The sequence below is a fragment of the Cornus florida genome, unplaced genomic scaffold (assembly GCF_030987335.1).
Source record: "Cornus florida cultivar Cherokee Brave unplaced genomic scaffold, ASM3098733v1 CherokeeBrave_3.0.0_Hap2_Chr06, whole genome shotgun sequence".
NCBI lineage: Eukaryota > Viridiplantae > Streptophyta > Magnoliopsida > Cornales > Cornaceae > Cornus > Cornus florida.
Window position 1 is genome coordinate 82,352,590 of NW_026775576.1, and position 144,179 is coordinate 82,496,768.

The 144,179-nt window shown below is 34.0% G+C and overlaps 6 protein-coding genes and 2 pseudogenes across 7 annotated transcripts; 4 read left to right on the forward strand and 4 right to left on the reverse strand.

Moving 5' to 3' along the window:
- Positions 1 to 22,830: 22,830 nt before the first annotated feature.
- Positions 22,831 to 28,700, forward strand: LOC132312358 (alkane hydroxylase MAH1-like). The gene is made up of 2 exons (XM_059810701.1): positions 22,831 to 23,213; positions 26,569 to 28,700. Exon 2 carries the CDS (start codon positions 27,002 to 27,004, stop codon positions 28,553 to 28,555), a length of 1,554 nt encoding a protein of 517 aa, XP_059666684.1. The 5' UTR covers positions 22,831 to 23,213; positions 26,569 to 27,001; the 3' UTR covers positions 28,556 to 28,700.
- A 3,057-nt stretch (positions 28,701 to 31,757) lies between these two features.
- Positions 31,758 to 38,050, forward strand: LOC132314440 (alkane hydroxylase MAH1-like; annotated as a pseudogene).
- Positions 38,051 to 48,589: 10,539 nt separating this feature from the next.
- On the forward strand, positions 48,590 to 54,126 carry LOC132312359 (probable potassium transporter 13). The gene is made up of 10 exons (XM_059810702.1): positions 48,590 to 49,153; positions 50,286 to 50,517; positions 50,598 to 50,846; positions 50,964 to 51,014; positions 51,337 to 51,597; positions 51,692 to 51,744; positions 52,027 to 52,141; positions 52,339 to 52,593; positions 52,690 to 53,212; positions 53,296 to 54,126. Exons 1-10 carry the CDS (start codon positions 49,121 to 49,123, stop codon positions 53,711 to 53,713), a joined length of 2,190 nt encoding a protein of 729 aa, XP_059666685.1. The 5' UTR covers positions 48,590 to 49,120; the 3' UTR covers positions 53,714 to 54,126.
- Positions 54,127 to 54,989: 863 nt separating this feature from the next.
- On the forward strand, positions 54,990 to 55,978 carry LOC132314974 (uncharacterized). Its single transcript, XM_059813734.1, has one exon. It carries the CDS (start codon positions 55,036 to 55,038, stop codon positions 55,648 to 55,650), a length of 615 nt encoding a protein of 204 aa, XP_059669717.1. The 5' UTR covers positions 54,990 to 55,035; the 3' UTR covers positions 55,651 to 55,978.
- A 946-nt stretch (positions 55,979 to 56,924) lies between these two features.
- Positions 56,925 to 82,044, reverse strand: LOC132312361 (probable LRR receptor-like serine/threonine-protein kinase At1g56140). Of its 2 annotated transcripts, XM_059810703.1 has the most exons (24): positions 81,149 to 82,043; positions 79,675 to 79,852; positions 77,984 to 78,055; positions 77,688 to 77,759; positions 77,516 to 77,587; positions 77,086 to 77,157; positions 75,797 to 75,868; positions 75,614 to 75,685; positions 75,398 to 75,469; positions 75,224 to 75,301; positions 74,626 to 74,697; positions 74,312 to 74,383; positions 74,154 to 74,219; positions 72,902 to 72,967; positions 72,575 to 72,619; positions 70,830 to 70,894; positions 62,164 to 62,537; positions 61,147 to 61,345; positions 60,875 to 61,048; positions 58,948 to 59,066; positions 58,325 to 58,535; positions 57,987 to 58,218; positions 57,702 to 57,852; positions 56,925 to 57,496 (listed from the first exon to the last, which is right to left on the reverse strand). In XM_059810703.1, exons 1-24 carry the CDS (start codon positions 81,267 to 81,269, stop codon positions 57,110 to 57,112), a joined length of 3,114 nt encoding a protein of 1,037 aa, XP_059666686.1. In that variant the 5' UTR covers positions 81,270 to 82,043; the 3' UTR covers positions 56,925 to 57,109. The 2 variants fall into 2 exon arrangements, with proteins under 2 accessions (XP_059666686.1, XP_059666687.1); XM_059810704.1 differs by lacking the exon at positions 77,984 to 78,055 and having other exon boundaries at positions 81,149 to 82,044.
- A 1,975-nt stretch (positions 82,045 to 84,019) lies between these two features.
- On the reverse strand, positions 84,020 to 102,943 carry LOC132312360 (probable LRR receptor-like serine/threonine-protein kinase At1g56130; annotated as a pseudogene).
- A 6,445-nt stretch (positions 102,944 to 109,388) lies between these two features.
- Positions 109,389 to 112,482, reverse strand: LOC132314441 (receptor-like serine/threonine-protein kinase At4g25390). The gene is made up of 2 exons (XM_059813305.1): positions 112,462 to 112,482; positions 109,389 to 110,027 (listed from the first exon to the last, which is right to left on the reverse strand). Exons 1-2 carry the CDS (start codon positions 112,480 to 112,482, stop codon positions 109,389 to 109,391), a joined length of 660 nt encoding a protein of 219 aa, XP_059669288.1.
- A 2,076-nt stretch (positions 112,483 to 114,558) lies between these two features.
- LOC132314442 (probable LRR receptor-like serine/threonine-protein kinase At1g56140) lies at positions 114,559 to 135,549 on the reverse strand. Its single transcript, XM_059813306.1, has 25 exons — positions 135,546 to 135,549; positions 135,228 to 135,413; positions 134,143 to 134,338; positions 132,371 to 132,442; positions 132,080 to 132,151; positions 131,908 to 131,979; positions 131,478 to 131,549; positions 130,180 to 130,251; positions 129,997 to 130,068; positions 129,781 to 129,852; positions 129,607 to 129,684; positions 129,009 to 129,080; positions 128,695 to 128,766; positions 128,538 to 128,603; positions 127,152 to 127,217; positions 126,825 to 126,869; positions 125,456 to 125,520; positions 121,986 to 122,362; positions 120,977 to 121,175; positions 120,705 to 120,878; positions 118,542 to 118,660; positions 117,903 to 118,113; positions 117,588 to 117,819; positions 117,310 to 117,460; positions 114,559 to 115,501 (listed from the first exon to the last, which is right to left on the reverse strand). Exons 1-25 carry the CDS (start codon positions 135,547 to 135,549, stop codon positions 115,124 to 115,126), a joined length of 3,195 nt encoding a protein of 1,064 aa, XP_059669289.1. The 3' UTR covers positions 114,559 to 115,123.
- Positions 135,550 to 144,179: the final 8,630 nt, after the last annotated feature.

Below are 144,179 nucleotides of genomic sequence, written 5' to 3' on the forward strand. Positions count from 1 at the left end.
TAAAGAGTTTAATACAAATTACAAATTACCTAATAAAATTCATACAAATTTATTTAAAGAGTTTTATGTTAGAGTTTTAATAAATTTTCAAATTATATATTTCAAATTATAGAAACTTTAAAAATTATTACCCAATAAAATTCAAAAAATATATTAAAACTCTAACACGAAATACAATTCAAATTATATATTTCAAATTATGGAAATTGTAAAAATTATTACCTAATAAAATTCAAATTACCTATTTTATCTATTTATTGTTTCTACAAAAATCGATCTATACTCTCTCTATATATAAGTCTTTTTTTGTCTTGCTACACAAAATATATTTCAAATTATAGAAACACTAAAAATTATTATCTAATAAAATTCAAATAAAATATTTATTAAAACTCTAACATGAAATATAGTTTAGGAATTCATAAAATTATAGTTTGAATAATTTGTTGTACATTTTAAGTATCTTTTGGATTTTCTAATATATTTTGTTTCTTTTAAGGTGACAATTATTACAATCTAAAAATTGTTAGTACCCTTCGGATTTTATAAATATAGAATTTTTATATAGTATTTATTTATGAATTTTTTGCAAATTATAGAATTTTTATTTTCATATATTTTTTAATTGTTTATAGTTTTCATTCATCCATCAATGGAAAACCTTATTTTGTTTCTTTTGAGGTGACAATTATAACTCTCTAATGCATTCTGGGCTGAAACGGTTTTGCCTATTTTTTTATTATAAATATATGAAAATATAAATTTTATAAATTACAAAACATTCATCACGTGCATCGCACATGCCTTTTATTAGTATATATAAATATATTTGAAGGTAAAAGAGCAAAAAAACACCCCTTAACTAAGGGGTTGTTGCAAAATGCCTTCATGAATTATTTTTGGGATCAAGTTGTCCCCCTTAACTATTAAAAGCTAGCAAAATATTCCCTTTAACGCCATTGTAGACAACAATACCAATAAGGCTGCCATCGCCCACTCCTCATTTCGGGGAAAGGCATCGCAGACAAACACCATTTTCGGCCAAGTTATATATTTTTTTTGTTTGCATCTCCGCCGTCGACTATAACAGTTCCTTGCCTAACCCATAAAGTGAATATAAAAAACTAGTTGAATAAAATATACATAAACAGTGAATTAAGTACACAAAAAAGCTAAATTTTGAAAAGCATTTGTGAACCCAAATAAGCAGAAACTGAAAATGAAGGTGTGGCAGCACTATCAAGAAATCACGAGCAAACCCATGTCTGCAACAAAATCAAGAAGCAAAACAATGAATATGAATTGAAAATTGAGGAACACATACATGATAAAGCGAATGTGAGGGATGAACTACGATGCAAGGAAGAACTGCGAGAAACGACCAGCAACTTCGGTGACGAGCAAAAGTGGCCAACGAGCAACAACGGTTGACTGCGGGCAACTGTCTTGCAGTTCTATAAATGGGTATATATATATTTTTTTTACAGAGCTATCTTAGGCGACGAGACGGTGGTTGCTTGAAGGTGAGGGATGAGGAAGGGGCGGTGGAGGAGAACAGTCTCATACCTCTCACCTCATGTGGCCAGTTCCGAAGCCAACTACGATCTCACCAACTCCGTTGATCACACGAATTTCTGTTCCGGCAGAAATCACCGGCGTCCCTGTGGGCAATGGCAGCTATCAGCTTAGGCTTTCTGCGGCGTGAAAGACCGAAAAAGAAAAAAATAAAATAAAAATGAGGGACATTTGTATTTCACATTGGCGAATTTTATATTTTTTATAATAAATTAATAAATAAGAGTAAATTAATAATTGTATTACTTTACCGGTCAAAAAATTATCTCCAATGACGTTAAAGAAGGCATTTTGTTTGTTTTTAATAATTGAAGGGGATAACTTGTTCCAAAAAATAGTTTAGGGGGCATTTTGAGACAACCCTATCATTAAGAGGTGTTTTTTACTCTTTTGCCTATGTTTGAATTTTAAACGTTCAACATTCCTAGAGTTTTTCTACCGTCAACAATTATTTTCACCCCATGTAATGGAAAGGTGTAGTAGAAGACGCAGAACAGGAGGTCCTAGTCCTTATAGAACACCCTTCCAAGCATGTGAACTTTTCATCACTCAAGATTTTAATTGTTAATTAGTGGCCATTTAAGGAAAATAATAATTGTCAATTAGTGACCATTTAAGATTTAATGTCCTAAATGTAGGGGATTTTATAAAAATTTAATTCATACACGATGATATATATGCAAGAATTATTATTATTATTTTATCCTTACAAAGGCCAAGTCATCAATAACAGTATTGAGGCAAAAGCCAAGTCAAAGGAAAAAATAAAGAATACACTTCAAATTTGTTGAGAACAAGAGCCAAAACTCAAGAACGGAGCAATAGAAAAGACCCAAGGCCTAGTCATCATCAAGGCAACAACTTCAGGTACAACCTAGTTGTAACATGTGGGTGCTCATTTACTAAAAAGCTTAACTTGAACTTGCAACGCCATTATTACTGTCGAGCCACCCTGCTAGCCTACATGAGTGGCTCATCCGGACGCCTTTTGGGCCAGATGCTTGGCGTGTTACTGAATCAAGGAGTGGGTCTGGCTCTAATACCAACTGTAACGGGTGGGTGCTTGCCCATTTATTCAAAATCTTAAGCTGTTAGGTAGTGCTGCATACCCACCAATTTATATCTCTTTCACTTTCTATCCAGATTTGATGCGGAACAAATACACCATGTAACACTAGTTTTATAAAAACAAGTCAAACAAATATTACTAACATAAACTATAATACTTTCAATCACCAAAATGAGTAATAAAGCAATTTAAACAAGTAGAAAGAACCTCAATTTTTCAATAATGAATGAAAACATAAAATTGATAAGAGAAGTGCTAACAATAGTTGCTTGGGGGGATTACAGTTCTATAGTTGCTCAACTGATTTAGCTTACTTTTGCCACATTTTTTATTTTTAGCTTTTCTAATTTTATTAGATGTGACCAACAGGCCAATGGCCTAGCGGTAGTAAGTCCTTACTTTTCAAAAAGAGGTCAGAAGTTTGAATCTCAATGGAAACATGTGTGTATAAATACTAACTAAAAAAAATATATTATTAGATGTGTATGATATATCCCTCCATTTCAAATGTGCCAACAATTTAAAAATTTAGGTATACCCTCTGATTTAAAAAAATTATAATTAGTGCCACTGCGAAACATTGTGATTTAAATTAATTGTCCAGTTTGCAAATTTTTTTAAAATGGTGGTATATTTAAAAGTTAGTAGATATATCATATAGGGAGTACTTGCCTAATAGGATTTGAAGAAGAAAAAAAATGTGTGTTAAAAGTGATTACTTTTCTAACAAATTATTTGGGCGACTGTGCAGCTGCGGTGATACTCGCTAGCGCTTCTCAAAATACAAGTAAAATCATATAAATAAAGTAAAGTTAAATTCGATAAAAGTAAATTGATCTTTTAGGTTGAGAGGCGTGATATCCAGTCAACTTGCAGATGATTTCTCCTTCAAACACGTCAGAAAGAAGATTCGTTGCCCATAAAAACGTGTAGTTGTTGTAATATAGTGGGGTCCACTTCATCTTTCGTGAGTGTTACCATAGACGATGGTATGTTTTGGGGATTATGTATTAAAGTGGGTTATGTATTGCTTACCTTGTATGAGATAATGTAATGAGTGAAGTGGACTGTATTAGGTGGTGAAGGAAGTGTAGTGTTTTGTAAATGGGACACACCAATTGAAGCAAACGAGAGTTCTATCTTCTTTCTCTATCTATTATTTCTCTTACATTCTGCTCTTATATCAAATGTGTTGCAATTTCTTAATATTACTCTATATTTTCTCTTAGATTCATAAAACGTTATCAAGCAAGAGGGCTCTAGCCAAGTGAGAGGAAAATTTCATTTTTCTTTTTCACATTCAAAGGGTAAGAAGATAAAGAGATTTTAATTTTTATAGAATATATAGATTTTGTTGAAGCATGAATATATATATATATATATACTAGTTAAAAGATATTTACTTTACCATAAATATGACCTCCAGAAGAGGTGACCATACCAGAAGTATGGTTTGTATAATCTGCAGAGAGCTTTTCTTTTTTCTTCACTTTGCCTCTGCTTCTCTCCTAAATGAGAGATAATATAGATGCATTTCATTCTTTTATTTATTAATATTTAATTATTATATATTTAGTGAATGCATGCTTTGCTATTGGGTAACTTAATAGTCCACAGTGGATTCATGTTTAACTATTTACACTGCGGGAAGAAGGCTTTACTATACAATGACTTTGTCAACTTTATAATGACTTTGTCAACTTTGTCAACTTCCATTTGTTTGTTTTTGTGCATCCTCACTGTTTGAGTTTTATATATGTATATTTTTCTTACCAATTTTTACTCACACGCACACACATATATAGAGACACACACACACAATGATGTATATTTTCTTTACTAGAAGTGTTACTATGACAGGATACTATGCACGCATATATATGTATATACGAATAAAGTAGTTTTTCTTTTTATGTGCATGATTATTGGAAATAATATAATGGACATATATATTATCTGACTTGTTTTCACAGGGCTAGCTGAACATGTTTAGTTTAGTTTTTCAAAATTATTTTGTCTTTTTCTTTTATTGTTTAGCTTGATTATGATTATTCTGTCATAAATTTTAATGCATAAATAATATATACATATTTTGAACATAGTTTTCACTTACTAGGATACTGTACATGCGATATGGTCATACTTTAATTATTTTGTTTTCAAAGTGCATGAATAATTGAAAGATACATAATCACATGTATAGAACCCGAGGCCACGTTGTACTAGTAAGTACCAACCAAGGTCACTGGGCCACATATTATTTTATGCCAAATAAAATGTTATTATCATATACCATGAATAGTAATTCCACCGTTACTATATTCATTTAAAGAATTGTTTTAAATGATGCTACTATAATCTGAAGTTGATTATTCTTTTGTTATAATGCATACTTCTGCTTAATAATTCTAATTGTGTTATTTTTTTATTTATAGTCCCTTTTATAATGTCAAATCTTACCTAGCTTGAATTTGTGGCACTTGATATTTCGGACAAAAACTATTTGTTATGGATCATTGATGCCGAGATCCACTTGGATGCCATGAATCTCGGAGAGACAATTAAGGAAGAAAATAATGTGTCCCTGCAGGACTGCGCGAAAACTATGATCTTTCTTCGCCATCACCTCCACGAGGAATTAAAAACAGAGTACCTCACGGTTAAGGATCCACTTACACTGTGGAAAAATTTAAAGGAACAGTATGAGCATCAAAAAACTGTAATCCTTCCAAAAGCTCGTTATGACTAGATCCACCTGCGATTGTAGGATTTTAAAAGTGTAAGTGAGTACAATTCAACCTTGTTTAAAATTAGCCCATAATTGAAATTGTGTAGAGAAAAAATTACTGATGATGATATATTGGAAAAAACATATTCTATATTTCATGTCTCAAATGTGCTCCTGCAACAGCAATATAGAGAACGAAGATTTACAAAATATTCTGAGCTGATTTCTTGTTTGTTGGTGGCTGAACAGAATAATGAACTTTTAATGAAAAAACATTAGTCCCGTCCAACTGGATCTGTACCATTCCCAGAAGCGAATGTGTCCTCATTTCAAGGCCATGGACGTGGACGCGGACGCGCACGCGGACGTCGTGGTGGTTGTGGATATTGTCGCAATAGAAATAATTATCATAATCGTGGTGATCACAATTCTTCATTGGTTCTTAGAAGGAACTCCACACCGTCCCACCAGAAGTGGAATTGAGTTTTTAGCTTAAAGTGATGTCTAACATGTTCAATTAGTTCTAATTCTTGCAAAGATTTGTTTAGAATAATAAGCATGGAATGTATGTGACTATTTGTTAATTGTTTTGAGGTGATTTAGCATGCTTACACGTTTGTATGAAATTGAGTTTATATTTTACATGCTAGTTATGCAAAGTTAATAATAAATGAGAGCTCCATCATGTATTTTATACATTTGTCTTGTATAGTATGTGTGAAAGTTATATGGTTGGGTTGATAAATTAAAGCTCAAGCATTCATGCATTCATTGGGAAAGAGAAGGGGAAAAAAATATTTTTAGAACAAACAAAATTATTTTGGGAAAAATATTTTCTAAAAGTGTTGCGAAAACTAGACGCCTAGGAGGCGCCTAGTGGTCCGTGATGTTAGTGTAGTCTAGAAAGGAATGTAGTTGAGTTAACTAGGCCGGATGCGACGCCTTGGAGGTGCCTTGTGGTCGTAGATAGTTAACCAACCTTCCTTTCGTGACGCCTTGGAGGTGCCTTGGGTCGGATTACATTAACGGTTTGGTTGTTGAAACAAAATTGTTTCGGAAACGGGGAGTAGCATAGACATGACATTGCACTTTATGGTACATGTGGGAAATTTGTGATTGGATGTTATTTATACTATGCTTGTCGTTGTGATTGAGATTATGTTTTCCCCATGGTATGAACTCGTCCCTTTTTATCTATTCTTTGTGTGAGATTCACGAGGATATAAGAAATGTGTCTTAGATACTTCCTACTGAGCTTATGCTCACCCCATTATTTTTTTACATTTTTCAGGACACGGAAAAGAAGTGACGGACGACGATCCATGTGATACCCCCTAATTTCGGAATACGGGTTGATCAAGTCCGCGCACAAAATTAGGGAATATCAAACCAATTATAGTATTTAAACAAGCACGGATTACAAAATGAAATAAAGAATAAAATAAAACGCTGAAGAAATCCAATTAATAGTAAATCCATTAATAACTTCCAACTGGTTACAACTCGGGAATCCCGTAACTCAAGGACCCCTTAACCAAAAGTTACTATTCAGAATTTCAACCAAATAAATACTAATATCAACTGAAACAAAACTAATATCCTACTTTTAAGCAAATAGAAGGAATGGATAAGTCCTCCAGCTGCGGATCCTCAACCTTGAGACTTGACCTTCTAACAACCTGAAAAAAATAAATCGCGGGTTAAACCCTATGAGCAAGTTCTCTCTACCAAGCCTCTGAAAACCAATAAACAGATCATCTTTACCAAAACTATCCCTAATTAAGCTTTAACTTTAATATACGATGCTACCAATATATATAAATACTTATATATATAGTACAAGAATCCTATCTGTTAATAGGGCATTAAATTGTCAAAACCACTCACCAATAATTAATTATTAGTCATCCCTAGACCAAGCCCCCCCTTTTATAATTTTCTCATAAAGTAAACCCCACTCACCTTAACTCCATCCTAAACAGTAATTTAGTCATCTACACATATAGCGATTTAAATATGCACCGGCAAATCAACCATGCCATTTATAAATATATTTATTTATATACTAGCAATTCAACCATGCTTCCTTCAATATATTTACTTTTACAATTAATTAGCAATTCAACCATGCTTCCCATATATGAAATTTATTCATAACCAATAAGGCAGTATATCAAAGCCTTTGGCAACTCATCCATGCCTACAATTCAACCATGTACTAACTTTAAACTTAACTATAGGTATAATTATACATAGACTTCACATGCATATAATAAGCATGTCCTTAATTTAATAACCATGTATCTATTACGATTTTAAATCAACCATACCATACACGAATCAAGTCATACCAAACAAGATTTATAATATTTAATAATCTTACATAATATATATATATACACATATATTTTATAATATATATATATGTGTGTATCATACATTCCATACCAATCGTTGACTATTCAAATTCATATCTACCCTCCTTTCATTGCAAAAATATTTAATTAATTGAATTTATACCACTAAATGCTACTAGGTATCTTAGTAACACTCTGAGGCTCTCTGAACATCAAGAACACACCCTCTAATGATTAATTTTAACCCTAACAAGCTTAAGATAAATACTGGAACTTCACCGGAGTCTCAAGCAACTTTCCAGGACCTCACACGCATCCCCACGCGCCTTCACGCGCCGCCACATACCCCTAGACTACTCCCACGCGCCTCTACGCGCTTCCCCTTACCGGCAGGCGCGTCCACGCGCCTGCACGCGCCCTCACGCGCCTGAGCCACTCTCGGCGCGTGTTGGCAGCTCCTAATTGATTGCTGTTGGTTGATACTTCTCCCTTTGGTGAGCCGCGCCACACTGAATCCATCTTCCAACATTTAATTGTATCAAGCGTTCAGATCATGCATGTGTACTACTCCTCATGGACCGCACTGTACAAGATCATCCTCTACCATCCATCAACTCCATCTATGTACCAAATCAACGTGCACAGCGTCTCCCATGCACACGCTTACACCAGATCATCCCTCGCTTATCAGGACCAATTTATGGTTCTGATTTGGGGCGCACCACAGCTCTGTGAGCCGCGCCTCACGGAATCAACCTCCCTTTTTATTAACTCACCCCGCCGATCCACAGTAGCCTCAATGTATAAACAGTATATATTTTGCCCAGAATTTAATAAAAATAATTCTAAAAAAAAATCAGAAAATATAGAATAATTTCAGAAAAATATAAAACAATTACAGAATATTCCATAAAATTACAGAAAATTCTCATTAATTTCCTAAACCATAATTAACTCTCTTCAAGCTTATAACTTGCTTTTAAAATATATACAACATCTATATATTAAATTTAAAATCCGATAATCCAAAAGTCAAATAAAATAATTTATGCTTTTAATTAATTCTGCTCTAACCATGATTTAATCAAATAGATTTAATTTAATGCTTTGATTAATTCGTTCTATCCATGATGTAAATTAATAAATTTAATTTAAAGTTTTGATACTCAAGGTGAAATATTTATGAGTTCTAAGAGGAAAGATAGAGAAGAACTCGCATTTTCTTTTCCAAATTTGGTTTCCTCTTACGTTCTTTGATCCGGCCTCCTCTTCGCTAGCCCTTCTTCTTCTCTCTCTAATTCTCTTATTTTTCTAACGTGGAAAAACTCCTAACCCTAAAGTCTTATGTGTCTATTTATACACATCCAAAAACCTAAATCCTTTTCCCATTAGGATTATTATCATATAAAATAAATAATATTTATCTTTTAAATAATATATATACATACATATATTTTAATGTAAATATATATATATATATTACCTTCCATATATAACCATTAGTTAAATAAATTATATATACCTATAGATATCAATATATAATTATATTGACATATATACCCCTCCACATGATTTAATAATGAATTAATATACACATGTAATTATATAGGTATAATTATGCAAAGATAATTATTAAATATCCTCACAACCACAGGCCTTTACCAATTAACCCAACAAGGCTTCCTTCAAGCCCAATACCACATCCGTTGGTCCAACTTCCTTTAATCCCAATCCAAATAACTTAAATACCTAACATAATGAAATTAAATAACGTTACACCAACATAAAATCACGCAAATCAAATAAACAATTCACTAACTAGCATTCCACAAATCAAACATCGTATAAATTTAACAAATAAAATTACAAAATATAATTTAATTAAAACAATACAATTTACCTACGCACTTAATTAAATAAAACAAATCACAACTATCAAGCACCTAATTAAATAAAACAAATCATTTAAAAATAATAATAATAATAATATAATATAAATTAATTTAATTAATAAATCCTTTTTAAAATATCGGGGTATTACATTCTTCCCCCCTAACAAAAGGAATTTCGTCCTCGGAATTCACGAATCCATGAAATGAAATTTTGATTATTTGTCCCAAACTTTCATTTTCCCTTATTCCACTGTTTGCCATGTAAGATATCTAATATGTAAATATCTATAATAACATGCTCACAATTGTGTAAATTCCTTAAACACCTAGTGGTGTAATATACTAACAGTCAATGATTTGTATATATATGTATAAATATATATCACCATCATAAGCCAAAACCATCCAGATACTAATGAACATGATGCATTTATACCTACTAAGTCATTTCTACATCTACCTTAAAATAGAAAACATACCCTCAATTCTTCTGAGGTACCCATGCATTACAAGGTGTGGCATTGTACACCATGCCCTGATGCAACTGCTGTATAGGCTGTCCCTGCGGTGGCGGTGGTGCTGGTAAGGCCGGAAATGTCTAAGCCTGCACACGTGAAATCTGTGGAGTAGGTAATGGTTGCCACTGTCCCTGTTGCCCATACTGTTTCTGAGCCAACCCAGGACACCGTTTGGCTGAATGCCCATAATCTCCACACTTATAGCAATGACCCCTAAATATATTTGACTGCCCCTCCTGGTGATTACCCTGTAGCTGTCCCTGTCCAGTCTGAGGTGCTCCAGTTTGCGGAGTGGAAACTCCCTCTCTCTGAACTTCTGAATTACCCTTGTGCCTCTTCCAAGGCTGTTGGCCCTGGAATCTGCCCTTATCATTCTATCGGTTCCCATTATCATTCACTTTCTCAGCTGGCTGATTAGCAAAGTCTTTGCCACCCCGCTTCTCAGCCCTAGTCTGTCTGAAATCCTCATTTAGCTGATAAAGCTGCAAAGCTGCGTCCACCACTTGAGCATAAGTAGTGTAGGCTGGACTACCAGTAATAGCTCTCTTGATAGACCACATCAGTCCTTTGACGAAACTGTTGCGCTTCTTCTCCTCTGTATCCACCTCCTCCGGTGCAAAGAGAGATAAACGTGTGAACTGCTGTTCATACTCCGTCACTGTCATGGTCCCCTGCTGCAGATTAAGAAACTCAGTCTTCATGCCTGCCCTAACTGCATAAGGGAAATACTTTTCTTCAAAGCGTGCACTGAACTCATCATAAGTCAATGCCATCCTCTCCTCTATGGTGGTAACTGACTCCCACCACTGCAGTGCATCCCCAACTAGCTTAAAGGTAGCAAGCATCTGCTTCTGAACCTCCGTGCACTAAACTAAGCGAAGATGTCGCTCAATGTCCTGTTTCCACTGGTGAGCTGCTCTCGCATCGGTGGAGCCCGTGAACTCAGGTGGACTCCCTTTTGTGAAAGAACTCCTGGCCTTCTCCCAAGTATCAGTCTGAACAACCGGTGCTGGTAACGGTGTCGGCTGTACCTGAGGCTGATTTCGAAGTACAGCTGCTACCCCAGCTTCTATAGCCCGAGCAATGAGGTCATTGATGTGAGGAGGATACTCTGGATCCCTGCCCTGAGCCGGAGCCTGCTGAACTTCCTCTTGCTCCTCCTGAAGCTGACCCTCATCCTGAAACCCAAGTCGTTGTTGCTCTTCCTCCATTTGCTGACGTTGCAGGTGTTCTTGCTGCCTAAGTGCAGCTCTCCTCTGTCGACGGTTCAGATTCTGTCCTCTTCCAGTGTTAACCATGCTGTTAACATAGAACGACAGACATCAGTACGATTTTAACGGACCGTAAAGGAATACAATGTATTCTAAACTTAAGCTCTAAAGAAAAGAGTACACAAAGCGGAATTCACATAACGAAAGACACCCTAGGGACACTTGAACCTGGAGTGCTCTGATATCAACTGTGATACCCCCTAATTTTGGAACACGGGTTGATCAAGTCCGCGCACAAAATTAGGGAATATCAAACCAATTATAGTATTTAAACAAGCACGGATTACAAAATGAAATAAAGAATAAAATAAAACGCTGAAGAAATCCAATTAATAGTAAATCCATTAATAACTTCCAACTGGTTACAACTCGGGAATCCCGTAACTCAAGGACCCCTTAACCAAAAGTTACTATTCAGAATTTCAACCAAATAAATACTAATATCAACTGAAACAAAACTAATATCCTACTTTTAAGCAAATAGAAGGAATGGATAAGTCCTCCAGCTGCGGATCCTCAACCTTGAGACTTGACCTTCTAACAACCTGAAAAAAATAAATCGCGGGTTAAACCCTATGAGCAAGTTCTCTCTACCAAGCCTCTGAAAACCAATAAACAGATCATCTTTACCAAAACTATCCCTAATTAAGCTTTAACTTTAATATACGATGCTACCAATATATATAAATACTTATATATATAGTACAAGAATCCTATCTGTTAATAGGGCATTAAATTGTCAAAACCACTCACCAATAATTAATTATTAGTCATCCCTAGACCAAGCCCCCCCTTTTATAATTTTCTCATAAAGTAAACCCCACTCACCTTAACTCCATCCTAAACAGTAATTTAGTCATCTACACATATAGCGATTTAAATATGCACCGGCAAATCAACCATGCCATTTATAAATATATTTATTTATATACTAGCAATTCAACCATGCTTCCTTCAATATATTTACTTTTACAATTAATTAGCAATTCAACCATGCTTCCCATATATGAAATTTATTCATAACCAATAAGGCAGTATATCAAAGCCTTTGGCAACTCATCCATGCCTACAATTCAACCATGTACTAACTTTAAACTTAACTATAGGTATAATTATACATAGACTTCACATGCATATAATAAGCATGTCCTTAATTTAATAACCGTGTATCTATTACGATTTTAAATCAACCATACCATACACGAATCAAGTCATACCAAACAAGATTTATAATATTTAATAATCTTACATAATATATATATACACATATATTTTATAATATATATATATGTGTGTATCATACATTCCATACCAATCGTTGACTATTTAAATTCATATCTACCCTCCTTTCATTGTAAAAATATTTAATTAATTGAATTTATACCACTAAATGCTACTAGGTATCTTAGTAACACTCTGAGGCTCTCAGAACATCAAGAACACACCCTCTAATGATTAATTTTAACCCTAACAAGCTTAAGATAAATACTGGAACTTCACCGGAGTCTCAAGCAACTTTCCAGGACCTCACACGCATCCCCACGCGCCTTCACGCGCCGCCACATACCCCTAGACTACTCCCACGCGCCTCTACGCGCTTCCCCTTACCGGCAGGCGCGTCCACGCGCCTGCACGCGCCCTCACGCGCCTGAGCCACTCTCGGCGTGTGTTGGCAGCTCCTAATTGGTTGCTGTTGGTTGATACTTCTCCCTTTGGTGAGCCGCGCCACACTGAATCCATCTTCCAACATTTAATTGTATCAAGCGTTCAGATCATGCATGTGTACTACTCCTCATGGACCGTACTGTACAAGATTATCCTCTACCATCCATCAACTCCATCTATGTACCAAATCAACGTGCACAGCGTCTCCCATGCACACGCTTACACCAGATCATCCCTCGCTTATCAGGACCAATTTATGGTCCTGATTTGGGGCGCACCACAGCTCTGTGAGCCGCGCCTCACGGAATCAACCTCCCTTTTTATTAACTCACCCCGCCGATCCACAATAGCCTCAATGTATAAACAGTATACATTTTGCCCAGAATTTAATAAAAATAATTCTAAAAAAAAATCAGAAAATATAGAATAATTTCAGAAAAATATAAAACAATTACAGAATATTCCATAAAATTACAGAAAATTCTCATTAATTTCCTAAACCCTAATTAACTCTCTTCAAGCTTATAACTTGCTTTTAAAATATATACAACATCTATATATTAAATTTAAAATCCGATAATCCAAAAGTCAAATAAAATAATTTATGCTTTTAATTAATTCTGCTCTAACCATGATTTAATCAAATAGATTTAATTTAATGCTTTGATTAATTCGTTCTATCCATGATGTAAATTAATAAATTTAATTTAAAGTTTTGATACTCAAGGTGAAATATTTATGAGTTCTAAGAGGAAAGATAGAGAAGAACTCGCCTTTTCTTTTCCAAATTTGGTTTCCTCTTACGTTCTTTGATCCGGCCTCCTCTTCGCTAGCCCTTCTTCTTCTCTCTCTAATTCTCTTATTTTTCTAACGTGGAAAAACTCCAAACCCTAAAGTCTTATGTGTCTATTTATACACATCCAAAAACCTAAATCCTTTTCCCATTAGGATTATTATCATATAAAATAAATAATATTTATCTTTTAAATAATATATATACATACATATATTTTAATGTAAATATATATATATATTACCTTCCATATATAACCATTAGTTAAATAAATTATATATACCTATAGATATCAATATATAATTATATTGACATATATACCCCTCCACATGATTTAATAATGAATTAATATACACATGTAATTATATAGGTATAATTATGCAAAGATAATTATTAAATATCCTCACAACCACGGGCCTTTACCAATTAACCCAACAAGGCTTCCTTCAAGCCCAATACCACATCCGTTGGTCCAACTTCCTTTAATCCCAATCCAAATAACTTAAATACCTAACATAATGAAATTAAATAAAGTTACACCAACATAAAATCACGCAAATCAAATAAACAATTCACTAACTAGCATTCCACAAATCAAACACCGTATAAATTTAACAAATAAAATTACAAAATATAATTTAATTAAAACAATACAATTTACCTACGCACTTAATTAAATAAAACAAATCACAACTATCAAGCACCTAATTAAATAAAACAAATCATTTAAAAATAATAATAATAATAATATAATATAAATTAATTTAATTAATAAATCCTTTTTAAAATATCGAGGTATTACAATCCACCACTGGTTTAGACTAGCTTGGAGATCTATTTTATTTTACTATCATTTGCTATCTTTCGTATTAGAACTTTAATGTATATTTGTAAATGTAATCTTAAATATTTTGTGAAACTTTAGTTTAGTTGATATAATGTTGTAAGTTATGGACTTTAAAATTTTAGTTACAATTATGGACTGTAACTTGATGTAACGGGTATGTCCCTTGTTTGGATGAGATGGAGGAACGAGACTTATGTATGTATGTAACCATTTTGGGAATGTAGTATAATATCTGAATTGTGCGTTGGGACAGGATAAGTTAGATTTAAGCTAAGTGAGGCCAATTGCATTTATTTTTGTATTTCAACAGGTTGTTGAGGGACATTTTCTACGGAGGTCATGCTGAAATTTTTATAGATTTTTATTATTATTTTGGTATCTTTTCGTGTTGTTACAAATTTGGTATCAGAGCGATGGTTCGAATACCATTAGGACGACAAGTAGAGGCCTACCTAGGATTGCATGGGGAGTTGAGTTATTTGCTTACTTGCTTAATTGCTTATGTGATTGTATGCTTATATGCTTATGTGTTAAGATGCTTAATTATTTGAAAGACACGCTTAATTGTTTAATTTCTTAGATAAGTACGTGCTAAGTTCTTAGTATTGTTGTATATTATTAGTATGATCATGTTTCTCATTAGTTGGGTATTCTGGGAGCAAGGAAGGTGTTTATGTGTTTCTATTTTTGTCAAGTCATTCATGTGAGAATTCCGTTCTCGTGCGTATTTTAGTGTCATCGTTATTGATCCGTTTCCTTTTTCTTATAGTGTCATGCCACCATGAAGGGATCCCGGGGAAAGTTCTAGCTCTAATCCCGTGGAAAGGGATCAGGAGCAAGTTGAGGAAGATATCTTATTGCGTGATTTGGTCCCACCAAGAGGGGGACACGCTAGGGGGACCGTTGACCCACCTTTTCAGATAAATAGGGAACAGTTGAGGTTAGCCGTTCAGGTGGCTATTTTTGATGCATATCAACCGACAGGTGCGTCATCGTCACAGTTTGTGCCACCATCGGCACCACCACCACTTCAGCCGTTTCAGCCAGCTGTGTCAGCCCAGAGTCCTCGACCTGGTAGGGGAGCTTCTTCTAGTGCACCCACTCAGCAGTCTGGTTATCAGGCAGGCGGTTCTCAGGGGCAGAGGACCCAGGGTCGCGTGTTTGCACTCACTCCAGCCGAGCCACCATCCAGTCCTTCAGTTGTCAGGGGTATATTTCTTGTGTCCCATTCTTGGGCACGTGTATTGTTTGATTCTGGTGCTTTTTATTCATTCATTGCTTCATCATTTGCACGGGCCTTGGGGTTGGAGGTCAGTCAGTTAGATAGACCGCTCTGTGTTGACACACCTATTGGGGATTCAATCACTCTTGGTAGAATTTGTAAGAGTTGTTCCATCACGATTGCCGGACGTATTTTTGAGTTCGATCTCATCCTTCTCGAGATGACAGGATTTGACGTCATTCTTGGGATGGACTAGTTGTCGTCCTTCAGAGCTGTCATTGATTGTTTTAGGGGTAGAGTTTCAGTATGTACCCCAGATGGGGATTGTTTCTGTTTTGTGGGAGATCGGTGTGATCCTCTTACTTCTTCATTCTATAGTGCTAGGGGTCGGGATTGGCAGATGTTCTTCTTGGCTAGTCTGTTTGCCGATGATGATGTGGAGTTTTGTGGGGTTGATTATCCCGAAGTTGTATGCGATTTTTCTGGATGTGTTTCCAGAGGATTTGACTAAGTTGCCTCCACACCGAGAGGTCGAATTTGCTATTGATTTGATGCCTGGTACCGCGCCAATCTCTATGGCATCGTATCGTATGGCACTGATTGAATTAGAAGAATTGAAGAAACAACTTGATGATTTGAGAGTGAAAGGCTTTATACAACCGAGTGTGTCACCGTGGGGTGCACCGGTCTTGTTCACTAAGAAGAAAGATGGTTCTTTGAGGTTGTGCATTGATTACCGAAAGTTGAATCATGCTACCATCAAGATCAAGTATCATTTGCCAATGATAGATGATTTATTTGATCAGTTGAGGGGAACCAGTTATTTTTCGAAGATTGACTTGAGGTCCGGCTATTATCAGTTATGGGTTAGAGAGGAGGATATTCCAAAGACCACGTTCCTTATGCGATATGGACATTATGAGTTTCTTGTTATGTCCTTTGGATTGACTAATGCGCTAGCGACATTTATGGACTTGATGAACCGTGTTTTCCACGATTACCTGGATCAGTTTGTGTTAGTTTTGTGGATGACATTCTTGTGTATTCACGGACTTGGGAGGAGCACGAGGTCCATTTGAGTATAGTGTTGCAGATTCTATGGGAGCACCGTTTGTACACCAAATATAAAAATTGTGAGTTTTGGCTACAAGAGGTGAAATTTTTGGGACATGTTATCTCGAAAGGTGGGGTTTCAGTTGATCCTTTAAAGATAGAGACAGTTTTGAATTAGGAGCAACTCAAGAATGTCTTTGAGATTCAGAGTTTCCTTGGCCTAGCGGGTTAATATCGGAGATTTGTGAAGGATTTTTCCTGTTTGGCAGCTCTTATGACCAGATTGACTCGGAAAGGGATCAAATTTGCATGGAATGAGGCATGTAAGTCATTATTTCAAAAGTTGAAAACAAGGTTGACTACGGCTCCGGTGTTAGTGATATCTGAGCATGGCTTGGGTTATGTAATCTATTGTGACGCCTTACGTGATGGTTTGGATTGTGTACTGATGCAAGATGATAGAGTAGTGGCTTATGGGTCTCGACAGTTGAAGACTCACGAGCTTAACTACCCTACTCATGACTTGGAGTTAGCGGCAGTCGTGTTTGCTTTGAAATGTTGGAGACACTATTTATATGGTGAGAGATTCGAGGTGTTCTCGGATCACAAGAGTCTCAAGTACCTTTTCTCCCAAAAAGACTTGAACAACAGACAAAGGCGATAGGTTGAGTTTTTAGAAGACTACAACTTTGATTTGCAGTATCATCCGGGTAAGGCAAATGTGGTAACTGATGCTTTAAGCCGAAAATCTCGTGGGACTTTGGCTTGTTTAGCCATTCGGAAGTGGAAGATGCTTGAAGATTTGGCTGAAATGGGATTGTATTGCTTTAATGATGATGATGATGGCAGTGAGTCAGTATTCTTGTTTAGTCTTGTGGCTCAACCCACTCTTGTTAGACGGGTGATTGAGTCACAGAGATAAGATTCGAATTTAGATGTCATTCACACCTTGATTTCCAGTGGCGAAACCGTGAAGGATTGGACCTTACATGCAGATGGAGGTTTACGGTTCAGGAGTTTGTTGGTTGTTCCCACAGTTTGTCGTGAGGACGTTTTACCGGAGTTTCACACTTTTCGATTTGCAGTTCATCCCGGTGGTACCAAAATGTATCATAATCTGAGACGTCAGTATTGGTGGAATGAAATGAAGAAGGATGTTGCATAGTTTGTAGCTAAGTGCCTTACCTGTCAGCAGGTAAAGGTCGAGCACCAGAGACCAGCTGGTTTATTGCAGCCATTGCTGGTAACGCAGTGGAAATGGGAGGAGATTGCAATGGATTTTATGACGGGTCTTCCTAGGTCACGGAGGGAAAATGAAGTCATATGGATCATTATCGATAGATTGACCAAGACGGCTCACTTCTTGCCTATTAAGGTAACAGATGACGCAGAAGCACTCGGTGTACTTTATGTGAAAGAGATTGTGAGATTGCACGGAGTTTCAGTGGCTATTGTGTCGGATAGGGATGCTAAGTTCACTTCGAAGTTCTGGGAAGGACTTCAAACAGCGTTTGGCTCAGCGTTGTACCTTAGTACTGCATTCCATCCACAAACGGACGGCTAATCGGAGCGTACCATCCAGATCTTGGAGGATATGCTTTAAGCTTGTGTACTTGACTTGGGTGGTAGTTGGGAGGATCACCTTCCACTTATTGAGTTTGCCTACAACAACAGTTATCAGGCGAGTATTCAGATGGCTCTATTTGAGGCGTTGTATGGTAGACCTTGTAGGTCTCTTGTCTGTTGGACTGAGGTGGGCGAGACAGCCGCCTTAGGACCCAACATTGTACTTAAGACTACCGAGAAGATTAAGCTGATCAGGCAGAAATTACTTACAGCTCAAAGCCAACAGAAGAGTTATGCAGATAAGCGGAGACGACCGCTATCCTTTGGGGTGGGAGACCATGTTTTTCTTCGGGTTTCTCCACGGAAAGGGTTGATGAGGTTCGGGAAGAGTGGCAAGTTGTCGCCACGATTTATTGGACCTTTTGAGATCTTGGACCATAGGAGAGGTTGCCTACAGACTAGCATTGCCACCACAGATGGACAGGGTTCATAATGTCTTTCATGTGTCGATACTACGGAAGTACGAGCCAGATCCGTCTCACATTTTGAGTTGGTTTGATGTGGACATTGATGAGGATGTTTCCTACGAGGAGGGACCAATTCAGATCCTTGATACATAACAGAAGGTGTTGAGGAAAAAGACGATACCGTTGGTAAAGGTTCTTTGGAGGCATCATGGAGTTGAGGAGGCTACTTGGGAGCTAGAACAGGAGGTTCGCTCCAAGTATCCAGAGTTGTTTTCTCCCTCAGGTATGGCCTGATTTCGGGGACGAAATCTTTTAAAGTTGGGGAGAATGTAATGTTTATATATATATATATATATATATGTATATTAAAGTTAAAAGATTTTTTTTCAAAAGTTGGTGGGCCCCACCAATGAGTTAAAAGCATAACAAAAGGCTATAAGGCCATTTCGCAGACTTCTTTATTCTCTCTCTCTCTGCTGCGTCTGGGCATCTCCATTTTTTTTTTTGTTTTTGCAATTTCAAGATTGGATCTCACTCTCACCAATTGAAATTTGGTAGAACCTTGTGAAACAAAGTCGAAGAGCTCGTCAAGGCCTTCAATTTGATAGGAGCCGATCATTATTTGGTGCACTCTGGGTAGTTCGAAATTCTAGGATTCTTGGGTTCAAAATTGGGGGTTTTGCATCTAAGTGAGGTATGAGTGTTCTAATGCATGAATTCTTATATTTTTGTGAGTTTCTAGCTTAAAGTGATGCCTAACATGTTCAATTAGTGCTAATTATTGCAAAAATTTGTTTAGAATAATAAGCATGGAATGTATGTGACTATTTGTTAATTGTTTTGAGGTGATTTAGCATGCTTAAATGTTTGTATGAAATTGAGTTTATAGTTTACATGCTAGTTATGCAAAGTTAATATTAAATGAGAGCTCCATCATGTATTTCATAAATTTGTCTTGTATAGTATGTGTGAAAGTTATATAGTTAGGTTGATAAATTAAAGTACAAGCATTCATGCATTCATTGGGAAAGAGAAGGGGAAAAAAATATTTTTAGAACAAACAAAATTATTTTGGGAAAAATATTTTCTAAAGTATTGCGAAAACCGAACGCCTAGGAGGCGCCTAGTGGTCCATGATGTTAGTGTAGTCTAGAAAGGAATGTAGTTGAGTTAACTAGGCCGGATGTGACGCCTTGGAGGTGCCTTGTGGTCGTGGATAGTTAACCAACCTTCCTTTCGTGACGCCTTAGAGGTGCCTTGGGTCGGATTACATTAACGATTTGGTTGTTGAAACGAAATTATTTCGGAAACGGGGAGTGGCATAGGCATGACATTGCACTTCATGGTACATGTGGGAAATTTGTGATTGGATGTTATTTATACTATGCTTGTCGTTGTGATTGAGATTATGTTTTCCCTATGGTATGACCCCGTCCCTTTTTATCCATCTTTGTGTGGGATTCACGGAGATATAAGAAGTGTGTCTTAGACACTTCCTACTGAGCTTATGCTCACCCCATTATTTTTTTACATTTTTCAGGACACGGAAAAGAGGTGACGGATGACGATCCACCACTGGTTTAGATTAGCTTGGAGATTTATTTTATTTTGCTATCTTTTGTATTAGAACTTTAATATATATTTTGTAAATGTAATCTTAAATATTTTGTGAAACTTTAGTTTAGTTGATATAATGTTGTAAGTTATGGATTTTAAAATTTTAGCTACAATTATGGACTGTAACTTTATGTAACAGGTGTGTCCCTTCTTTGAATGAGATGGAGGAACGAGACTTATGTATGTATGTAACCATTTTGGGAATGTAGTATAATATCTGAATTGTGCGTTGGGACATGATAAGTTAGATTTAAGGCCCAGTGAGGCCATTGCATTTATTTTTGTATTTCAACAGATTGTTGAGGGATATTTTCTGCGGAGGTCATGTCGAAATTTTTATAGATTTTTATTATTATTTTGGTATCTTTTTAGGTCGTTACAGTATAGTTCTGCACTAACTCGAAGACATTGGAATGGGGTCAAACACATTATGTGTTACCTTCAGGGAACAACTGATATGGGGTTGTTTTATTCAAAAAAATCAAAGCCCCAGTTGATCGGATATGTAGATGCAGGTTACCTTTCTGACCATATATAGACCGATCACAAACAGGGTACTTGTTTACTTGTGGTGATACTGCTATATCATGGCAATCTATGAAATAGACCATGACTGCAACTTCCTCAAATCACTCTGAGATACTCGCAATTCATGAAGTAAGTAGAGAGTGTATTTGGTTGAGATCTGTTATACAACATATTCGAGAATCATGTGGACTCTCCTCAATCAAAGATAGTCCAACAATATTATATGAAGATAATACAACATGTATTGCACAGGTAAGAGGAGGATACATAAAAAGTGACAGAACTAAACACATTTCACCAAAATTCTTTCCACACACAAGCTCTAGAAGAGCCGTGATATTGATGTTCATTAGATACGCTCGAGTGATAATCTAGTAGATTTATTCACTAAAGCGCTTCCAACTACAACATTCAAGAAGTTAGTGGATAATATTGGAATGCGTCGACTCAATGATATTTAATGCTGAATGAGGGGGATCAATTGAATTAAAAATGTTTTGGCATACTATACTCTTTTTCCTTCGCTGTGGTTTTTCCCACTGGGTTTTCCTAGCAAGGTTTTAATGAGGCAGTTTTAACCTGTGCAATACCATTTTTAATAACACAAAGATATTGTACTCTTTTTCCTTCGCTGGTTTTTATCCCACTGGATTTTTCTTAGCAAGGTTTTAATGAGGCATATTCTTAGTATAGTGCAGTAGACCATAAGGGAGAGTGTTGTAATATAGTAGGGTCCACTTCATGCTTTACCCCATTCATGAGTGTTATTATAGAAGATGGTATGTTTAGAGGATTGTGTATAGCAATAGATTATGTATTGAAGTGGGTTAAGTATTGCTTGCCTTATATAAGATAATATAATGAGTGAAGTGCAGTGCATTAGGTGGTGAAGGCTATATAAAGAAGTGTAGTGTTTTGTAAATGGGACACACCAATAGAAGCAAATGAGAATTCTATCTCCTTCTCTATCTATTGTTTCTCTTACATTCTGTTCTTATATCAAGTGTGTTGCAACTCCTCAATATTACTCTATATTTTCTCTTAGATTCATAAAAATAGTAATGTAATGGATTGTATTATATAAATAGTATAACAGCCGAGTCAAATTTTTTTTTTTTTTAATGGAGATTTGTTAAACAGATATGGTGGGATATATACGGTATTAATCATTTGTACCCTAAAAAGGTCTATCTCCTTTACCATATAAGAAGGTCTCTAATATAGCACTTTTAATATATAGTATTTTAAAAAATTAAAATATTTATCTTAAATATAATTTATTTTTTATTAAAATATTTATATTAAATACACTTCTACCACAATCCCACGATCCCACCATCCACCACTACTACCTCTCTCATTTGCGGGACAAAAATTGGTGAATCACTCGCTTGATTGTTGTTTTAGGATGGTGTGAAATAAAAAAGAAAATGGTGGGCTATTTCGAGATTTATTTGGCAGCATCCTAAAATGAGAATAATAAGGGTATTTTCGTAATTAAACTTATTAGAGCTAATCCGATTACTCGAGTAATGTTCAAACTTCAAAAATGCAATTTTTCGGGGTCTAAAAATTTAATTACCAAAATACCCTTATTATTCTCATTTTACCCTTTATTGAAAGTATTCTCTAATTAACCTCGCTTAATGCCCCCAAAATCAGAAAACCTAATAACTAATCTTCTTCATCATCTTCCCATTCAATCCATAAATGGATTCAATCGACTCAATCCTTCACATGCTCGCCTCTCTCTTCTCTCTCCACAATTTATCTCTGACTTTTGCTCTAAACCAAACCAATTCTTCAAAATTTCTACAAATGTTTGTGAACATGAACCGAAAATGAAGAAAACCCTACATTTGTTAGATGGGCAGAGAAGTGATCGGAAAACGAGTGGATACAAAAGAGGCGGCGACGAAGACAGTGTCGGAGTGGGAGGTGGGTTTGCCGAGCGCTGACGATCTAACTCCTCTTTTTCAGAAACTGATCTGGCCGGAGTCCGCCAGAGCATGGTCGGCGTGAATCGGGCATCCATCAAGTCTTTGGTACGGTCTCAGACACTGTTTTCATATACTAATTTTTAATATCAACCTTTTTTTTTTTAGGAAGGTCAAGCAAATTAAATATATATAATATCAACTCTTTAGTTTATAACAATAGTTGGGTAAAAAAGTAATGCTATACAAGAGCCCTCCATAAAGATTGAAATACTTCTCCCTCCCTCATAATGTGCATAGTACCCTTTTCAAATTACAAGTTTTTCTTTTAAGCTTAAATATTTATATTACCAATGAAAAAAAATAACATACAACTAATTTGGGACATAAAAAAAAAGATTAAAAAAAGGAGGAACTACTAATATAGAATGGACGGAATATTAAAAACTTCATTTTACTTTTCAAAAAAATTATATCAATTGAGTAATTAAATATAGATATTTCAACTCGTCATAAGGACTGAGAGAGCTCTCTTGATATTATTACTCAAAAAGAAAAAAAGAAGCAGCAATTATTAGTGTGGGATAGGTTTCCTTAAAACACCATTAACTAGAACTGTCCAACCCGAGCACAGCAACATACTTTCCATTTAAGAGATTAAATGGACGATGTAGGCTTCCAAGGCGAGGAGGGATTATTTACATTTAATCTCTCTTTTGAGGAATACAAATTTAACTATCTCACAAAGAGAACGTTTTTCTTTCACACCACAAGGCCTCTAGCTCGGATGATATAATTTGGAGAAGTTAAGAGTTCGAGCCCCATTAAGAGCATGTCATGGGTAATGCGTGTGTTTGATTTAACTTTCGGGGAAAAGCAGGGAAAAAAATATATTTTTCTTTCGCTAATCAAAATTTTCAACGATCTTAATTAATTTAGTCAAATTAGTGAGATGCGAAATACCAACACATTTGTTCATGACAAAATGGCCTGATAAGAGGATTCGGTTCTATTTAATAAAACTGAAAACTAAGTACTTAAAATTTGAAGAGCTGAATTTGAAGTGCTGAAGTTTTTAAGTGGTTTAAAAAAGTAATATTTTTTTTGATATCTTTTTGAATTTTTAGGGTTCAACATTCAGTAATAAGTGATTTTCCTGTCACATAAAATTTTACCCTATTTTAATTGGCCCTTACCATTTTTAGTAATATTCAATTTGCGTTATCAAACGCGCTTAATTGGATAAACGCTTAATCCGTTTAGAATTAAGCGTTGAATTGAGTTATCAAATAACACCGAACACATCACAGACATGGAAATCCAATCATTAAAACAAAACCAACAATATGTAACACACAATATTTTACGTACTAAAGCCAAACTCGACTTATGTTTGAGGAAGTTTCACTATAATGAATCGAGAAAAGAATATACAACTATAGAGAATTACCCACCCATTAATTTTGAATCTCTCTACTCTCACTCACTCTCTTATCTTCTTACTTACTCCTCCATTCTTTTTTCTTCTGTACCTTCTCCACTCAACTCCACACTTTACTTCCAAACCCTCTCTTTTGGGGGCTAAGAGAGAATTCACTCTTTTGTGGGGACTAAGAGCAAACCTACACTCCTCCACGAAATATATCTATCTCAAAAATAACCTAGGTATCTATATAGAGAGCCATAAACTCAACTCCTTAGTGGCCAAGGATTACGTTTCCTTAGAGCTCAAGACTTGGCTAACAAGAAATTCCTTAGAGCTCAAGACAAGAAATCCTTAAAGGCCAAGATTTGCCAACCAAGAAATTACCTAAAAAATATACTCTAATGTTCCGTTTGGTTGGAGGGATGGAAAAGTGGATGGAAGAGATAGAGGGATGGATGGATGAGAAATCCCTAGCGAAGGGAAGGTGTCTTTTTCGTTTTTTGTTTGGTTGAATGGAATGGATAGTAGAAAAGATGGATGGGGTGATACTTTTTTTTTTGCTTCCTCCTCTTCCCTTCCCTCCAACCAAACATGAAAAGCTTCATCCATCCATCCCTCCTCTCATCCATCCCTCCAACCAAACATTGCATAAAATAGAAACTGAATTATAATAGGAATTTGAGACATAATTCCTACCAATCACTATCTCTTGGCCCCTACGAAACACAAAACACTCTCTCTCTCTCGCTCTACCCACCCGCTTTTCATGGGCTACTTTCTCAAAGCCATAAAAATAAGTCATTCGTTTGGTTAGAGGGATGGAAAAATGGATGGAAGAGATAGAGAGATGGATGGATGAGGAATTCCTAGCGAAGGGAAGGTGTCTTTCCCATTTTTTGTTTGGTTGAATGGAACGGATAGTAGAAAGGATGGATGGGGTGATGCACATCCATCCTTTCTACTATAACATTACAGTAGTTGCTGTGGGTCTGGACCTCACTTATTGAACTTGGCATGCATGGGATCTATTTTGAAGTACTTGGGACTAAAATCTCATGCTAGCCTTCTAGAATTTGCATGAAATGTGAAGGGCCAGTACTCTTACCTACATTAATTGACTTAATTCTGTAATTAATTAGTTTCGCAGAACAATTTGCTTCGATATATAGATTCAACAATACCATGATAAACTCATCCCAAACTAATTGTATAGAGCTAGATACTTTGGCTCCAAACACAAATGCACAACTTATATCAGTAAGATTATTTACTACTACATTCCTGCATATCAAACATTATGCACACCAAGAAACTACGCCATCATATATATACAACAGTTATGGTGCATGAAATAATAATTTAAGTTTGGGACAATCCAAAAGTATGTGAATATCCTATATATTCAAATTTAAGGACCATTTAAAACGATAACTGTCCCCTCACAGAAACATACATTCCAATGTCCAAATCCTTCAAACTGGGATCGTTGCTTCATTCATATTTATTGAGTGAATATCCTATATATATGCTTTGTTTCTCTGCCCATTTTGAGCCTCTCCTGCTTTTGTTTTCTTATATATTGACTTGATATTGAGTGTTGCATCCTATCACTTACATTTTCCTATTGCTTGCATCTTCGTGATCATTCATTTGTTGGTTAGCTAATCATCTCTTGATTGGAGTATTTAGTTCATTTTTTCTTCTTCCTTGGGGAAAAATATTTAATACCCTGGGGGATTTTGGGGGCTAGTTGGTAATTCCAAATATTGTCAGAACGACAGCCTTTCAAATTTGGTCTTTTCGCCGGAAGAGACACCATATGTGCAGTTCTCACTTGGTTCTTGTTATTGCTAAAGTAGTATTAGTTTTTATCAAAAGAAATGTTTTTCTAAGCACTTTTATCAGTTTATTCTAAAATTACACATTACTTTCTAAAAAATGAATGTTGCTTCAAAAGTAGGACACCCAGACAATACTGCTATCACTATTTGTAACTTGGCTAAAATAGTACTTAAGGTGGTTAAAGGATGTTTTCAGTTGCTAGACATGACTTGGTCCTTCGAACTAAAAAGGAGGTGAATGATTTCCGCTGTTCCATGTTGTGCAATGATTTCTGATGCGTGTGGTGTACATTCTTCTGGCGACTGGGTTGTCACTTTCTTCTTCGTCGTTCATAGCTTTCACGGAGCGAGCACAGGTTGGTCCTGTGCGTGTGGATGGGGTCGAGGAATTAAAATGGAGAGTAAGTTCCATGTGGTGCAATTTTAACCCCTTTTAACTTTTTTGATGCATGTGGTGTAAATACTTGCTGGCACAGAGCCAAAATAGGCTCACGGTGTGTGTTTTAGTGTTTGGGTGGTGGGTGGGTGGGTGGGGGCGAATTAAAATGGAGAGTAAGTTACATTGCAAGTGTCTGAGAGTGGAGCGTGTTAACGCCTTGGTATATTTCGTAACACTATAAAAACCAAGTATGGAGACCTTAAACAGCACATCTCACTCTGATACAATGGCTATCATTGAATATCCTGAGATACTCTTTCTACTTCTATGCTTTATTGTTCTTTGTTATTGGAGAAGCTCCATACTAATAAATTGGCCTCTTGTTGGTATGTTGCCGGGGCTTATTCGAGTTGCTAACAACCTCCTTGAGATTGCCACCGAGGTTCTCAAGCAATATGGAGGTACATTTGAGTTTAAAGGCCCTTGGTTTGCTAACATGGACATGCTGATCACTGCTGATCCTGCCAATATCCACCACATCTTGAGCAGAAACTTCTCAAACTACCCCAAAGGTCCTGAATTTAAAATGATTTTTGAAATGTTTGGAGATGGGATTCTCAACACTGATTCAGAGGTGTGGGAAGCCCACAGGAAAACCGCCTTGCCCATGATGAACCACGAGAAGTTCCGAAACCTCATAGAGAGAAGTAGCTGGCAGAAGGTGAAAGAAGGGCTAATACCAGTTCTTGATCGCATCTCCGGCCTAGGAACTGAGGTTGACTTGCAAGGGCTACTTCAAAGGTTTACTTTTGATACTATCTGCATGATAGTTGCAGGGCATGATCCAGGCAGCCTCTCCATTGCCTTACCACACATTCCATGTGAGAAGGCATTTTTTGATGCTGAGGAGGCCATATTCTATAGGCACATATTGCCAGAAAGCTTATGGAAGTTGCAAAAATGGCTTCAAATTGGCAGAGAGAAGAAGCTGAGTAATGCTTTGCTGGACATTGATCAATTTGTGAACCAGCGTATTTCAATGAAGCGCGAAGAAAGTGAAAGCAAAGCCAAAATGGTGGAGCACCAAGAGGAGGGTTTTGACTTGCTATCAGGATTCATGAAAGCATACACAGGAAAGAATGGTTCTTCTGGTGATTGTGTGAAGTTTCTTAGAGACAACTTAATGAATATGCTCTTCGCAGGGAAAGGCTCCGTAAGTGCTGCCCTCACTTGGTTTTTCTGGCTCATTGCGACAAACCCTTTAGCAGAAAACAAAATCCGAGAAGAGATGAAAGCAAAGTTGCATGTCAAAGAAGATGATAAATGGAGTTTTTTCAATGTTGAAGAGTCGCGTAAACTGGTGTACCTCCATGGAGCTTTGTGTGAGTCTCTAAGATTGTTCCCACCGGTATTTATAGAGCATAAAACTCCACTTCAACCTGACATCCTTCCTAGCGGCCATCGCGTTGATCCAAATTCAAGGGTATTGCTGTCTTTTTATTCGATTGGAAGGATGGAGACAGTATGGGGAGAAGATTGCTTAGAGTTTAAGCCGGAAAGGTGGATTTCTGCGCGAGGAGGAATCAAACATGAACCATCTTTCAAGTTCCCGACATTCAATGCTGGACCGAGGAGTTGTTTAGGGAAGCAGTTGGCTTTCATTGAAATGAAGATAGTTGCATCAACCATTATCCATAATTATCATATTCAAGTGGCAGAAGGTCATCCTATTTCCCCAAGAAGTTCAATGTTACTTCATATGAAACATGGTCTGAAGGTCAGGATTACCAAAAGGAGTGTGTGACGAATAAGAGTTCACTCATCACTGAAGAGGTGGTGTTTGGCAAAATGAATTATCTTCGTGGTTTTAGTTTTAACCTTGTGTGATAGTACCATGTAATAGCAACTTGATTAATTATTGCATGAATAAAATTGTTTGTTGCATTGTATCTACAACCATAGGTATGTTTGTTGCCAAATCCGGATGAAACTGATGAGTCCTGAATTCACCATTAGTGATAGGGATACCAGTATTGTAGAAGATAAGACTGTAGTTTAATGGTTCAAATTTTCCTATGGTTTTCTACTTTATTGAACAAAAAACAATAAACCGGAATTACCCTTATTCTTGGTAGCAAAAAGATGCGCAGTGAATCATTGATATCAGGATCATTCTCTGTAAAACCATCATTTGTTCTAGATTTTGTCATGTTGACTTGTGGTTCAAATTCTAGTTACCCGAACACTTTGCTAGGGTTTTGTGTGTGATGTTGTGGTCTTAATTTTGTTTTGGCCAGGGTTGCATTATGACCCAACTGTTTTTAAAAAAATCTCTCTTATAGCATAATAGATAAGCACATTTAGGGTTTCGGGTGTGTTATGAGAGCCGTAGCATAGTAGATAAGCACATTTAGGGTTTCGGGTGTGGTATGAGAGCCGTGGACGTAGACATTACACCGAATCACGTAAATCTTTATGTTTCTTGTGTACGTGTGTTTACATTTTTGTCGATTTTTTATTGCGTTCTTACTTCGTGGTATTTGTCACAACATAGTGTACCATATAAAAGCCAGGTCAAGGAAAATGCGTACAAGAAAGAGAGTGCTTTTATGAGTGAAGGAGATTGTATTCATTTTCTTTGTTCTGCAACTCCATTGATCTCCAAAGAGACTGCTTTCTATGACTGAAGGAAAAAATGCTTTTGTTTTTGTATGATTGTTTATCTATATTTTTCTTATATTTTTATTTGTCATTAATTCTTCTCGTTCATCTTGGGTGTTTTTTCTTTGGGCAACATGTCCTTTAGCCATTTTATACGCAGTGACATTTTTTTCGGAGGACTTTACTCTGCATGTGATGTTAAGTGTGCACTCATATGTTCAATGAGGTTTGAATTAGAATGTATTTTGCCATTCAATTCTCGCGCGAACATATGGTGCATTTTTCTTCTACCATTCTAGAATTTATTGCACATGGTAGGTTGTATGATCCGGGACAAAGATGAGCAAAACTAGGCATAGGCCCGCGCCATGACAGATTGTCAAAACAGGATAAAGTTATGCTCTGCACTAATTAATGGCGACGTACAATTATGGAGATGACGACCCCATTCTGGACATTTTAAAATTACTTCTTGTCAAGATTTTAGGTTATTACCAAAAAAAGGTAATTCCTACTTGGCTCAATTATGCATGGACCCATGCAATCTTTAAAGTGCTTTAATCATCTTGTCAGATCAAATAGTTTGAGAAATTATTTCGGCTCTTGAATTATCGGTCCCGAGACGATTGTGAAGCGACACATAAGCATGCTCGATTGCAAAGCGACATATAAACATATGTGTCGGCGTATAAACATATGTGTCAGTTTTATGTCATTTTCTATCGCTTTTTGTTTATGTATAATTTCGTAATTGGCTTGAGCCAATTGTTGGGGACTATATAATAATTTCTCCAAATGATGTCCTATTTATTTGGGTGAGCGCAATAATAAAAAGGATGAATTACACTTACCTCCTATATAATTAGAGTTTATTACAGTTATTCCCTATAGTTAGGATTTATTATACTAACCTCCTTTGTGTTTTGAATTATAACACTTACCTCCTAATTAGGGCTCCAAATGAACCGAGTCAAGTTTGAGCTTGTTCGGGCTCAACTCGTTTGTTGGCTCAAATTGGGCTTGGCTTGGGATCATGATGAGCTTAAAAAGTTGAGCTTAGACTCGGCCCGTCATTATTTTAAAAAAACTTACGCTCGGCTCGTTTAATAACAAAAGTCTTCTGAACTCGTTTTCAAGATTATTTGGTTTGTTCATGAACATAAATGTTTTTACTCATGAACATAAATTTTTTTACATAAGTCTATGTTCATGATCTTACGTTCATGAACTCATTCAAGTTTATGTTTACATGTTCACGAGTCCTATATGAGCCTATATTCACGAACATATATAAGCTTACACGAGTTTATCTTCGCGAATTTACACAAGCAGAGCTCAATATTGTTAAGGTTCGACTTGGTTCATTTGCAGCCCTATAGTTCTAGTTACATGTGTATAACAAAGATAACCTTCGCCTTTAAATTAACTTGCCATGTTCATTGTTTTTGGATTGTTAGAGAGAAAACTAATAGAGAGAATCCATTTCCAAATCAAAATCCCTAACCTATTTTCTTTTTGTTCATCATCCTATCCAATCCATCAATGGGCTCAATTGCCTCAATCCTTCACACGTAGTGGCGGAACTGAAAATTAAGTTAGTTGGGGCAACCATTAACAATAATAAGATAAGAAAATTTGAACCAAAATAATAAATAGTAAAGAGAGATTTTTTTTTTTTGGATTTTGATTCTTAAAAATTTTATGGGACCCACTAGAGGAGAAAAGATATGATCTTTCTCAAATTTAAAAATTTTGTTATGCAAATGAATTAACAAATGAGGGGTGCTTTTTTACTGCTAGAAGTTTTTTTTACGAGTTTTTGTGAATTTTTTAAGAATTCAATCTAGAGACTATTATAATTATAAAATTTTGTGTATATAAAATACAAATAACTGTAAATTTAATAGCAGAGTAGGGTTTTTTTTCCCTGAATTTTGATTCTTGAATATTAGTCTTTATTGAATTTTGAAAATTTTGTTGGGTAAAATGAGTTGCAAAAAAATGAGGATTTTTTTTTTTTGACTTTTTCAAGTTTTTATTAAAAAAAAATTATAAAAATTTGCGGAACAAATTAAAAATAAAAATAAAAATCAGTGGCGGCAATTGACCCCGCAATTCCCCCAGCTATTCCCAACTGGCTCCGCCACTGTTCACATACTTCCCTCTCTCTCTCTCTCTCTCTCTCTCTCTCTCTCCATAATCCATCTCTCACTTTTAATCTAAACCCAAACCAATTCTTCAAAATTTCTACAAATGTTTACGAACAGGAATTGAAAATGAAGAAAACCCTAAACTTGTGATTTTGGGATTAGATTGGAAGATGGGCGAAGAAGTGAAAATGACTGAATCTGCCGGAGACGAAGTGGAGTGTCGGAGTGGGAGGTGGGTTTGCGGAGTGCCAACGATCTGACTCCTCTTTTTCAGAAACTGATCTCGTCCATGTCGGTGTTCAGCATATCGCCGGAGTCCTCCCGGAGCATGTTCGGCGTGAATCTGACATCCATCTGGTCTTTGGGTACAGTCTCTGACACTGTCTTCATGATTTCATCTACCAAATTTAATATCAACTCTTTCATTTGTAGTATTAGTTGGAAGGAAAAAAAATAAAAAAAAATTGAAAATTACCCTTTTACTTTTACAGATTTCTGCAAAGGCATGCATATGAAACTCAAAAGCAACGAAGATGAAATAACATAAATTTTGTTTTCTATTATCAACTCTTAAAAAGCAAAAATAAATGCAGTTTAGATTGCGTTTAGGGACGTTTTTGTTTTCTGTTTTTGCAGTCTTAAAAAGACAGAAACATAATTTTATTTTCTTGAGTGACAAGGAAAAGTCAAAATGATGTTTATTAACATGGTTATTGTCACAATTTTAAAAATAAAAAATAATAGCAGTGTTTAATAATACATATTTATTAGAGATGTACATAATATTTTTTAATTTTATTTTAATTTTTTTTCATCAGTATAAAAAGCCTTTATGTAATTCAATTATTTTGTAAATATTAAAAATACCCAATACACTATAATAAAATATAATTTTCAATTTAAAATGACAAATTTTAATAATACCCAATACATAAGTATAAAAACACTATCACCTAAGTGCATGCATATGCATCATCTATACATTTGTTATATAATATATAATATATTTAAGATATAGTATATTATAATAAATAATAAATAAAAAATATTAAATAATATATCTATAATATAATATAGATACGGTTTATAATAATATATTGTATATGTTGCATAATAATTTAATAATATTGTATAAAATAAATAAAAATATATTAAATGATAAATATTTTTTTGTCCCAAAAAATAATTTACACTATTATATAATATATTATATTTTAAATATATATTTTTGTTAAATAAAAAATAATTTACACTAATATTAATACTTCCTCTATCCCAATTTAAGTGTCGATTATGGAGAGTAGTAATTTTTAAGGGGACATGTGGGACATGCATTGTCTGCCGGGAAAATTACTAACTTGCCCTTTTAAGTTTTGAATATTCAAGTTTGAAATTTTAAACTTAAAAGACGTATATGAAAAAATGTAAAATATATTGTTTGAAAAATGAAAGTGGACTATTATTTTGGGACAAACAAAAAAGGAAAGAATGACACTTATTTTGGAACGGAGGGAGTATAATATTATTATATATTAAAAATATAACTTTTACTAGTAATTAATATGTAGCATGAGTATATGGCATGCATAACATACATTTTAGGGTGAACTACATTAAACTCTTTTTTTCTATCTGTGTTTTTCACTAAACCCTTCTTTTCTATTTTTTTGGTCAAAAAACCCCCCTCAACTATTAGAAAGGGGTGATTTAACTAACTTCCGCTAACTAACTATTAGAGGGGGGTGATTTAATTCTCAAATATATATATATATATATATATATATGTATATATATTGCAAATAAATTTCAAGAAAAAAAATCTAGATTTATATTAGAAAAAAAAAATAGACATTATTTCTGGTAGTGTCCCTTTAATAAGTCTATATAAAATGAAAATCAATAAAAACCAAGTAAATGAATGCACAATATAATTCTCAAATATATACATATTTAGCAAATAAATTTCAAGAAAAAAAAAACCTAAATTTTTTCCCTAAATAAAAAAAAAAAAATCCTAGACTTATATTGGTTAGAAGGCTAGATGGAAATGAAAATATATTTAAATAATATGTAATGATACATATTATATATACCATTATATTATGATACAAATTATATATAATATTATAATGATGGGTAAATAAAAGAAGTTGAACAAAAAGAAGAATACATGTTGTTGCAATGGTTTTTTTTCCAATATAAATCTAGGTTTTTTTTCTTGAAATTTATTTGTTATATATATATATATATATATATTTGAGAATTATATTGTGCATTCATTTATTTGGTTTTTGTTGATTTTCATTTTATATAGATTTATTAAAGGGACACTATCAGAAATAATGCCTAATTTTTTTTTCCAATAGAAACCTAGGTTTTTATTCTTGAAATTTATTTGCTATATATATATATATATATATATATATATTTGTGAATTAAATCACCCTCTTCTAATAGTTAGTTAACGGAAGTTAGTTAAATCACCCCCCTCTAATAGTTGAGGGGTTTTTTTTGACAAAAAAATAGAAAATGGGAGTTTAGTGAAAAACACAGATAGAAAATGGGGGTTTAATGTAATTCACCCTACATTTTATTTGAAATAAACAGTGTATATGTAATAATAATAGTGAAAACATTTTTGCTTAACAATGTCGAAAATATAAGAAACACATTTTTTATGTTTCATTCTTTTTCACAAAAATAGAAAATGTTTTGTGTTATAGAAAAACAAAAACATATTATTAAACATGATTTTTGTTTTTATTTTGCCTTTTTAAATGCTGACAACAGAAAACGTTTCCCCCGTTACTAAACGCGACTTTAGTAATATATTTTTGTTTTCCTAAAGTAAGTATTCTTTTTAAAATTTTTGTGAAGAAAAAGGAAAACATCATTTTTTATGTTTTGGTACTAGACGTTTTTGTTACTATTAACCCACGGGCACTCTTCATTCCAATTAAAATTGATCTTATATACTAATGCTACTTATTATTTGTAATATTTTATTATAAATATTAATAGTAATAAATATATTATATTAGCTCACATAACTTCATTAAAGTGTGCTTGAAGAAAAATTGCCAACAATCTTGTAACGAAAACGGGCGTATCTCTCGTTTTAATTTGGAATTTAGCATGGTCAGAGAGGGGTTGGAAAGCTAATGAAAGATCTACGTTGTCACCAAAAATGAGTTTTTTGCAGCAAGCAGATTGATACTAGTTTTCGTTTGAAGATGTTCTTGTTTGAGGGTTTTGGATCGAAGCGCATAAAGATTAATTTTGGTTGTGGGTCTTCGAATCTCGAACCAGGTCGAATTTTTAATACCATAATGTATAATCATGAATCTACTACAACTAATAGGAAATGATTTTTTAAAACCTTTTGCGTAGACCCGTTTTCTAACAAGTGGTATCAAAGCCTCCATGGATGAACCTTCAAACCGAGTTATTTTTTGTAAATGATTTCTTTAGACAAAAATATTTATGATTTATTGTATTTTTTATTTAATATTAAAAAATCATCATGCATTAGATATTTTATAATATTATATACCATATTTATGTTATAATATATGTAGATATTATATTATAATTAATTTATAATATTATAGTATATTATATATTTTATTAAATGTAAGATATATTATTTAATATTTTTATTTATTCTAATATACTATATGTTTAATGTATTATATATCACATACTAATGTTATACATAATGCATGTATTTATATACATGTTTGGTGTGGACCTTTTTGTCTTTCTTAACTCTTGAAGAGAAATGGTCATTCCAACATCGTATACAAATGGCCATTCCAAGGGAATGTACTTTCTAATTTCTAACTTTATTCAGTTTATACAAATGGCCATTCCAAGGGAATGTACTTTCTAATTTCTAACTTTATTCAGTTTATTGTGACCTACCAAACATAAGAGAGGGAATGACTAGCTAGAATGGGCATTCCCTTCTAGCGTACCAAATGTAATAAGTTCTCTAATTCTCTTCTTCTATTGTCATCATCGAATAGCAGACAATGTCCATATTTGAAAGCATTCTTATATCAATAGATGAATTAAAGTAACATAAATGAAAAAATAAAAATAAAATTAAAGTAATGTAAAAAAATTTAAAAGTATTTTTCATATTTCTTGCAACATATATGCATTATTAAACGTAATTATTTGTTTTCTACTTTCAAAATTGTGGCATCAACAAGTATTAATAAACGACAATTCTGCTTTCTGTTTTCAGAAAAAGCAAAATTACTGGTTGCATTTTGACACTGCAAAAACAGAAAGCGAAAACGTCTCAAGAAGTTGTCGGAAAGCACTCATTTCATAGCTACACTTAGATGTTCCATACTTCAATTTTGGAATAGCCCCTGCATTGATACATTCATAACGAACCCAAGTCTCATTTGATGGTTATTAGAGGTTTGGAGAGTCGAAATTTGGACTCTTAATTCAGACTATCTATCACCAGTCATTTTGATATGTCATCAACAAAGTTGCTAGCACGGTTGCTTAGAAAAAGCCTACGATAATGGTGGTAGCAATCTCGAGTCTGTCAGCTTTTCCTCTCACATTATTACATTTTGTGGCAATCAATGGAGTTTTCTTCTTCTTCCTTTATTTTTTATATATATATTTTTTCGCATTTTAGTTCAAGGAATTGTGAGTGTTGCTGAATAGCAAAAAAAATTGCCAGAAGTTTGGTAAATTGACAGTTTTGAAAATTTTATTTTTGTTTAATAATTATGTTATGAATTATTGGATCTTGAAGTTTGGCCAAACGTATTCCCTTGATGGATTCTTTAATTGGCCTGCAGTTGACTTCGTCCTAATTTTTGCAATGGGGGATTGTGGCCTTATTCTGGTGGTTATTGTAAAAAATAACTTCCCGAAACACCTACTTCTCATCAACTACATTTTTACTGTTACTCATAAAACAGGAGACCTTTGAGTCTTATATGGTGTGCAAAAAACAAGGAAGTGTTGTGTACGAGTGAAAATTTATCCTCAGTTATTCGATTGGTTTCCTGACAAATGATGGATAACACTACTAAAACCAAGCATGTACACCTTAACAACACACATCGCTCTGCTACAATGGCTGTCATTGCATTCCTTGAGATACTCCTACTAATTCTATGATTTATTGTTCTTTGTTATTGGGGAAGCTGCTCCCAGCTGCAGCTGACAAATTGGCCTCTTGTCGGCATGCTGCCAGGGCTTCTTCAAAGTGCTAACAACCTCCATGAGCTTGCCACCGAGATTCTCAAGCAAAATGGAGGTACATTTGAGCTTAAAGGTCCTTGCTTTGCTAATATGGACATGCTGGTCACTGCTGATCCTGCCAATGTCAACCACATCGTAAGCAAGAACTTCCCAAACTACCCCAAAGGCCCTGAATTCAATATGATTTTTGATATGTTTGGAGATGGGGTGTTCAACGCTGATTCAGAGTTGTGGGAGACCCATAGGAAAACCACTATGCCCTTGACCAACCATGAGAAGTTCCACAACCTCTTAGAGAGGACTAGCTGGCAGAAGGTGCAAGAAGGGCTAATACCGGTTCTTGATCGCGTTTCAGGCTTAGGAACTGAGGTTGACTTGCAAGAGTTACTTCAAAGGTTCGCTTTTGATACTATCTGCATGTTAGTTTTGGGCCATGATCCAGGCAGCCTCTCCATTACCTTCCACACATTCCATGTGAGAAGGCATTTTTTGATGCTGAGGAGGCCTTGTTCTATAGGCACGTATTGCATGTCAAAGAAGACGAGAAATGTAGGTTTTTCAATGTTGAAGAGTCTCGTAAACTAGTGTACCTCCACGGAGCTCTGTGTGAATCTCTGCAATTGTTCCCACCAGTATTTGTAGAGCATAAAGCTCCAGTTCAACCAGACATCATTCCAAGTGGCCATTGCATTGATCCAAATAAAAGGGTGTTGCTATTTTTCTATTCAATGGGAAGGATGGAGACGATATGGGGCAAAGATTGCTTAGAGTTTAAGCCGGAGAGGTGGATTGCAGCACGAGGAGGACTCAAACATGAACCGTCCTACAAGTTCCTGGCCTTTAATGCAGGACCAAGGAGTTGTCTAGGTAAGGAGGTGACTTTCATCCAAATGAAGATAATTGCAACAACCATTATTCATAATTATCACATTCAAGTTGTAGAAGGTCATCCTATTTCCCCAAGTAATTCAGTCATACTTGGTATGAAACATGGTCTGAAGGTCAAGATTACCAAAAGGAGTACTGTTTGAGGAACAAGAGAGAGGTGGTCTTTGGCAATGAATTATGTTTATGGTTTTAGCTGTAACCTTGTGTAATAATGTCATGTAATCGCGACTTTATTTATTAAATGTATGAATGTCAATGTAGTAACTACAACCTTAAATGTATATTGGATGTAATATTTATGTTGCCAAGATACCAGCATTGCATGCAGGGGATTAATTTAATGTAAAACCATTATTTGTTCAGGATGTTGTATTTTGGTTCAAATTCTAGCTAATTGGTAGATGGGTTGGTTGGTTAGCCCATGTGAGAACTGTTTTTAAAACATGGACATATATATATATATATATATATATATATATATATATATATATTGTCAAAGGCTTGCGAAAAGCTAGAATGGTGAACTGTTTCTCTTTGGAAGCATGTGGCATGAATAGGTTATTATTATATGTGATGATTATATGGATTCATACATACATAGATTCATTAGTTTTATTTATTTATTATTTTTGGTGTTAAAGACTAGAAAAAAAAGAAAGAATTTAAAATATGGACTGGATCTCACTACAAGAAGTATGGTCTCTAACAGCAATTTTATTTGCTGTTAGAAGTAAAAAAAAAATGTTGTCATAGCTCCTTGGCGGCATTTATAGGCAGCATTTGTATTTGCTGTCATAACCTATGTCGCGATAGGCATGGTAGTAATTGTATTTGCTGCCATATATGAAAAACATATGACAACAAATATAAATGTTGTGAAAAATGACACCATTTTTAAAAATGTTATAACAATATATTTAAATGAAGCAAAGGAAAATTCAAGTTCTTATAATCAAGGTCAATCCATTCATAAACCAAATTTATTGATCAAATGAACGCAATTTACAACAAAGTCAAGAAAAAAAAAAAAAAAAAAAGGAATTACAATGCATTTATTAGTATAGCTATGTCTCAATAACAAGGGAAATAAAAGAATTTTTAATGTCTTATCAAATCATTGAAAAAAAAAAAAGAAAAAAAAAGGAGAGACTCCATATATATCCTCCAAGTATCATCATTCTCTCCGAGCAATTTGAAATAAAACATATAACATATTAGAAACCAATAACTAGTATTCGAATTAATATAAACAACAATGATGCATCAAACCAATAACTAGTATTCGAAACTAGTATTCGAATTAATACAAACAACAATTATTCATCAACATCAAGTAAGTCCAACCTAAGATTCTGTTGCGGCCTGCTCTTTATTTCCAAACGATATCTAAATCAAAATGTGAGAAGTTATAACCTCGCTTTCTACTGTCTTCAAGATCTCATTATTTTATGCTGTAGATATACATTACCAAACATGATTTTTGTTTACTGTTTATAAAATTCAAGAAAGAAAGAGAAGCAGATGTATCAAAACAAAGTGTAACATTGGAGGGCATAGGCCTGCGTCTTGACAGATTGTCAAACAAAAAATAGTTTTGCTTTGCATTAATTTATGGTAAGGTACAATTATAAAGACAACCACCTTAGTCAGGACATTTTAAAATTTTCATATGATCATATATTAATGTAATGTAAGAAGTTAATATATTTTATTTGTAGTCAAGTTGTTAGGTTAGGAGTTAGGAGAACCTGATTCATAATTGGAAAACCCTAGCATTTCTTTCAGCTGGAGGAAGACTCAAACACTAGCCGTCTTACAAGTTCTTGCCTTCAATTCAGGACCGAGAACTTGTTTAGCTTTAACCTTGTGTAATAGTACCATGTAATTGCAACTTGATTAATTAGTGCATGAATAAAATTGTATGTGACAATGTTTCTACAACCATAAATGGAATATGGATATTTTGAGTCAAGAGATAGATAAATAGACACATCCCATTATACTGATTGGAAGTGTTCGTAGTAACTGAGGGGGTCGAAGAACAAGAAGTGAGTTATTTATACCAAACTATCTTCTTACGGCTAGATCCAATCTCCTGATCCCCTCGAAGGGAGGATTAGGGAAGTCATATTGATTGCAGTTTTATCCAAACTTCCGATAAAAGAATGAAAAAAGAAAAAAAAAAAAAAAGACGACTCGAATGGTACGATCCCTCCGTCACGGCAAAATAAAAGGGGTTATCTCGTAATTTTTAGTTTGTAAAGATGCATTGTTAAGTGCTCCATTTTATTTTTCCATCGAGGCCAAACTGAACCTGTGTATTTGTGTTGCCAAATCCAGATTAAATATTGTATTTGTATCCACAAAGTCACTTTACTCTCTTCACGTGTGTATAAAATGGTGGACAAAGTATCCTCGAGGACCTCCACACACACTGTGTTCACTAGTGACATACCTAATCTCCACACTTCTTGGGCAAAAAATTTCCAACAACTTCCCAAAGGGTACCAATTTCAATTAACATATTTGATATTTCTCGAGTGTCAATATTATGAAAAAATTGCAAATCAAAATTATACAAAAACTTAAACTTTTAAATAAGGTGCATGTTCTTCTACCATGCTAGAAATTGTTGCACCTTGTTGGTAAATTGTATGGTCTTGGACTCTTGGAATAGATAAGTATGTATACCACATCAAAATATAACATTAATGGCACCTTGACCATTATAATTAATGGAGACAACTGCCCCTTTCAGGACATTTTAAGATTTTCAGATGATGTCTTTGTTGCGGTGAAGATGTTAGGACAAACCCGGATTCATAATTGAACTCAATTATGGCATGGATCCATGCCATTTTTAACTGCTTCAAGCATCAATTAGAATCCAAGTGAAGGTAAAATATTATTTCTCATATCATCAGACTTAGTTACACCGCTCGAAATAGTAATTCTTTCCTTATGTCATAAGATGTGATCGAACCAATAAATTACTAAATTACTGCCTCAGAAAGTTTTCATTTTTTTGCATAAAAAAAAAAAAAAAAAAAATTCTTATTTCTTAGCTAATTTAAGCCTACATATTGAACTTGGATGTCCCTACTTCAGTTTTGGAATTCCAAGGGCCTGGTGTTTTAATGGTATTTTTTCTACCTCCTAAAGTAGATTTCCCTACTTCATGTATTACATTTTCCAACATACAGCTTAGTACTATTTTTGAACCGAAATGTGCCAAAAAATTGATGTTTTATCTTATCTGCCTAAGCCAAATGATGCGTTTAGTTGAAAAAACAATACTAACTTCTTGGGCATCACCCAATGGTCTAATTAGTAAAATCGTACAGAGCTTAACTTTCCGAATAGATGTATTCAAGTTTATCTTATGTGCTAACACTAACAATAACGGAAATTAAAACACTCAGGCAAAAATTCTAACTTTTCAATGATAGTGGGGTCCGCATTCTCCCTTACACAACGCTCACAGCATTCTTCGAATTCAAACTATGTATCATTTTGTTAAAAAAATAAACAAAAAATAAAATAAAATAAAACTGAAGGTGAGCTTGGTTTGACAAACATTGAAACCTTCAACAGAGCTAGCATTATCACACACATATGGGCTCTAATGGATCAAAACTTACCTAATGGATGATGACCATCCAAACCTACCAAAAGAAAAAGGCCCAAAAAAAAAACCCATGTAGCAAATCCCCATGGGCCTACATAAAATAGGTCAGAAGCCCAAAGGCAAGATGGAAACAGTTTCTTAACAAAAGATAAATAAAGCAATGGCCCAGGTCCATCAAGACCAACCACAAGGGGTTCAACATAACCAAAAAAAAATGGGAATCCAACAGACTCAATGATGATGGAGTGATCAAGGTTCTGGTGGGCGATGAGGTAGGTAACACTTTGGAAAACCCTAGCATTTATTTCTTTCCATATATGATATACGAAGCTAGATAGGCTTAGTTCAAATACAAGAAATTTTCTCTAACTTTTGTTTCCAACTGGATCTGGATGATTCCCAAATTAGGAAACTTTGGGTTGACATGGAGTCCACATTTATATATTTATATTGTAGTGCATTCCAGATCACTGAGGAATATGGACATCTCTATAGAACAAAAATGTTTCCATGACTCTTAAGACATGGGATGCAGATATTAGGTTGTAATAGGAAATTTTCCCATCTTGAAGTTTGGCACTTATTTCATGGAAAATGATTTGAAGTCTGAAAATCCGATAAATGTGATTGATTTATTTTTATGGACTGATATTATTAATATTCCTGACGTTATGATGACACTAATCCCTACTCAAGTAAAATTAGTCCGATTTTCTTTCATTACTCTTTTTTGTGTGTTTGTAAAGTATAAGTAATACTTGTGTGTCTTAATTGTCGGAGTAGTCTAAGTAATTGCATTCCAATGAACCACATCCTTCTGTATAAATTATTATTTATATAAATTTCTTTTAGCATTAGCATTATTTATCATTTTCAGTCAGCTTGATTAAGCATGGTTTTAGCTTTAAACGTGTGTAATATAGTACCATATATGTAATAGCAACTTGATTGAGTAATGCATGAATAAAATTGTATGTGCCAATGTATACTCAACCATAAATGGAATATGGATATTGTATTTGTGTTGCCAAATCCAGATTAAATATTGTATTTGTATCCACAAAGTCACTTTACTCTCCGTTATTGATCTTCATGCGTGCATAAATGGTGGAAAAAAGTATCCTCCACAAACACACCGTTCAGAGTGACATACCTAATCTCCACACTTCTTGGGCAAAAAATTTCCAACTACTTCGCAAAGGGTACCAATTTCAATTAACATATTTGATGTTTCTCGAGTGCCAATATTATGAAAAAAATCGTAAACAAAAACTATACAAAAACTTGGACTGTTAAATAAGGTGTATGGTCTTTGTGCCATGCTAGAAATTGTAGCACCTAGTTGATAATAGTGGTGGCAATTCCGAGTTTTTCAGCTTTTTATCTCCCATTATTCAATTCATTTAAATTAATTAATGAATGAGTGTATGACTTGGACTTGAATTGAGCTCATTTACTTAATGAACAAACTCCAATGGGGCCCATCCAACAATTTAAATCCTAGTTGTTTACAAAATGTTTGACATTTTCACAACCGTAAGCAAAAGATAGGTTTCATATATTACATTTTTTGGCGGTCAATAGATTTTTCTTTAATTTTTTTTTTTCCCACACTTTAGTTAAGGGATTTATGAGTGTTGCCGAATTGCAAAATTTTAGGCCAAAAGTTGGCAAATTGACAATTATGATTTTTTTTATACTAATTATGTTACGACTTTAAACATTTTGAAGTTTTGCTAAACTTGTTTACTTGATAGATTCTAAAATTGGCCTGCAATTGACTTCATCCCACTTTGCAATGGAGGATTGTGGCCTTCTTTGTTGCCATAGCATGGTGATAGCTAGGCTGCTTTTATAGTCCCATAATAAATTCTTAACCTAACTTTGTGTTAGTAAAGTGCCCAACTTTGTGTGCCCGTAGTCAAGTCCGTTTCTCCCCCACCTTGTCAGGAAAAATATATATATATATATTTACCTTAATCACAAGAAAATCATGTCCTAGGGCAAGTAATTTATCATCATCATCATTATTATTTGGTAAAATACGGCCAAGATCCAAGATTTTCTTCTTCCTTTTTTTTCTTCCCATATTCTTTTTTTCATCATGCAATTTTAAGTTTGTCATGGAACCACCAAAGTTTAGGTCTAAAGTTTGGCAAATTTTGTTATGAGGTTGCCTGATCTTGAAGTTTGGCAGAATTTGTTTCATCCATAGCTAATTTCTCCAACCAACAATAAATTTTCCATGTCAAATTAAAATTGCTCTACTCTGTGATTATTTCTAGGGTTACTTCTGCATAGAAAGCTCGTCTAATTTCAATAAAATTGTAGAAAGCTCTACTCTGTTAAGTGTGAAAATACATATTTAGACATGATGTCAATCTTTTTGATCAAATAATGCTAAAGATTTAAGTCAATACCTAGTTCTTGTGTTCATACTTAATAGATTCTTCTTGTGGTACAACTTTCAAGTTTCAACAAATTCAAACTATGGTCACATCTGTTTTGAAGCAAATTTCAAATCAAATTTAATTAGCTGGACTAAATTGTCTGATATAAGATCCAAAAATATCCTAGAAGACTTCAATTTTGAAGGAAATTGATAGATTTGGAATATAATTTCACTCACCCAATATTGTTGATTTTTTTACTTCTTTTGATGAGTATGGTCGTGTTTTGATTTTGATTTGTCCATATTAGATATACAAATTTAGATAGCCCAACTTCGACCATTATTATTAGGTTGGATAGCCCAAAAGCGAAGAACTTAGCCCATTTAGATTGTAAAATAATTCAACACAATGGGTGGGTGGGTGTGGGTGTGTGTCTGTGTCTGTGTGTGTGTGAAATAAATAAATTTTTGAAAGTGACTTTGTGTTTATTTTTTAATTTTTTGGTTTCTATCAAAGTCATGAATTCTCATTCAAAAGTTCTAAAAATGTAGGGGTACCAAGAGTACATTTCATGTACTTTCAATTGTTATATATTGACCTTCATTTCTAACACACACACACACACACATATATGCAATTGTTATATATTGACTTATATTCAATTGTTTTAAATTGACCTTCATTTGTTATATATGGACTTATATTCAATTGTTATATATTGACCTTCATTTCTAACACACACACACACACACACAAACACAAACACACACACACACATATATGTATATACACTATCTCCGTTCCATCAAATATGTTGCGTTTGAGGAACCGTCGCGACATATTTTTTGGAACGGAGATAGTATATGATTGTATGTGAAGTCATCAACTAGGAGCGAAACTTAAAGGATTGATTTTTTTTTTTTTTTTTTTTTTTTTACCTTTCAAAAATTTGACATGAATATTGATACAGTCCAATTACAATTTAATATGAGATTTTATTATTATTATTATTATTTTCCATCATCATCTTGACAAGTAACTTTCACACTGCACTTCAGAATACTCAAATCCAAAAATAATTAAGTATGCATAATAACTTGTATATAAACGAAGAATAATTCAATATATTATGGTGAAAAAGCAGCATCCATCTTTGTGGACTTTTTACTTATGTAAAACGTATTTGAGGACTTGTTTAGGTCAAATAAATTACATAATGTTAGGAAAATGTTACCTTATGGAGCTGACAATTGATGTTGAATTATATTAGCATACGATAGCGGAGGATTGGTTTGTGCTATTACAGAGAATATATGAACTTTTTAGAGAAAATTAAAATTGGCTTTAAATATTCAATAATTTGAAAATACATAATTATGAAATTATAAAGGGTATTTATCAACCAAAATAATAATAATTTATAAGGATAAAAATAATAGGCAACTCAGAGTCAAAAGTGAAATAAGATAAGGGTAAAGGATTTATTTTACCCAAAATCTCTATGAAATCATAAAAAATATCTGGTTACCATATGTAACCAGAGTTACCATTCCTGTAAGAAGGGAACAATATCATCTTGGATCAGGGAGAATCTCGCTTCAACAACTACTACCATTAATGCTTCTATAAAAGAAATGATCAATCAACCTAAAAAGGTACGCTATAAATTTCATATGTAATGCTCATCGGATATTTAATCGTCGAGTACTAACTTGACCGTCAGAGGGCACCCGGCCGGCACCACACTGGTCATCACTTCTCTTGTCTTACCGGAATCGTCACGGGCTCCGGAGCGTGTAGATTTTTGGCATCAACAGTTGGCGCCGTCTGTGGGAACGTATATTAGTCCCAACAAATTATGGTTTGTACAAGGACAAGGAAAATCTACGACAAAACTTAAAAGCAATAATCTACGACAAAACTTAAAAGCAATAATCTACGACAAAACTTAAAAGCAATAATATACGACAAAACTTAAAAGCAATTCAGTCCCTTTACAATCTGGCTTTCTCTAAAAGAAAGAGAATAGTTCATGGATTGCGTGGCCAAAAGCAAGGGTACAGTTGCTCAATCTAGTAAAATTGCTGGAAAGCCCCACCCGACCGCTAGCAGTTGTTTCTTCATCGCTATTAACCGGATAAGTTTCATGCATTACGCGTATATCAAAATATATGTCTACACTTCCTCACATGATTTAAAGAGAAACAATTTTTTATATGTTTCCAATTGTCTGCAAAATATTGTTCACCTACATAATGATGTAGTTCACCTGGGGACCCTTCGATAGAATACTATGCTTTGTGGGTACTGTTCATAGGGTTTGAAAAAAAAAATTTTATTTTGTGAGGACTATTCACATGAATAGTGCCCGCGGGTACTATTCACATGGTGTAAAAAAAAAAAATAATAAATAAAATAAAATAAAATAAAATTCTTATTCTAGAGAACAATCGCTAGCTCCATTGATGCTCAATGATAAGTTTTTGCCTTAATTGTACCAATTCTGATATATATAAATATGTATATATATTATCCGTTCAAACTGTACAAGCTTGGGAATGGGGGCAGAAAATTAACCTCTCTTATTAAATATACGAGCTCACGAAACTCTGGAAAATTAATCTCTCTTTTTAAAAAGATGAGATGACGAAACCCACGAGGATGAACCTCCCATATTAAAAGGATAAGTTCATGAAGCTTGGAGAACCTACTCCCTTTTTAAAGGGCTAGTTGAATGAAGCTCGTAATTGTCATCCCCGTATTATAAGGGATTAATATAAAAGTGTCCCGTACTATAAGGGCCCGAGCTGAATGAAGCTCGTAATTGTTGTCTTCGTAAAATATATTTTCCTTTTTAAAGGGCGAGTTGAATGAAACTCGTAATTACCATCTCGGTATTATAATGGATTGATATAAAAGTGCCCCGTACTATAAGGGCCCGAGCTGAATGAAGCTCGTAATTGTTGTCCTCCGTATTAAAAGGGGTCGAAATCAACTTGTAAATATACTTCCCTTTTTAAAGGGCGAGCTGAGTGAAACTCGTAAAATATATTTTCCTTTTTTAAGGGGCGAGCTGAGTAAAACTCATAAATATATTTCCCTTTTTTAAAAGGTAAGCTCATTCAGCTTAAGAAAGCCTACTCCCCCAGCTCATGAAGTTCTGGCAAATCTTAAGAGATCAACCAAAAAAAGGCCGTCCAACAAGGGTTAACCTAAAAAGAGATTGATTTATGCCAAAGAGACGTCACTCCAAAAAATACTTTGACATTCTCGATTCTTGACAAGCAAGCACGAGAATGGGAGGCAACTGATAAGGATAAAAATAATAGGCAACTCAAAGAGAAATAAGATAAGGTAAAGGATTTATCTTACCCAAAATCTCTATGAAATCATAAAAAATATCTGGTTACCATTCCTGTAAGAAAGGAACAATATCATCTTAGATCAGGGAGAATCTCGCTTCAACAACTACTACCATTAATGCTTCGATAAAAGAAATGATCAATCAACCTAAAAAGGTATGCTATAAATTTCATATGTAATGCTTATCGAATATTTGATGGTCGAGTACTAACTTGACCGTCGGAGGGCTCCGGAGCATGTAAATTTTTGGCATCAACAATAATAATAATAATAAATAAATAAATTATAAAGGGTAAAGAGTAGTTTGAGGAATTTGTCATATCAAAAAGACTTCTTGGTCAAAAGGGAAAAGCAAAAGTCTAATTTATTTATTTATTTGTTTATTTTCAAGTAGAAAGTTCACATTGTGTGCTGCTTATGCCATAAAGTTTGACTATATTTTCACTAATTAAAAAAACTCCATGAGTGTGTATTTTCAGGGTGCTCATTTTTTCCAATTATGAAGCGTGACTAAGCGATCCTATTCGCCCAGGTGGTTTGGATATTGCACTTGTCAACGAGAAGTCTACACAAGTATAGTGCATGCATTTTATTTTTCAGGCAAAAAAAAAATTATCTTTTACGGAGTAAAAGGTTTAAAAATCTAATTGATGTCCAAAAAGAGGGTTTTTCATTCATTTCCATATTAAATTGGGGCTCCTCTTTGCAAACCTTAGAATAAATTTTAATTTTTTTTTTCTTGAATATTGTTAGTCATAATGGCGACTATAGACAATAACACAAATTTTTTGAAGTGTGAAAGAAATTTTATCCAATTACGCGATATTACCTATATGTAACACAAATATATATATATATATATATTTTTAACTAGAACTCTACTTATCCAACACAATTCTATTCTACCTATAAATCATTTTTTTTACCTGTTATTCTATTTGTTTACAAGCCTGAATCCTCTGGTTTACTCTTTTTTACATGGTATACAAATTTGTCAAGCATACACCACAATATTTCAAGGATAAAACATAATTAATCGATGAATAAACTTATAATAAAAGCATGATCAATTAATCGTATAGACTGAGCTGGTTCATTGCATGCTTGACATAAGTGTGTTAGACATGAACCTTGGTGCAATTTAAATTTAATTGTGTTACATTATCAAAAACATAATTGTATTATATTTTCAAAATTTTAGTATATTGACCTTATATATATATATATATCATAATTGATTGCATGCTTAAAGTAATTGTACTACGATATTACAGCGCCGTGCAGATCCAAGAATTCAGACTGGTTGACATTGTGGTGCACTCTTGTTTTTTTGTTAGATTCAACGTAGTGGTGAGAGGGTTAAACATTTTTCCAAAAAAATAATACTCCGTAATAAAACAACCCAGTGAGTTTTCAGTTTTCACTAACATTCTGCCACGTGGATACATATCTTCGTTTACATTGACCATAAAAATCCATCACGTTTCTCTTGTTTGAACTTTGAAGTTGATATCAAAAAAAACCTTTGAAGTTGAACTCTCTCTTCTCCCTCCTTTCTCTCCCTCTCTCCCCTCTGTTTTCATTTTCCCAAGTTTGTCTCTCTCTCTCTCTCTTACTGCCATTGATGACGCTTTCGTAGTTGGGAAGAGAGAGAAAATTACAGATTCTGACTGCAGAGAATCTCTAATTCGATTCTTATAGTATTCTCTAACGTTAGAGAAAACAGAGATATTCACAAATTAGTCCTCTACTTCACCGGAAAATCTTTCATATCAAGAAATTTTTGTAATTTTTCAGAGAAATCTTGAATTTTGGACTTGGGTTTTGAGAAAAATGGATACGGATTGCGGTACTATGAATCGACTAGTAAGTGCTTCTCTGTTACACGCTAAGAATCTCTAATTCGATTCTTATAGTATTCTCTAACGTTAGAGAAAACAGAGATATTCACAAATTGGTCCACTACTTCACCGGAACATCTTTCATATCAAGAAATTTTTATAATTTTTCGGAGAAATCTTGAATTTTGGACTTGGGTTTTGAGAAAAATGGATACGGATTACGGTACTATGAATCGACTAGTAAGTGCTTCTCTGTTACACGCTATTAGATTTATTGTATGGTACTTGTTTTATTGTATTATTTGTAGTTGGTTTTGTCCATTATTTCTTTTGCAGTTGTGAAGAGTAATTTGAATTCTTATTCATTTTAATCTTAGTCCTTGCTCTGTTTATCTATAAGAATTTTATTTTTTTGCAATTTTGAATTTTTATCTTCAATGCATGGTATTTTTATTATTTATTTAGTAACAAAGAATCAACCCATCCGACTAGCCACTTGTAATCTGTGTTTGTCTATATATATATATTGTTCTATATCTATTATTAAAAACCCCCATTGCATGTATACTTATTATTATTGCATATCTTCTCTTGTTATTACTCAATATATTTCAGGGTACTTAATTAATTTTGATCATAAGCTTCTAATTTTTGACTTCTCTGTTGTATGATTTTTGTACTTTCTTTCCCCTTTCACCAAGATATAAAATACTTGGGTGTTATTTTCTCTTACATCTTTAGCCATTGTTTTGTTTCTTATGGCTTGAAGAAGATGGAGGGAAAGGAGACTAATTTGAATGGTTCTTTTATTTTTATATATTTTTAGCAACCCTTTGTTTGGTTGCACCTAAATGGATTTGTTGTATGCTTTGACTAATACATGTTTTTTTACTGTAATATTCTTCGTATCCAATAGATAGACGATTTGTTGTATGCTTTGACTAATACATGTGTTTTTTACTGAAATATTCTTCGTATCCAATAGATAGACTATCTTTTACTTCGTTGTCTTCCAAGACTATTTAAGGGGCTAGCCCAATACACGAGGCTCCCATCATTGTAGAGTCTGGGGAGGCTATTTGCATTACAAAAATTAGGCCTAAGTCGTTTCAGCAGTGTCCACCTCATTCAATCTCACAACAAACCAACCCGACAATTTGTTTTTGAAAACCACTGCACAGCTATAGAAAATCTGGCAAGCTATATATGTTTTTCAAAAGTGTCACTCTAATTCTGAACTGCCCTTGTTTATGAGGTTCCAACAGCCCCTAGTTTAAGCGTCTAGTTTTTATAGTCAATATCTCCTCTAATATGCTATTATCATTTTTATTATTTTAACAAATTTAACCCTTTTCTCTATCCTTTTTTGCAGAAATTCTTCAAGAACACTTTGTGTCTGGCCTACCAGAGCTTTGGAATTGTTTATGGTGACCTGAGTACATCCACCATTTATGTCTACCACAGCACATTCACTGGAAGCTTGCGCCCTTACAAAGAAGACCACGAAATTCTTGGGGTACTTTCTCTGGTTTTCTGGACTTTGACTTTGATTCCTCTATGCAAATACATTATACTTGTATTGGCAGCCAACGACAATGGTGAAGGTGCTCACAATGACTCAAATTATAAACAACATCTTCTCAGTATGTGTAATAAGCTTTTGAAGAGAGTGTTGTTTTTATAGGTGGAACCTTTGCTTTGTATTCACTTTTGTGCCGGCACTCAAAGGTGGGGCTTTTGAGCTCTTCCCGTGCTGCAAATGAGTGTGTGTCTTCTTACAATTCTGGAACTTCTACCAAGGACACTAGAACTAGCTTACTTATAAAGGACTTCTTTGCAAAGCATCAGAGTTCCCGCATTGTGTTGCTGCTAGTTGTTCTGCTTGGGACTAGCATGGTTATCGGTGATGGAATCTTGACTCCTACAATGTCTGGTACGAAATCTAAATGAATCAAAGAGTTTTGCATTTATATTTTCCAAGAATAATTGAACAATAGTAGTTTTATACTCGGAAAACAATTGTTGACATCTTCTTTTTGTTTTGTTTCAGTCCTTTCTGCAGTCAATGGAATTAAAGTTAAGGTTCCAGAATTGCATGAAAGTAAGTTCCATTAGCAACTTTTATTTTAATTAGTGCTCCATTTGATTGCTTTCAAGACATGGGAATAGAGTTGGAACATAGAATCTTTATATGGTTGGGTTTAGAGAAGCTATTGTAAGATCTCAAGATTTCCAATGGCAATTTAAACTTTAAAGAGGATGTGTAAGTGAAGGAATCACTCATATTCTTGTTGAAAAGTCAATATATTGTAATTTTAATTGGATATGCATATATGACTGAGAACTGAGGAGGATTCTTGATGGTTACCAAGGCTTCACAGTACTTATGGTTTAAGTACTCTTATATAATCTTATTCTGCCAGATTATACTGTGTTCATTGCCTGCGTTATCTTGGTGGGTCTTTTTGCTCTTCAGCACTATGGAACAGACAGAGTAGGCTTCCTTTTCGCTCCAATCGTGATAGCTTGGCTCGTATTCATTAGTGGTGTAGGCATTTACAACATAATACATTGGAATCCTCGTGTGGTCTGTGCTTTGTCACCATATTATGTGTACAATTTTTTCAAGAAAGCTGGAAAAGATGGATGGACTTCCCTTGGAGGTGTTGTTCTTTGTGTCACAGGTTCGTCGCTAGGAAATAAATTTCATAAATCTCACGTATCATTTCAACAACCACCTATTCTGGTGAGGCTCAAAATTAATCATTGTTCTATCAGGTGCAGAAGCTATGTTTGCCGATCTCGGTCATTTCTCCCCACTTTCTGTCAGGGTGATTTTCTTTTTCCTCCAATTTTCATGCTTTGGGAGAAAAAATTTCAGGAAAATGAAATTAGAAATCTTCAGAAGAGAGAATGTTCTAAATGGGCTCCTTTTTTAGGTTCCAACTTCCCTAGAAATTATGATCATTATTATTTTCTGAACTATTTTAATCAAACAAAGATGTCCATATTTTTTTATCCTTTTATCTTTGTTCATTTCTACTTGCAATAGGTTTTATTCATATACTTCATTTGTATTTATTAATTTTTCCTTTCCCGCCTTCCACTGGCAGGTTGCATTTATAGGAGTTGTTTACCCTTGCTTAGTTTTGGCATACATGGGTGAAGCTGCTTATCTATCCAAGAACAAAATGGATCTCCAAAGTAGTTTCTACAAGGCCATCCCGGGTAAGTCCTACAATCTGAATGACAGAAGTTGTTCAGCTATACTTTTTGCGCTTACTGTCAATTGAAAACAAACTCAATGCTATGCAATTGTTTAGAATTTCATATACTTATTACATTTTATGATTTGCAACAATGTTAAAAGTTTCGGCACAATTTCTTGACACTTTATTTCTTATCTTGTTTCTCATTCCATGCAGAGAGTGTATTTTGGCCAGTTTTCATTATCGCAACTCTTGCAACTGCAGTGGGGAGTCAGGCAATTATTTCAGCCACTTTCTCAATTATTAGTCAGTGCAGGGCACTGAGGTGCTTCCCGCGTGTGAAAATAGTGCACACATCAAGCCAAATCCATGGACAGATTTATATACCTGAGGTGAATTGGATTCTGATGGTATCGTGTCTTGCTGTTGTGATTGGATTTAGGGACACCCATCTGATTGGCAATGCATACGGTTTGTTTTCCTCACTCTTCTCTCTATCTGTGTGTGTGTGTGTGTGTCAAAGAGCTTCAACTTAGGTGCTTGATCTTATTTTCATTGTCTTTACAGGCCTTGCTGTGGTTATGGTGATGTTTGTTACGACTTGCTTGATGTTTCTTATTATTACTACAGTTTGGAAGCGAAATGTCCTTGGCGCGACAATGTTTGTACTAGTTTTTGGATCTGTGGAGCTGCTTTACTTCTCTGCTTGCCTTGCCAAAGTACACAGAGGAGGCTGGCTTTCCCTTCTCTTATCTCTGGTAATAGTGTCCCTGATGTTGGCCTGGCAATATGGGACATCAATGAAACATGCCTTTGAGCTGCAGAACAAGGTACCCTTAGACAAGCTCCTTTGTCTTGGCCCAAGCCTCGGTATTAAAAGGGTTCCTGGTATCGGCCTAATTTACTCCAATCTGGCCTCTGGTATCCCGCCAATGTTCACCCATTTTGTAACAAACTTCCCTGCCTTCCATCGGATCCTCATCTTTGTAACCCTCGAGTCATTGATGGTCCCCAAAGTTCTTGATGCTGATCGTTTCGTTGTTGGGAGGATTGGCCCCCGAGAATTCTATCTGTTTTGGTGTATAGTAAGGTGCATATTGCTTAGACTTTTTGAATTCCTAACTAGTTTTTTTTTTTTTTTTTCACTCTTTCAGAGTATGTTATGATCATCAGGTATGGATACAAGGATGTGAGGGACAGCTACAATTTTGAAACCCAACTGATTGAAAAAGTAGCAGACTTTTTGCAAAGAGAGTTGCATGATATAGAACTGGAAATTATTATACAACCATCAGGACTTCTGACTAATGCGTCGGGAGAGGAGTCTGGTGCTGGCCGAAGAAGAAAAATGGGGTCACAAAAGTTGGGACTAAGTGAGGAGGCGAATGAACTCATGGAGGCAAAGGAATCTGGTGTGGCTTACATTACGGGCAATACTTATGTTGTGGCTATTGAGTCGTCGTCTTTCCTGAAGAAGTTTGCCATTGATATCGTCTATGGTTTTCTCAGACGCAACTGCAGACGACCAGCAATTGCTCTTGGGATTCCTCATACCTCACTGATTGAAGTTGGAATAGCTTATCATGTCTAAAGTTTTCGCGCGACAAGCATATACTGGTGCCAGAGCATTCAAGAATAAGATTGGAGTGTTTTTGGCCTTAACCAATGTAGGTTATGCAGCTGTGAAATGCGATTACATTATACACAAGGGAGGGGAAGGTATGGCTTTTTTCGGGTGCTTATGGCAGATAGAAGGCAAAAAGAATGTCCTGAGTTTTTTACTTCAAGTACAAGGGGGTGGATGTTGAATGAAAGTTGTAGCAGCATCACTTCTTTGTCTGCCTAACTGGGAGAAGAATAGAAATAGGAAATATGAAAGAAAAGAAAACAACACTTTTTATGTAATATATATATATGTCATATGTGTATTATATTGTACCCTCTTTATTTATACTAAATACTAGTATCACATAAGGGGTAATTTCCACTTCAAGTTTCTTTTTCCTTCTTGTTTGACAATGAATGCTTGAACTTGTGCTTTGTTGTATGCTGATACTCTCAACTTATGGGCATATTTTGAATCTAAAATGTATTTCAGTTACACATGCACTACTACATATGAAAATGTCCTCAAAACACTATTATTGAAATACTTGCCACTAAAAACACACACACACGATTGTAAAAAGGACATATTTTGTAGCATTTTTGTTTGTATTTCATGTTTTTGCTTAGTGCACTGTGAAGAGGGAGATGATAGAAACATTTGAAAGAGGTTGATATAAAATATTGTTTTCATTTACTCTTGAATTTTTATTTTTTATTTTATTGAAAATGTGAATAGTTTTTTAGTAATTTTCTAAAATAATGAATCTATTGTAACAATGCTCTTACATGAGTTCATGCGGAGCTATTGAATTGAGAGAACATATTCACTGACTTTTAATCGACCAAGAGTGCAAACTCACATGAGAGCATTCTAGTGATAACTTTTTCTTTTACAAAATTGATTTTTATTTTTCATATATAAAAAATGTTCAAAAATAGTTTTAAATTTTTTTTAATCAAATTTATTATGTGTCATCTTCCTTTTTATATTTTTCTATTTTTTTTCATATTAATAATAATAAAAAAGTGCTAAAATTGTTGACAAGGGTTAGATAAGTAATTTCATGCACTGATAATATTTAAAATTTCTAGTTAGGAGGCTTAAGATTTTAACATAATTCAATTTTAGGCCAGGGGTACTTCCGGAAACCTACCGTGCATCTTTCCCCAATTCGACCGTTACAAAATTCAAAATTCAGTAGACCGTTTAAAACTTTAAAGACGCTCCCCCTACTGTGTCTCGCTTCCCCGATTCTCTCTCTCTATCTCTCTCTCTCTCTCTCTCTCTCTCTCTCATGCTAATACATGGCTGATCAGAACATTACCAGCACAGCAATAATGGAGTCAAAGCCTTCACACCCACTTCACCAAATCGCAGAAACACCCACCCACAAGCTTCTTCTGAAGCAATGGCTCAAGGAAGAAGAACTAATCCTCGGACGAATCGCTCTCAAAGAGACCCAAATCGACAGTGCCCGCAAAGAGATCACCCAACTCTACTGTTTCTTCTTCCTCTTCCACTCCACATCTCTCATCCTCCTCTTCTCTGCCTCTTCTTCACAAGGTGAGTCCTCCTTCTCCTGCCACAGATCTTGGATCCCATCCCTCTGTTCCCTCCTCTGCTCTCTCGGGATCATCTGGGCCGTCCGATACAAGACCGACGTCGAGGGCCACTTGGAGAGGCTTTTGGAGAGAGAGAAAGAGGATATGAAGCTCTTGGCCAGATGTGTTGAGGAGTTGAAGAGAAAAGGTGTCGAATTCGATTTGTTGAAGGAGGTGGACGCGCTCAGGAGGGCTAAGAGCTTGAGGGTTGAAGCCAAACCGGTCCGAAAATGGTCAGCTAGGGACTTTGTCACTCTCTTCTTCTTCACTGTGTCTTGCCTGGTACTTGCACTCACAAGGATTATTCTCTGTAATTAGGGTTTCAATACAAGCATCAATTTCAGAAATATATTGGGTTTTTGGTTTTTGGAAATGGGTAATTGTTAGATTGGATTAAATGGGAATATGTTGTTACATTTTGTTGATTGAAATTGGCTTTTTTTTACCTTTCATTTAACTCTTCATTTGAAGTTTGATCAGTATCACTTTTGGGGGTGGCAGAAGTTACTGGTTTCTGTCATTACTCTTAGCAGCAGAAAATTGGGATGTGTGGAGGTCTGGAAATAGCAGAATGCACTGTTCTGCTTTTGTAATTTGGGGAGCCCTTACGGAGAATATAATGAAATAAATTTGCATTTTTTTGTTATTTGTTTTTTTGTGGCATTTCTAAGCTTTGTTTGATTGTGGATTATTTGTTCGAGGCGACAAAATAATGAATTTAGACTATTTATAATGTAACTCGCAATCCGCTTGATGATGTATTTTGTATTATGCATGTATGTGCTAAAAAGAGTGATTGTCTCAACAGAAGAGAGAGAGCACTTCAATTCAGAAGACAATGTACAAATCCCATTGAATTTGACCTAATAGAATCTAGTGTCTTTAGAAAGTTGTATTCCTTATTCAAGAATCTAGATGACAAAACAATAAAGTTGTACAAATATATAGATGCAAATGTTTCATTTGCAACCAATTTGGGGAGCCCTTATTAGAAGAAGAGGGATTTTGTTGTACTTCCGTTGTCCCACATTGCTTTCTCAATTTAAATTCTCTCTGGCACGAAGTATCCCACACCACACGAAACGTATTAATTATACTTCGAATTTCATCACGTAAAAACTGGTCACCACTACAATGGTCATTGGTGAAACACTGCAACGGGGAAAAAGTGTAGAGAGGATTCTGATCCTGCATTTCAACATGCTGAGTGTGTGCAGGGAGCTAGCCGCATCTCTTGTGGATTACGGATTGACGTGGGCTTTAGATAATGCTACCTGATGCTCAACTTCAACCTATTCTCTAACCCATTCCACCCATTCACTAATTCATTTGGTTCAGTTTTGGCTGATTATGTCCCATATTTTGCTGATATCAGGTTTCTGAAACAAATTTAAGGACCGGCAGGTTGGATGCACATAATAGCCAATACGGCTTTATTGCCACAACACATTTCATCTTTATCTGCTCCACCCATTTCAAACAGTAGGCCGGGTTCCTGTATCAATTGATTCATACATCCATGGAGATATTTTGGAATGTAACAAACAATTTGATTCAGTGGCAGCATAATGTGAATTACCCAACCATTACCATTGTCATGAAATCAATCATTCCATATTAACATTGACCAAAATCCAATACATATAACTGAGGTAAGGAACTAGAGAATTTAAGGTTCGAAAGGGGCAAGAATCATTTTACAAATCAAGAATATAATGTTGTGTGCTCGCACATAATACATATCTGTTTTTTTTTTTTTTAAAGAGAAACACAATTCTCAATTACTTCTGATGAAATCATGAAGGATGGGTGAAGTCCCAGTCCCTGGTGAGCAGTCTGCATCAGCCATCATGCTTGTGCCTGATGATGAGATGTAGTGGGTATTATCATTTATTGCAACTGCAGAAATATCACTGCTTATAAAACTGGATGTATCAATAAATTTCCTGTCAGTCAGGTATCCCGGCTGTGTAGTTGCAGCACTTACTTCAACATCTCCTGAAAGCATTGCCATTACACGTGACATGCATGGGCGCAGCAGCGGTGATGTTTGAGTGCACAAAAGACCTATACCAACGACTCGTTTTACTTCTTCCTCGTTGAATTCAGATAAATTGGGATCCACCAGCTCAGTTTCACGTTTGTTCTCATGTAGGTGCCATGTCTAGGACCAGGAAATGTTTAAATCAGTCAAAGATGAAAGGAACTGTTCAAAAATAATGAATTATGCTAAAAACTTCACAATCATTCGGTACTATTAGGTTTAGATAACCTTTTGATCCAAAGTTTAAGGGGTTGAGCAATAAATTGTTGTTAAAACTAGAGCCATTGGCAACGTGTAAGGAGTAGAAAAGAAGTCAATAGCATACCCATCCAAGTAGATATGTCTTTTCTTCTTCCAAGCTTGTGTCAGAATTTGGCCTTCCACTAACAATCTCTAGAGCTACAACGCCAAAGCCAAACACATCAGCCTTTTCTGTAAGGTGCCCATGCATGGCATATTCCGGTGCAAGATATCCACTTCACCAGTAACCAACAGAAAAGTCACCACTAATTAGTTATTACTTAACTATTAACAAAATACAGATATCAGTAATTAGAAATATATATATATATGAATGAATAGTATGGAGATTGACAGTTGAAGATCTCACATTGTTCCAACAACACGAGTGCTAATGTGGGTCTTTTTGTCATCATAAAGTTTGGCCAAACCGAAATCGGAAATTTTGGGATTGAGATCAGAGTCAAGCAGAATATTACTGGCCTTCATGTCCCTGTGAACTATTCGAGGCTGTGATTCCTCATGAAGATAAGCTAGACCCCTTGCTACTCCCAAGCATATATCAAAACGGGTTGGCCAATCAAGATTCAGACTTCTCTTTCCTGTTTCATAAATGCCGAACATAATTGAAAATTTTATCTGTATCTACACTAATATTATTATTATTATTATTATTATATAAAGCTGTAAGTTTCAATCAATTTTTACCAAATAAGGCTTGATCAAGACTCCTGTTTTCAAGATACTCATAAACAAGAAGTCTTTTATCTCCCTCAATGCAACATCCATACAATTTTACAAGATTACGGTGTTGTACAGCAGATATTGTAGCAATCTCTGTTACAAACTGACTTTTCCCTTGGTGGGATGATACAGACAGTTGTTTCGCAGCAACCAGTCTCCCATCATTGAGTGTTCCCTATATGGAAATGAAAAGGACACGTGACATTATTAATATGGTTTTTTGTACAATATTTGCTTCATCAGCACATGTTCAGAATTTGCAATATCTTTATTCCGTAACAGTTGCAGTGGCCTGCCCCTCTCAAATGATAGCACGGAATGTGATGGTATGGTGTAATACTGCTAAGTTGCAGTTGAAGGAATATCTAAAAACAAAAGGTGCTGTGGACTCATTAAGTCAAAGTTCATAACTGAGAAGCAATTTCAGTAAATCTTAACAGAAAATTTTCTTTTAAGTCAGATGATTGACACTGGTAAGTGGTAACCTTATTCCGCAAAATTTCATAACTAAGGTGCTATGGTCTCATTAATGGACCAGTATGAAGTGCTCCACCACTTGATTTTCCTTGAAAGAAAGAATTACTTACCTTATAAACTGGTCCGAATCCACCCTCTCCAAGCTTATTATCAGGACTAAAATCTTCTGTTGCAGCCCTCAGTTCTGCATAACTGAATGTGTGTGGTCTAGCATCTATTCCTAGAAGCACTGCAAATTCAATAAAAATCATTTTTATTTATTTATTTTATTGTAAGATGAGATATTAAATGAAAAGAGATCGTACTAAGAATATGAGACCGTTACCAAAGGCTCTAACAATAGGTCAGATTATTACAGCTAATTAGATCTAGAGGGGTGAATAGGCATTATGGATATTAATTTGCAACTCTCTTTTCGAATTACCATCATTTCTTATTTAAAGTTCAGTTAATTAATTTGATCGCGTCTCAATAGCAATCATGTAAACACAAAGCAATAAATAATATAAAGCAGACACAACAACAACAACAACAACAACAAAAAAAAAAAAGTGCTTGGTCCAGGCAGATCAAAATCAACTATGAGAAAAAGGTTTAACAACTAAGCTACCAGATTTCGAACTCTAGAATCACCTACTCCCTCCTGACTCTGACTTGATCAAGATTTCTTTCATCCTTCCGGCAGCTGATCTGTTTTACAAATCCATTCCTCAAGCGATTTGCTTCTCTTTGGACTTTTGAACTCCATGATTAGTGACGCAAGTTCAACTTGTTCTTTACAAACCACCAAGTTGATGCTCTGTCAAATATAGTTTCAATTCTGCTTCTTGCTTTGATTCCCTCAAATACATTGGTATGTAATCAATAAAGAATCCTAAAATGATTCTCAGAGCGCTCTCTCTACAAATATAAAATCTCTCAATAATATGTAAGGAGTTAACCCCAAATTTAGCCAATATAGGAGTACTATGGAAAAAATTAATTAACTGGTTTTGCAAGATTGGATGGACCGACACTTCAAGCACCACTGTCACTACTGCTTCGATCAAGCAAGCTTATTGAATTTTAATTTAAAAAAATTCCTGCAAAATTTCAATCAATCACCAGTGATGGAGGTCTAATGTTTTGTAAGAAATTCTGTTTGGAAACTCATTTTAAAATAGTTTTATTAAAAACCCGATAAACAACATTATAACATAATTATTGAGCATTCTAAAGATCATAGCTAGGTCATAATTGATCTCTATGATCTCAACTTACCTTAACGTAGATATGTGATTGAGCTTGAGAGATTTTCGACATGTTCTTTGCTGATCTTCATCATCTTCTTGTGACTGTAGACGAACGATTTAAGACTTCGACACACAATACAACCCAAGTTTCAAGTAGGAATTTGCCACAGATGATGACTCACTATCCTAACATATACCTTTTGTGGTGCGTTTGAATGACTAAAATGCTATAAATTATAAATTTATCTTATAAAGCATTCATGGAGGTTTCCATCCAAAGGTGTTTGATTGAAGACGGGAAACAGGTGGCAAGCACATCTGGAAGTTGTCAATAACCCTAATTGGGGAACTCATGTTTCTTATTGCTTTCAGTACTCGATTCGTTCTTCGAAAGAATGGCGAAAACAAAAGGAAATGGTAAAAGTGGCTACCATTGTCAAGAATTTATCTTGCTCTCCCTCATTTCTTCAAAGAATCAGAGGATTAAGGTTCCTCTTATTTATTTATCATTATTATTATCATATAAATATTTTTTGGGGCGGGGCGGGGCGGGGTGGGGTGGGGTGGGGTGGGGAGAAGTTTTTGGGTTATGGCAAGATTTTCAAATAATACCTCCTGCGTTTTTGGATTAGGAAACACACATCATATTGTGAAAGCCCAATTTGTGGTCAATGCGCATAAATGCACATATTTTTAGCATGTTTCAATGTGGCATCCAAAACTCATTTCTGGTAAAAGATTATAACCAAACATAGGCAATCAACGTTTCAATAATATATTAAGCATACTTCTTTTTCCTTTTTACCTTCATCTTCGTTGTTGCACGGCTGTTTTCTTCTTTGAACGAAATAGTACACCGCAAATATAGACAGAAAGCTCACAACTCCAACAGCCACAACGATCCCTACAATCAAACCAGTCCTGTTCTCTTTCTTGCCACCAGTGGTTGGAGGGATATTGTTAACAGTGGGATTGAAGTCTGTAAAAAAGCTTGGTTGTCAATAATTTGGCATCAATTTAATAAAAACTTAAATCCAAACTCATTAACTGTATCAATTTTTGTTTAAATCATATCACCTGGGGAGGCGCTGATTGCTGAAATGGACGGACCATATGTACCTTGAGTAGGTACACAGCAAGTCCCTTTTCCAGCCCAGAAGAGATGGATATCAAGGTAGTTCTCTGATACCTGAGCCGTATAATTCTTCAGAACATATTCTAAAGAAACCCCACCTGCCTCTTTTCGTATGTCAAAATTTTTCTCAACCTGATTCCCCTATAATGAACAAGCAAAGGACTTAAAACCAAGTTTTTAATGAGGAGGAGGAGGAGGAAAAAGAAGTTGACAACGAATCAGAAGAAATTCACATCAAATTTTCATTCATTACACTTTTAACAGAATCAAAAACATACTACATATTCAGAAAGTAGTTGATCTGAGCATTAAATGGTTTAAAAAATTGATAGATCATTGTGTGAAGAAATCATGGAGGCAGTTGGCATAATTGTAAAAAGTGCAAAAAGTTATTAGGAAGAGGCAATAGATGTTAGGAAAAATAAGCTTATGTGATCAATTATCAGTAGGATAATTCTTTAATCTTATCCATCAAAAAGTTGGATATTAAAATTTAAGTATTTGTGGCATTTGAAAAGTAAAATTGCTTAGTGCAACTGTATTTGTACAAGTGTTTTTTTTTTTTTTTTTTTTTTTGATCTTAACCTTTCAGAGGTCGTTGAGTGTGAAAGTGTAGGTTCAAGTCTAAAAGGCTAGCCACTTGGTGGAAATAACACCAAATGTTAAATTTGTGCATCATCCACTTTCCAAGAATCACAATTGAAATGATCATGATAGTTTATATCCTATGGCATTTTAACTCATGATAATATAGTCATTCATGAATTGCCAGTGAATACAAAATTTTATTGTTGTTGAAATCTGGAGAAACCCGTTATAATGTTCCCTATAATAGACATACATTGTCAATCGTAATATACTGCAGGGGTAGTAAATATCAACATAGTAGTAAAAGCTTCATTACACCAGATAATAGCCAAATCACAGTTTGTAACGCAATTATATAACTCAGTACAAACCTGAATATATATATCAAAAACACGTCTCCCAAGACCCCTCCAAGTTGCAGAACCTAGGATAGCCATCTCTGCAAACTGGAGGATCACATTATAATTACCATTCTCTAGCCCCAAACCATAATACCTTAGCGATCCAGCAGAGATCCGAGCTGTCCATAGCTCGGAAACCAGTGTATTTGTGAATTGGGATGATGAGTCAATTGTATACACAGGGTTGCTTCCAGAGGCAGAGCGTCCAACATTACTTACTGCCCACCTTTTTGTGTCAATCACGTTATATGTGGCCGGACCAAGAGTCGCATTATCCCTCGCATACAGAACTTGATTAGAAGAAGTGAACTGTTGACCACCACATTTAATTGCAAAATCTGAATCTGTAAACAAATTAGAAAGAGGAAGTTGTTAGATGAAGCTTAACTTAAGTGCTTCAACTTACAGACATTGAAATGACCTACATCTTGATATGTTATATGCATTATACTACTTTCAGTTTAGGAACTGTTCATTTTTAGAAGGAAGAATTCAAGTCACTTTTGAATATTATACAGAATTGTGTAATCCAGATTTTGAAAATAGCATATACAAAGAAGGAATCCTGACCACATCTGACAAGTACAAATGTTGTCCACATTTTTTTCTCCTAGCATGTATTCAGGTGAAAGAATTGATCACATACATGACAATTACCTCACCTCATAGACGATTCTCTTGGGCCTTGATTGGGAAAGGGATTCATAAGGAATTAAAAAGAAACAAAATGTTCTTACATAGGCTTAACATCTTAAGGGTATGTGCTGCATCAGAGCACAATAAAAATTGGGTACCAAACAAGTTACCCCATTTAAATGTTTATGCCCTCATAGGCCTCCAAACAATTGATCTAAAAATACATGGATCAAGCATTATAGTCAGCAGTGACTAACCAAAAACAATAAGAAAAGAAAGACACGAGCAACAGTAGCTCACTCGCTTGGACATGAACAAATCTGTGGACCACCATCAATATGGTATCATGAAGAAGCTCAGATTATATGAAGTTAAAAATAATAACATTTCACAAAATTTTAAAAAGAAGATGGAAACTCAAGGATATAACAATCATTCTCATAAAAATCAACTACACAAATCTTAATTCGAACTACTAGGGGTTGCCTACATGAATCCGTTGTCTTCGATGGGCTCTTCGTTAAGCCATGTCTCTAGTTAAATACTTTTTTTTTTGATAAGTATGTCTCTAGTTAAATACTTAAATCCAATGCACTCATATCCTTCCTCACAGCTTCAGCATATGTTCCAGTAGAAATATATAAAAAGAAGAGAAAAGAGAGAATTGCGTAAAGGCTTGAATGAGATCAATTACCCATTCACAGCTCTAGTATTTATAGATAAAATGAGCACATGCTCATATTACAAGAAAGGAAACTAAATCAAATCAAAATCAAAGCACAACTTATTCTAAAGCATATTCTATGGCATATTCTATAGCATAGTCAAATCTCTGCTATTATGGTAAGTCATACCATAAATCGTGGTATCATATATATGCTATTATATGCATAGTCAAATCTCTGCTATTATGGTAAGTTATACTATAAATCGTGGTATCATAAATGCTAACACTCCCCCTCAAGTTGGTGCGTGGATATCTAAAACGCCCAACTTGGACAATGCATTCTCAAACACAATCTTGCTGACGCCCTTTATAAGAATGTCTGCAAGTTGCTGAGAGCTTGTGACAAATGGAGTGCAAATTTGACCAGAGATGATCTTCTCTCGAATGAAGTGACGGTCCACCTCTATATGCTTAGCCCTGTCATGCTGAATGGGATTTGCTGCTATGCTAATGGCAGACTTGTTGTCGCAGTAGAGTGAGAATGGAAGCTACACTGGAAGGCACAAGTCTGTCATCAAGGTTTTCAGCCATAGCCCTATACTCTGCCTCTGCACTAGATCGAGAGACAACATCCTGCTTCTTACTGCGCCAAGTAACCAAGTTACCACCAATAGTGGTACAATAACCTGAAGTAGACCTCCTATCTGAAATTGATCCTGCATAATCAGCATATGTCCAAGCCTCAACACGTAAGTGACCATGATTAGCAAACAAAATACCACGGCCTGGACACCCTTTAAGTAGCGAAGAATCCGAATAGCTGCATCAAGGTGTGGGGCACGAGGAGAGTGCATGAATTGACTCACGACACTCACGGCATAAGCAATGTCAGGTCAAGTCATGGATAAATAGATGAGCTTCCCCACAAGTCGTTGATACTGACCAATATCTGACAACAACTCCCCCTCAGAATCAGCCAACCGATGATTCTACTCAATCGGAGTATCAGCAGGACGAGCACTAAGCTGACCAGAAGCAGAAAGCAAGTCAAGAACATACTTGCGTTGAGAGATGAAAATGCCAGTCTTGGAGCGAGCCACCTCAATGCCCAAGAAGTATCGTAGGGGACCAAGATCCTTAATCTCAAACTGACGGCCAAGATAGCTCTTAACCTCTTTAATTCCGGTAGTATCATTGCCGGTAAGAATAATATCATCGACATACACAATGAGAGCAATTGTTTTACCGCCTGAATGACGTAAGAACAAGGTATGATCAGCTGCACTTTGATGGAAACCAAACTTGAGCATAGCAGTGCCAAAGCGATCAGACCAAGCTCGAGGAGACTGCTTGAGGCCATATAGAGAACGACGAACACGACATACCATACTAGAATGAGCAGGAGAACGAAAGCCCGGAGGAGGAACCATGTACACCTCCTCCTGCAAATCACCATTAAGAAAGGCATTCTTGACATCTAACTGAAATAGAGGCCAAGATCGAATTGCAGCAACGGAAAATAATACACAGATGGTATTCATCTTAGCAACAGGGGCAAAAGTCTCTTGATAATCTATGCCATAAGTCTGAGCATAACCCTTGGCAACCAATCGGGCCTTGTAACGAGCAACTGACCCATCTGGATTATGCTTGACTGTAAACACCCAACGACAACCCACAGCCTTTCGTCCAATAGGAAGCGGAACCATGTCCTAAGTCTGATTTTTCTCAAGTGCTTGTAGTTCTTCTGTCATAGCATCACGCCATTGAGGTTGTGCTAGCGCATCTGCAACACTGGAAGGAACAAGAACCGAGGCAACAAAAACAAGAAAACTCCGATAGGAGGGTGAGAGAGCATAATCAGAAACAAAATTAGAAATAGGGTAAGTACAAGAACATTTATCCTTTCGAAGAGCAATGGGGTGATCATCAAGCGAAACAATAGCTTGAGAAGGCAGAGCTGGTGCCGAAGGAATAGGGCAGTCGATCATGGGAGTAGAAGTTTGTACCTGTTGTCTCCGACTATAAACCTGTGAAAAAGGAACAATTCCCCCTGCTAGAGGGGTATCAAGAGGAGGAATTATAGAAGAAGAAATAGGTAATGGTAGAGGAGTTGAAGACGGAAGAAGGTGATCATCCATTATATTCAATGGGAACCATTCACTCTGAGAACCAACTGAACCACCATAGTATGGTGTATGCTCAAAGAAAGAAACATCCATGGATATAAACCGCTGACGACTGGGAGGATGGTAACACCTATAACCTTTTTGAGAGTGAGAATAGCCCAAAAACACACTTCAAAGCCTTGGGGTCAAGCTTTGTATGATGCTGAACAAAGCACACACACCCGAAGACTCGTGGAGGAATAAAAAATAGAGATGAATTAGGATGTAAGATTGAGAGTGGGGCTGCAAAGTTAAGAATCCTAGAAAGAGTCCTATTAATGATGTAAACAGCGGTAAGAACTGCATCTCCCCAAAATGACTGGGGAACATTCATGCCAATGCAGATTGCTCTAGCTAAGTCAAGGATGTGGCGATTCTTTCTCTCAGAACGACCATTCTGTTGAGGAGTTTTAACATTAGCCAGTTGATGCGCAATCCCAAATTCTGTACATAACCATTGTACCTCCCCATAAGTGTACTCTATACCCTGGTCAGATCGGAATTTTTTAATGGTACAACCATATTGAGTCTGAACCATTGTCATAAAATTTTTAAAAAAGGTGTATACCTCATTTTTGGTTTTCATAAGATAAACCCAAGTAACACGACTATGATAATTAACAACACGAAATATCGAAATCCAAGACTAGAAGTAACTGGGCAAAGACCCCACACATTTGAATGAACAAGATCAAAAGGTGTTAAAGCAGATTTATTACTACTAGCAGGATAATTGGAACGAACATGTTTAGCCATATGACATGTTTCACAGGATAAATCTGACACTGCCACGTTACAAAATAAGGAAGGAAATAAATGTTTCAAATAACCAAAAGAAATATGTCCTAAACGCATGTGCCAAGGCATAAGCTGGGCTTTATTAGATGAAACAATATTAAAAAATGAAGCTGAATGTGCTTGAGGTGACAAAGGAGCATCCAACAGGTATAAACCGTCCACTTCACGCCCACTGCCAATTGTCCTTTTCGACACCAGATCCTAAAAAATACAATGAGAGGGAAAGAACGTTACACTACAATTTAATTGTTTGGTAACGCTACTAACAGAAATAAGATTTGTAGTCAACTTTGGAACATGAAGTGTATTTGACAAAGTTAATGAAGGAGTAACTGATATGTGACCCTTCCCAGCAATGGAAGATGGAGAGCCATCCGCAAGGCGGACCTTGCGTTGGCCAGAGCAGATACTATAAGATTGGAAGAGTGAGGACATACCAGTCATATTGTCTGAAGCACCAGAATCAATAATCCATGGTGTTGAAGATGTAGATACGCTATGTGCAGACGCAATAGTACCAGAGTGGGCATAAGTGGAGGTTGGCTGTGATGATGCCTCCATTTGGTTGAAGAATTGCTTGAACTTGTCCAAATCAGCTTGAGTCAAGGTAACTGTTGCAGAAGATGTAGATGCAGGGTTGTCAGGAGTTGACAATGAGACTGGTTGTGTAACAGAATGTGCAGAGGATCGAGGCTGTTGTTTCTGTTGCTGTGGACGTCCATGTAGAGCGTAACAACGAGATTTGATGTGACCAATTTTTCCGCAATGGTCACACCGTCCACGTTGTCGTCCCAGAGGAGGACCGGTGGTAATGCTCTGAACTGACTGGGATGGTGAAGTTCCTGAAAGGTTGGGAATCCGAACTGCCATAGCAGAACGATCAACAGAAGCAACATCTAATGGATGAGTCCGGCGGCTCTCATCTGACAACACATAGGAATATGCATCCTCAAGAGTAGGGAATAAAGATAAGCCCAATAAATGAACACGAGCATACTCAAACTCGTCGTTCAACCTGGCAAGAAACTGAAACACTCGATTCTTCTCCACAATTCCTGCATATAAAATTGCATCATCTGGATCTTTCCAAGAGTCGAAGGAATCATAATATGACATCTCCTCCTAAATAGCACGAAGCTTGGCGATGTAACCTGGAACTGTCAAGTCACCCTGAGAAATCCTGGTGATATCTTGCCCCAGCTGGAAAATTTGTGCATTATTCTGCCTCTGAGAATAAGTGCGTTGAACTGAATCCCAAATCTGCTTAGCAGTCTTCATAAACATATAGCCAACAGCTATGTTTGGTTGCATCGAATTGACTAGCTAAGACATAACCATAGCGTTATCTGCAAACCACTGTGGATATGCCTTCTCTGACTTAGCTGGCTCTTTCTCAAAACCAGTAATATAGCCAATCTTGCCTTTGCCACCAATGAACATCTTGGCAGACTGTGCCCAAATCAAATAGTTGGAACTATCCAACTTCACTGTGGTGATTTGAAGTCCTGGATTTTCTGATGAGTTGGTGGGAAAAATGGCACCACCACCCACAGAACGTGAGCCAAGAGAATTAACAGTCGAGGACCCTGAATCTACCATAATCTTTCACACGACAATAAAAAGAACTCCAAAAACACCACAAATTCTGTTAATAAATAAAAGGGTCTCCTCAGACCATAAACAATGTCTCCTCAAACCATTCCCGAAAAATCCAAATACATACCTTTTTTAAGGAGCGCTGTCCGCTTACATATAGCCAGACAGCCTCCTTTTTAATATTCGGAACCTCTTTGTAAATTAATTTTTTTTATCCAAGCCCTTCTAGGTGTTGGAGACCAACTATCCCAATTTACCCAACCCTAGAAGAGTGAAAAAGAAATTGTAAAACTTAAAAATACCTGTTTTCGATTACAAAACAACAACACAGAAAAACATGTGTAGGCAACGTCACACGATGTCACAAACAGCCTAAGGTAGCTGTCGCACAAGTAGCAAGGCTGCTGAAAGGTGTGGAAAGGTGTTGGCTCTGATACCAAGTAGAAATATATAACAAGAAGAGAAAAGAGAGAATTGCGTAAAGGCTTGAATGAGATTAATTACCCATTCACAGCTCTAGTATTTATAGATAGAATGAGCACATGCTCATATTATAAGAAAGGAAACTAAATCAAATCAAAATCAAATCACAACTTATTCTAAAGCATATTCTATGGCATATTTTATAGCATAGTCAAATCTCTGCTATTATAGTAAGTCATACCATAAATCGTGGTATCATATATATGCTATTATATGCATAGTCAAATCTCTGCTATTATGGTAAGTTATACCATAAATCGTGGTATCATAAATGCTAACAGTTCCTTTTAGCCTTCCTCTTGTCCTCATTTCACGTTTTCAACTTAAATAAAAAGATTTCCTTCATACCAGAACGTTAGAAGGTCTACTAAATGCACATGGATAAACATTCTTAGATGATTTTACCTCCATTTACCTTCAATTAGTGCCACTTCTAACTCTTCAAAAAAAATCATTTTCATTTTTATGGATAACTCCGCTTATACACCACTTATGGAGAACGAGATAAAATAGGAGTTGTTCTGGACTATGAACTATAAACCATGAAGAGTAAATAAACAGGAGGAGAAGACGAAAAAGAATCTAGAAAACTCACATAAAAGTACATGGATTTTTTATCTCCCAAGTATAGGTTGCATCACAGATGTCACAATCTCATTCTACTAACTCAACTAATTCCACAGCATTTATAGGTTTCCATAGTTCTCCTACAGTCAAAAACTTTGATATTTTGACTATTAAGATTACTCTATACCTAAAAAATCATAGTTCTTATAGGCTCAACAAAAAACAACTAATAGCAATATAATAACACAGTTTGACTGAAAAATAGACCAATAATCCACTAATGGAGCCCAGTCCATCAAATTAAAATAATTACAACCATACCCTTGACTCCCAAAATAGACTTACAATGGGACATTCCATGGTGAATGTTGTTTGCTAATGACATAGTGCTATTAGATCCTTCTAAATAAAATTTGGTCACAAAATTAGAAATGCGAAGAAATGAATTAAAATAAAAGGTTTAAAAGTTAGTAGGACTAAAATTGAATACATGGAAAGTAAATTTAGCAGAGAGCCAGATTTTTATTTTATTTTTTTGCCTAAAGTTCAAGCAATCGCACACACATCCACATTATTGCCCCTAGCAAGGCTTGAACACTCAACCCTCCCCTTTGGGGAGGAGAGATCATACCATCTGGGCTAATCCCATTGGTATTAGAGAGTCAGATATTGATAATACAATGATCACACTTCAAAACCAAAGGGTTAGTCGAGTAACCATCTTCGATATTTAAGACAAAAAATATAAAAGGATGGTGAACTAGATGGGAAATAATTAGTAGAATTGAAGGGGGTGTAAATGAAATAGAGACATGCTAGCGGTGTTTTTTGTGTTAAAATAATAGCAAATAAAATCAAAGAAAATTCTTGTGATAGCAAACTAACCAAAAATAAGAATACAATATGCCTCTATTGAAAACTAAACTCAATTACACGAGGTCTGAAGCATGATCCATGTGGACTTCCTAATGTTCCTTTCTTCTTAAATCACATTCTCTACTAGATAAAGTTCTGTTGGGAACCATGAAAACCAGTATGAGTATGAGCTGGCTGGTTTTAGTGGACTTATATCTTGTAAAGACTTCTTTTTATATAACCCTGCTAAAGGTTGTAGTTGCGATAATCCTAAAGGACAAAAAAAATGAATTTACAAAAACTGAAATAATTTTTTTAGTTAAAAAAAATGTTTGGATTATTTTAGTGTTTTTTTATTTTTAACTAGCAGCGACAAAAATATCAATTTTTTTAGAACCAAAAAAAAATTGACTTAAAACAGAAACACTCGGAGACAGAAAATCCATTAAGATCACCGCATTTTTGTATGAGCTATGAAATTTTTTGTTTAACACCCTAAAAGGGACATACATCCTCCGAAAAAAATAAATAAATTAGTGTCTGTTTGGGAGTTGCCAAAAATATTTTGATGATGACTACGAAAAATAAATTCTAAAAATGACCCTAACGCAACCTAAACAAACATAAAGTTGGTTTAGCAAAAACCCATACTATTACTAATTCACAAAAGGCCCCTAATTATTGTTTTGAATCCGAATTTATTCTGTCTTATAATCAGTAAATTTTTTATGATTATTGATACTACTCCTCAAAGGGTCAATAACCCTCATATAGATCATTTCCTTTTGGCCTCACAATGCATGCCTATATTTGATTATGTTCTGGTCTCAAACAAAACTCAGAGAAAGCTCTCATATTGCACTTACAGATTGGAGATCCTCGATTGCAAGGGAAATTCCGTTGAAGACATCTCAGTCCAGAAGGTAGAACACTGAAAGCAAATAAGAATGCATATTATCTAGGAAACATGTCATATCTGATGGATCTGAGGCTCTAAGCAACATCAACCACCGACTTTTCTAATATTTATTTAAAGAAATGTATTGCTGAAAAGAGAAAAAGTATGATAATGAAAGATAAATAAGCATTTCTCCTTAACAAGCAATTCAATGAGGAAACCTATAATTGTCTTGGTAAATGATTGATTCGTTGCTTCGCACCCAGGAAATTGTAAGTTGAATATTTCCGGAATAACAAAAGGGAGTTGTATTAGTAATGCTACATCGGTATGATGTCAGAAACTTCATGTGGAAATTGATTTTAAGGCTCCGTTTGTTTCCTCGGAAAAGATTTTCCATTTTCAGGTAAAATATTTTTTTATTTTTTATTTTTCGGTGTTTGGCAAAGGTCTAGGTCGAGTTCATCGGGCGGAGTGTGTAAAATAACTTGCCGAAAATTGATGCGTAAGTTATTTTTGTTACATTTTTTTTTTTCTTCGTAAATATATTACGACAACCAAACAATAGAAAATAAAAAATATATTTTCTGAAAAATATTTTACATCCAAACAAACGGAGCCTAAATTACAAATATGCCTCTTTTATTAGTTTTATATGAAAACAGGAAACAAGCTTTGTGTTTATTGGACTTTGGGAAGAGAAAATTCATAACAGTCATTGCTTGGTGGAGTAATAAAAGCACAAGTTGTCAAGTGTGAGAACTCGGGATAGAATTTGAGAGTAGTCAGTTTGTGCATAAAAATGTGTTTGATTTCCAATCCATCCCCCTAAGACCCTGTGGCCTGCGTAGGCAGAAAAAAACACTAAGGCAGTGGCCTTAAATTTAGAATCTTCCATAGCGGTTTAAATCTCTTTGTACTTGTGCCACAGGGGTATTTTTTTTTTTATTTTTAATATCCTATTAATCTTCTCAGATAATCTCCTTTGCTGGATTTCTACCAATCATTTGGACTCATTATTGTAGACACTTAAATCTTTAAGTTCAGAAGATACAAATCAGATGATAGCCAGTTTTATAATATGGAACTCAGAAGATGATATACCACAACGTGAACTAGTCAAGTCATTTGACCAAATTTATAACTGCATATAATTTTTTTCTATTTATGACGCTTCTTAAAGGTCTCTTTGAATATAAATATGTCTGTAGATGTAAATTTCATTTCTTTAGTTTTTTAAGATTCTTATTATTACTAGTGTAGTACTTGTCACATAATTAAATTTGCAGTCGTTTGCATATAACATAATTAAAACCTTTACACAAGAAGAAAACTAATGGAAACGATTTACATAATCTCAAGCAATAGATGTGAATCAACTGCATAGAGAAAGTGTCAATGCGAAACAGATTTTATAATATGGATTAGAGCAATTTGGTATCGCATATTTTCAGAACCAGCTTTCATTACAATTTTGTATATTTGTAGTCATTTTGATATATTTAGGTAGACAAATCAGCATTTTAAAAAGCCACCACTATTGCTATCAGCAGCCCTACTGCATATATTTGACCACTGAAGCAGGTGCTGATAAAACCCTGATCAATGCAAAAACAAACTAACAGGCATGCAACTATTTAATAATTTATTTATTTATTTTGTTTCATTCAAACAATGAGGAAATTTAAAATCATATGGCAGTGAGAGAATCACCTGCTGTTTGAATCGTCTATCGTGAAGTTGTTGGCAACTAAATTACTGCTATTGCACCCCCAAAAAAATATCAATGTTAGTTTCAAAGGTATCAAATTTATGCAGAATATAACCATATACTGCAATAAGCAAAATTAGTATGTTTCTGGAGAAAAAAAAAATCTCAATTCAAGAGCATGCAGGTGAAACTGGTACAGGATGGTATACCAGACTTTTTTAAAATAGAGAGAGAGAGAGAGAGAATTCTCAATTTCTCATAGATACAATCATAAATTTTGACCTAGGAAAAAAATCATAATTTTGGTAGCTAACATCAAATTGCCATACACTTGCAAGTCTAGTTCGCTGATCCAAGACGGAAAGCTCCCAGATAATTCATTGTATGACAAATCCCTGCAGATATAACATAAATGCAACATTAAATACATTCCATCATAGTGATTGCCAATAATATGGTTAATATTAAATTAACGCACTGAAAAGACTTAATTCAATCAAAGGCCTCACATAATACCATACTTGCATTGATCATTTAAAAACAACATAAATACAAGGCCTATATAACTGTTTATAGTTGTCTCCAATTTTCTAAAATATGACAAAATGTCATTCTCATGAAATATTGTCCTGCACTGTATCTATCCACGCGCCTAATTGTGTGTCTTTGGTGTATAAAGGAAATACTTGTATAGCCATTGTAACCTTATAAGTACACATTGATGGGTCCATACATCTCTTAAACTTGTACAGCTGAGAATTGAATCTACACATTTTTAAATGACAGGTTTAACCAGAAGTGGATATGCATACCACTAGGAGAAAAATGAAAACTGAGTGACAGAAATAGGCTTCAGGGCCGAAGGCACATCTCGAACTAAATAATTTGTAATTGTTTAAAGCATCACGTACTGCATGCTTTCTGACAGAACTTTAATCTTCCACTTTGGAGGTTGAAGTATATATAAATTTTTACCTTCGATTTTTTTAACATTATAAAGGTCCTAATAGGCTTCCAAAACTTATTCAGATCATAAATAGATATTCTTGTCTAATATTGCTTCCCAAATACTGTTAATCCGTAAAGAAGACTGAATATAACTGCTAGGATCCTGAATTTAGTGTGTGGAATCACCATAAAAGAAAACAATATAAGGATGAAAGAATAAGAAAATCACCAGTCAATCTTCAAATACACCTGAAGATTCAGAATAGTTTGTAGTTCACACTGAAATGTTTATGTCCCTCTCCAAATGTAAACTTTTGTCTTGTTATCCTAGGTGATCTTTTGAGTTTGCCATACTATATATATCTTCACCTTGAATCGTACATGATTTTCTAGAATATTGTAGCAAGTTTGTTTAACAAATGCTTCCCTAGATAAAAGCTGGATGGAATATAACATTAAAATTGTGTAATATCCTTGGACTTCAATAGAATATGATGCTCTTTAAATTACATAACCACAACATTTAAGAAACTTTATATAAAGGATCAGTATAGGAATGAACATCTCAATTAGGCAACAACACAATTTCACACATTCCAATTAAGCTGTGCAAGGTTATGTAAGATGACTCACACATTGAGAAGAGTTGAAGTCTTTTGTGCAGGTAGGGAACCAGTTAATTTATTATTTCCAAGAAACCTGAGCAGGAAGAAAATAATAAATCAATTCAATACAGTAAGGAGTATATCTTCGGTGGTCTCTAAAACAGCTGAAAAGAAGATATTCATTACAAGAAAGAGAGTGAACTCGAATTGAAGAGTGATTGTGGAATTCCTCCGGTTAAATTATTGAAGCTTAAATCCCTGCAAACTTTAAAAAGCACATAGTTATAAGATGAATAAAGCAAAATTGTACTAACTAATAATACACAAAATTTAAATTATATATTAACTTCTTGGCGGGCTGTTTGTGACCCCCAATTCCCTAACCCGATAATCAACTGGCCAGTTTCAGGTTGAAGTACATTTGGACCAACCCAAAACAACCTGACACAGTACCAGTCTTCATCTATCTGAAGAATCACTTCTCAATAGGAGTAACTTACAATTGCAACAAACTTCTGTATTCTCCAATATTAGTTGGAATAGAACCAGAGATATTGTTATTCCTCAGAATTCTGCAGTAGATAAAATCAGTTTGTTGTATTAGACCTTCACAAAGAGCAATGTTTGTCACATTAGACATTTAGAAAAGAAAATAGGGAAACATAAAATAATTAACAAAAATTATACACAGATTATGCTAGAACCATTTGAAAGAGAATTCATTGTAGAGATTTGATATAAATTTTTACGGTCAGTCATCTACCTGACACCAACCTCATTTCACATCCGACCTTGGGTACCGGCAATGGGAGAGTCATAAATACCCTAAAGTTTTGTTGGTGATATCTACATAAATTTTTTAATCTAGCAATATATTTTGGATTATTAGTTTTTTTTTTTAATTGGTCAATTTTACACAAGGTATCTAACACATCCATATGGGATAAAGGCAAGAATGATGATGATGATGAGATTATGCTAGAACTGTATTGTCTTACAAGATGGTTAGAGACTTCATATCCGTATGGGATACGGATATAAAGGCAAGGATGATGATTATGATGATGATGAGATAATGCTAGAACTGTATCGCCTTACAAGATGGTTAGAGACTTCATATTTCTAATAAAATCCAGCGAAGTGCTCCCATTCCCATTGGATAAATCACTTACTCTCCTGTATACATAAGAAAACAGTATATTATACAATAAAAGATTGGTTTTACTGATCTGCGTAATATGAATAAAAGCCACTAAAAAACTTAACACTTACAAGTCAGTCAAATTGACTAAATTGGAAAATGTTGATGGTATGGGACCTTGAAAAGAGTTTCCTTCAAACCTCCTACAGAAGCATAAATACAAAGCTGATCATAGACTATGCAAGAGAGCTTCTGAAGCTGAATATCATGGTAAAGATCTAAAATTGAGGAGTAACTAAATATATATAAAGAGAATATCCAAAACTTGGTGTAGAATACTGACTTACAAAGTAGTAAGGCTTGACCAATTCCCTATGAAATCAGGTATGCTGCCTGAGAGTTCTGTGTCCGAAGCCCACCTGAGAGGCTCCAAAAATTCAACCTCAGCAAATTTGATAAAGGAAACAACTTATTCTAATAAAATGTATACATGATAAATTTTCAATAATATTAGAATAGAAATCTCTTACACTGTTTTCAGGTTTTTTAGAGCAGCAAAAGTTGAAGGTATCCCACCACTAACTCCAGAGCTATCAAAGTAACTGTCATGGTAAAAAATATTAAGAACCAGTGCTACAATTTTTGTCCTTGACCAGCAAAATTCAAGTTTTCTTAATGGAGGATCTATCGAGATTTGACAACTCCCAAGAATAAGTGGCAATCAGTCACTAGAAAAATAAAAATAAAATTTACATTTCGCAGATTGAACTTTTTATTGAGTGACTATGATATTCATTATAGAAGGATGGTGCATAGTATGGCCCAGAAATCTAAAAGCTTTGTAACAATATATATATGTGCACACAAAGACTCAAAATTTAACTGGGAGCAGAAAAGGAGATTGTAATAAATAGAACAGTAAATTAGACCACAGAATAAGATGGTTGTAGGAAATGTTATATGCTCAGTAAGTCTTAAAAAAAAAAATTTCCTAGTTAAGTCTTAAATTTTAAGGTGTTGAGTGTTTAATGTGGTGAAACTAATGACTATATCAGCAATTGAGGATTTAGTTTAGACCTTTTAGTGTATTATGGTTTTAGAAAAGTGCATCCATCAAACAATATCTGCTAGCAAATGCATTATAGTAGTGACCATTATAGTAGCGAGCAGTTACATTATTATACAGTCATCGCAGCATCACAATACTTGGAGATACATCATATTTGAAGAGAAGTTGCCATCACAATGGAAAGCTATGGTCATTCTTAATGGTTCCTACATCAATGCAGAATATCCTTCAGGACCCACCAAGCAAGACCATCCATATAAATATATACTTGTCAATCTAATTTAGTTCCAAAGATTTGTTATGAATTGAAATTGGATGTTGTCATATCCTGCACAAAGTTTTACCAGTATAATATGTACTTCCTTCCCTAGAGATCTCATAAGAGGTGTTTATACTTCAGCATCTAAAGCTAATGCTAAGCTAGATGGAATTCCTTCATTATTGGATTATATTCAGTTACAGAATAAAGGAATTTATAAGGACGTGAAAAGAGGAAAGTGAATGGGGGTTTTCGGTGAGCTTCTACATCTAAGCAGTATGTGCACCGAGGGAATCTTCAATTATACAATAAATGTGAACTATATACTATTACAACTGAACTGCAAAAAGTCAAGAATTCCTTGCGACTAAATGTCATGTATTTTAGTACATTAATGGGTATTCTATATGAACTTCACAAATCTATTCTTATATATACCAATGGCAGTCAAGAGCAACAATTCCATATAAATGACTCTGGGTCAGGCTTACATTTGATCTAGTTTTGTTAAATTCCCAAGCTCAGATGGCAGAGGGCCAGAGAAGTTGTTCGTCCCAAAAGACCTGCAAGTTAACAACTCAACAGCATCAATATAATTTTCCAAGGTTTCTTTTCTCATAATTCCGGATCATCAAAGATGAAGTTCATAAATAGCATAACAGAAAACACGTATATGGTTGATGTATATTAACTCTTTTGATTAGTAACAAAGAAGATCTACATGCTATAATACCTAGAGACTTAAATTTACACAATAATTGATTAATGAAGTATTCCTACGCGTCATTTTAAAGAAAACATTTGTTGAAAAGGGTACCTACGTATAAAAGATAGTGTCAGTCTCATAAAAGGACCTTGCATAATAAAAGATCAGAGCATCAACCTGCCTCTTAAAGACATATGAAGTCAAGAATAACTTACAGTGATCTTAAATCAGTAAGGTTCCCAAGTTCCTTTGGAAGCTCCCCTGATAATGCATTAATGCCAAGGGTCCTGAGGACATTAAAAAGACTATCAGAACATTAAAGAAGTATGTTAAACATAGAATTTTCAATGACCTCTACATTTTAAATAAAAAATAAGTTGTGCTTACAGGTACTGCATTCGAATTAGATTTCCAATAGAGGCAGACAGGGAACCTGTCAAATAATTTTGACCCAAATTCCTGCAATAATGAAAGAAACTTTAGCATCACTGACACCAGACCAGAGAATCTTAAAGGACCAATGATGAAATACTAGCATGCCACGCTTATCATATACTTTGATCTGTTACTCTTTTGCACCATAATTTGAAGGGCTGTATTTTTCTAGTAGCTTACACATAGAACAGAAGTAGTAAATGGGAATGCAACTCTGGTAAATTAGTATGTAAATGAAGTAATCATACAAATTGGTGAGGAAAGTCAAATTCCATAGCTCATCCGGGATTACACCAACAACATCAATTGCATAAACTTTCCTGTAAAGAAAATGTAAAGCAACCAAGTATTAGGTGAATTTTTTAACATATTCTAGACGTTCAAGTTAATAACCATAATTTTGAATTTCAAACTCCTATTATATTTTAGCCTCTTGTGTGGAAACTTGTGGAAGTCCAAAGAAGTCCAAAACCAAAACAAAATATTCTAGAGTAGTTTCGAACTTCGAATTTGATTGAACTTCATCCACTTCCAACAGGAAAATTAATTTGTTGATGTGCACATTTAACAAAATAATTATGATCAATTTGACAAGGTTGAAGATCATGAAATAACACCCACATTTATGGGAAAGCACAAATACCAAGATGAAATTCAGGCCTAAGGATAATACATTAGCTTCTATCTTTTAAAGTGAATTAAAATTAAATAAAGTTTCGATCACAAATGAGACCAATGAACTTCACTGAAATACAATCCTTTTCCATAGAATAAAACATTACAAAAATAAAAAATATATATATATATATTGCAATCATCAACATCGTATAAGGTAAGTTGCCATACAACTTCTACACGATCTTAGAACAACATAACGTTAAGATATATTACAAAGTATCATTAGCCTTGTGGATATATTGCCACGTGGAGATGGGTCATTGCTGTAAATATGGACAAGCAGGGTACTCGTATCTTTATAGAATTGGCAAAGAGAGTACCCAATACATCAAGATGGTAGGTGTGGCTACAAAAAGTTTGCAGTAAATTCGGAGTTTTCAAAGGCATATCAACTTCTGGACCAGATTTTCTGAATATTGTATGACATCCATATACTCAAGTAACTTTTAAGAACTCAACTCCTCCTCCAAGTTAAGAAATGAAAACAATTCTTGATTTTCGAGCAAATAGGAACTCCATTTGATATGGACCATAAAGAGAAAAAATCTGATGATTTGTTTGTTTGGATGGTACTTGCAACTATCCATGAAGTTGTTTGGTGTAGGTTATTATGTCATATGTAATTTGTTTTTGGTATTATAAAACAAATTACATATGCAAGGATTCTACCTTCATCTACATGCACATTTGTTTTACATTATTAAGGATCAGAATCCTAACAACCTTGATTGTTTACAAGATTTTCAATACCAATACATGGTTGAAAATATGCAATACATCAAATATTTTGAAATTCCCGCAATACACCACTAGATGGTTGCAATATATCCATTGTGAAAAGTCTGTAATTTCAAGATTATGAGTATCTCTATTATCACTATTTTGTTCCTTGGTTTTACTTGTCTAGTTAATTAGTCAATACCAAATGCAACCAGGGTGTTACTTATGAAAAGAGATGAATTATGATTACTTCTATCTCATAAGAGTGTAGAGTTCAAATTTTTACTTTTATTTTTATTTTTACTACTGCTATGCACTCTTATGATACAAGTGATCATAAATTCAATCTCTTGTCATACAAAATACCTTTTTTTTTTCCCTGACTTCACCTATGCAATCTTAGAGATAACAAATTGGACCATATGTCAAACAGATGGGACACGTGTTTTGTCATTAAACCAAATGAAATTTGAGATTGGAATCCCTTAAAAATGCAATATGTAAGCATTAACAAAAGCAGTGACAGCAAAGCAATACTTACAGTCCGGTAATGTGGCAAGTCTTGTTGTCAGAGCAGTCACATACGATAACAGGGTTATACATTTGGTTGTCAATGGTGGTTTTGTCAAGGGTGACACCACTGCATAGTTCTCCACTTATGTTCCATTCGGTTGATGCAGAAAGGCTCCATTTTTGAAAGATAGAATTCAAGGCCCTTGCTGCAACCAACCATGTTATTCAGCTTAAACAACATACATTCACTTCTCCCAAACCAACATCAATGTAATTTCATTTATAAAATATTCCAAGAGGTTCCTTAGCTAATACCTCTTAGAATATTTTATTTTGTTAGAACTCCATTAAATATATATTGTCCTTGAAGTAAATTCTAAGAGGTTCCTTAGCTAAATTGCTAAGGCTGCTTTGAGAGTGCTTCTATTAAAGGAGAAGTTCTATTATTTCGGACGTGAGGGGAAAACAATAAAGATAGGGTCATCAACATCGGCCTCAGCTGAAGTGGAAGAAGGCGGTTGACATAATTTGACATGATCCAAGTTGAAATAAATTAAAATATAAAAAAGTAAGTCGAGGTGAGAAATTAATTTTAAAGCATAAATATTATAAATTTTTTTATTCACACGTGAAAAATAAATTAAAAATAATAATAAAAGAAAAAAAAAATAGAAAAATCAAACTAAAACTCTAATTAATAATCTAAAAGGCTATAAAGTAAACTTCAGGGTCGACCAATGAATACACAAATCTGACCTGCCCAAAACTAAAGAAAATTGAGCCCATGTGCTGCTTATCTGGTCGCAAGTTGACATTATTCTATGGTAAAACTGTCTCTTTCTTTGACATTTCTTACTTAATTCAAGAAATGGTCAGCTTGGATTGAGGAAGGAATCAGAGGGAAGATCGAAAGGATAGATTTAGAAGGGAAAACTGAAAGGGAAAAACCCATCATATTCCTTCCTCTTAAAAAGTTAAAGGAAATGGGGATGAAAAAGCTTCTCTCACTTTCCTTTTTACATGTTTTTGCCTTCAAAGTTCAAACACAAACTTTTTTTTTTTTTAAACCCAAACACAAACATTCTTGAGACCATCTTTACAGAGTCCGAAGAAGGTTAGAATTACGTGATCTTATCTCAACATAGGGAAGCTATTTTGGGTTTCAAATCTGTAATCTCCAGATTATAAATAGAGCAAACAAATTACAGATATAGGAAAAAAAAAACCTTCTTTTCAATCCTTTCTTCATAGATGCATATGAATTGATAGTAGCCTAGTTTTTTTCTAATACTTACTCATAAAAATAAGTGTGGATGTGATTAAGCCACGTCATCAAAGGTTCAAATTAAAAATTATGTAAAATTTCAACAACAACTACTTACTCACAAAAATAAGTAACAAATGGATTAGACCAGACTAAGATAGCCAGTTTTCAAATATTCCAAACACTTCCAAAAACCATGTATAATTTTTAACACACACAGATCAGAGAGAGATGGTACCTTCAGAAGGATCTGTAGTAGCAGTTGTTTGATTTTGCGCTCGAGCTGTATCCAAGCGGCCAAAGAAGATGGCAAAGAAGCAGAAGGCTATTATGCAGCATACAGATGATAATCCACCCATGATCGAGTTTCAATGTCTTCCCGCCAACCTTAACTGATTCATGAAATAGTAAATGACAAGTACAGATAGAAAATTCATCTACGTAATATATGCATTAGGGGCGCACACATTATATATCTAGAGAGGGAACTAATTCCGAAAAAATATACAGTATATATCTAGAAACACTACTTTGGACCTTTCATTGGTCAGACATATCAAGCAGGAAGGTTGTCATTCCAAGTCAACCTATTTTGTTATTCAAATTTGGAGGGAAGAAAAAAAAAAAAAAAAAAAAAAAAACCAAAACAAAAAAATACAACAACACGATATCATTGTTGCATCAACTATTTTTTGAAACAACTCAGCCCTCAATTATAGAAACATTGCATATTGTCATATTGCCCCTTCACACCACTTTTCGGCCAGCTGAGGTTAATTTCTAACCAATTATTGGGACATAATTACTAATTTATTCCTTATTTATTACTCCTTTTGTCTCAAAAAAGAAATGTGAAGTTTTTGTTTTTGGTCTGTGCCAAAATAATTATCTACTTTTTTTTTTTAAACAATACTATATTTTATATCTTTCCATATATATTCTTAGAGTTTAAAATTTTAAATTCAAATATAAGAATAAATTAGTAACTTTTGAGGGAAACAAGACTTGTCTCTTTAAAAATTTTTACCCTCCAAAAGTGACCTCTAAATTGGGGCAGAGTCGCAATTTGAGTGCCGTCTGAAAAATTACTAACTTACCTAATTAAGTTTTAACTATTAAAGTTTAAAATTTTAAATTCAAAATTACTAACTTACCTAATTAAATTTTAACTATTAAAGTTTAAAATTTTAAATTCAAAAGACATATATATATATATATATATATATATATATATATATATATAAAAGTGGACTATTATTTCGAAGAAGAAAAAAAAAAAAACATGATGTTTATTTATTTTGGGAAGAGGAGTTTAAAATAGTATGGGTGTAAAATTCCAATAATGCCCTCAGATTTTTATAATTTTCTTCATCATCTTACTATTGGCCGATCCGCTTGCTCTTCTCACAGCCTCTCTCTCTCTCACTTATCTGCAAAACTCTGTCTGGACCATCCACGGCTGGAGGTCGTGAGTTGTTGGAGGCGTGGAGGTGAAAACCCGAGATGGTGCTCGAGGCCTGCAGCAAGAGTTGTCGACGTACGGTGGAGAAGCTTACCGGTGATCTGCTGTGTGATTCAACCTTGATGAACTGATGACCGCGGAAGATTAAACGAGGCCGGCGGCGAGCAAGGTTGTGCTCGGAGAACGTCGACAACAGAGGACGGCTGCGAGATGGTCGTGAAGACGGCAGAGTTGATTGGTGGTCGGCGACAAGGACTGATGATGGCAGAAAACAGAACGCCTGCGAAATTATCGGAAGTTGCAGGTTGGCGATACAGTCTGATACAGAGAGCGTTTGGCGCGACGCGTGGTGCGAGATTCCGGCGATGGGCAAGAAAGGAAGACGTCAAACAAACTTATATATATATATATATCCATATTTATTTTCTTCTGATGTCTTCTCTTCGCCCAGATCTGACAACCAGAATCTACCCGGAACCCTATACTTCCGTCGCCGGCATGGACCATTTCGATCGATTTCCAGATTCTCTGCTCCTTTTTCGGCTTGTATTCGGTGGAATCGTGAAACCCCTCCAAGCCCTAGGTCAATTTCATTGTTTGCGTTCATGGGTTTGCAAACCTAGTCGCCCGTAACAAATGGTCTTCGGCTCCCTACAAACCACGCCGAACAGTCGCGGGGAAGATGAAGAAGACAAAAATAAAAATAAAAACTGGGGGTATTATCAGAATTTTGGATATTTTATATCTTTTATAAATTATAATAAATTAATAAGAAAGGGATAAATGAGTAATTGCGTCCCTTTATTCGTTGGAAATTGGTCAAGGGGCAATATGCAATATTTTTATAGTTGAGAGGCTGAGTTGGTCTAAAAAATAATTCAAGATGCATTATGCAACAATGGTAGTTTTTTTTGTTCCTTTGCCTTCAAATTTTCTTTATCTATTTATTTTTATTTATAAATAAATTTCTTTAAGTCGATATGATGGGACAAACAATGCTTTCTATTTAAACCACTTTATCTCTATGTTATTTATACGAATTTTTTTTTTTTTTTTTTACTTTTTAATTTGTATATTTCTTTTTTTTTTTGAAGGATGTATATATATATATATTTTTTCGTATATTATACATATGCAAACACTCATCAAACAAATCTAGATATTTTTTTTGGTGGGAACTTTAGAATATGAAAAATAAAAAACAATACAAAGGTGATTAAATACCATGTCTTTATTGATCTTAACATTAGTTATCGGTAAAAGAAAACATCACTAAAATATTAGGAGAAGAAAATTCAATTTAGTTTGCAGCAATGTAGATACTATTGCTGCTCTAACTTTGTCATCATTTCAAAGTATTATGCGCCTATTTTTACACCATCAGACTAACTAACAATCATTCATGAAAAAGGGATTTTAAAAAATATTTTTTTTTTTTTTCCAAAAATCTAATAATTTTTTCAAATATTTTTGTAGAAATGTCAATCAAATATTTTCAAACTATTTTCTAATATAAAATAATAATAATAAATATAAATAAAAACCTGCTACCCCAATTTTCTGAAACACAATATAAGGGCTGGCAGGTTGGATTCCTACTACATTTTGGAATATGATAGAACAATTTAATTCAGTGGCAGCATAATGAGAATAACCCAACAGCTATCATTGTCATTTAAATCACTCATTTCATATTAACATTGATCAAAATCCAAAGCAAAACTTCAACCTTCTCTGTACACACACACACACATATATATGTTATTTTCTTCTTCTTCTTTTTTTCCTTTTTAACAGAGAAACAGACAATTCTCCATCAGTCTGTGATGACCTCTGGAAGCATGGGTGTAGTCGTTGGCGAGCGGTCTGCAGAAGCCATCATGCTTATGCCTGATGATGAGGTATTATCCTTCACAACAATCGAAGAAGAAGTATCGCTGCTCATAAAACTGGTTGTATCATTAAAATTCCAGTCAGTCAGGTATCCGGGCCGTGTAGTTACAGGGGTCACTTCCATATCTCCAGAAAGCATTGCCATTACACGTGACATGGATGGGCGCAGCAGTGGTGATGTTTGGGTGCACAAAAGAGCTATGCCAATCACTCGTTTTATTTCTTCCTCGCTGAATTTAGATAACTCTGGATCCACCAGCTCAGTTTCACGGTTCTTCTCATGTAGGTGCCAGGTCTAGAAGAAGGAAATGTTTAATTCAGTCAAAAGAATTCAAGGTGGAAGGAAATGTTCAAGAATAATGAATTATGCTAAACTTCACAATCATTTTGATAATAGTAGGTTTCAATGTATTTTATTTATTTATTTTATTTATTTTTTTGTTAAGTTAGATTTTATTTAAATGAAACAAAGATACAAAGGAAAGAGCAATACAATGTTGTTACAAGAGAAAACATCAGAAGAACAAGGCAATTCATTTCGTTTTCATGTCATAGCATTTGAATTTCTACTTTGTGTTCTTTTTTTCCTCTTATATTCACAAAAATAAAAATAAAACATTTAAAAATGAGAGAAAATAAAAGAAAAGTAAAGATAGCAATAATCTTTATTCATGTTGGGGTGAATTATTAAGGAAAATAAATGAAATGATAATATTCTAGCTTGGAAAAAGTAGAGAAGGGAAAAGAAAAAAAAAATAACAACCAAATTACTATCATACCCTTATACAAGATGGGACTCAAGTGTCATAACAAGTTTCTTCTTTTAATTGTTAAGGGTAATTTTGAGATTATGAAAGTATTACTTAACCACTATTCTCTCTCCAAATCTTCCCAATTTTTTTGGAGGATATCATATGAGAGAATTGGAGGGATAGCTATCCCTCAAAATCTATACTAATCCTTTCTTTTCTTTCCATTTAAGACAACCCAAAAACACCCTTTATTTTCTTTTCTACTCCTTTTGGTTGGTAAGAGAACTCAAGAAAAGAAATTTAAAAGTATTTTGAACCTTGTCTTTATTCTGGCTTTGTTTTCTAAAAGATACCAAGTAAGCAATATAGATTCAATCTAATGAAGATTTTGTTATCCCCGTCCAAAATTACAACAAACTAAGTTTCAAGATTATAGATTTTTCCTTTCCGTAAAACATTCATAGCAAACAAATGAACTTCGGAAACTTACATACTGTCCAAATAGGATTTTGGAAGTTTAAACAGAGTCTTGATCATGGCTGGTTATGAGTCTTTGGAGAGACTTTGGATTGTGACCATTATAACTGAGGGTCTCCTGACCATGACCGTCGTGATTGAGAAGGTTGTGACTGAGAGTATTTTGGCCTATGACTCATGATCATGATAACTGAGACTCTCATAACCATAGCGACCGAGAAGGGTTTTGGCCTAAAACTTATGACCATGAGACTGAGACTCTCATGACCATAGTGACTGAGAAGGTTTGGCCTAAGACTCATGATCATGACCATAGTAACTGAGAGTCATAACCATAGTGACTAAGAGTATTTTGGCCTAAGACTCATGATCATGAGACTGAGACTCTCATGACCATAATGACTGAGAAGGTTTTTTGGCCTAAAACTTATGATCATGACCATAGTAACTGAGAGTCATAACCATAGTGACTGAGAGTATTTTGGCCTAAGACTCATGATCATGAGACTGAGACTCTCATGACCATAATGACTGAGAAGGTTTTTGGCCTAAAACTCATGATCATGACCATAGTAACTGAGAGTCATAACCATAGTGACTGAGAGTATTTTGGCCTAAGACTCATGATCATGAGACTGAGACTCTCATGACCATAATGACTGAGAAGGTTTGGCCTAAAACTCATGATCATGACCATAGTAACTGAGAGTCATAACCATAGTGACTGAGACTCTCAATCATAGCCTGTTATGAGCTCAAAACCTCATATCAGTCTTAATGGCCTAAAAATTCCACTCTTCTTCATTCTCAGCCTTAAATCGGATCACCGTGATTAGAAATTAATCTTTCGCCCTGATGACCATGGGTTGACCCAAAGTTCAGACCTCATGATTTCTGACCACGTGGCATGATTGCTTCGAATTAATTTTAGGTGTTAACAGGTTTAGCCATGATAAATATCAAATGTACCAACAGCTAGATTCTAGAGCCATTGGCAACGTGTAAGGAGTACAAAAGAAGTCAGAATCATACCCATTCAAGTAGATATATCTTTCCTTCTTCCAAGCTCGAGTCAGAATTTGTCCTTCCGCTAACAATTTCTAGAGCTACAACGCCAAAGCCAAACACATCAGCCTTTTCTGTAAGGTGCCCACGCATAGCATATTCCGGTGCAAGATATCCACTACATCAGTAACCAAGAAAAAGTGACCACTAATTAGTTATTACTTCAAGTATGAACAAAATACAGAAATCATTAATTAGAAAAATTATGAACGAATAGTATGGAGATTGACAGTTGAAGATCTCACATTGTTCCAGCAACACGGGTGCTAATGTGTGTCATTTTGTCATCATAAAGTTTGGCCAAACCAAAATCTGAAATTTTGGGATTGAGATCAGAATCAAGCAGAATATTACTGGCCTTCACATCCCTATGAACTATACGAACCCGTGATTCCTCATGAAGATAAGCTAGACCCCTTGCTACTCCCAAGCAAATATCAAAACGAGTTGGCCAATCGAGATTCAGACTTCTCTTTCCTGTTTCATAAATTCTTATCTGCATCTCCATATTTAATAATAATAAAAATAATATAAATCTGTAAGAATTCAATCATTTTTTACCAAATAATGCTTGATCAAGACTCCTGTTTTCAAGATACTCATAAACAAGAAGTCTTTTATCTCCCTCAATGCAGCATCCATACAATTTTCAAGATTACGGTGTTGTACAGCAGATATTGTAGCAATCTCTGTTATAAACTGACTTTTTCCTTGGTGCGATGATACAGATAGTTGTTTCACAGCAACCAGTCTCCCATCATTGAGCGTTCCCTATTGAGTACAAAAATTACATTTTAAAAACTTGAAATAAATTGAATAACCACTACCATAGCTTTTAAATCTTGTTCTACATCTATAAATATCGAATGGAAAAAGGCACATGACAACATAAATATAATTATTTGTACAATATTTGCTCAGTATTTCCAATATTTTTATTCCCCAGAAGTTGCATGAACCTGCCCCTCTCTAATGATATAACACGGAATGTGATAGCTAAAAAGAAAAGGTGCTGGGGACATTCATAACTAAGAAGTTCAGCAAATCTTAAAAGAAAAATATATTTGAATTCAGATGATTGACACTAGTTAGTGGGCACAGTGAAGTGCTCCGCCATTTAATTTTCCCTAAAAATAAAAAAATTAAAATTAAATTAAATTAAAATAAATAAGAATGATCGACTTACCTTATAAACTGGTCCAAATCCTCCCTCTCCAAGCTTATTATCAGGAATAAAATCTTCTGTTGCAGCCCTTAGTTCAGCATAACTGAAAGTGTATGGTCTAGCATCCATCCCTAGAAGCTCTGAAAATTCAAGAAAAACACAGATCAGTCATCACGTATTAGCCTATAATGCATAATCACAATCATTTTTTTTCCTGCTAAGATAAGATAGTGATTGAAAAGAGACTGTACTAAGAATACGAGGACTGTTACCGAAAGCTGTAATAAGTCATACTACTCACGACTAATTAGATCTAGATGGATATTAACTTGCAACTAAATAAATTTTTGAATTACTATTAATTCTTAAAGTGCCTCAATAAATTTTTGAATTACTATTGAATCTGAAACATATAATTAGTTTGATTCCTGCCTCAATAACAATCACATAAACACAAAGCAATAAATAATATAAAGCAAATAAATTGCTTTTTATGTGAAAAATCCTAGAAAGGAAAAAATCACATGGGTATAGTCTAGACAGATCAAAATTTACTATGAGAAAGAGGTTGACAACTAAGTTACCAGATTCCAAACTCTAGAATCACCTACTCCTTCCGGACTCAAACTTGCGCAAGATGTTCTTGATCCTTCCTGCAGCTGATCCGATCACGAATCCATTCCCCAAGCGTTCTGCTACTCTTTGGAGTTTTGATCTCCATGACTAGTCACGTATGTTCAACTTGTTCTTCACGAACCACCCAGTTTATGCTCTGTCAAATAGTTTCAATTCTGCTACTTGCTTTGATTCCCTCAATTAATTATAAAGAATCCTAAACTGATTCTCAAAGTTTTCTCTTTTTCTAAAAATATAAAATGTCTCAATAATATGTTAAGAGTTGAAAGCAGTGTGAGAGATACCCTAGAGTGACTATAACCCCCATTTTTAGAGCTGATTGAGAGAGATTCTGAAAACAGGTTTTGCAAGATTGGATGGACCAACACTTCGATCGAGCACCACTGTCACTGCTTCGATAGATCAAGCTTAATGGATTTATTTATCATTATTATTATCACATATATATTTTTTGGGGTGGGGTGGGGAGAAGTTTTGGGTTATGGGAAGATTTTCAAATCATACCTTCTGTGTTTTTGGATTAGGAAACACGCATCATATTGTGAAAGCCCAATTTGTGGTCAATGCGCATAAATGCACACATTTTTAGCATGTTTCAATGTGGCATCCAAAACTCATTTCTGGTCAAAGATTATAACCAAACATAGGCAATCAACATTTCAATAATATATCTAGCATACTTCTTTTTCCTTTTTACCTTCATCTTCATTGCTGTGTGGCTGTTTTCTTCTTTGAACGAAATAGTACACTGCAAATACAGACAGAAAGCTCACAACTCCGACAGCCACAACGATCCCTAGAATCAGACCAGTCCTGTTCTCTTTCTTGCCACCAGTGGTTGGAGGGTTATTGCTAACAGTGGGAATGAAGTCTGTAAAAGAGCTTGGTTGTCAATAATTTGGCATCAATTTAATTAAAACTTAAATCCAAACTCATTAACTGTATCAATTTTTGTTTAAATCGTATCACCTGGGGTGGCGCTGATTGCTGAAATGGACGGACCATATGTACCTTGAGTAGGTACACAGCAAGTCCCTTTTCCAGCCCAAAAGAGATGGATATCAAGGTAGTTCTCTGATACCTGAGCCGTAAAATTCCTCACAACAGCTTGTAAAGAAATGCCACCTGCCTCTTTTCGTATGTCAAAATTTTTCTCAACCATATTCCCCTATAATGAACAAGCAAAGGACTTAAAACCAAGTTTTTTATAAGAAGAAGAAGGAGGAGGAGGAGGAGGAGGAAAAAGAAGTTGACAACGAATCAGAAGAACTCCACATCAAATTTTCATTCATTACACTTTTAACAGAAGCAAAAACATACTACATATTCAGAAAGTAGTTGATCTGAGCATTAAATGGTTTAAAAATTTGATAGATCACTGTGTGAAGAAATCATGGAGGCAGTTGGCATAATTGTAAAAAGTGCAAAAAGTTATTAGGAAGAGGCAATAGATGTTAGGAAAATAAGCTTATGTGATCAATTATCAGTATAGGATAATTCTTTAATCTTATATGTCAAAAAGTTGGATATTAAAATTTAAGTATTTGTGGCATTTGAAAAGTGAAATTGCTTAGTGCAACTGTAAATGTACAAGTGTTTTTTTTTATTGATCTTAACCTTTCAGAGGTCGTTGTGTGTGAAAGTGTAGGTTCAAGTCTAAAAGGCTAGCCACTTGGTGGAAATAACATCAAATGTTAAATTTGTCCATCATCCACTCTTCCAAGAATCACAATTGAAATGATCATGATAGTTGATATCCTATGGCATTTTAACTCGTGATACCATAGACATTCATGAATTGCCAGTGAATACAAAATTTTATTGTTGTTGAAATCTGGAGAAACACGTTATAATGTTCCCTAGTATAGACATACATTATCAATCGTAATATACTGAAGGGGTAATAAATATCAAGAGAGTAGTAAAAGCTTCATTACACCAGATAATAGCCAAATCACAGTATGTAACGCAATTATATAACTCAGTACAAACCTGAATATATATATCAAAAACACGTCTCCCAAGATACTGCCACCTTGCAGAACCTTGGATAGCTATCTCTGCAAACTGGAGGATCACATTATAATTACCATTCTCTAGGCCCAAACCGTAATACCTTAGCGATCCAGCAGAGATCCGAGCTGTCTGAAACAGCTCGGAGTTCAGTGTATTTGTGACTTGGGACAATGTGGATATTGTATACTGAGGCTTGCTTTGATCGGCAAAGCGTCCAACATTACTTACTGCCCACCTGTTTGTGCCAATCACGTTATATGTGGCCGGACCAAGAGTCGCATTTTCGCTCGCATACAGAACTTGATTAGAAGAAGTGATCTCTGGACCACCACATTTAATTGCAAAATCTGAATCTGTAAACAAATTAGAAAGAGGAAGTTGTTAGAGGAAGCTTAACTTAAGTGCTTCAACTTACAGACATTGAAATCACCTACATCTGGATATGTTATATGCATTATACTACTTTTAGTTTAGGAACTGTTCATTTTTAGAAGGAAGAATTCAATTCACTTTAGTATATTATACATAATTGTGTATTCCAGATTTTGAAAATAGCATACACTAACTCGTTATTAGAAATATGAATTGCTGCCTTCTAGTTCTAATTTCCAAAGTAGCCTCATGCACCTCTCATTAAAATTGATTTAATTTAATATGTCAAGAATTTTTCTGAAATAGTTAGCATATTCCAACATTTCCCCTCAAATTGATGACATGAATTCACCACAAAGAAGGAATCCTGACCACATCTGACAAGTACAAATATTTTCCACATTTTTGTCTCCTATAATGTATTCAGGTGAAAGAATTGATCACATACATGACAATTACCTCACCTCATAGAAGATTCTCTTGGGCGTTGATTGGGAAAGGGATTCATAAGGAATTAAAAAGAAACAAAATGTTCTTACATAGGCTTAACATCTTAAGGGTAATCGTGCTGTATCAGAGCACAATAAAAACTGGGTTCCAAACAAGTTACCCCATTTAAATGTTTATGCCCTCATAGGCCTCAAACAATTGATCAAAAAATACATGGATCAAGCATTATGGTCAGCAGTGGCTAACCAAAAACAATAAGAAAAGAAAGACACGAGCAACAGTAGCTCACTCGCTTGGACATGAACAAATCTGTGGACTACCATCAATATGGTCAAATCTGTGGACTACCATCAATATGGTATCATGAAGAAGCTCAGATTATATGAAGTTAAAAATAATAAAACTCAAGGATACAACAATCATTCTCATAAAAATCAACTACACAAATCTTAATTCGAACTACTACGGGTTGCCTACATGAATCCGTTGTCTTCAATGGGCTCTTTGTTAAGCCATGTCTCTAGTTAAATACTTAAATCCAACGCACTCATATCCTTCCTCACAGCTTCAGCATATGTTCCTTTTAGCCTTCCTCTTGTCCTCTTTTAACATTTTCAACTTAAATAAAAAGATTTGCTTCGTACCAGAACATTAGAAGGTCTACTAAATGCACATGGATAAACCTTCTTAGATGATTTTACCTCCATTTACCTTCAATTAGTGCCACTTCTAACTTTTCAAATAAAACCATTTCCATTTTTATGGATAAGTCCACTTATACACCACTTATGGAGAACGAGATAAAATAGGAGTTGTTCTGGACTATGAACTATGAACCATGAACAGTAAATAAGCAGGAGGAGAAGACAAAAAAGAACCTAGAAAACTCACATAAAAGTACATGAATTTTTTATTTCCCACGTATAGGTTGCATCACAGATATCACAATCTCATTCTCCTAGCTCAAGTAATTCAACAGTATTTATAGGTTGCCATAGTTCTCCTACAGTCAAAAACTTTGAAATTTTGACTATTAAGATTACTCTATACCTAAAAAATCATAGTTCTTATAGGCTCAACAAAAAACCACTAATAGCAATATAATAACACAATTTGACTGAAAATTAGATCAATAATCCACTAATGGAGCCCAGTCCATCAAATTAAAAAAATTACAAGCATACCCTTGACTCCCAAAATAGACCTACAGTGGGACATTCCATGGTGAATGTTGTTTGCTAATGACATAGTGCTATTAGATCCTTCTAAATAAAATTTGGTCACAAAATTAGAAATGTGAAGAAATGAATTAAAATAAAAGGTTTAAAAGTTAGAAGGACTAAAATTGAATACATGGAATGTAAATTTAGCTAAGAGTCAGATTTTTATTTTATTTTTTTGCCTAAAGTTCAAGCAATCGCACACACATCCACATTATTGCCCCGAGCAAGGCTTGAACACTCACCCCTCCCCTTTGGAGAGGAGAGATCATACCATCTGGGCTAATGGCCATTGGTATTAGAGAGTCAGATATTGATAATACAATGATCACACTTCAAAACCAAAGGGTTAGTCAAGTAACCATCTTCGATATTTAAGACAAAAAATATAAAAGGATGGTGAACTAGATGGGAAATAATTAGTAGAATTGAAGGGGGTGTAAATGAAATAGAGACATGCTAGCGGTGTTTTTTGTGTTAACATAATAGCAAATAAAATCAAAGAAAATTCTTATGACAGCAAACAACCAAAAATAAGAATACAATATGGCTCTATTGAAAACTAAACTCAATTACACGAGGTCTGAAGCATGATCCATGTGGACTTCCTAATGTTCCTTTCTTCTTAAATCACATTCTCTACTAGATAAAGGTCTGTTGGGAACCATAAAAACCAGTATGAGTATGAGCTGGCTGGTTTTAGTGGACTTATAACTTGTAAAGACTTCTTTTTATACAACCCTGCTAAAGGTTGTAGTTGTGATAATCCTAAAGGAAAAATAAATGAATTTACAAAAACAGAAATAATTTTTTTAGTTAAAAAAAATGTTTGGATTATTTTAGTGTTTTTTAATTTTTAACTAGCAGCGACAAAAATATCAATTTTATTAGAACCAAAAAAAAATTGACTTAAAACAGAAACACTCAGAGACAGAAAACCCATTAAGATCACTGCATTTTTGTATGAGCTATGAAATTTTTTGTTTAACACCCTAAAAGGGACATACATCCTCTGAAAAAAATAAATAAATTAGTGTCTGTTTGGGGGTTGCCAAAAATATTTTGATGATGACTACGAAAAATAAAAAACTAAAAATGACCCTAACGCAACCTAAACAAACATAAAGTTGGTTTCGCAAAAACCAAGATAAGATAGGATAGGTTCTGGCCTGGCCTACTATTACTAATTCACAAAAGGCCCCTAATTATTGTTTTGAGTCCTAATTTATTCTGTCTTATAATCAGTAATTTTTTTATGATTATTGATACTACTCCTCAAAGGATCAATAACCCTCATATAGATCATTTCCTTTTGGCCTCACAATGCCTGCCTATATTTGATTATGTTCTGGTCTCAAACAAAACTAAGAGAAAGCTCCCATATTGAACTTACAGATTGGAGATCCTCGATGGCAAGGGAAATTCCGTTGAAGACAGCTCAGTCCAGAAGGCAGAACACTGAAAGCAAATAAGAATGCATATTATCTAGGAAACATGTCATATCTGATGGATCTGAGGCTCTAAGTAACATCAACCACCAACTTTTCTAATATTTATTTAAAGAAATATATTGCTGAAAAGAGAAATAGTATGATAATGAAAGATAAATAAGCATTTCTCCTTAACAAGCAATTCAATGAGGAAACCTATAATGGCCTTGGTAAATGATTGATTTGTTGTTTCGCATCCGGGAAATTGTAAGTTGAATATTTCCGGAATAACAAAAGGGAGTTGTATTAGTAATGCTACATCAGTATGATGTCAGAAACTTCATGTGGAAATTGTGTTTAAGGCTCTGTTTGTTTCCTCGGAAAAGATTTTCCATTTTCAGGTAAAATATTTTTTTATTTTTTATTTTTTGGTGTTTGGCAAAGGTCTAGGTCGAGTTCATCGGGTGGAGTGGGTAAAATAACTTGCCGAAAATTGATGCGTAAGTTATTTTTGTTACATTTTTTTTTTCTTCGTAAATATATTACGACAACCAAACACTAGAAACTAAAAAATATATTTTCTGAAAAATATTTTACATCCAAACAAACGGAGCCTAAATTACAAATATCCCCTTTTATTAGTTTTATATGAAAACAGGAAACAAGCTTTGTTTATTGGACTTTGGGAAGAGAAAATTCATAGCAGCCATTGCTTGGTGGAGTAATAAAAGCACAAGTTGTCGAGTGTGAGAACTCGGGATAGAATTTGAGAGCAATCACTTTGTGCATAAAAATGTGTTTGATTTCCAATCCATCCCCCAAACACCCTGCGGCCTGCGTAGGCAGAAAAAAACACTAAGGCAGTGGCCTTAAATTTAGAATCTTCTATAGCAGTTTAATTTTCTTTGTACTTGTGCCATAGGGGTATTTTTTTTTTTTTTTAATATCCTATTAATCTTCTCAGATAATCTCCTTTGCTGGATTTCTACCATTCATTTGGACTCATTATTGTAGACACTTAAATCTTTAAGTTCAGAAGATACAAATCAGATGATAGCCAGTTTTATAATATGGAACTCAGAAGATGATATACCACGACATGAACTAGTCAAGTCATTAGACCAAATTTATAACTGCATATAATTTTTTTCTATTTATGACGCTTCTTAAAGGTCTCTTTGAATATATATAAATATGTCTGTAGATGTAAATTTCATTTCTTTAGTTTTATTAAGATTCTTATTATTACTAGTGTAGTAGTTGTCACATAACTAAATTTGCAGTTGTTTGCATATAACACAATTAAAACCTTTACACAAGAAGAAAACTAATGGAAACGATTTACATAATCTCAAGCAATAGATGTGAATCAACTGCATAGAGAAAGTATCAATGCGAAACAGATATTATAATATGGATCGCATATTTTCAGAACCAGCTTTCATTACAATTTTGTATATTTGTAGTCATTTTGATATATTTAGGTAGACAAATCAGCATTTTAAAAAGCCACAACTATTTCTGTCAGCATCCCTACTGCATATATTTGACCACTGAAGCAGGTGCTGATAAAAACCTTGATCAATGCAAAAACAAACTAACAGGAATGGAACAATTTAATAATTTATTTATTTATTTTGTTTCATTTAAACAATGAGGAAATTTAAAATCATATGGCAGTGAGAGAATCACCTGCTGTTTGAACCGTCTATTGTGAAGTTGTTGGCAACTAAATTACTGCTATTGCACCCCAAAAAAAATATCAATGTTAGTTTCAAAGGCATCAAATTTATGCAGAATATAACCATATACTGCAATATGCAAAATTAGTATGTTTCTGGAGAAAAAAATTCTCAATTCAAGAGCTTGCAGGTGAAACTCTTACAGGATGGTAAACCAGACTTTTTTAAAATAGAGAGAGAGAGAGAGAGAGAATTCTCAATTTCTCATAGATACAATCATAAATTTTGACCTAGGAAAAAAATCGTAAGTTTGATAGCTAACATCAAATTGCCATACACTTGCAAGTCTTGTTCGCTGATCCAAGAGGGAAAGCTCCCAGATAATTCATTGTATGACAAATCTCTGCAGGTATAACATAAATGCAACATTAAATACATTCCATCATAGTGATTACCAATAATATGGTTAGTATTAAATTAACGCACTGAAAATACTTAATTCAATCAAAGGCCTCACATAATATCAAACTTGCATTGATCATTTAAAAGGCCTCTATAACTGTTTATAGTTGTCTCCAATTTTCTAAAATATGACAGAATGTCATTCTCATGAAATGTTGCTAATTGTGTGTCTTTGGTGTATAAAGGAAATACTTGTATAGCCATTGTAACCTTATAACTACACATTGATGGGTCCATGCATCTCTTAAACTTGTACATCTAAGAATTGAATCTACACATTTTTAAATTACAGGTTTAACCAGAAGTGGATATGCATACCACTAGGAGAAAAATCAAAACAGAGTGACAGAAATAGGCTTCAGGACCGAAGGCACATCTCGAACTAAATAATTTGTAATTGTTTAAAGCATCAAGTACTGCATGCTTTCTGACAGAACTTTAATCTTCCACTTTGGAGGTTGAAGTATATATAAATTTTTACCTTCGATTTTTTTAACATTATAAAGGCACTAATAGGCTTCCAAAACTTATTCAGATCATAAATAGATATTCTTGTCTAATATTGCTTCCCAAATACTGTTAATCTGTAAAGAAGACTGAATATAACTGCTAGGATCCCGAATTTAGTGTGTGGAATCACCATCAAAGAAAACAATATAAGGATGAAAGAAGAAGAAAATCACTAGTCAATCTTCAAATGCACGTGAAGATTCAGAATAGTTTGTAAGTTCACACTGACATGTTTAAGTCCCTCTCCAAGTGTACACTTCTGTCTTGTTATCCTAGGTGATCTTTTGAGTTTGACATACCATATATATCTTCACCTTGGATCGTACATGATTTTCAAGAATATTGTAGCAAGTTTGTTTAACAAATGCATCCCTAGATAAAAGCTTGATGGAATATAACATTAAAATTGTGTAATATCCTTGGACTTAAATAGAATATGATGCTTTTTAAACTAGATAACCACAACATTTAAGAAACTTTATATAAAGGATCATTATAGGAATGAACATCTCAATTAGGCAACAACACAATTTCGTACATTCAAATTAAGCTGTGCAAGGTTATGTAAGATGACTCACACATTGAGAAGAGTTGAAGTCTTTCGTGCAGGCAGGGGACCAGTTAATTTATTATTTCCAAGAAACCTGAGCAGGAAGAAAATAATAAATCAATTCAATACAGTAAGGAGTATATCTTCGGTGGTCTCTAAAACAGCTGAAAAGAAGATATTCATTACAAGAAAGAGAGTGAACTCGAATTGAAGAGTGATTGTGGAATTCCCCCGGTTAAATTATTGAAGCTTAAATCCCTGCAAAATTTAAAAAGCACATGGTTATAAGATGAATAAAGCTTGTACTAACTAATAATATACAAAATTTAAAATATATATTAACTTCTTGGCGGGCTGTTTGTGACCCCCAATTCCCTAACCCGATAATCAACTGGCCAGTTTCAGGTTGAAGTACATTTGGACCGACCCAAAACAACCTGACACAGTACCAGTCTTCATCGATCTGAAGAATCACTTCTCAATAGGAGTAACTTACAATTGCAACAAACTTCTGTATTCTCCAATATTAGTTGGAATAGAACCAGAGATATTGTTATTCCTCAGAATTCTGCAGAAGATCAAATCAGTTAGTTGTATTAGACCTTCACAAAGAGCAATGTTTGTCACCTTAGACATTTAGAAAATAAAATAGGGAACCATAAAATAATTAACAAAAATTATATACAGATTATGCTAGAACCATTTGAAAGAGAATTCATCGTAGAGATTTAATATAAATTTTTACGGTCAGTCATCTACCTGACCCCAACCTCGTTTCGCATCCGGCCTTGGGTACCAGCAATGGGAGAGTCAAAAATACCCTAAAGTTTTGTTGGTGATATCTACATAAAATTTTTAATCTAGCAATACATTTTGGATTATTAGTTTTTTTTTTTTTTTATTTGGTCAATTTTGCACAAGGTATCTAACACATCCATATGGAATAAAGGCAAGGATGATGATGATGATGAGATTATGCTAGAACTGTATCACCTTACAAGATAGTTAGAGACTTCATATCCATATGGGATATGGATATAAAGGGAAGGATGATGATTACGATGATGATGAGATTATGCTAGAACTGTATCGCCTTACAAGATGGTTAGAGACTTCATATTTCTAATAAAATCAAGCGAAGTGCTCCCATTCCCTTTGGATAAATCACTTATTCTCCTGTATACATAAGAAAACATTATATTATACAATAAAAGATTGGTTTTACTGATCTGCGCAATATGAATAAAAGCCATTTAAAAACTTAACACTTACAAGTCAGTCAAATTGACTAAATTGGAAAATGTTGATGGCATGGGACCTTCAAAAGAGTTTCCTTCAAACCTCCTACAGAAGCATAAATACAAAGCTGATCATAGACTATGCAAGAGAGCATCTGAAGCTGAATATCGTGGTAAAGATGTAAAATTTAAGAGTAACTAAATATATATAAAGAGAATATCAAAAATTTTAAGTGTAACCGACTCAAAATAAAGAGAACTTGGTGTAGAATACTGACTTACAAAGTAGCAAGGCTTGACCAATTCCCTATGAAATCAGGTATGCTGCCTGAGAGTTCTGTGTCCGAAGCCCACCTGAGAGGCTTCAAAAATTCAACCTCAGCAAATTTGATAAAGGAAACAACTTATTCTAATAAAATGTATACATGATAAATTTTCAATAATATTAGACTAGAAATCTCTTACACTGTTTTCAGGTTTTTTAGAGCAGCAAAAGTTGAAGGTATCCCACCACTAACTCCAGAGCTATCGAAGTAACTGTTATGGTAAACAATATTAAGAACCAGTGCTACAATTTTTGTCCTTGACCAGCAAAATTCAAGTTTTCTTAATGGATCGAGGTTTGACAACTCCCAAGAATAAGTGGCAATCAGTCACTAGAAAAATAAAAATAAAAATAAAAAATACATTTCACAATCGAACTTTTTATTGAGTGACTATGATATTCAATATAGAAGGATGGTGCATAGTGTGGCCCAGAAATCTAAAAGCTTTGTAACAATATATATATGTGCATGCAAAGACTCAAAATTTAACTGGGAGCAGAAAAGGAGATTGTAATAAATAGAACAGTAAATTAGACCACAGAATAAGATGGTTGTAGGAAGTGTTATATGCTCAGTAAGTCTTAAATTTTTTTTTTCCTAGTCAAGTCTTAAATTTTAAGGTGTTGATTGTTTAATGTGGTATAACTAATGACTGTATCAGTAATTGAGCATTTAGTTTATTCCTTTTAGTGTATTATGGTTTTAGAAAAGTGCATCCATCAAACAATATCTGCTAGCAAATGCATTATAGTAGTGACCATTATAGCAGTGAGCAGTTACATTATTATACAATCATCACAGCATCACGATACTTAGAGATACATCATATATGAAGAGAAGTTGCCATCACAATGGAAAGCTATGGTCATTCTTAATGGTTCCTACATCAATGCAGAATATTCTTCACGACCCACCAAGCAAGAACATCCATATAAATATAGACTTGTCGATCTAATTTAGTTCCAAAGATCTTTTTTGAATTGAAATTAGATGGAATTCTGCACGTTTTTCTTCAATATTGGATTATATTCAGTTACAGAATAAAGGAATTTATAAGGATGTGAAAAGAGGAAAGTGAATGGGGGTTTTCGGTGAGGTTCTACATCTAAGCAGTATGTGCACCGAGGGAATCTTCAATTATACAATAAATGTGAACTATATACTATTACAACAAAACTGCAAAAAGTCAAGAATTCCATGCGACTAAATGTCATGTATATTAGTACATTAATGGGTATTCTATATGAACTTCACAAATCTATTCTTATATATACCAATGGCAGTCAAGAGCAACAATTCCATATAAATGACTCATCAGGCTTACATTTGCTCTAGTTTTATTAAATTCCCAAGCTCAGATGGCAGAGGGCCAGAGAAGTTGTTCGTCCCAAAACCCCTGCAAGTTAACAACTCAACAGCATCAATATAATTTTAGTAAGTAGCATTCCAAGGTTTCTTTTCTCATAACTCTGGATAATCAAAGATGAAGTTCATGAATAGCATAACAGAAAGCATGTATATGGTTGATGTATATTAACTCTTTTGATTAGTAACAAAGAAGTTCTACATGCTATAATACCCATAGATTTAGATTTAAACAATAATTGATTAATGAAGTATTCCTAAGCGTCATTTTAAAGAAAACATTACAACTATCTTTTACGTATAAAAGATAGTGTCAGTCTCATAAAAGGGCCTTGCAGAATAAAAGATCAGAGCATCAACCTGCCTCTTAAAGACATATGAAGTCAAGAATAACTTACAGTGATCTTAAATCAGTAAGGTTCCCAAGTTCCTTTGGAAGCTCCCCTGATAATGCATTCATGCCAACGCTCCTGATGACATTAAATAGACTATCAGAACATTAAAGAAGTATGTTAAACATAGAATTTTCAATGACCTCTACATTTTAAATAAACAATAAGTTGTGCTTACAGGTACTGCATTCGAATTAAATTTCCATAGAGGCAGACAGGGAACCTGTCAAGTAATTTTGAGCCAAATTCCTGCAATAATGAAAGAAACTTTAGCATCACTGACACCAGAGAATGTTAAAGGACCAATGATGAAATAATAACATGCCACGCTTATCATATACATTGATCTGTTACTCTTTTGCACCAAAATTTGAAGGGCTGTATTTTTCTAATAGCTTACACATAGAACAGAAATAGTAAATGGGAATGCAACTCTGGTAAATTAGTATGTAAATGAAGTAATCATACAAATTGGTGAGGAAAGTCAAATTCCATAGCTCATCCGGCATTTCACCACCAACATCAATTGCATAAACTTTCCTGTAAAGAAAATGTAAAGCAACCAAGTATTAGGGGATTTTTTTAACATATTCTAGACGTTCAAGCTAATAACCATAATTTTGAATTTCAAACTCCTATTATATTTTAGTCTCTTGTGTGGAAACTTGTGGAAGTCCAAAACCAAAAATTTTGCTACAAAGAAAATGTATCTTTATAGAATTGGTAAGGAGAGTACCCATTACATCAAGATGGTAGGTGTGGCTACAAAAAGTTTGCAGTAAATTCGGAGTTTTCAAAGGCATATCAACTACCGGACCAGATTTTCTGAATATTGTACGACATGCATATAGTACTCAAGCAACTTTTAAGAACTCAACTCCTCCTCCAAGTTAAGAAATGAAAACAATTCTTGATTTTCAAGCAAATAGGATGGTACTTGCAACTATCTATGAAGTGAATTGTATTTAACCTTTTGTTAGAAGGTGTAGGTTATGTCATGTGTAATTTGTTTTTGGTATTATAAAACAAATTGCATATGCAAGGATTCTACCTTCATCTACTTATGCACAACCTATCAACTTCTAAATTGCAATGTTAGAGTCAGGTCTCTACCTTTGAGCTACATTATTAAGGATCAGAATCCTAACAACCTTGATTTTTTACAAAAATTTTCAATACCAATACGTGGTTGAAAATATGCAATACATCAAATTCCCGCAATACACCACTAGATGGTTGTAATATATTCATTGTGAAAAGTCTGTAATTTCAAGATTATGAGTATCTCTATTATCACTATTTTGTTCCTTGGTTCTACTTGTCTAGTTAATTAGTCAATACCAAATGCAACCAGGGTGTTACCTATGAAAAGAGATGAATTATGATTACTTCTATCTCATAAGACTGTAGAGTCCAAATTTTTACTTTTATTTTTATTTTTACTACTGCTATGCACTCTTATGATACAAGTGATCATAAATTCATCTCTTGTCATACAAAATACCTTTTTTTTCCCCCGACTTCACCTATGCAATCTTAGAGATAACAACTTGGACCATATATCAAACAGATGGGACACGTGTTTTGTCATTAAACCAAATGAAATTCGAGATTGGAATCCCTTTAAAAATGCAATATGTAAGCATTAACAAAAGCAGTGACAGCAAAGCAATACTTACAGTCCGGTAATGTGGCAAGTCTTGTTGTCAGAGCAGTCACATACGATAACAGGGTTATAATTTTGGTTGTCAATGGTGGTTTTGTCAAGGGCGACTCCACTGCATAGTTCTCCACTTATGTTCCATTCGGTTGATGCAGAAAGGCTCCATTTTTGAAAGATGGAATTCAAGGCCCTTGCTGCAACCAACCATGTTATTCAGCTTAAACCAACATACATTCACTGCTCCCAAACCAACATCAATGTAATTTCATTTATAAAATATTCAACTTTTATTTTGTTAGAACTCCATTAAATATATTTTGTCCTTAAAAGTAATTTTTCTAAGAGGTTCCTTAGGTAAATTGCTAAGGCTGCTTGGTGAAAAGTTATGGACACGTTCTTGTTATTGGAAGTGCAGCCACCGGAGCCGATGAAGGACTCTTACTGGGAATATTTCGCACGTGTGGGGGAGAAGAATAAAAATAGGGTGTCAACGGCAGCCTCAGCTGAAGCGGAAGAAGTGCGGTTGACATAATTTGACATGATCCAAGTTGAAATAAACTAACATATAAAAAGTAAGTTGAGGTGAGAAATTAATTTTAAAGCGTAAACATTATAATTTTTTTTATTCACGCGAAAAAAAAAAAAAAAAAAAAAAAAAAAAAAAAAAAAAATTGGGTACCTTCAGAAGGATCTGTAGTAGCATTTGTTGTTTGATTTTGAGCCTGACCTGTGTCCAAGAGGCCAAAGAAGATGGCAAAGAAGCAGAAGGCTATGAACCATAGAGATGGTGATCCAGCAGCCATGAGTTTCTTCAATATCTTCTCACAATCTTTAGGATGTTGGTTCATTAATAAAGACTAGTACACAAAGAAAATTCAACATGCACATATACATATCTATATAATATAATATTTACAAAGAATATCTAGAGATTGGACTTAGCTCATCCACATATATTTTAATGTCCCTACGCTTGATGTTGTTGTGGCTTTCAAATTAATAGTGAATTGTTTAAATAATTTCATAAAGGCAATAATGAAATTTATTAAGTATATACATCAAAATAATAAAAAAATTGTGGAAAAAAAAAAATTTGGGAGAGGGGGGCCTAGTATGGCATGGGTCTGTGCCTGCTAGGTGTCTCACCTCCATTCAATAAGACACTAAAAACCTCCATATATTTTAGGAAAAATTACATATAAATGGAGTCAAAGTTCCATATTTACTTAGAAACTGAGTCAAAGTTCCATATTTCTCTAAAATGGATTGTTGAGGTGACACATGATTTTTTACTGTTTAGAAATTGTGGTGCCTAAAATACCCTTCCGCGAAGGTACTACTTTTTCTTCGAAGGTACTACTTTTTTGAACTGAAGGTACTACTTTTTGATGTCCAGGTACCATGTTTTTTAAACACCCGCGAAGGTACTACTTTTTCTCCGAATGTACTACTTTTTTAAATTGAAGGTACTACTTTTTTGAACTGAAGGTACTACTTTTTTGTTAGGGAAGGGCATTTTAGGCACCACAATTTTCTAAACAGTAAAAAACCATGTGCCACCTCAGCAATCCATTTTAGAGAAATATGGAACTTTGACTCAGTCTCTAAGTAAATATAGAACTTTAACTCCATTTATATGTAATTTTTCTTATATTTTATTGGTGCCACGTAGGATATCATAATAATGAAATTTAGTCTATGCGAAGTCAACCTATTTTATTAAAAAATTATCTAAATGCCCTGAATCGAAAAAATTTAATGCACCCACCCAACCTCAAAATAAGGACCTCATGTGCTCCAATCAAAGTCAATATTATGACACGGGCTGTCAAGCTCAAATACTTATCCCCAACTTAATAAATTTTTGTCCTTAGTAAGTAGTGTCTGAATGGGTTGGGATCTATGTAACATTGTACTGCTTGCGATCAATTCACACAATTGTACACTCTAATATAGAAGAGGAATAGGCTGTGTGAAGATGAATCCTGGGTCACGCATAGCAGGTGTGGGAAGTGGGAACGGGAGTAAATGGAGAGAGAGAGCGCAAAACTATAAAATTTAAGTACAACATAATAAAATTGAAAATAAGAGCATAGATCAGAGTGAGAATAATTATTTGATTTAGAATAAAATCACTTGAGGGATCGGTGCTATAATAACACGGTGTTGTACCAGAGTAGACGGCTATAAATAGTTAGTAAAATACGATACGAAAAAAACGGATTCTAAAACGTATGAATATAATTCGAATTTTTTCAAAAAAATACGTTTAAAAAATTCTACTGAAAAAAAAATTGAAACATAAAAATTCAAATACGAATACATACGGATATAATACTTTGTATAGATTAAAAATTCGGGACTAAAAATTCGACTATATACACACATTATTTATTTATTTTATGTATCATATACATTAAAAGAAAATGTAAAAAATAATAATAAAATAATAAAATGTTAAAAATAATAAAATAATTTTTATTTTATACAAATTTACAGTATCACAATAACTATGGAAGAAATAAATTAATTAAATATAATTAATCAATAACTATGACATCATAAATTTATCACAAATTAATATTAAAAAAAAAATCTAAGTCAAATACAATCTACTATGTTTATCTAAAAATAAATAAAAATTTGCACTTTTTTCCGGTCTTTTCTTGATAACTTATATGTAGTAAATGCATAAGTAATTTATTAAAATTAAAATTTCAAATTAAATTAAGGAAAAATTACACTGACCTCCTCTCTTGTTTGTCTAATTACACCAACCTCCCCTTTTATAGCTGTCAAGTGGATGGTGTTAACAATTCAAATGAAATTACATCTATGTCGTCATTGTATTTATTGTATTTTATAACATTGAAAAGATAAAATTATCCATATGTCAAAGCAAAACAATTTGGAAGGAGACATATATACATACTTAAATATATTTGTTTGATGAGAAACAATTTGAGAGGAGAGAAAGAGAGGATATATTTGTTTGATTTGGTGTATATATATTTGGGTTTGATTGGTGACAACAAAGAGAGGTATAGGAAGGCAATTCAAATAGGGTAAGAAAGAGAGCAAATGGGCAATTCAAATAGGGTAAGAAAGAGAGCAAATGGGTATGGCTGAAATCCAGATTTGGTGCTGAAACTCAAACACACCAAATAATCAATGGATTATTTATAATTGGAGGTTTGGTTGTAATAGATCCTCTCCACCTTCCATTTATAATTAATCCATTTTCATTTGGTTACAAACGAAGTCCAAAACCCAGACACTTAGAAAATTTATTTTCCCATGGCGTTGATATTGGATGATTCTTATATTCCACTCTACATAATAAGGAATACATGAAGAATGAAGTAGCTCAATGGTGAGTTTAAAAGAGAGAGAGAGAAAAAAAAAAAAAAAAAAAAAAAAAAAGGCAATTGCTTTTTATGTAGAGTGGAGTACAAGAATCATCCAATGAAAATTACTCAGCGGGGAGAGGTTTTTCTTTTTGAAAGGTTGAGTGGAGAGAGTTTGTATCAGTGGCTCCAATGGATTCTAATAAATTGCAGAGAGCCCAAAAGGCTCCAATGTAATGGCAACCATGGAGGGTTTTTAAGTAATTTTACTTCAATAAGTAAGGTCAAATTTGTCTTCATAATAACTAAAAGGGTACTTTAGTAACTTTAAACTTACATCAGCAATTACTAATATTGACTGGGCAATAACCTTTAACGGTGATTAATGGAGGGGTACTCTCTGTTATGAAAATTTAAACTTAAAGGAAGGTTAGTGTAATTTGTCAAACAAGAGGGGATGCCAGTATAACTTGACTGAACCTCAAGGGAGGTCAGTGTGATTTACCCTTATATTAAATTAGAATATCACATAATTAATTTATGCACATGCTTAAATCCTAAAAGTATTCTCTATTCATTTTATCATTAAAGGTCTATAAACTTCCAAAAACAAAACAAAACAAAATAAATATCTACAATTACAAATAAAATTTAAATTTTTTTTTGAAAAATAAAAAATATCTACAAAGATCTACTGTTTCACATATTGTGTGTATATATATATTTCATTACTTAATTGAAGATTGTGAATTTAATAAAAAAAAATTGAGAAAAATATAGAATTAGAATTACATTGAGAAAGCAAAACGGTGTGAATACAAAAACACTTATCAAATAATGATCGAAACTTATCAAAATGTTTAAAATCGTTTCATACGAGTTCGTTTAAAATTTACTTATTTATTGTATCTTTAAATCATTTATCATTCGAGAATTCACACTATTGCACTGTCACCGTGCATAAGACAAACGTAGAACGCGCCTTATTTCGAGCGTGGAATACAGTTTGAATAGCGTAGTGGAGTTGCAAGCACAAAAGGTGTGTTTACACTAGCTGGGTTTGGGGGCTTGATTCAAGACAGTTGGCCCAAATAAAAAACACAGCGTGAGACGATTTCAAATGACTACGGTTTGTAAGTCCATCGTCAACAGCTACGTACCACTACCCATATGTTATTCCCTCCACTGTAAAAACTGTCATATATCGTCAAACGTCACGTACCACTGCCACGTGGCATCGTCAACCGACACGTATCACTACCATGTGTTACCCTGCAGTGTAAAAATTGTCACGCAACATTAACCCCTAGTGTTAATCACTTTATTACAGAGACGCAAGTCCAGTCTATCCAAAATTGATGGGCTCAATTATAATGAATTTGTTAGTGTCTACTGAGATAAATTTATAATTAATTCAACTGGAATAATTTTTACAATCCACAGCATTAAAAAATAAATAAATAAAATAAATTATCCATTTTATCACATCATTCTTGCTTGATTTCATAGCTATTGATATTAATGCATATGGTCAAATGATTTTGATTCTGGAAAATAAAATGATCTTGATCAAATTTTTTCAAAGGGGATATTTTTATTTTAAAAAATGACGTTCAAATCTGATTGATAACAATTTTAGCTCAACAGAGCTGCTTACCGGAAATCTCCCGTTGCTATGACATAGCTGCTAACCGGAAATTGGGATTAACTGTCATGTTTGGTTGGTTATCGGTAGGGTGGCAAAACGGATCAGGAACCATCAATTCATCTATATTCGCTCGCCTTTTAATGATTTTAGGTGAACCATATTTAATTTGTGGGTCAAAATGGATTGGGTAATTTTTATTCACTTAATTTGAGAGTCAAGATGGGTTAACAATACATAATAAACACACAACAAACATCTATTTTATATTACACTCAACTCATTTCTCTCTCTAAAATTCTCTCTCTCACAATCTTTTCTCTCTAAATTTATATCTTATCAATCCCCTCTCTCTAAGTTTCTCTCTTTAGAAACTTCTTTTAAAAAAATTAATAATTAAAAAATAAAAAATTTTAAAAACTTCCGGGAAAAAAAAAAAAATGATTAAAATTTTTTTTAAAAATAATTAAATAAATAAATAGATTTTTTAAAAAAAAAAATAAAAAAATAAAAAATTTACGTCGTGCAGAGTACAAAACTTCGATACGACTCTGTCCCCAGAAGGAGCATCCAAAAAGCATGCCCTAAACGACAACTTGCCACCACGTGGCTCATCTCCTTCATTCCATAGATATATATAATTTTCATTTCAATATAAAATATACATTCCTTTTTCAACGTTTATTTCTCTAAACCATAAATATATATATAAATACACACCATGATCAAAGTCTTACTTTGTCAAATCAATTCTCTTCTCTTTCCCGTCCATTCCGAAATTTCAGATCTCTCTATATTCTATAGACAAGCACAATTATCCGCAATTTTATAAATATGCCACTTTTTTTTAAAATGCTCCCTTGAAAGGAAACACATGGATGTGCTTTAAATTTTTATTTTTTTTTATTTATAAAATAATAAAGTAATAATAATAATCAAACTACTCCAAGCCCATTTCACACCCATAGTTGAAAAATAAAAGAGATATTTTATATAATTTGCATCCGAACTAATTTTAATTCAAAATTTTTCATATGGATGAATGTTGAGTGATCTGGAAACTAAACAATAAAATATCAACTTGTCATTATCACATTTGGAAAAAATTATCTACAAATTATTTTTTGCTTCGTGTCCATACAAGAGAAAGGTAAACCAAAGAGGCGGACGGCTAGACCATATATATATATATATATATATATATATATATATATAAACCTTAACTTCATAAACCCAAAATATATAAATAAACCCAATCAATAAATAACTTTATATGTTTATTTATTTATTTGTAAATGTCCAGCACTTATTAAAATATTAAAAATAATTAAATAATTAAAAATAATAATTAATGGGTTCACGGGTCATAAATGGTTGACCCTGCTCATTTTCAACCTGTTCTGAACGGGCTAAATATGAATTTTGACCCATGTTGACCCATCAATTTTTAACCTAACCCAAACCCGGTCCAACCTGTCCATTTGCCACCCTTAGTTATTGGTGGCTCCTTTTGGGGCTGGGCTTGCTCTCCTCTGGGCTGGGTTGTTGTAGATGAAACTGAGCCTTTCTCAAGCTTAACTTTGCAATTATTAATTTTTCAATATAGGGGAAAGTCTGAAAAACACCTATGTGGCTTTAAATTTGTGCAACTAACCCCTTTTTAGTTAGGTTTATTTATATAAATCCATCTAAATATAAAAATGTGCATTAAGCCACTTCCGGTGACTATTCCGGTGAGAATTGGACTCCGGTTGGTCATGTGCATGGCACAGGACCATTTTAAACCATTTATTCCGGAATTACCCTTTTAACATTCCTTTGGTTCCCCTCACCATATATATATATATATATATATATATATATATATATTTGTTATTACCCCCTCACTGGAATCTTATGGTCCACCGAATCATTTGTCATCCCCGCCTGGTTTTCGCTAGGATATCTGATCTGAAACGGCCAAAAATGGCGTTCAGAACTCGATTATGGCTCTCTATTGTATAGAATTGTATCTATTGGTATGAAAATTTATTATCTTCCCCATAATTATTTATTTTTTTGAGGGTTTTCCCCCATTTTTCATACGGGTAATTGAATTAGGCTACAAAAGTAGCCATTTTTTTATTATTATTTTATTTTATTTTATTATCTAATGCATCTTTGGTTGGGAGATATTAATCGTGTTTCAAGTTGAAATAATTTAAATGTAAAAGCAGCAATTTTGTTTCTGGATATCCAATTTGTTGTTGTAAACAACTTGAATTTTTTGAATCCTACCATCAATTCTCAAGTTCAAACTTTCTGATCTCTTTGGATCTCTCTCTCTCCTTTTCATTTTTACTTTCTGCAGTTCTACAACTTCAATTCAAAACTAAAAAATATGCAGATTTCTCAAAATTGGGTTTGTAAAATTGAGTGAAAATAATCGAATTCAAAGACCCACTTTTCTGATCCCGAACGGTGAACGGCGAACCCGAACTTTTGCGATGAAGCAAGCAATCTTGCAAGCTTCCGTTTCTCATGAGCTCATACACCAGTAACATACGTCGCCGTTTCTGGTCAGAGGAGAATCCGATGAGCGAGACGATGTAATTTAATTCAGTCTTTCCCGCGAATAAGAGCTCATTCTGGAACTCGCGCTCGCCCTGGAGAGAACCGGCGTCCATAGCCTTCACGGCAACTTCTAGGTTCAAGTCGGTAAGGGTTCCGCTGTGGACGGAGCCAAAGCCGCCTTGGCCGAGACGGTGAGATTCGGAGAAATTGTCGGTGGCGCGGCGGAGGGAAGAGTAGGAGAAGCAGTGCGGCGGCTTGGAATCAGCGGGGATGATGCGTTTGTGGGAGATTTTGCGGAAGCAGACGGTGAGGAGAATGAGGCAGGAGAAGGCGGCGGCAACGCCGCTGGCGAGTGGAGGAATGAGGTGACTGTGGTGGTGGGGGTGGTGGTGAGGGATGATCGACGGTGGTGATGCGGCGGTGGGGATGATCGACGGTGGTGATGACTACAACATCTGACGAGATGGCCTGGTGAGAAAATTGTGAGAGAGAATGAAAGGAGAATTGAACCACATAGCTCTGTAGCTTTACTGTTGTTGCAGATTGAGAGGGCTATTTTAGTCTTTTCACATTTTATGTTATATTATTAGTTTTTTAAAATCATAAATAAAGGGTTATTTTAGTCTTTTTGTAACTCCGGTACCGGTCAATAGCGGTCAACGCCCAAAATGTACTAATTTGCACCATTTTTAAAGTATAGGGGAGGTAAACAAACAATGGTGGTTATACGCACTATCTCGATATCACAGTTTTAGCTCAATAGAATTTTAGAATGAAAATAAAATTTATATTTTAGGTAAATATTTTATATTAGACAATTTTATCCCTTTTTATTTTTTATACAGACAATTTAGTTCCCTAAAATCATGTTATTATTGAACATAGTAACACTCTTTAAAAGACATTATTGTAAAATTAACAACATTATTTCTAAACAAATTATAAAATATTTTAATTGTGAAGAGTAATGTATATTGTTGGTCCTATCATGATTTTGCAAGTGTCACAGTGAGTTTAGATGCTTAATTGAACTGGACAAAATTTTATCACAACTAACTAGAATCAATAACATCAGCATCATTTTGACTCTATTTAAGGTTAAAATTTCAGTTAAAAAACAGTCCATCACTTCTATCTTTACACATTTTACCAATCTCTTATATCATTTCTTTTTTTCTTTTTTCTATTTTTTTTATAAAAAAAATAAATAAATTGCCCTCAATTTGACCAGGTCATTCTTGCTTCATGTCATTGTCATTGATTATCAATGCATATGGTCAAATGATGTTGATTGTTTTCTCTCATTTTGATCATTTCTTGGTATACTTATAAAAACTTATGGGAACGTACGGTTAAACGTTAAAATCTGAATTTAAATTCTGCTTTGTAATGGGACCACCATAATGGATGGATAACGATCATTTCATCTCAAATTGATATTATTTTAACTATTTCATAAATATGTTTTTTTGAAAGGTTAATTTCAAACTTATATATACAAATAATAATTACGAATAATAATTTCAAAGTTAATTTCAAGTATAATATTATTTAAGGTATTATTTACATTGCACACTCAAACTTAGTATAGAGCTTCGGCATAAAACAATATTTGCATGAACATTATTAAGTGGCCTAATTTTTAGAGTGCCCAATCCCTGAGTGGGTGTGTCCGTGTTCGAGTACCCTTCTCCCTAATTTGTTAATAAAAAAAACAAAAAAAAAAAAAAAACAATTTTTACATATTATTATGCCGAGATAAGTAAAAAAATTAAATCAAACCGCAAAATGGAAGGCCTTCGTACGAAGAGCCTCTGCAAATCCTCCATTCTTCCCACTGGCTATTTTGATATGATTCAAATGACTTATTTTATCTCCATTGTCAACTTTGTTCAAAAGTGATACTTTATTAATTACCGTGTGCATTAATCATTTTGTGAAACTGAAAATTACGTACCAAAAATTTTAAATATTTGAAGTTTTAAGTGATTAATAAAAATTAAAAATTATATATATAAAGTAGTGCCAATTCGAATGGAATATATATTTATGAATTTTAAGTGTTGATATGTTAAATCGCTGTCGTTTAAAATTTTATTCCATTCGAATTGGCACTACTTTCTTTTTAGTGATATTTATATTGCATTACAAAATTTTAATGATATTATATATATATATATATAAAAGATGACATTAGCCGGGTGAAGGTCTGCAATCAGGCCCATGGGCCGCATCTTCAGAATAGAACGATCCAATAATAATAGTAGCTGGATTGTTTTGACAAATCTCTGGATACAGAATAATCTAATACACAAAATCTGGCCCAGCCTTAAGATTATAATTGAGCCAAGCAATCTCAATATTTAATTAATTTATTTATTTATTTATAGCTCAATCTCAAAACCACAAATTCAATATCTTAAGCATGATTTCAAATTGCAACCAATCTCAAAGGTGATATTTTTGTACATTAAATGCTTAGTAAAAGTGATTCTAGTTATTATTATTATTATTTTAAGTTGACAAGAAATACACTCAGGCACTTACTTTGCACTTACGAAAATCCTTCTATTTTAAAAGGTGATAAGGTACTACTAGTTAGGGCTGCAACTTGGGCAGGCCAACCTAGCCCAACCCAAGAAATTTGAAATTTGGGGTTTAAATTCACTAATCGGACTCATGTTCGAGTTGGGTTTTGTCAAAATCCAGACATATTCGGGTTGGATTCGGGCTCAACCCGAACCCAACTCAAAACCCAATTTTTTTTTTTTCTCCTTTCTTTCTTCTTTCACTTTCTTTCTCTGTTGCCATCCCCTCTGCTACCACCGCCACCCCTCGCCTTCAGCCGTTGATCCACCGTTGCTACCGCCTTCCCCCTACCTCTATCGTTGCCAGCGCCATCGTCACTTCTAAAAATTAAAACAAAACCTATACATACAAGTTAGCAGTTATAGAGAGAGAGAGAGAGAGAGAGAGAGGGGGGGGGGGGAGTTTGAGAGTTGAGAGACAACGGCTGAAGCTTGCGAACGGCGAACCCGAACTGGAACAGTAGGCGATGGACACTGAAAGATATGGATTTTGATTTTTTGAACAATCTGAAATAATATGCCGATATAGGTTTTGAACTTTTGATATAGATAAACTGAAATATATGGGTTTTGAACTTCTGATTCTTGTAGATTTTGTAGTTTGCAGTTGGAGAGAGAGAGAGGGCAAGTTCAGAGTTGAGAACAAATATAAAGATGGAGGCGAACGGGGAGGCTGAAATGATTTGCCCTAAAAATATTTTGTTTTTTAATAATAATATAATCAAATATAATATATATATATATGTATCAAATATATATATATATTTTCGAAAAAAAAAAAAAAAACTCAGCACATCAACCCGACATGACCAGACCGAAAATATTCGGGTTGAATTTTGACCATAACACATGTTGGGTATAATTCGAGCTGGCTCAATCTAACTCGATTCGGATTGAGGTTGGGTTGGGACTGGGCTGGGTTGGACCAACCCAACTTACAGCCCTACTACTAGCTAGCTTACAGCCTTTGGTGAGGAATTCAAATTCAAGTGTTTTGCATAAACAATTTAAATTTTTTTTTCCCCATCTTATAGAGCATACAAAAAGGTGTATTTATTTCAAAATTGATAAAGTTTCTTCGTAAAGATCACTGAATGAACAAGCATGTGTGTTACATGTGCCAATTATTTGAAATTATCTCCCACTCATTTGTGCTAATTTAATATTTTTAAATGGAAGTTGAACACATTATTTTATAGTTCATGATCTTGTTGCCCTTTAAGGGGGATAGCTAGGGTTTTATTCAAACGTCCCTTCTATGAAGACCATGTTTTGATAATCTATTAACCAGATCACCAACAAATCATCAAGCCACATGAGTACTTTCTTGGTAATAGCAATTAGCATACGAACAATTAATAATAATAATAGAAGAATAACACACGCATTATAGATGTAGCACTGCGGGTGCATGTTCAATGGTCTTTGTGAGTCACACCTATGGTAATCCATCCATATCGAGTTTCAATGTCTTCCCGCCAACCTTAATTGGTTCATTCAATAGGGAGTAAATGACAAGTACATATCAACAGAAAATTCATATACATGATGTAAAAGTGCAAAAAAACAGAAAAAACTCTCCAACTATTCACTTTGTTACAAATACTTCCTTATAAGTACAAAAGGTTGCATAAAGGACACTGGATTCAGGGGATTAACTTTTCCGGCTGTGTAACGTCACGCGCCTGTTAAAATGATGAGAATGCCTGCCCTTTTTTGTGACCTTTCAGACTTTTGACTATGAGTTTAAGTGTTAAAAAAAAAAAAAAACAAAAATCAAGTCCTCACAACTACTGCGATAAAGAAAATTAAATATATATATATATCCACACTCTCAGACGAAGAGTGTGGATTGACAGAGGTCGGTAGCGGAGCGGAGGGCAGCATCGGAGGTTGGCAGTGGTGGCGGAGTAGAGGGCAGCGTCGGAGGTCGGCGACAGTGGCAGAGTGAAGGGCAGCGTCAAGGACGAGGTCATAGAAGAGGGTGGAGAGAGTGTGCCGGTGTCGGCGACAACAGGTATCAGAGTTCATCTGTGGGCATCAAAGCTTCCAACATTCTGTTGGAAGAAATGCTCAATTGCAAGCTCTGATTTTTGGTTTGCTAAGATGGGGTATTATTCCATTATTTTGCCACCATGGTTGTCGGCGACAAAGCAATCGATGATGGGTAATCTCAGATATGTCGATCCTTGCCCAAGCACAACCGCACAAAATCTGATGTAACATTTCCCATCCCATGAACCCAATTCAAGCCCTATTTCACAATATCAATTTTTTTCCATCCTAATTCATCCAAATCAAGCCCTGATTTGCAACCAAATCAACCATATTTTTTTGAAGGATATATATATATTTTTGATTCCTATATTATACACATGCAAACGCTCGTCAAACAAATCTGGATGTGTTTTTTTGGTGGGAACTATAGAATATGAAAAATAAAAAACTAGATATTACATTAAAGTATAACAAATGTTCAAAGTCACAAAAGTCGTTAAATACCATGTCTTTATTGATAACATTATTTAGCGCCAAAAAAAAAAAAAAACACATCACTAAAATATTAGGAAAAGAAAATTCAATAAAGTTTGTAGCAATGTTGATACTAGTGCTGCTGTAACTTTGTCATTATTTCAAGGTATTATGGGCCTAATAATAATAATAAATAAAAATAAAAATCTGGTACCCTAGGTTTCTTAAACAAATATAAGGACTGGCGGGTTGGATTCACACTACATTTTGGAATCTGATAGAACAATTTGATTCAGTGGCAGCATAATGAGAATTACCCAACAGCTATCATTATCATTTAAATCACTCATTGCATATTAACAATGATCAAAATCCAAAACAAAACTTCAACCTTCTCTGTACACACACACACACACATATATATATCTTTTATTTTCTTCTTCTTCTTCTTTTTTCCTTTTTAACACACAAACAATTCTCCATCACTCTGTGATGACCTCTGGAAGCATGGGTGTAGTGCCAGCCGTGGGTGAGCGGTCTGCAGAAGCCATCATGCTTGTGCCTGATGATGAGGTACTATCCTTCATAGCAATCGAAGAAGAAGTATCGCTGCTCATAAAACTGGTTGTATCATTAAAATTCCAGTCAGTCAGGTATCCGGGCCGTGTAGTTACAGGGGTCACTTCAATATCTCCTGAAAGCATTGCCATTACACGTGACATGGATGGGCGCAGCACTGGTGATGTTTGAGTGCACAAAAGAGCTATGCCAATCACCCGTTTTACTTCTTCCTCGCTGAATTTAGATAACTCTGGATCCACCAGCTCAGTTTCACGGTTCTTCTCATGTAGGTTCCAGGTCTAGAAGAAGGAAATGTTTAATTCAGTCAAAAGAATTCAAGGTGGAAGGAACTGTTCAAGAATAATGAATTATGCTAAACTTCACAATCATTTTGCTAATAGTAGGTTTCAATGTGTTTTTTGTTTTGTTTTGTTTTGTTAAGTTAGATTTTATTAAAATGAAACAAAGATACAAAGGAAAGAGCAATACAACGTAGTTACAAGAGAAAACATCAGAAGAACAAGGCAACTCATTTTGTTTTCATGTCATAGCATTTGAATTTCTACTTTGTGTTCTTTTTTCCCTCTTATATTCACAAAAATAAAAATAAAAATAATAACAATAATAATATGAAGAAAAATAAAACATTTAAACAAGAGAGAAAATAAAAGAAAGCCTAACCATAGTTATGAGAGAAAATAAAAGAAATGATAACAATAATTTTTATTCATATTTGGATGAATTATTAAGGGAAAAAAAGGAAATGATAGTATTCTTGTTCCGAAAAAGTAGAGGAGGGAAAAGAAAAGAAATGATAACAACCAAATAACTATCATGCCCTTTTTTAAGATGGGACTCAACTGTCATAACAAGTTTCTTCTTTTAATTGTTAAGGGTAGTTTTGGAATTATGAAAGTATTACTTAACCACTATCCTCTCTCCAAATCCTCCCATTTTTGGAAGGATCCCGTGTATGGGAGGATATCACACTAGGGATTTGGAGGGATAGCTATTGATGCAGGAGCGGGTAGGGGTGATTCGAAACTAGAATTAAAGTATAGTAAGAACGAGATTGAGAGAGAAAGGGTAGAAGAATAGAGGGAAGAGGAATCAGAAGAGAAGAAGAATTCAGAGGGAGAAGAAATCACGATAATCTCAAATTTTAATATCAATAATAATCATCAAAACCTGACCTATAAATAGACATCAAAGAAAACCCTAATCAACCTATTACCATAAATAGAACCCTAAATTGCGGAAATATCCCATAATAATAATAAATAAACAAAAATCCCTAATTCTATCTTTCTTTCCCACGTCTCCAATAATAGGCATGGGCTGTATGGACTTCAAACTCTCGGGCCAGGCTCGGTTCTTCATCAGCTATCCCTCAAAATCTCTCCTAATCCTTTCTTTTCTCTCCATTTAAGAAAACCCAAACACACTTCACGCTATCCTTTATATTCTTTTCTTTCCAAATCCTTCAATTCAAACGGAGCCCTGAACTCCTTTGGTTGGTAAGAGAACTCAAGAAAATAAATTTAAAAGTACTTTGAACCTTGTCTTCATTCTGGCTTCGTTTTCTAAAAGATACCAAGTAAGCAATATAGTTGCACTAGACTCAGTCTAATGAAGATCTTGTTATCCAAGTCCAAAATTAGAACAAACTAAGTTTCAAGATTATAGATTTTTCCTTTCCTTAAAACTTTCATGGCAAACAAATGGACTTCAGAAACTTACATACTGTCCAAATAGGATTTTAGAAGTACTTTTCTTACTTTTGAGAACTGTGCATTTAACATACAAGGGGAATCAATCTGCAATAATATCATAAACTTGGTTTTCATATTTACCTTCTTACTTTTTAAGAATCCAACAATGTGTTTATGTTAATATATATCCGACCTTTAACAACAATTTATTTAAACAGAGTGTGATGATTTTTCCATGTGATTTTCAAAAACCCCCTTTTCCAAGTTTCAACAATCCTCCTCTATTTTTTTGTTCAAAGGTGTGGTTTAGCCATGACAAATATCAACTGTACCAACGGCTAGATTCTAGAGCCATTGGCAACGTGTAAGGAGTACAAAAGAAGTCAGAATCATACCCATTCAAGTAGATATATCTTTTCTTCTTCCAAGCTTGAGTCAGAATTTGTCCTTCCGCTAACAATTTCTAGAGCTACAACGCCAAAGCCAAACACATCAGCCTTTTCAGTAAGGTGCCCGCGCATGGCATATTCCGGTGCAAGATATCCACTACATCAGTAACCAAGAAAAAGTCACCACTAATTAGTTATTACTTCAAGTATGAACAAAATACAGAAATCATTAATTAGAAAAATTATAAATTAACAGTATGGAGATTGACAGTTGAAGATCTCACATTGTTCCAGCAACACGGGTGCTAATGTGTGTCTTTTTGTCATCATAAAGTTTGGCCAAACCAAAATCTGAAATTTTGGGATTGAGATCAGAGTCAAGCAGAATATTACTGGCCTTCACATCCCTATGAACTATACGAACCCGTGATTCCTCATGAAGATAAGCTAGACCCCTTGCTACTCCCAAGCAAATATCAAAACGAGTTGGCCAATCGAGATTCAGACTTCTCTTTCCTGTTTCATAAATTCTTATCTGTATCTCCATATTTAATAATAATAAAAATAATATAAATCTGTAAGAATCAATCATTTTTTACCAAATAATGCTTGATCAAGACTCCTGTTTTCAAGATACTCATAAACAAGAAGTCTTTTATCTCCCTCAATGCAGCATCCATACAATTTTACAAGATTACGGTGTTGTACAGCAGATATTGTAGCAATCTCTGCTACAAACTGACTCTTTCCTTGGTGCGATGATACAGATAGTTGTTTCACAGCAACCAGTCTCCCATCATTGAGCGTTCCCTATTGAGTACAAAAATTACATTTAAAAAACTAGAAATAAATTGTATAACCACTACCATAGCTCTTAAATCTTGTTCTACATCTATAAATATCAAATGGAAAAAGGCACATGACAACATAAATATAATTATTTGTACAATATTTGCTTCATCAGCAGTTGCTCAGCATTTCCAATATTTTTATTCCCCAGAAGTTGCATTAACCTGCCCCTCTCTAATGATATAACACGGAATGTGATGGCTAAAAAGAAAAGGTGCTGGGGACATTCATAACTAACAAGTTCAGCAAATCTTAACAGAAAAATATATTTGAAGTCAGATGATTGACACTAGTTAGTGGGCACAGTCAAGTGCTCCACCACTTAATTTTCCTTAAAAATAAAAAAAATTAAAAAATGAAATTAAAATAAATAGGAATGAATGACTTACCTTATAAACTGGTCCAAATCCTCCCTCTCCAAGCTTATTATCAGGAATAAAATCTTCTGTTGCAGCCCTTAGTTCAGCATAACTGAAAGTGTATGGTCTAGCATCCATCCCTAGAAGCTCTGAAAATTCAAGAAAAACACAGATCAGTCATCACGTATTAACTAGTAAGCCTATAATGCACAATCACAATCATTTTTTTTCCTGATTAGATAAGATAGTGATTGAAAAGAGACTGTACTAAAAATATGAGGACTGTTACCGAAAGCTGTAATAAGTCATAGTACTCAGGACTAATTAGATCTAGATGGATATTAACTTGCAACTAAATAAATTTTTGAATTACAATTAATTCTTAAAAAACACAGATCAGTCATCACGTATTAACTAGTAAGCCTATAATGCACAATCACAATCATTTTTTTCCCTGATTAGATAAGATAGTGATTGAAAAGAGACTGTACTAAGAATATGAGGACTGTTACCGAAAGCTGTAATAAGTCATAGTACTCACGACTAATTAGATCTAGATGAATATTAACTTGCAACTAAATAAAATTTTGAATTATTATTAATTCTTAAAGTGCAGTTAATTAGTTCGATTCCTGCCTCAATAACAATCACATAAACACAAAGCAATAAATAATATAAAGCAAATAAATTGTTTTTTATGTGAAAAATCTTAGAAAGAAAAAATCACATGGGTGTAGTCTACAGATCAAAACTTACTATGAGAAAGAGGTTAACAACTAAGTTACCAGATTCCAAACTCTAGAATCACCAACTCCTTCCTGACTCAAACTTGCGCAAGATGTCCTTGATCCTTCCGGTAGCTGATCCGATTACGAATCCATTCCTCAAGCAATCTGCTACTCTTTGGACTTTTGATCTCCATGACTAGTGATGTTTGTTCAACTTGTTCTTTACGAACCACCCAGTTTATGCTTTGTCAAATAGTTTCAATTCTGCTACTTGCTTTGATTCCCTCAATTACATTAGTATGGTAATTATAAAGAATCCTAAACTGATTCTCAAAGTTTTCTCTTTTTCTAAAAATATAAAATGTCTCAATAATATGTAAAGAGTCGAAAGCAGTGTGAGAGATACCCTAGAGTGACTATAACCCCATTTTTAGAGCTGATTGAGAGAGTTTCTGAAAACAGGTTTTGCAAGATTGGGTGGACTGACACTTCGATCGATCACCACTGTCACTGCTTCGATAGATCAAGCTTACTGGATTTTAATTAAATTTTTCCTACAAAATTTTGATCAATCACCATTGATCGAGTTTACTGTTTTGTAAAAAGCCCTGTTTTGCGACTCATTTTAAGATAGTTTAATCAAAAACCCGATAAAAAAGATTATAACATAATTATTGAGCCTTCTAAAGATCATATCTAGGTCATAATTGATCTCTATGATCTCAACTTACCTTAATCTAGATATGTGATTGAGCTTGACAGAATTTCGGCTTGTTCTTCGCTGATCTCCATCTTCATCATCTTCTTGCGATTGACAACTTAAGACTTAGACACATAATACAATTGAGTAGAAATTTTCCACATATGACTCATTATCCTAAATTTTTGTAGTATGTTTGAATGACTAAAATCCTATAAATTACAAAGTAATCTTATAAAGCATTCATTGAGGTTTCCATCCAAAGGTGTTTGATTGAAGACAGGAAACTGGTGGCAAGCATATCTGGGAGTTGTCAATAACCCTAATTGAGGGATTCATGTTTCTTACTGCTTTCAGGACTCGATTCTTTCTTAGAAAGAATGGGGGAAACAAAAGGAAAATGGCAAAAGTGGCTACCCTTGACAAGAATTTATCTTGTTTTCCCTCATTTCTTCAAAGAATCAGAGGATTAAGGTTTCTCTTATTTATTTATCATTATTATTATCACATATATATTTTTTGGGGTGGGGTGGGGAGAAGTTTTGGGTTATGGCAAGATTTTCAAATAATACCTTCTGTGTTTTTGGATTAGGAAACACACATCATATTGTGAAAGCCCAATTTGTGGTCAATGCGCATAAATGCACACATTTTTAGCATGTTTCAATGTGGCATCCAAAACTCATTTCTGGTAAAAGATTATAACCAAACATAGGCAATCAATATTTCAATAATTTATTCAGCGTACTTCTTTTTCCTTTTTACCTTCATCTTCGTTGCTGCTTGGCTGTTTTCTTCTTTGAACGAAATAGTACACCACAAATACAGATAGAAAGCTCACAACTCCAACAGCCACAACGATCCCTACAATCAAACCAGTCCTGTTCTTTTTCTTGCCACCGGTGGTTGAAGGGTTATTGCTAACAGTGGGAATGAAGTCTGTAAAAAAGCTTGGTTGTCAATAATTTGGCATCAATTTAATAAAAACTTAAATCCAAACTCATTAACTGTATCAATTTTTGTTTAAATCGTATCACCTGGGGTGGCGCTGATTGCTGAAATGGACGGACCATATGTACCTTGAGTAGGTACACAGCAAGTCCCTTTTCCAGCCCAAAAGAAATGGATATCAAGGTAGTTCTCTGATACCTGAGCCGTAAAATTTCTCACAACAGCTTGTAAAGAAATGCCACCTGCCTCTTTTCGTATGTCAAAATTTTGCTCAACCAGATTCCCCTATAATGAACAAGCAAAGGACTTAAACCCAAGTTTTTTATAAGGAGGAGGAGAAGGAAAAAGAAGTTGACAACGAATCAGAAGAAATTCACATCATATTTTCATTCATTACACTTTTAACAGAAGCAAAAACATACTACATATTCAGAAAGTAGTTGATCTGAGCATTAAATGGTTTAAAAATTTGATAGATCATTGTGTGAAAAAATCATGGAGGCAGTTGGCATATTTGTAAAAAGTGCAAAAAGTTATTCGGAAGAGGCAATAGATGTTAGGAAAATAAGCTTATGTGATCAATTATCAGTATAGGATAATTCTTTAATCTTATCTGTCAAAAAGTTGGATATTAAAATTTAAGTATTTGTGGCATTTGAAAAGTGAAATTGCTTAGTGCAACTGTAAATGTACAAGTGTTTTTTTCATTGATCTTAACCTTTCAGAGGTCGTTGAGTGTGAAAGTGTAGGTTCAAGTCTAAAAGGCTAGCCACTTGGTGGAAATAACACCGAATGTTAAATTTGTGCATCATCCACTCTTCCAAGAATCACAATTGAAATGATCATGATAGTTGATATCCTATGGCAATTTAACTCGTGATACTATATAGTCATTCATGAATTGCCAGTGAATACAAAATTTTATTGTTGTTGAAATCTGGAGAAACTCATTATAATGTTCCCTAGTATAGACATACATTATCAATCATAATATACTGCAGGGGTAGTAAATACCAACAGAGTAGTAAAAGCTTCATTACTCCAGATAATAGCCAAATCACAGTTTGTAATGCAATTATATAACTCAGTACAAACCTGAATATATATATCAAAAACACGTCTCCCAACACCCTTCCAACTTGCAGAACCTAGGATAGCCATCTCTGCAAACTGGAGGATCACAGTATAATTACCATTCTCTAGCCCCAAACCGTAATACCTTAGCGATCCAGCAGAGATCCGAGCTGTCTGAAACAGCTCGGAATTCAGTGTATTTGTGAATTGGGATGGTGTGAAACTTGTATACAGAGGGTTGCTTTGATCGGCAAAGCGTCCAACATTACTTACTGCCCACCTGGTTGTGCCAATCACGTTATATGTGGCCGGACCAAGAGTCGCATTATCCCTCTCATACACAACTTGATTAGAAGCAGTGATCTGTTGACCACCACATTTAATTGCAAAATCTGAATCTGTAAACAAATTAGAAAGAGGAAGTTGTTAGATGAAGCGTAACTTAAGTGCTTCAACTTACAGACATTGAAATCACCTACATCTGGATATGTTATATGCATTATACTACTTTCAGTTTAGGAACTGTTCATTTTTAGAAGGAAGAATTCAATTCAGTTTTGTATATTATACATAATTGTGTAATCCAGATTTTGAAAATAGCGTATACTAACTCGTTATTAGAAATATGAATTGTTGCCTTCTAGCTCTAATTTCCAAAGTAGCCTCATGCACCTCTCATTTAAATTGATTTAATTTAATATCTCAAGAATTTTTCTGCAATAGTTGGCATATTCCAACATTTCCCCTCAAATTGATGACATGAATTCACCACAAAGAAGGAATCCTGACCAAATCTGACAAGTACAAATATTGTCCACATTTTTTTCTCCTATAATGTATTCAGGTGAAAGAATTGATCACATACATGACAATTACCTCACCTCATAGACGATCCTTTTGGGCGTTGATTGGGAAAGGGATTCATAAGGAATTAAAAAGAAACAAAATGTTTCTTACATAGGCTTAACATCTTAAGGGTAATCGTGCTGTATCAGAGAACAATAAAAATTGGGTTCCAAACAAGTTAACCCATTTAAATGTTTATGCCCTCATAGGCCTCAGACAATTGATCAAAAAATACATGGATCAAGCATTATGGTCAGCAGTGGCTAACCAAAAACAATAAGTAAAGAAAGACACGAGCAACAGTAGCTCACTCGCTTGGACATGAACAAATCTGTGGACTACCATCAATATGGTATCATGAAGAAGCTCAGTTTATATGAAGTTACAAATAGTAACATTTCACAAAATTTTAAAAAGAAGATGGAAACTCAAGGATATAACAATCATTCTCATAAAAATCAACTACACAAATCTTAATTCAAACTACTAGGGGTTGCCTAAATGAATCCGTTGTCTTCGATGGGCTCTTCGTTAAGCCATGTCTCTAGTTAAATACTTAAATACAATGCACTCATATCTTTCCTCACAGCTTCAGCATATGTTCCTTTTAGCCATCCTCTTGTCCCCTTTTAACATTTTCAACTTAAATAAAAAGATTTGCTTCGTACCAGAATGTTAGAAGGTCTACTAAATGCACATGGATAAACCTTCTTAGATGATTTTACCTCCATTTACCTTCAATTAGTGCCACTTCTAACTTTTCAAAAAAAACCATTTCCATTTTTATGGATAAGTCAGTTTATACACCACTTATGGAGAACGAGATAAAATAGGAGTTGTTCTAGACTATGAACTACAAACCATGAACAGAAAATAAACAGAAGGAGAAGACGAAAAAGAACCTAGAAAACACACATAAAAGTACATGGAATTTTTTATCTCCCAAGTATAGGTTGCATCACAGATATCACAATCTCAGTCTCCTAACTCAACTAATTCAACAGTATTTATAGGTTGCCATAGTTCTCCTACAATCAAAAACTTTGAAATTTTGACTATTAAGATTACTCTATACCTAAAAAATCATAGTTCTTATAGGCTCAACAAAAAACCACTAATAGCAATATAATAACACAATTTGCCTGAAAAATAGACCAATAATCCACTAATGGAGCGCAGTCCATCAAATTAAAAAAATTACAAGCATACCCTTGACTCCCAAAATAGACTTACAATGGGACATTCCATGGTCAATGTTGTTTGCTAATGACATAGTGCTATTAGATCCTTCTAAATAAAATTTGGTCACAAAATTAGAGATGTGAAGAAATGAATTAAAATAAAAGGTTTAAAAGTTAGTAGGACTAAAATTGAATACATGGAATGTAAATTTAGCAGAGAGTCAGATTTTTATTTTATTTTTTTCCCTTTCCCTAAAGTTCAAGCAATCGCACACACATCCACATTATTGCCCCTAGCAAGGCTTGAACACTCAACCCTCCCCTTTGGGGAGTAGAGATCATACCATCTGGGCTAATGCCCATTGGTATTAGAGAGTCAAATATTGATAATACAATGATCACACTTCAAAACCAAAGGGTTAGTCAAGTAACCATCTTTGATATTTAAGACAAAAAATATAAAAGGATGGTGAACTAGATGGGAAATAATTAGTAGAATTGAAGGGGGTGTAAACGAAATAGAGACATGCTAGCGGTGTTTTTTGTGTTAAAATAATAGCAAATAAAATCAAAGAAAATTCTTATGACAGCAAACTAACCAAAAATAAGAATACAATATGCCTCTATTGAAAACTAAACTCAATTACACGAGGTCTGAAGCACGATCCATGTGGACTTCCTAATGTTCCTTTCTTCTTAAATCACATTCTCTACTAGATAAAGGTCTGTTGGGAACCATAAAAACCAGTATGAGTATGAGCTGTCTGGTTTTAGTGGACTTATATCTTGTAAAGACTTCTTTTTATATAACCCTGCTAAAGGTTGTAGTTGTGATAATCCTACAGGAAAAAAAAATGAATTTACAAAAACAGAAATAATTTTTTTAGTTAAAAAAAATGTTTGGATTATTTTAGCGTTTTTTTATTTTTAACTAGCAGCGACAAAAATATCAATTTTATTAGAACAAAAAAAAATTTGACGTAAAACAGAAACACTCGGAGACAGAAAACCCATTAAGATCACTGCATTTTTGTATGAGCTATGAAATTTTTTGTTTAACACCCTAAAAGGGACATACATCCTCTGGAAAAAATAAATAAATTAGTGTCTGTTTGGGGGTTGCCAAAAATATTTTGATGATGACTACGAAAAATAAAAAACTAAAAATGACCCTAACGCAACCTAAACAAACATAAAGTTGGTTTTGCAAAAACCAAGATAAGATAGGATAGGTTCTGGCCTGGCCTACTATTACTAATTCACAAAAGGCCCCTAATTATTGTTTTGAGTCCTAATTTATTCTGTCTTATAATCAGTAAATTTTTTATGATTATTGATACTACTCCTCAAAGGATCAATAACCCTCATATAGATCATTTCCTTTTGGCCTCACAATGCCTGCCTATATTTGATTATGTTCTGGTCTCAAACAAAACTAAGAGAAAGCTCTCATATTGCACTTACAGATTGGAGATCCTCGATTGCAAGGGAAATTCCGTTGAAGACATCTCAGTCCAGAAGGTAGAACACTGAAAGCAAATAAGAATGCATATTATCTAGGAAACATGTCATATCTGATGGATCTGAGGCTCTAAGCAACATCAACCACCAACTTTTTTAATATTTATTTAAAGAAATGTATTGCTGAAAAGAGAAATAGTATGATAATGAAAGATAAATAAGCATTTCTCCTTAACAAGCAACTCAATGAGGAAACCTATAATTGCCTTGGTAAATGATTGATTGGTTGCTTCGCACCCAGGAAATTGTAAGTTGAATATTTCCGGAATAACAAAAGGGAGTCGTATTAGTAATGCTACATCGGTATTATGTCAGAAACTTCATGTGGAAATTGTGTTTAAGGCTCCGTTTGTTTCCTCAGAAAAGATTTTCCATTTTCAGGTAAAATATTTTTTTATTTTTTGGTGTTTGGCAAAGGTCTAGGTCGAGTCCATCGGGCGGAGTGTGTAAAATAACTTGCCGAAAATTCTCTTTGTGCTTGTGTGGGGTATTTTTTTTTTAATATCCTATTAATGCTGGATTTCTACCAATCCTTTGGACTCATTAGTGTAGACCCTTAAATCTTTAAGTTCAGAAGATACAAATCAGATGATAGCCAGTTTATAATATGGAACTCAGAAGATGATATACCACAACGTGAACTAGTCAAGTCATTTGACCAAAATTATTTTTTTCTTAGTTGGTACTCACACACACATGCCTCCACTGAGGCTTGAACCCCTGACCTCCCTTTGGAAAGTAGGGGCCTAATACGGCTAGGCCACTGGCCTGTTGGTCATTTGATCAAATTTATAACTGCATATAATTTTTTTCTATTTATGACGCTTCTTAAAGGTCTCTTTGAATATATATATAAATATGTATGTAGATGTAAATTTCATTTCTTTAGTTTTTTAAGATTCTTATTATTACTAGTGTAGTAGTTGTCACATAATTAAATTTGCAGTTGTTTGCATATAACATAATTAAAACCTTTACACAAGAAGAAAATTAAAGGAAACGATTTACATAATCTCAAGCAATAGAAGTGAATCAACTGCATAGGGAAAGTATCAATGCGAAACAGATTTTATAATAGGGATATTTTCAGAACCAGATTTTATTACAATTTTTTTATATTTGTAGTCATTTTGATATATTTAGGTAGACAAATCAGCATTTTAAAAAGCCACAACTATTGCTGCCAGCAGCCCTACTTCACATATTTGACCACTGAAGGAGGTGCTGATAAAACCTTGATCAATGCAAAAACAAACTAACAGGAATGCAAACGACGAGGAAATTTAAAATCATATGTCAGTGAGAGAATCACCTGCTGTTTGAACCGTCTATTGTGAAGTTGTTGGCAACTAAATTACTGCTATTGCACCCCCAAAAAAATATCAATGTTAGTTTCAAAGGTATCAAATTTATGCAGAATATAACCATATACCGCTATATGCAAAATTAGTATGTTTCTGGAGAAAAAAATTCTCAATTCAAGAGCTTGCAGGTGAAACTCTTACAGGATGGTAAACCAGACTTTTTTAAAATAGAGAGAGAGAGAGAGAATTCTCAATTTCTCATAGATACAATCATAAATTTTGACCTAGGAAAACAATCATAAAGAAGACTGAATATAACTGTCAAATTGTCATACACTTGCAAGTCTTGTTCGCTGATCCAAGAGGGAAAGCTGCCAGATAATTCATTGTATGACAAATCTCTGCAGGTATAACATAAATGCAACATTAAATACATTCCATCATAGTGATTACCAAAAATATGGTTAGTATTAAATTAACGCACTGAAAAGACTTAATTCAATCAAAGGCCTCCCATAATACCATACTTGCATTGATCATTTAAAAACAACATAAATACAAGGCCTCTATAACTGTTTATAGTTGTCTCCAATTTTCTAAAATATGACAGAATGTCATTCTCATGAAATGTTGTCCTGTCCTATATCTATCCACGCGCCCAATTGTGTGTCTTTGGTGTATAAAGGAAATACTTGTATAGCCATTGTAACCTTGTAACAACACATTGATGGGTCCATACATCTCTTAAACTTGTACAGCTGAGAATTGAACCTACACATATTTAAATTACAGGTTTAACCAGAAGTGGATACGCATACCACTAGGAGAAAAATCAAAACTGAGTCACAGAAATAGGCTTCAGGACCAAAGGCACATCTCGAACTAAACAATTTGTAATTGTTTAAATCATCAAGTACTGCGCGCTTTCTGACAGAACTTTAATCTTCCACTTTGGAGGTTGAAGTATATATAAATTTTTATCTTCGATTTTTTTAACATTATAAAGCCACTAATAGGCTTCCAAAACTTATTCAGATCATAAATAGATATTCTTGTCTAATATTGCTTCCCAAATACTGTTAATCCGTAAAGAAGACTGAATATAACTGCTAGGATCCTGAATTTAGTGTGTGGAATCACCATCAAAGAAAACAATATAAGGATGAAAGAAGATGAAAATCACTAGTCAATCTTCAAATGCACGTGAAGATTCAGAATAGTTTGTAGTTCACATTGAAATGTTTATGTCCCTCTCCAAGTGTAAACTTCTGTCTTGTTATCCTAGGTGATCTTTTGAGTTTGCCATACTATATACATCTTCACCTTGGATTGTACATGATTTTCTAGAATATTGTAGCAAGTTTGTTTAACAAATGCATCCCTAGATAAAAGCTTGAGGGAATATAACATTAAAATTGTGTAATATCTGTCGATTTTTTGGCCTCTTTGAAGGCTTAGAGGCTCTTTTGGCCTTGTGTATTTCTCTTGGGGTTCGCTCCCCTTTTGAGCGCTTGTTATACAATTTTTACTTACCCAAAAAAAAAAAAATTGTGTAATATCCTTGGACTTCAATAGAATGTGATGCTTTTTAAATTAATAAAACCACAACATTTAAGAAACTTTATATAAAGGATCAGTATAGGAATGAACATCTCAATTAGGCAACAACACAATTTCAAACATTCCAATTAAGCTGTGCAAGGTTATGTAAGATGACTCACACATTGAGAAGAGTTGAAGTCTTGTGTGCAGGCAGGGAACCAGTTAATTTATTATTTCCAAGAAACCTGAGCAGGAAGGAAATAATAAATCAATTCAATACAGTAAGGAGTATATCTTCGGTGTCACTAAAACAGATGAGAAGAAGATATTCATTACAAGAAAGAGAGTGAACTCAAATTGAAGAGTGATTGTGGAAGTCCACCGGTTAAATTATTGAAGCTTAAATCCCTGCAAAATTTAAAAAGCACATGGTTATAAGATGAATAAAGCAAAATTGTACTAACTAATAATATACAAAATTTAAAATATATATTAACTTCTTGGCGGGCTGATTGTGACCCCCAATTCCCTAACCCGATAATCAACTGACCAGTTTCAGGTTGAAGTACATTTGGACCGACCCAAACCAACCTGACACAGTACCAGTCTTCATCGATCTGAAGAATCACTTCTCAATAGGAGTAACTTACAATTGCAACAAACTTCTGTATTCTCCAATATTAGTTGGAATAGAACCAGAGATATTGTTATTCCTCAGGATTCTGCAGAATATAAAATCAGTTTGTTGTATTAGACCTTCACAAAGAGCAATGTTTGTCACATTGGACATTTAGAAAAGAAAATAGGGAAACATAAAATAATTAACAAAAATTAGACACAGATTATGCTAGAGCCATTTGAAAGAGAATTCATCGTAGAGATTTGATATAATTTTTTACGGTCAGTCATCTACCTGACACCAACCTCATTTCGCATCCGACCTTGGGTACCGGCAATGGGAAAGTCATAAATACCCCAAAGTTTTGTTGCTGCTATCTACATAAATTTTTTAATCTAGCAATATATTTTGTATTATTAGTTTTGTTTTTTAATTGGTCAATTTTACACAAGGTATCTAACACATCCATATGGGATAAAGGCAAGAATGATAATGATGATGAGATTATGCTATAACTGTATCGCCTTACAAGATGGTTAGAGACTTCATATCCATATGGGATATGGATATAAAGGCAAGGATGATGATTATGATGATGATGAGATTATGCTAGAACTGTATCTCCTTACAAGATGGTTAGAGACTTCATATTTCTAATAAAATCCAGCGAAGTGCTCCCATTCCCATTGGATAAATCACTTATTCTCCTGTATACATAAGAAAACATTATATTATACAATAAAAGATTGGTTTTACTGATCTGCGTAATATGAATAAAAGCCACTAAAAAATTTAACACTTACAAGTCAGTCAAATTGACTAAATTGGAAAATGTTGATGGTATGGGACCTTGAAAAGAGTTTCCTTCAAACCTCCTACAGAAGCATAAATACAAAGCTGATCATAGACTATGCAAGAGAGCATCTGAAGCTGAATATCATGGTAAAGATCAAAAATTGAGGAGTAACTAAATATATATAAAGAGAATATCCAAAACTCGGTGTAGAATACTGACTTACAAAGTAGTAAGGCTTGACCAATTCCCTATGAAATCAGGTATGCTGCCTGAGAGTTCTGTGTCCGAAGCCCACCTGAGAGGCTCCAAAAATTCAACCTCAGCAAATTTGATAAAGGAAACAACTTATTCTAATAAAATGTATACATGATAAATTTTCAATAATATTAGACTAGAAATCTCTTACACTGTTATCAGGTTTTTTAGAGCAGCAAAAGTTGAAGGTATCCCACCACTAACTCCGGAGCTATCAAAGTAACTGTCATGGTAAACAATATTAAGAACCAGTGCTACAATTTTTGTCCTTGACCAGCAAAATTCAAGTTTTCTTAATGGAGGATCTATTGAGATTTGACAACTCCCAAGAATAAGTGGCAATCAGTCACTAGAAAAATAAAAATAAAAAATACATTCCACAGATCGAACTTTTTACTGAGTGACTATGATATTCATTATAGAAGGATGGTGCATAGTATGGCCCAGAAATCTAAAAGCTTTGTAACAATATATATATATATGCACACAAAGACTCAAAATTTAACTGAGAGCAGAAAAGGAGATTGTAATAAATAGAACAGTTAATTAGACCACAGAATAAGATGGCTGTAGGAAGTGTTATATGCTCGGTAAGTCTTAATTTTTTTTTTTTTTTTTGCCTAGTGAAGTCTCAAATTTTAAGGTGTTGAGTGTTTAATGTGGTGAAACTAATGACTATATCAGCAATTGAGCATTTAGTTTAGACCTTTTAGTGAATTATGGTTTTAGAGAAGTGCATCCATCAAACAATATCTGCTAGCAAATGCATTATAGTAGTGACCATTATAGCAGTGAGCAGTTACATTATTATACAATCATCACAGCATCACGATACTTAGAGATACATCATATTTGAAGAGAAGTTGCCATCACAATGGAAAGCTATGGTCATTCTTAATGGTTCCTACATCAATGCAGAATATCCTTCACGACCCACCAAGCAAGACCATCCATATAAATATATACTTGTCAATCTAATTTAGTTCCAAAGATCTTTTATGAACTGAAATTAGATTGGATGTTGTCATATCCTGCACAAAGTTTTACCAGTATAATATGTACTTCCTTCCCTAGAGATCTCATAACAGCATCTAAAGCTAATGCTAAACTAGATGGAATTCTGCATGTTTTTCTTCAATATTGGATTATATTCAGTTACAGAATAAAGGAATTTATAAGGACGTGAAAAGAGGAAAGTGAATGGGGGTTTTCGGTGAGCTTCTACATCTAAGCAGTATGTGCACCGAGGGAATTTTCAATTATACAATAAATGTGAACTATATACTATTACAACTGAACTGCAAAAAGTCAAAAATTCCTTGTGACTAAATGTCATGTATTTTAGTACATTAAAGGGTATTCTATATGAACTTCACAAATCTATTCATATATATACCAATGGCAGTCATGAGCAACAATTCCATATAAATGACTCTGCATCAGGCTTACATTTGCTCTAGTTTTGTTAAATTCCCAAGCTCAGATGGCAGAGGGCCAGAGAAGTTGTTTGTCCCAAAAGACCTGCAAGTTAACAACTCAAAAGCATCAATATAATCTTCCAAGGTTTCTTTTCTCATAATTCCGGATCATCAAAGATGAAGTTCATGAATAGCATAACGGAAAACACATATATGGTTATTGTATATTAACTCTTTTGATTAGTAACAAAGAAGTTCTACATGCTATAATACCCAGAGACTTAGATTTACACAATAATTGATTAATGAAGTATTCCTAAGCGTCATTTTAAAGAAAACATTTGTTGAAAAGGGTATCTACGTATAAAAGATAGTGTCAGTCTCATAAAAGGACATTGCATAATAAAAGATCAGAGCATCAACCTGCCTCTTAAAGACATATGAAGTCAAGAATAACTTACAGTGATCTTAAATCAATAAGGTTCCCAAGTTCCTTTGGAAGCTCCCCTGATAATGCATTAATGCCAAGGGTCCTGAGGACATTAAATAGACTATCAGAACATTAAAGAAGTATGTTAAACATAGAATTTTCAATGACCTCTACATTTTAAATAAACAATAAGTTGTGCTTACAGGTACTGCATTCGAATTAGATTTCCAATAGAGGCAGACAGGGAACCTGTCAAATAATTTTGACCCAAATTCCTGCAATAATGAAAGAAACTTTAGCATCACTGACACCAGAGATTGTTAAAGGACCAATGATGTAATACTAGCATGCCACGCTTATCATATACTTTGATCTGTTACTCTTTTGCACCATAATTTGAAGGGCTGTATTTTTCTAGTAGCTTACACATAGAACAGAAGTAGTAAATGGGAATGCAACTCTGGTAAATTAGTATGTAAATGAAGTGATCATACAAATTGGTGAGGAAAGTCAAATTCCATAGCTCATCCGGGATTACACCAGCAACATCAATTGCATAAACTTTCCTGTAAAGAAAATGTAAAGCAACCAAGTATTAGGTGAATTTTTTAACATATTCTACACATTCAAGCTAATAACCATAATTTTGAATTTCAAACTGCTATTATATTTTAGCCTCTTGTGTGGAAACTTGTGGAAGTCCAAAACCAAAACAAAATATTCTAGAATAGTTTCGAACTTCGAATATGATTGAACTTCATCCACTTTCAACAGGAAAATTAATTTGTTGATGTTTTCAAATTAATCGAGGAAGTCAGAAACCATCCTTTATTGCAATGCAGCTTCAATACAAGATGAGAACTAGAGAGCTGTTCTAGGATGTAAAGTAAGTGAAAGAGCCATGCACTGATGTGCACATTTAACAAAATAATTATGATCAATTTGACAAGGTTGAAGATCATGAAATAACACCCACAGTTATGGGAAAGCACAAATACCAAGATGAAATTCAGGCCTAAGGATAATACATTAGCTTCTATCTTTTCAAGTGAATTAAAATTAATAAAAGTTTCGATCACAAATGAGACCAATGAACTTCACTGAAATACAATCCTTTTCCATAGAATAAAACATTACAAAAATAAAAATAAAAAATATTGCAATCATCAACATCGTATAAGGTAAGTTGCCATACAACTTCTACACGATCTTAGAACAACATAACGTTGAGATATATTACAAAGTATCATTAGCCTTGTGGATATATTGCCACGTGGAGATGGGTCATTGCTGTAAATATGGACAAGCAGGGTACTCGTGTCTTTATAGAATTGGCAAAGACTAAAGAGAGTACCCAATACATCAAGATGGTAGGATTGGCTACAAAAAGTTTGCAAAGGCATATCAACTACTGGACCAGATTTTCTGAATATTGTATGACATGCATATACTCAAGTAACTTTTAAGAACTCAACTCCTCCTCCAAGTTAAGAAATGAAAACAATTCTTGATTTTCAAGCAAATAGGAACTCCATTTGATATGGACCATAAAGTGAAAAAATCTGATGATTTGTTTGTTTGGATGGTACTTGCAACTATCCACGAAGTTGTTTGGTGTAGGTTATTATGTCATATGTAATTTGTTTTTGGTATTATAAAACAAATTACATATGCAAGGATTCTACCTTCATCTACATGCACATTTGTTTTACATTATTAAGGATCAGAATCCTAACAACCTTGATTTTTTACAAAGATTTTCAATACCAATACATGGTTGAAAATATGCAATACATCAAATTCCCACAATACACCACTAGATGGTTTCAATAAAACCATTGTGAAAAGTTTGTAATTTCAAGATTATGAGTATCTCTATTATCACTATTTTGTTCCTTGGTTTTACTTGTCTAGTTAATCAGTCAATACCAAATGCAACCAGGGTGTTACTTATGAAAAGAGATGAATTATGATTACTTCTATCTCATAAGAGTGTAGAGTTCAATTTTTAAAATTTATTTTTATTTTTACTACTGCTATACACTCTTATGATACAAGTGATCATAAATTCATCTCGTCATACAAAATACCTTTTTTTTTCCCCTGACTTCACCAATGCAATCTTAGAGATAACAACTTGGACCATATATCAAACAGATGGGACACGTGTTTTGTCATTAAACCAAATGAAATTCGAGATTGGAATCCCTTTAAAAATGCAATATGTAAGCATTAACAAAAGCAGTGACAGCAAAGCAATACTTACAGTCCGGTAATGTGGCAAGTCTTGTTGTCAGAGCAGTCACATACGATAACAGGGTTATAATTTTGGTTGTCAATGGTGGTTTTGTCAAGGGCGACTCCACTGCATAGTTCTCCACTTATGTTCCATTCGGTTGGTGCAGGAAGGCTCCATTTTTGAAAGATAGAATTCAAGGCCCTTGCTGCAACCAACCATGTTATTCAGCTTAAACCAACATACATTCACTGCTCCCAAACCAACATCAATGTAATTTCATTTATAAAACATTCAACTTTTATTTTGTTGGAACTCCATTAAATATATATTGTCCTTAAAAGTAATTTTTCTAAGAGGTTCCTTAGGTAAATTGCTAAGGCTCTGTTCTAGTTATTGGAAGTGCAGCCGCCGGAGCCGATAAAGGACTCTTCCTGGGAAGAGAGCGCTTGTATCGAAGGAGATGTTCTATTATTTCGGACGTGAGGCGGCTGACATAATTTGACATGATCCAAGTTGAAATAAATTAACATATAAAAAAGTAAGTGAGGTGAGAAATTAATTTTAAAGCGTAAACATTATAAATTTTTTTATTCAAAGGTGAAAAAAAAAAAAATTTTAAAAAAAAAAGAAAAGAAAAATCAAACTAAAGAAAATTGAGCCCATGTGCTGCTTATCTGGTCACAAGTTGACAGTATTTTATGGTAAAACTGTCTCTTTCTTTGACATTTGTTACTTAATTCAAGAAATGGTTAGTTTGGATTGAGGAAAGAGTCAGAGGAAAGATCGAAATGATAGATTTAGAAGGGAAAAGGGAGAGGGAAAAACCCATCATATTCCTTCCTCCTAAAAAGTGAAAGGAAACGGAGATACAGATTCTTTTCAATCCTTTCTTCATATTGATAATAGCCTAGTTTGTTGCTAATACTTATAAAAATAAGTAACAATTGAATTTTAGAACAGACTAAGAAATAACCAGTTTTCAATTTTTTTTGTTCACCAAACACAGTTTTCAAATATTCCAAACATCTCCAGAAAACATGTTTTTTTCACAAACACAAACAGAACATGTATGCGTGTGTGTGTGTGTGTATAAAGAGAGAGAGAAAGGGTGCCTTCAGAAGGATCTGTAGTAGCATTTGCTGTTTGATTTTGAGCTTGAGCTGTATCTAAGAGGCCAAAGAAGATGGCAGAGAAGCAGAAGGCTATGAACCATAGAGATGGAGATCCAGCAGCCATGAGTTTCTTCAATGTCTTCTCACAATCTTTAGACATTTGGTTCACTAATAAATTCATATAACCTGCACATATAGATAGCTATATAATACAAGAATATCTAGAGATAGGACTTTGCTCCATATATGTTATTTTAATGTCCCTGCGCTTGATGTTGTTGCGGCTTTCAAACGAAAGCAGCCGCGCTCAGAAATTACCCATTCCACGCGCCTTTACCTCACGTGCTCAACATCACTCGTCATATGGTTCAAACTCTCTGTGCACATTTTTCGCTCTTTAAGGTGGCGATTCATATTCGTGGGCCGTGTGGATGCAAGAGTATTATTGTATTAATTAGGTAAATTTAAATATAACTTATTTAATAATTGTGTTAAGAATCTTTAACATTATTTATCAAAAATTGTTAACCCGTTTAATGACGTATTTATCAAAACGAAACATTTAATATTTTATCAAATACTAAATAATAGAAAAAAAAATGATCATAATTAACCCAAATATTCAAACTAAACAGAAAAATCAGACAAAGTTTATGTTGAAATAACTTAACTATTCATAATAATTAGATTTAAATAGGTAACATATTATATAGGTCATATTTACGATTATAATATGTTAAGTTAAATAAGTCATAAACCGGTTACACAGGTTGAACTCCTCAACCTTAACCCGACATGGTTAAGTAAACGGGTTAGTCGTGTCAACCCTTTTATAGTCCAAACCCGTTTATGCCAAACCCAAACTCTTTTAACTCATGTTGTGTTGTCGCGTCGTATCATAATTTGTCACCCTTATTGATAGTATCCCCTGTACGAGACTTTTTTTAGGATATACTGGCCGATTCAGTTAGTTTACATTGATTTAGATCGAGCCGGATAATACAAACTATATTCCACATACAAATTAATAGTGAACTTTTTAAATAATTTCAGAAGGATAGTGAAATTATTAAGTATATATATCAAAAAATAAAAATAGTGGAAAAAAATTGGGAGAGGGGGCCTGGCATGGGTTCGTGCCTGCTCGGTGTCTCACCTCTATTTATTCAATGGACACTAAGAACTCGGTCTATTTTATCGGTGCACACAGTCAATTAAATGACAAAATATAGAACCAATTATATCATAATAATGAAATGTTTGATGTGCCAAATAATCCCTATCTATCTAAATCACTTTCTTTCATATGTTATTTACTTTTATGTAATATATATTTTTTTATTTATTTAATAAAAAATATTGAAGGATACAACAGTTTTACCCATTTACTACACACTACACGTGCTAAAGCATATCTAACAAATCTGAATATATATATATTTTTGGCGGGTAAACTTTAGAAATATGAAAAATACTAGATATTACATTGAATGAAGTGTGGATGCATTAATTATCGGGAAAAAAAAAAAAAAAAATGAAGGGTGGATGCATAATGTGGACCATATCGATATGTTTGACATTACCATTGTGGTTAGTGTTGAGATTCGTTTTTTTTCTTGGGAAAGTTAAAGTGTTGACATTCTTGTTTGGCTGCATCCCACTAAAAAGTGGTCCGACCATCACCAAGTGAAAAGGATATTTGCCATCCTATGGCAATGAAATTGACTATTATAGGCCTATTTTATACTATCAGACTAACAATGATTCATGAAAAATTGTTTTCTTAAAAAAAAATTAATCTATTTCAGTAAATCCGATTTTATGAAATGAAATGGGTGTATTTTTTTAGACATATTTTTGCAGAGTTTTTTTTTGAAAGTTAAACTAATTACATACATAACTTATCTACACCGAGATTCGAATCTCGATTTTCCCTTTGAGTTGTCAATCAAATATTTTCAAACTATTATTTGATACCAATAAAAAATTAACTGTTGTAAAAGAAAATATACAAAATAATTCTAGTACCTTTTTAATATGGGGAAAAAAAACATCTACATGCCCGATATCAAAAATATTTTAATGCACCACCTAAGCTCAAAATGCACCAACCCATCCACAAAATAGGACCTCATGTGCTGTAATCAAAGTCATAATTACAATATGTGCGGTCATCAAATACTCTAATCTTCGGATTAATAAATTTTTATCCTTAAAGCATCCGGTATGCATTTAGATACATACTCTATCGATTTTTATAAAGTAAAATACCACATCAACTTTATTCACTAAAAAATATTGATGTGGCACTTTATATATTTTTTTTCAAGAACGTGTAATGGTGTGATACATTTACCTTATTATCTACTTCTTATTTAATTATTTTTTGTTTGAGCTATGTATTAGTATAGCTCTTGTTGGGGAAGACAAAAGTGACAAAAAAGCATTAAAATAATGTATAAAGTAGATAGACGTTATCTATAGCATTGTCCAATTGTGGACAATGCAATAGATTATCACCGGTGGGACCATATGGTAGAAACTCCATTTCTAATGCAAACCACCCCCCCTCTCTCTTTACACTGACATACTTTTCTCTATAATTAGTAGCGCCCCGGATGCTCTTAGTAGGTAGTGTGTGAAAGAGTTGGGATCTCTGTAACATTTTAGTGCTGTCAATTACGATCAATTCACACAATTGTACACTCTAATACAGAAGCAGAATATACTCTGTGGGAAGATAAATCTTACGTCACGCAGAACAGGTGTGGGAACTAGGAAGTGGAAACGGACATGAATGGAGAGTGAGGGCACAAAAACAATAAGATTTAAGTCATATATGATGAAATTAAGAGTAAGAATGTAGGCGAGAACGAAATCTCATGTGGAGTAAGAGCAATACATGTTTAAAATAATTATTTGGCTTATAATGAAATCACTTGAGGATGGATCGGTGCTATAATAACACATTATACAAAAACATAAAATTTCAAGTACTATATAATATGTTGTATAGATTAAAATTTTGGGACTAAAAATTCCGCTTTACACACACGTTATTTATTTATTTTATGTATCATATCCTTATAAAGACATTAAAAGAAAATGTAAAAAATAATTTTAAAATAATAAATAATTTTTATTTTATGCAAATTGACAATATCACAATAAGAAGAAATAACTAATTAAATATAATTAATCAATAACTATGACATCATAAACTCATCACAAATTAATAAATAAAAAAATCTAGGTCAAATAATCTACTATGTTTATCTAAAAATAAATAAAAATTTACTCTTTTTTTTTCCATCTTTTCTTGATAACTTATATGTAGTAAATGCATGAGTAATTTATTAAAATTAAATTAGAATATCACATAATGAATTTATGCACATGCTTAAATCCTAAAATTGTTCTCTATTCATTTTATCATTAAAGGTCTATAAACTTCCAAAAACAAAACAAAATAAAATAAATATCTATAAATATCTACCCTTACGAACAAAATTTAAATTTTTTTTGAAAAATAAAAAATATCTTCAAAGATCTACAATCGGTTTCACCAATTGCGTGTGTATATATATATATGAATTCTATTATTGGATTGAATACTAAGCCTTGAGTGTTAAAAATATTGAATTTAGTAAAAAAAATGAGAAAAATATAGAATAAGAATTAGAAAACAAAACGGTTGGGTTGGAATATAAAAACACGTAGTAACAAAACGGTTAAAATCGTTTCGTATGAGTTTGTTATAAAATATGAGTGTGTTATCTTTGAATCAAATTTCATTGGCGAATTTACACTATTGTCATGTTACGGTGAATAAGGAAAACGCCCAAGGGTGTTTACACTCGCTGGGAAAACGCCCAAGGGTGTTTACACTCGCTGGGTTCGGCGGCTTAATTCGAGACTGTTGGCTTGCACCCAAATCAAAAACTGAGCATGGCTCCACGTACCACCACCATGTGTTACCCCTCCATTGTAAAACTCTCACGCATTGTTAACTGCTACATGTCATGGCCACGTGTTAACCTGTCTCATCACACAAACGGTGACGTAAGTGCCGCCTATCCAAAATTAATGGACTCAATTATATTGAATTTGTTAATGTGATAAATCCATAATTAATTCAACTGGAATAACTTTTACAATACACATAATCGATTATATCAATAACATTTTGATTTTCAGTTAAAAATACTGTATTATTTGGTTTTTTTACATTTTTTATGCATACTAATTTTAATAATTTTATTTTTTTAAAAAAAAAGAAAATTATCCATTTTATCACATCATTCTTGCTTGATTTCATAGTTATTGATATTAATGCATATGGTCAAATGAATTTGATCCTGGAAAATAATATGATCTTGATCAAATTTTTTCAAAGGGGATATTTTTATTTTAAAAAATTACGTTCCAATCTGTTTGATAACAATTTTAGCTCAGCGTAGCTGCTTACTGGAAATCTCACCCGTTGCTATGACATGTTTGGTTGGTTTTTGGTGGCTCCTTTTTGGGCTGGGTTTGCTCTACTCTGGACTGGGTTGTTGTATATGAAACTAAGCCTTTCTGAGGCTTAACTTTGCAATTGTTAATTTTTCAATATATTCCTTTTACCATTCAAAAAAAAAAATCCAATTTTAGCTCAATAGAATTTTAGAAAGAAAATAAAAATTTTAACTTTTAAAACTGTTTTTTGACTAGAGGATTTTATATTTTAGGCAAATGTTATTCGTTAGATAATTTTATCCCTATTTATTTTTTATACAGACAATTTAGTCCCCTTAAAGTCATGTTTTTTTTTTTTTTTTTTGGGTAAGTATTAAAGTCATGTTATTATTAAACATAGTAACACTCTTTATAAAACATTATTGTAAAATTAATAATATTATTACTAAACAAATTATAAAACACTTTAATTGCGAAGAGTAATGTATATTGTTGGTCCTATCATGATTTTGCTATTGTCACAGTGAGTTTAGATGTTTAATTGAACCGGACAAAATTTTATCACAACTAACTAGAATCAATAACATCAGCATCATTTTGACTCTATTTAAGGTTAAAATTTCAGCTAAAAAACAGTCCAATACATCTATCTTTACAAATTTTACCAATCTCTTATATCATTCCTATTTATTTTTATTTTAAAAAATAAATAAATAAATTGCCCTCAATTTGACCAGGTCATTCTTGTTTCATGTTATTGTTATTGATTATTAGTGCATATGATCAAATGATCTTGATTGTTTTAGCTCATTTTGAGCATTTCTTGGTATACTTATAAAATACTTATACGAATATATGATTAAACGTTAAAATTTGAGTTTAAATTCTGCTTTGTAATGGGACCATAATGGATGGATAATCACCATTTTATCTCAAATTGATGTTATTTTAACTATTTCATGAATATGTTTTTATTATTATTTTTATATACAATTTTTTTTGAAATGTTAATTTCAAATATATATATATATACGAATAATAATTTAAATGTTAATCTCAAGTATGATATTATTTAAGGTATTAGTTACGTTACAAACTCAAACTTAATATGGAGCTTCAGCACAAAACAATATTTGCATGAACATTATTCAGTGGCCTAATTTTTAAAGCCTCCCCGAGTGGGTGAGCCCATGTTCGAGTCACCTTCTCTCTAATTTGTTAGGAAAAAGAAAAAAATAATATTTGCATATTATTATGCCGAGATAGGTCAAAAGATTAAATCAAACCACAAAATGAAAGGCACACAAAAGAAGAGCCTCTGCAAATCCTCCATTCTTCCCACTGGCTACTTTGATATGATTCAAATGACTTATTTTATCTCCATTGTCAACTTTGTTCAAAAGTGATACTTTATTAATTATTGTACGACGAAACTGAAAATTTTTAAATTTAAATTTTAATCATTTGAAGTTTTAAATGATCATTAAAAATTAAGAAATTATATATATATATATATATATATATATGAATTTTAAGTATTCATATGTAAGTCGCTGTCATTTTGATATTTGTATTGCATTACAAAATTTTAATGATATTTTATATATAATTATAAGATGCCATTAGCGTAAGGTCTACAATTGGGCCCATGGGCCGCATCTTCAGAATAGAACGTTCCAATAGTAATAGGAGCTGAATTACTTTGACAAATCTCTGGATTATGAATAATTGGCCCAGCCCTAATATTATAATTGGGCCAAGCAATCTCAATATTTAATTTATTATTATTATTTTTTTAAGCTCAATCTAAAAACAACAAATTCAATATCTTAAGCATGATTTCAAATTGCTACCAATCTCAAAGGTGATACTTGTTTACATTAAATGCTTAGTAAAAGTTATTTGAGTCATTATTATTATTTTAAGTTGACAAAAAACACATTCACGCACTCACTTTGCACTTATGAAAATCCTTCTATTTTAGAAGGTGTGAAGGTACTACTAGCTAACTTAGCGAGCAATTCAAATTCAAGTGTTTGCATAAGCATTTAATTTTTTTTTTCCCCACTCTTATATACCATATAAAAAGTCTATTTATTTAAAATTTTATAAACTTTCTTCATAAAGATCACTGAATTAACAAGCACGTGTGTTACATGTGCCAATTCTTTGAGCTTATATCATACTCATTTGTGCTAATTTAATATTTTTAGATAGAAGTTGAACACATTATTTTATAGTTCATGATCTTGTTGACCTATAAGGTGGATAGGGTTTTATTCAAACGTCCCTTCTATGCAGACCATGTTTTGATAATCTATTAACCAGATCGATCACCACCAACATCATCAAGCAACAAGAGTACTTTCTTGGTAATAATAATAATAATAATTGTTTTGGGGCAACCTCTATAATCAATGGCCACCCAGTATTTAACTTCCAATTGTTGATTTTTTATTTGGCTTTTTCATCACATTCTTGTCATATATAATAAATAAATATGTTATTTTTTGGCCTTGTTCTTATTAAATGCAACCAACTATACGAAATTCAGCACAAAATTGTGGACCAAATTAAGTTTTTTTTGACTGAATATACATTTTATATATTTCGATCTCTTCTCTTGTATGAATATTTATTTAATGAACAACCACCACCCAATAATATTTGGTATAAGATCGAACTATAGTTGCCCCAATAAATTGTAAAGAAAACTCAAAAGACAGTTCTGAACAATTAGAAAAATACTCTTTGAAACCTCCTAACAGAAGAAGAACACACACACACACACACAGTACACACACATTATAGTGTAAAGATGTATAGCACTGTGGGTGCATGTTCAAGGTCTTTGACTATCTTCATTAAATGATAGCCACCCCGTACTTGTAGGCCTTGTTTCATAACTTGCAATAATGAATGTTGTGTTTATGTTTGACTAACTTCATCTTCTAAGTGTTCACACAGTAAAGGTGTATATATATAGCTATATATTGTGTAATAATATTGTATAATGTGTAATGACATATATCTAGCTTTATGTAATGTTAGCAACTGTCTGAAGAAACTGAATGTAAAAGATAAAATTCAATGAAAACTGGTTACAGGTATCAATAGACTTATCGACATTAGTCTAGATGGTGTGTATCGCTCTCTTTCTCCAAAACATATTGAATGTTCGACCTTACTATTGACAATTAATATATATATATTAATTATATGTGTGTGTGGGAACACAACAAAAATAACAAAGAGTTGAGATGAGTCCATGGACAAGTTTTGTAATTTTCAAACGCTAATAAAATAGGCACACGAGAGCTAGAGAGAGAGAGAGAGAGAGTTTTGGTTGATAGGTTAAGAGTTGAGACAAAGGTAGAAGAGGGGTTGTGATGTTGTTTTCATGCATAGTCCCCACGTTGTTTCATAGTCGGCTTTTCTACTCTTCAAGGGAACAATCACTCGTGACTACAAGACGCACCTAAACGACACAAATAGGGGCCACTTATTTAGGCTTTTCACCAAAACGACACGCCAAAATTTCCCACCTCATGCATGCTAGTTTTCTTCCTACAGCTTCTTCATTATTATTATTATTATTATTTTAATAACCCGGGTGTTCTAGAAACCGTGTGCAAGGGGCCTTATATGATTTGGGTAAAATTCGAATTATATCCATGTAGCAGGAATCGAACCAACTAGGCAAATTTTTCCATTTTTTAAACGCATTACCAAATAATTTATTTATTTTAATTTTATATGAATTGTTAAATCTATTCTTAATTTTCTTTTTCTTTTTTATTATTATTATTGAATACTCTATTCTCAATTTTGATCACTAGACATCATTAAACATGATCATCTGGCATTTGCGTTTTCCTTTCAGATAAACAGTGATCACCCAAATGATATAAGATTGATTCCCAAGTCTTTGTCCACACCATTTTGCCGGAAAATTATGAGATTGCTAATCATCTCCACAAAATTAATGTTTATTTTCTCCCAAACATTGTGCTTTAATTTCTACCAGATTTGTGTATAACCCTAAATTTGTTTAGAATGATTTTGGCCCCTAGTTCAAATTGGACATATGTATTTGGATTTGTCTAAACCTTATCCATATATTTTTGCCATATTGATGAAAACAATTCATAACCCCAATGAATTGTACCCATTGTTTGGATAGGGTTAGGTATTTTTTTTTTATGAAATGACCAACTAAATTTTATCATCAATTACAAAATTTGTGGTTTGGAAGAGTATATAACATTGTTTTTAGGGTATCAAGCATATGGTGGTTGAAGTGATGGCAATGATGGTGGTGATGGTGGCAGTGGCTATAATGGTTAACGGCGGTAGCGATGGCTATTAAAAAAAAGGACAATACTTACCTACTCACTGGTGAGTAGGAAATTCATACTTACCATTGATGTGGCGCAATAACAAAGTGACAAGTGGTCCTACAATGTAAAATAATAATAATAATAATAAAAGATT

What these genes read in the sequence shown, in the direction of transcription:
- LOC132314974 (XM_059813734.1), top strand. Translation starts at nt 55,036, where the DNA reads ATGGCTGATCAGAACATTACCAGCACAGCAATAATGGAGTCAAAGCCT.
- LOC132314442 (XM_059813306.1), bottom strand. An exon ending in ATAGACGGTTCAAACAGCAG is followed by an intron (nt 125,521 to 126,824) that starts GTGATTCTCTCA and finishes ATTTGCTTTCAG; the next exon opens with TGTTCTACCTTCTGGACTGA. An exon ending in AAGCAGCAACGAAGATGAAG is followed by an intron (nt 118,661 to 120,704) that starts GTAAAAAGGAAA and finishes TTGAATTTTCAG; the next exon opens with AGCTTCTAGGGATGGATGCT.
- LOC132312358 (XM_059810701.1), top strand. Translation starts at nt 27,002, where the DNA reads ATGGAGACCTTAAACAGCACATCTCACTCTGATACAATGGCTATCATT.
- LOC132312361 (XM_059810703.1), bottom strand. Translation starts at nt 81,269, where the DNA reads ATGGGTGGATTATCATCTGTATGCTGCATAATAGCCTTCTGCTTCTTT. An exon ending in TTTTTGATATATATATTCAG is followed by an intron (nt 61,346 to 62,163) that starts GTTTGTACTGAG and finishes TGTTCATTATAG; the next exon opens with GGGAATCAGGTTGAGAAAAA. An exon ending in ACTCGTGTTGTTGGAACAAT is followed by an intron (nt 57,853 to 57,986) that starts GTGAGATCTTCA and finishes TTACTGGTGAAG; the next exon opens with TGGATATCTTGCACCGGAAT.
- LOC132312359 (XM_059810702.1), top strand. Translation starts at nt 49,121, where the DNA reads ATGGATACGGATTACGGTACTATGAATCGACTA. An exon ending in TCTCCCCACTTTCTGTCAGG is followed by an intron (nt 51,745 to 52,026) that starts GTGATTTTCTTT and finishes TTCCACTGGCAG; the next exon opens with GTTGCATTTATAGGAGTTGT. An exon ending in TCTGATTGGCAATGCATACG is followed by an intron (nt 52,594 to 52,689) that starts GTTTGTTTTCCT and finishes TTGTCTTTACAG; the next exon opens with GCCTTGCTGTGGTTATGGTG.
- LOC132314441 (XM_059813305.1), bottom strand. Translation starts at nt 112,482, where the DNA reads ATGGCGCTGGCAACGATAGAG. An exon ending in TGGCGCTGGCAACGATAGAG is followed by an intron (nt 110,028 to 112,461) that starts GTAGGGGGAAGG and finishes CAGATGTTGTAG; the next exon opens with TCATCACCACCGTCGATCAT.